This window comes from Suncus etruscus, chromosome 3 (genome assembly GCF_024139225.1).
Source record: "Suncus etruscus isolate mSunEtr1 chromosome 3, mSunEtr1.pri.cur, whole genome shotgun sequence".
NCBI lineage: Eukaryota > Metazoa > Chordata > Mammalia > Eulipotyphla > Soricidae > Suncus > Suncus etruscus.
This window is the reverse complement of record NC_064850.1, coordinates 70,249,675-70,363,803: the sequence shown is the minus strand read 5'-3', so window position 1 is coordinate 70,363,803 and position 114,129 is coordinate 70,249,675. Positions and strand designations below refer to the sequence as shown.

The window sequence follows — 114,129 nt, the reverse complement described above, 5'->3', positions numbered from 1 at the left end:
GAAATGATCAGACACTTTGACAAAAAAGAAACACACCAAATTAGATGCCAGTGTCATGTCAGCTCCTTGGCCCAGTCAAACAGATCCTTAAAGACCTGGAGCACACAGCTGTACAACACCTTCATATTTTTCAATACTGGCATTCTAGTAGAAATGCACAAAATTAGATGTGAAATTATCACAGAAGCCAGCCTAACTTAGACAAGTCAACCACAGAATGCACAACTAGTAACAAACCAGCTTAGTAAACTTTTAGATAATGACTTAATAACCCATTGCAAGGTAAATGTTGATAAATTTTCTTTTAATGAAGGTCTTTCTTCTCAATAACTCCAGTGTGTAGCGGAAGTCATTTAATGTTCAGCAATAAATGAAGTAACAGAATAGTAGGCTAGCAACAAGAGCAACCTCTGCCTATGCCTTAATGACCTCATTGGAGATACAATAGTTTTCACAAATTTACTTATCGCTGTACTTCGTTTTATTTTTTCTCTTCTTTTCCTTTATTTACTTTAAAAAAGAATTTTGCTCTCACTTATCTGGAAACAAGTGTATTAATAACTATATGATAAGTGCTCTTTAAATCAAATAAAGTAATAGAAAAGAAGTCAAACACAAGACGCCCCAAATTGCATGGTTCTATGAATACGAGCTGCCTTGAATAGATCATTACAAAGAAACAGAAAGCATTTTTCGTTTCCAGGGATTAAAGGAGGGAAGGGAGTGATAAATTGTCAGGGAATCCCCTTTTGGGGAAATGAAAATGTTTTGGAGGAATGAGACTGGTGATGTTGTGTCTAATGAATGTCTTAAACACTACAAGTAGACATTATCATTATTTTATTCATCAAAAATATCTTTGACCACATTTCCGGACTGTACTGTGCTGGAGGGATCACTCTGGAAACCTTTTGGGGACTGAAATTTCTTTCTTTCTTCTTTCTTTCTTTCTTTCTTTCTTTCTTTCTTTCTTTCTTTCTTTCTTTCTTTCTTTCTTTCTTTCTTTCTTTCTTTCTTTCTTTCTTTCTTTCTTTCTTTCTTTCTTTCTTTCTTTCTTCCTTCCTTCCTTCCTTCCTTCCTTCCTTCCTTCTTTCTTTCTTTCTTTCTTCCTTCCTTCCTTCCTCCTTCCTCCCTCCCTCCCTCCCTCCCTCCTCCTTCCTTCCTTCCTTCCTTCCTTCCTTCCTTCCTTCCTTCCTTCCTTCCTTCCTTCCTTCCTTCCTTCCTTCCTTTTTCTTTTTTTTGGGCCACACCCATTTGATGCTCAGGGGTTACTCCAGGCTAAGCGCTCAGAAATCGCCCCTGGCTTGGGAGGGACCATATGGGACGCGGGGGGGGGGGGGGGGGGATCGAACCGCTGTCCTTGGCTAGCGCTTGCAAGACAGACACCTTACCTCTAGCGCCACCTCACCGGCCCCAGGGACTGAAATTTCATTGCAAGGTTTCCTGCTTGCCAAACACACACTCTCTCAGTCCATTGACCCTGAATTGCACACTTATATTTCCCTGTTATGTTCCTTTCATGTCAAGGCTTACTTTACTAGAAGTGAATGATAGAAAAGAATTAACTGGGTAGCTAGTGTACTCAATGTCCAATTAAATCCTGGTCACAATCATTTGACAGACAAACTTGGGACTGAGTAGCAAGTAGTTTCTTAGAGATGCTGGAACATCATCACCTTCAGTTAGGCTGGAAGTGTCCTAAAGGCGAGTGGAGAGTAGCAGAGAGGAGGTGAGGGGCCAGAGTGAAGGGGCGGGGCAAGGAGCTGGGGGTGGGTCCTGGAGCAAAGGGGCGGGGCAAGGAGCTGGGGGCGTGTCCTGGAGCCGAAGGGCGGGACAAGGAGCCGTGGTACGGGGCGGGGCCTAGAGTTGCGGGGCGGGGCGGGTGGGCGGAGCCTCGCTGGTTGCCCAGAGAACCCGGGACAACAAAAGGCGCGGGCAGCCGAGGCGGCTTCCCGGTGGAGATTCGCCGCCGGGTCCTAGCTGCGCCCGCCCCGCCGCCGGCGACGGCGGCTCCGGAGCTGGTCAGTGCGACTGTCGGGCGGAACCGGGAGCGCTGCGAGGGGCCGGCTCGTTGGCTTGCGCGCCGCCGCGCCTCAGCCCCGCCGTTGGCTGGAGCGGGCGCCGGTTGGGAAGCCGGGCGAGGGCGGGCTGGTCAGGCCGGGGGTGCCGGGGACTTGGGCCCCGCCGTGGTCGCAGCGCCTGCGGATCCGGACCGCGGCCCCTCCCGGGCTCGGGGGTTGGTTGGGCCGCGGGGCCGGCAGCCGGCGGGAGGCTGCTTGGTGGCCGTGGCGCCGGCGCGGTCCTGTGAGGGGCTCTTCGGCTTCCTGGGTTCCGTCAACTAGGACTTGAATATCATCATCATCATTTGAATCATTATCCAATAACATTATTATTTGTGTTTTGCTTTCTGCAATGCCGGTGCTTCTGATGACTAGTGGAACCATTTGAAGATCTGTTACTGGGTGTCTAAGAAAATTCCGGGGGGCCGGAGCGGCAGTGCAGGTGGCAGACTCAGTTTCCATCCTCAGCCTCCCAGGTGGCCCCCCGAGTGCTTTCTCCAAGGCGCAATTCCTGAGCACTGCCAGCGGTCACCCAAGAAACCAAAAAACCGAATTCTTAAAGCTCTCCTTGTTACCAAACAAATATCGTATTAGTCTTTAGTCATTATTTTAAAGATTAGAATAAACTTTTTGATTGCTCTTGCAAGTGGAAATATCTCAAGTTGGAAACTTTTATGAACCATCTGAGTTTCAGGAGCCAGGCTGGGCTTGGTGAAGACTCTAATTTTGTTTACTACTGTGGCATTTAATTAATCTGTATAATAAAAACTTCAGAGATAGGTGTCTAGAAATAAGTGAAAGAACTAACTTAGTCTTTTTTCTTTGTAATGGGGGGGGGGGGGCACACCCTGCAGTACTTGGGAGTATGAGGACTACGTAGGATGCCAGGAGTGGAACCCGGCTAGGTTACGTGCAAGACAGATGCCCTACTTACTTGCTATCTTTTCAACACCTAGCCAATTTAGTAGTATTGCAGGCTCTTTGGAAAAGTTTTCAGTACCAAGTGATTACAGAGTTTTAAGGGTCCAGGAAAAAATTACCATAGAGTAATGTTTATTCACCAGTGATGAAAACCACCAAAGTTGGATACATCTTTTTGTTTTGGCCATGAAAGGTAGTTGCTGACTGTGTTTTGTGATTTTATAGCCCAAGGGACCTGCTTTGTTTTTATTCTCTAGGCTTTGAATGGATTATGTGAATTATTTCAGTGATCCTTTTTAGGCTATTCAAGTTTTGCCAAGAACTGCTGTTGTGTTTTAGTGGCTATGCCATGATTAACCTTTCCATGGCAGGTAGTGTTGAATACATTTTATTTCCTTTTTTTTTTTTTTTTTGGTGGGGGGGGCACACCCGGTGGCGCACAGGGATTATTCCTGGCTCTGCACTCAGAAATCACTTCTGGCAGGTTCAGGGGACCATTTGGGATGCTGGGAATCGAACCTGGGTTTGTTCCAGATCTGCCACGTGCAAGGCAAATGCCCTACTACTGTGTTATCGTTCTGGCCCTGAATACGTTTTCTTTGTCCATTTAGTTCACCAGGCTACTTACCCATAGTGTTCAAGACTGGATCTACTGAAACAGCCTGCTCCCAACTCTAACTGGTCATTTTTTTATCATCTGCCTCCTACACATTGCTATTATTTATTACTTACATCTTTTTTTTAAAAAAATTTTTATATGGAGTGTATCAATCTGTTTTCAATCTCTTTATACTTCTCAACTGGCATTGTGGACCAGTAGTTGAAAACCACTTGAGTTTCTAATTTTTAAATTTTTTTATTTAAACCATTGTGATTTACAAAGTTATTCTTATTTGGATTTTAGACATAATATTCTAGGACGAACCCCACTATCAATATTAATCTCTCTCCATCAATATCCCCAGAGTCCATCCCATCCAACCATATCTGTCCCCACCTGCCATCATAACAGGTATCTTTTTAAATTTGGTTGTTAAAGCTTGGTTCTCATGATTTCAGTGTTGTTGACCCTGGCTTGGATGTTTAGTTCTTTCCTTTCTTAACACCTTCAATGCATCTGAGGCCCCTGAGATCCTGCCTCCTGTCATTTCAAATGTCTTTTCTCCTCTGTCTTTCTCTTCCCACACTCAATGTTTTTCCTTCTTTTCATTGTATTCTGCAGGGCCAAGGTGTCCTCAACTACTCCCATTTAAGCTATTGCATTTTTTCATGCAGTTATTCTAAAGACCACATGTAAGTGCTATCTTGTGATTATCCTCCTTCTTCTGGCTTACTTAATTTTACATAATATCTTCCAATTCCTTCCATGTTGCAGTGATTTGCATGATTGTATCATTCTTTATAGCTATGTATGGTAGTATTCCATTGTATATATATACCACATCTTCATGATCTACACATCTATTGTTGAACATCTAGGTTGATTCCAACTCTTAGCTATTGTTCTGAGTACTGCAATGGATAGTGTGATGTGCATACATCCTTTTAGATGAGTGGAAAACCACTTGGGCTTAATATACTCATATTTTGTTTAGGCCACATTCAGCAGTGCTCAAGGCATACTATTTATTATTTCTGGATCTGTGTTTAGGAGTAATTTTTGACAAGGTTGGGTGACTTTATGGGTTACTCGGATCTAACTGGGTTGGTTGTGTTCAAGGCAAGTGCCCTGACCCCTCATATCCAAGTTTTTGTGTAACTGTAGATTTTCATTTCTCATTTGCAAGAGTGGAATTGCTGGTTCATATGACAACTGTTTACCTATGCCCTGCCCCAATTTTGGGGCCACACCTATCAGTGCTTAGGGGGTATTCTGTATGCTTTGCTCTAGGGCTGTTCTTGGCAGTACTCAGCATGTGGTAGTGATTGGGATGGAACCCAGGCTTCTTGCATAAAAGCATGTACATTGGCCCTCTGAGCTGTCTTCCTTACTCACTTTTGTGTTGAACGCTTGGAGGAGCTGTAAGGCTGTTTTCCACACACCTGCATGATTTTGCATTCCTTTTAGAGTGCATTGAAGTTCCCTTTTCTCTACATTTTTGTCAACATTTCCCACTGTTTGTTGTTGTTAAACAACCTTTTGTTGCTGCTGCTCTGGAGAATACACTCAGGAGTGATTTCTGAGTGCAGAGCCAGGTGTGGCCTAAATCCCCCTCAAAAAAAATTTAAGTCTTTTGATTAATGCAAATGAGAAAATATTATATTTACCTTTGCTTCCAACAATATGTACAAGTTTTTCAGAATATGTCTTATAAATCTTTGATTTTTTTTTCATTTTGATTCTATTATAAGGGAAATAGGTCTTTTTATTTGTTTTGGACCAAACCTGATGATACCCAAGAATTAATATTGGCTCTGCACTCAGGAATCATTGTTGCCTATGGTGTGTGTGTGTGTGTGTGTGTGTGTGTGTGTACGTGTATGTGTATGTGTGTGTTAATAACCATATAGGGTGCTGTGTGCAAGGCACTGGCATCACTCCCATTCCTATAGGTAAAATAATTCACGTGTATGTGTGTGTGTTTGTATATATGTGAGGGAGCATTCTAGGTCATCCTCAAAAAATCACTGATGCTAGGAATCGAATCTGGGATTCCATTTGCATCTTCTTCAGTTCCTTGAGTCATTGAGCTAGTTCTGGTATTCTCTGTTTTTTGTTTGTTTGTTTGTTTGTTTGTTTTGTTTTTTAATCAAATTTATTTTTCACATTATTTCTTGTAGCTTCCAGATTACTATATTTATTATATTCCATTAGAGATCTTCAGAAATAAATTTAGGGGCTGGAGCAATAGCACAGCAGTAGGCCGATTGCCTTGTATGAGGCTGACCCAGGACAGATTGAGGTTCGATCCCTGTCGTCCCATATGGTCCTCTGAGCCAGCAGCGATTTCTGAGCACATAGCCAGGAGTAACCTCTGAGTGTCATCTGGTGTGGCCCAAAAACCAGAAATAAGTTTAACATAATTTAGGGTAGAGAAGCAACTTTTCTTTTTTTAATTTTTATTGTGATAAAAGTGAATTACAAATCTTTCACAGTAATATTTAAGGCACATAGTGACAATGAATGAGGGGCATTCCCACCACGTGTTGTACTCCCTCCACCTCTGTTCCCAGCATGCATTCCACATCTACCTCCTTTACCCCCCATATGCTATTGGAACTGTTCCCCACTTGTACAGCTTGTTGTAGATTGGGTATTGATTCTGTTGTTGTTGACTTTGGATTTAGTACTCAAGTTATCATTTTTTATTTCCACCAAATGAACATATGACTGTCTGGTCTTGGTACCATAAAAAAAAAAGGCAAACAAAAAAGAGAAAAACTAGGAGGAGTCTGTCTAGGTGTTATAAATATCCATTTACAGGAAGGAAGGAAAAAGAAGAAAAAGGCAACAAAACAAAACAAAAACAAAAAACAATAAGGGAGTAACAACAAAAGTACAAAAAGAATAAAAAAGAATAGACCCAAAACCAAAACCATCAAGGAAAAAAAAGAAAGACAATCAGATCAACTTCTTAAAAAAGGGTTGTGTTTCTCCTCCTCCTCCTCTTCCTCCTCCTCCTCTTCTTCTTCCTCCTCCTCCTCCTCCTCCTCCTATTCCCTCTAAATATTGGGGGAATTAGAATGGGAAGTCCCTTGACCTAAGAGAGATACAGGGTTTCTCTGCCCTTGAAGCATACTACCAACCACAGGCTCCATACTCACTCATTTTACACACCCCAAGGTCTTTTTATGGTGCTAGGAAACTTTCCATTCAGATGTGAGTGATGATATCTTACATCCCACCTCTGTAGCTGGAGATCTTGTCATTTGTGTAGGTAAAGGCTAGGAGAGAGTTTTTCTTTATGGTTCTAGGAGTTCTGTTTCATCATTATTGTTGTAATCAGTGAGAAGCAACTTTTCTATTCTTTACCTTTTTTGTTTTTCCTTGTGCTTGCATTTTATTTTTAATTTTAGGAATTGCGATTTAAAATATTGTTAATATCAGGGTCTCATGCAAAAAACTTTTAAACATCATACCATAAATCAGTGTCAGCTCTTTTCCACAATGTCCCAGTGTTATTCTCCCCTCCCCACCTGATACTATTCTCCATTTCCCCTTTTATGCTTCCTATTAGAGATCAGTTCTCATTTTATCTTGTTTTTGAGTATTTGTTGTTTCTTTATTATGTTACTTTAGTTATACTACACAATAGGAAATCTGTTTAAAGCTCTTGAACAATGACCCATATGGGGATCAAACCAACAACCTATTAATTCTGATTACTTTTGAGTACAAATTTTAGTTTTAAATTTATATTGATTAATTCTTAAAACCATTTTATGTGGTTTATTTTAAAGTTGTGGCCAAGATATGTTCCTTTTAAATCGTAGCTATGAAAATCTAGGAGCTGGATCAATTGTACAGCAGGTAGCACCTTGCAAGTGGTTGATCTTGGTTCGATCCCCAGCATCCAGTGGGTTTTCTGAACCCACTAGTAGTGACCCCTGTGTGTTGCAGAGTCAAAAGTAAGCCCTGAGAACTGCTGAGTGTATCCCCAAAACAAAAATATGTAATACAAGTGTGTTTTTGTAATTTTATTTTATTTTATTACAAAGCCCTTCACAGTTATGTTTCAGACTATTAATGTATTGGGGCCAATAAGGATTTGTTTTTTTATACATATTACAGTAATTTAATAATCTCATTACCTTAATTTTTTGACTCCAGTATTTAAAATTTAGATGAATGATCTGGTCACCATCTAAGGAGAGTAGAAAGAATAGTATAACAGTATACTTATTACCTGGCTTAATCATTTAACAGCTCATAGCCTCTAACTTTTAAGGTTTTTTGCAGCAAATCCAGACATTTTTTCTATTAATTACAGATATATTTTTGAAAGACAAAAAAATTGCTATGCTATAGAAACATATAGAATCAATTAAAAGACAAAATCAGTCAAAGACAAAAAGACTTGCTGATGCTATAGAAACATGTAGAATCAATGTTTTTTTTAAATTTATTTTTATTTAAACATCTTGATTACATACATGATTGTGTTTGGGTTTCAGTCATGTAAAGAACATCACCCATCACCAGTGCAACATTCCCATCACCAATGTTCCAAGTCTCCCTCCTCCCCACCCGACCCCCGCCTGTACTCTAAACTTTTAATTGACTTTGTTTTATAAGATGGTTAGTTTTACTAGTTTTACTAAGATAATGGAATTTATAACTAAATTTTGTTTTTATTTTGATACACAGGCGTGCAGATCTTACATAAAATGGATGTTTCTCCCAGTAGATACTGAATATTAAGTAGAAAATCTATTTAGTAAAATCTAAGCTGCCATGGAAGAAATACCTATAAAAGTTGCTGTAAGAATCAGACCTCTGCTATGCAAAGAAGTTCTTCGTAACCATCAAGTTTGTGTGAGGGTTCTCCCCAAAACCCAGCAAATTATCATTGGGAGAGATAGAGTTTTTACTTTTGATTTTGTTTTTGGGAAACGTTCCACTCAAGATGAAGTTTATAATACATGTATTAAGCCCCTTGTATTATCACTCATTGAGGGCTATAATGCAACTGTTTTTGCTTATGGACAAACTGGATCTGGGAAGACATACACCATTGGAGGAGGCCATGTTGGTAAGATTCTCCTTTTCTCTTTGATTTTCATTTGAGAAACTAGAAAGAAGCTAAATTATACTAATTATACTAAATTATACTAATACTCCCTATGTACTAGGTGCTTAGCATATGAATTGAGACATAAGGTTAGTATAATGAGCTATGTATGTTCATAAGACCATCATTTAATATTTTAATTGAAGTTTCAGGGGCTGGGGAGATAGTGCAGGGATTTAGTCATCACCTTGCTTATACCCTTATACAATCCCTTATACCACATAGGGTCACCTGAGCAACCAAGAGTAAGCCCTGAGGACCTTGGGTATACCCCTCTCTAAAATTGTGATAACCATCTTCTTAAAATTGGACAAAGTTAAAATATATAAAGTTTCTAGTGAAATATAAAAAAAATGATGTGCTCACTGTCTAGCACCTTTGTCAGTTTGAGTAGAATTTATGATAGAATTAAGTCAGTATGATCAGATTTTGTGTGTATTTTAATAACCCACTTAAATTACTAAAAGTGCTATATCAAGGTAGTAGGTGAGACTTAATTATGCGGTAAAACATGACTCCCATTTCCTAGCTAGATTTCTGTCTTCAATACTATTTTTTTCTCCTGATTTAATTTAATTTAGTTTAATTTTATTTTTATTACTATTATTATTATTATTATTATTATTATTATTATTTTGGTTTTTGGGTCACAACTGGTGGTGCTCAGGAGACACTCCTGGCTCTGTACTTGGAAATCACTCCTGGTTCTGAGAACCATATGGATCTGGGGATCGAACCACAGTCTGTCCTGGGTTGGCCACATGCAAGGCAAACTCCCTACTGCTGTGTTCTCTCTGGCCTAGCCTTCCATGTATTTTTAATGTTAATGTTTCTTTAACTCCTCTTTAAAACAAGGTAGGGCATCAATAAATGCTTATTTGTAGTATTGTTAGGCTGATCTATATTTTGGGTTTTGGAAATGATAGGAGAGCTGTAAATATGTTCCTTGACCTATTCAGGGACTGAAAAGATCTCTTTTTTTTTTTTGGCCCACACTTAGGGCTTAACTCTTGGCTCTGTGCTTAGGGATCACTGTTTGTGGGCTCAAGTGAACATACGGGATGCTGAGGATCAAACCTGGATTGGCTGAGTGCAAGGCATCTGCCCTATTCCCTGTACTACACTTTGACCCCATAAAAATTGTTTTCTTTCTATAGTTGACTCTCCAGAGGTTAACATTGTTAACCATTGTTATGACTTTCTCCTCCTAAAGTATTCTCTGTCTAAATTGTATGTCTTTCATTCACATGATATTTTCTCTGCAATTATTACATGGTTAACTAGCCATTCTCCTTCTAATAGGCTTATTAGATTTCTCAGATTTATTTTTCACAATTGCAAGCAAACTGTTGATCCTTATAAAACACCTTTGGGTAGGCACATATTCTCTGTAGGCCTTTATCTGAGGCAAAAGAATGTTCATTTCTAAACTTTCCATTCCTTTGATGCTGACCATTCTCTAAAAGCTTTCCTACTTTATATTCGCATAAAGAGGCCGTGTGGGCTCATGGGAGAAAACTAAGCAGAATTCAATGAAACAAAATTTTTTTGCTATATGGCTTTTTTAAACCATTGAATAATTATATTTATATTTAACATGATATAATTTTATAGATTTGAATAATTACAGTTAATTATAGTTACCAAATTGTTGTGCACCAATTTATCATTATAAATTTTGTTTTTGGAAGGGGTTTGGTTCACACACAGTGGTACTTAGGGGCTATTCTTGGCTTTGTGCTCTCTATGAGATTCTCACAAAAGGAGAATCTCTGTGAGAGATTCATGGCAGTGCTCTTGGAGCCAAAGGTGGTGCTGGGTAGAGTGTTTGCCTTGCAAGGGGCTGACCCAGGACCAGCAGTGGTTCAAATCCTGGTTTCTCATATGGTCCCTTGTGCCTGCCAAGAGCGATTTCTGAGCACAGAACAAGGAATAACCTGAGAGCTGCTGGATGTGGCACCAAAACAAACAAAAAATGCTAAAAATAAACCCATAGCCTCAGAAAACAGAAATAAGATTATCAGGGCCTGAGCTATAGCACAGTGGTAGGTCATTTGCCTTGCAAGCAGCTGACCCAAGATGGACCTGGGATCTGGGTTTGATCCCCATCGTCTCATATGGTCCTCCAAGCCAGGCGCAATTTCTAAGCCCATAGCCAGGAGTACCCCCTGAGCATCACTGGCTGTGGCACAAAACAAAAACAAAACAAAACAAAACAAAAAAGCAATAAGATTATCAAGCAGGGAAGGGAGCATAGTCAGGAAAAACATCTATGGATAGTGGTGGAGGGAAAGCACTTTGATGGCAGTTATGATAGAAACACATGCCTAAAACATAAATACCTAAACTATTGTAAACCAATCACTTTAAAAAAAAAAAGGAATGGATGGGGCTGGAGTGATAGCACAGCAGTAGGGCATTTGCCTTGCATGTAGATGACCCAGGACAGAACTGGGTTCAATCCCCTGCATACCATATGGTTCCTGAGCCATATAGACCAGAAGGAATAGACAGACCATACCATATGGACCATACCATATGGTCTCCCTCAGGAGCGATTCCTGAGCACAGAGCCAGGAATAAATCTCTTACCTTTGCTATGGTCCTTTTTGAGCTACTATCATGTTTTATCTCAAACTTCCTATACACCCAGATTACTACACTAACAATTTAAGTAACTTCCCCACTTAGAAATCTGTCCTTCCGAACTCTTATCCACTGCTGGTGGAATGCCGTCTAGTTCAACCTTTATGGAAAGCGATATGGAGATTCCTCCAAAAACTGGAAATCGAGCTCCCATATGATCCAGCTATACCACTCCTAGGAATATACCCTAGGAACATAAAAATACAATACAAAAATCCCTTCCTTACACCTATATTCATTGCAGCACTATTTACCATAGCAAGACTTTGGAAACAACCAAGATACCCTTCAACAGACGAATGGCTAAAGAAACTGTGGTACATATACACAATGGAATATTATGCAGCTGTCAGGAGAGATGAAGTCATGAAATTTTTCTATACATGGATGTACACGGAATCTATTATGCTGAGTGAAATAAGTCAGAGAGAGAGAGAGAGAGAAACGCAGAATGGTCTCACTCATCTATGGATTTTAAGAAAAATGAAAGATATTCTTGCAATAACAACTTACAGACACAAAAGAGAAAAGAGCTGGAAGTTACAGCTCACCTCAGGAAGCTCACCACAAAGAGTGATGAGTTTAGTTAGAGAAATAACTACATTTTGAACTGTCCTAATAATGAGAATGCATGAGGGAAATGGAAAGCCTGTCTAGAGTACAGGCGGAGGTTGGGTGAGGAGCAGGGAGACTTGGAACATTGGTGATGTGAATGTTGCACTGGTGATGGATGGTGGTCTTTACATGACTAAAACCCAAACAACACAATCATTTTAAATGTGTTTAAATAAAAAATACATTAAAAACATAAACATTTTGATAATAAGAATATAAGAAGTTACTTTTCCAAGCTTAAAAATATGCTTTTGTTGTCTATGACACCTGAAAAAGTCTGCTTATGTTAAGAATATAAATTTGAATTCAGAGGTATATACCAATAATTTAATCAATTTCAAGTTTAGATTTATTACTTTAATGATATTTACTTCTAGGTATCATCTGAAAGATTTAATGATACTTATCTTTAGTTATTGTCTGAAAAAAACAGAATCCATTTGTCATTTTTATAGTGTTCAGAATTTATAAGACTTTCTATCTACATGTTTTATTAATGTATTTTATATGTTCATGTATATCTGAATATACTTGTACATATTTTTATAATAAACTATATTTTACCTCCTTTTATTATAAAAGGGAAAAAAAGAAATTTGTCCTTCCCAGATTAGATGCAAATACAACAGCAAAAATATTCACTTTAAATACCAACTTACCATATTAATAATTTTCATCTCACAGAGAATAAAACTGACAGTTTATTGTGGTTCTGTGAAACCTGAGGTGATCTAACTTTTGTCACCTCTCTTACCTCATCCCACATCACCTCTTTGTTCCCTCTACTTTGTTTTTGGCTGGGCCATGCCCAGTAGTTCAGTGGTTACTCCTGGCTCTGCTCTTGGGTCATTCCTTTTGGTGCTCGGGGGACCATATGGGATGCCGGGGATCGAACTTGTATCTTCCATATGCAAGGCAAATGCCCTACCTTCTGTGCTACAGCTCCAGGCCTGGTTCCATTTACTGCTTGTTTATTGTTCACACCAAGGGAGCAGCTTAACAGTGCTTGTATTCTCTGCCTGAGTCACTCAAGTCTTATTTGCCATCTCTTAAATCTTTGCTCATCTATCAGCTTTTCAATGATGTTCAGCATGAGATTCCTAAAGTTGCAAGTACCTCCCACCTAAACATACACATACTTTCAGTATTTGCCTTCCCCCTTTTTTTCTTCAGGCACACTTATACCATTTAATATATCATATTCACTGATAAGGTTTTTCCTGTTTTATTGTTTACTATTGTATATTTTTTCCTCAGTGTAATTTCATAAGGGCAGATTTTTTTTCCTTCTGTTTTATTTAGTGATTATTTCCAGAATCCTAGAAAATTAATGAATATAGTATCAGCTAAATAAATAGTTATTAATGTTTGGGGAAATTTTAGGTGAGGATATATATTTGAAAACTGTAGCCTTTGAGTTTAATATTTTAAGATTATATTTATGGGGATGGAACAATAGTACAGCAATAAGGGCATTTGCCTTGCACACTGCCAAACAGCGATCGATAGGGTTCTATCCTCCACACCGCATATGGTCCTCGAGCCAGCCAGGAGCAATTTCTTGAGCACAGAGCTAGAAGTAACCCCTGAGCACCATCAGGTGTGGCCCCCAAAGCCCAAAAATTATGTTTATTTCAAAATGTTATTTTTTAAAAAATATTATGTGTGTAGGGGGCATATCTGGTAACGCTCATTTCTGGCAGTCTTGGGGGACCAGATGGGATGCCAGATACTGAACCTGGGTCAGCCACATGCAAGGCAAAGCCCTACCTGCTACACTATATTGCTCTGGCCTCAGTATTTTTATTTTTATTTTTAGCTTTAGTTTTTGGGCCACACCCGCAGTGCTCAGGGATAACTCTTGGCTCTTCGCTCATATATCACTCTTGGCAGTCTCAGGGGACCATATGGGATGCTGGGGATCAAATCCAGGTTTGTCCTAGGTCTGCCATGTGCAAAGCAAAAAAAACTCTACCACTGTGCTATCTCTCCAAGCCCAGGCCTCAATATTTTTAAAAATATTTATTGTTTTTAAAGTTTTCTTTTTTCTATTCAAAATGTTATTTTTTATTATTCATGTTGCTGTGGATCAAATCTATGTAGGTCTCATGTGTACAAGGATTATTCTAGGTTTCATATGCAAAATAATTTGTGGTGTTGGGGATCATACCTGTCTGTCTCGTATGCACTCTACCACCTTATATTACTCTCAAATTGTAGAGGTCTAACGAAATTAGTTGAATAGCAAAGTAAGCTAATTGGAGTTGAATTTATTTTTAAGAGTCAAATAGGGGCTGGATAGGAAGCATAGGGAGTAAGGCATTTGCCTTGCATGTGGCCGACCATGTTCGATCTGAGGTGTTTCATATCGTCCTCCGAGTCCTTCCAGAGTAATTTATGAGCACAGATCCAGAAGTAATGTCTGAGGGCCCGGAGAGATAGCACAGCAGTGTTTGCCTTGCAAGCAGCCGATCCAGGACCAAAGGTGGTTGGTTCAAATCCCGGTGTCCCATATGGTCCCCCGTGCCTGCCAGGAGCTATTTCTGAGCATAGAGCCAGGAGTAACCCCTGAGCACTGCCGGGTGTGGCCCAAAAACAAAACAAAAAAAAAGAAGTAATGTCTGAACGCCACTGGGTGTGCCCCAAACACCAAAAAAAAAAAAAAAAAAAAAAAAAAACCAAACAAACAAAAAAACGTTTTAATTGTGCTTTTCTTTCTAAATTTCTAGCTTCAGTTTTGGAGGGTCAAAAGGGTATCATTCCTCGAGCTATCCAAGAAATATTTCAGAACATCTGTGAGAATCCTAGTGTTGACTTTACTATCAAAGTGTCTTATATAGAAGTATACAAGGAAGACCTGAGAGACCTTCTAGATTTGGAGACTTCTGTGAAGGATCTTCACATTCGAGAAGATGAAAAAGGAAATACAGGTAAATTGACCTACTTAGTAAGAACTTTTATTTATTTGCAAGCAGATATAATTAGTTTCCTTTCTGTATATATACACGTGTGTGTGTGTGTGTGTGTGTGTGTGGTATAAGTGTCTGTGTGTCTGTGTGTTTGGGTTTAGTACGACTTTGTGCTCAGGATTACTCCAGATGATGCTTAGGACCACATATGGTGCTGGGGTTCAAACTGAGGTTGCTGCATGCATGGCAAGTGCCTTACTCTGTGTATTGTCTCTCTGATCCTATTTCAGTGAAGCATTAAAAAAACAGAAGAGATGCCAAATGAATTTGCTTTTATTTGGGAGTAGGATAGCTTAGCAATATCTGTTAAATTACTCAGGTGAAAGTAGAAGTTCAGACTGGTTGAGAAGATTAAAGGGTTTATTTGTGGGGCCTGGAGAGATAGCACAGCGGTGTTTGCCTTGCAAGCAGCCGATCCAGAACCAAAGGTGGTTGGTTTGAATCCCGATGTCCCATATGGTTCCCAGTGCCTGCCAGGAGCTATTTCTGAGCAGACAGCCAGGAGTAACCCTTGAGCACCGCCGGGTGTGGCCCAAAAAAAAAAAAAAAAAAAAAAAAGGGTTTATTTGTAATTGAAGATATTCATCTTCTACCTTTCCTCTGATCTTTTTATACTTTTTTAATCATAACTGATGATGCTCAGAGCTTATTCCTGGCTCTGTGCATAGGAATCACTATTGGTAGTACTAGTAGTAGTACTGGTGCTACTCAAGGAATCATAGGTGGTACAGGAATCAAACTGGTATTGGCCTTGTGCCAGGTAAGTGTCCAATCCCCTGTACTATCTTTTTTGTTTTCTTGGTTTTTGTGCCACACAGAGCAGCGCTCCTGAGTTACTTTTAACTCTCATTTAGGAACCACTCCTAGAGTTACTAGGACAACCATATTAGATACTTATTAACTGGGATTGAACCTGGATCAACCACATGCAAGGCAAATGCCCTATCTGCTGTATAATAATCCCTGGTTGGTTTTTTATTTTTTTTTAAATCAAACCACACCTGTTGATGTTCAGACCAGATGAAATATCAGGAATTAAACTTGAGTGGCCACATCTAAGGCAGATTCTCTACATGATGAACCATAACTTCTCTTTGGTTTTGAATATATATACTATATATTTTCTTTTCATTTTAAGGGCTTACTTATGAATTCAGGAATCATTTCAAGTGCTTTAGTTGTATTATCTCACCACCCTCTCCTCTTTTATTTTTATCCAACATACCTGTTGCTTTTTTTTTTTAATTTAATTCTTTTTTTTTTTTTTTTTTTTTTGGGTCACACCCGGCGGTGCTCAGGGGTTACTCCTGGCTGTCTGCTCAGAAATAGCTCCTGGCAGGCACGGGGGACCATATGGGACACAGGGATTCGAACCAACCACCTTTGGTCCTGGATCGGCTGCTTGCAAGGCAAACGCCGCTGTGCTATCTCTCCGGGCCCAAATTTAATTCTTTTTTTATATTTTTGGTGACAGTGCCAGGTAGAGTTAATTTTCAGAGCCTCCAAATATGAAATACTGAGCACAATGCAGGGTCCCTTTTAGATTGTTTTGAATTTAGAAGATTTTTTTTCATTAAGGAACCATGATTTATAATACTGTTAATGATACTTTAATGTATACATTGTCCCTACACCACACTTACCAACAGAGTTCCTATTTCCTTCCACCAGTGTCCCTAGGACTGCTCCCCCAACCTACCCCACTTCCAGAAGGTAAACTCAGTTCTGTAGATAAACTCTCTAGTTCTATTTCCTTCCTTTCCATGGTGGTTTATATTTTTGACTCAAAAACTTTCATTATTTGTTATTATTATTTACTTAATTTCCCATGTTCTTTTTTTTTTACCAATTTATGATTAATTTTTATTTTTAAAGCATAACAGTCTGAGAGGATTCTATAGTCCTTATTTTATATAGATACATTTTATAGCCCAGCCTGTGGTTTATCTGGGAGGATGTTCCATGTACAATAGAGAAGAATATGTGTACTCAGGGTTTTGAGGATAGATAATACTATATATAAATGATAGGCAAATCTCTACCATTTCTTCCTAGAAGGCTACTGTTTTGTTTAGAATTTGCCTCGTTGATCTATCCAGCAATTATAGTGGAGTGTCAAAGTCTCCAACTACTATTGTATTGCTTCATATATCTTCAATATTTTCCTTCATATACTATTAGCAATTGTAAATAGTTTGGCAGTCCTTTGATAGTCCATTAGGCGTTTTGGAGTTTTTCTTGGTGATGATCCCTGGTCATTAGGATATGACAATCTCTATCTTTCATAGCCTTTTAAAATGGCCCTTTTGTTGTTGTTGTTGTTGTTGTTGTTTTTGGGCCATACCCAGTGACACTCAGGGGTTACTCCTGGCTAAGCGCTCAAAGATCACTGCTGGCTTGGGGACTATATGGTACTTTGGGGATCAAACCCAGGTCCATCCTGGCTTGGCCACATGCAAGGCAAATGCCCTACTGCTACGCTATTGCTCCGGCCCTGAAATATGGCCTTTTAAGAGACTTGTTTGCTCATGGAATTGGTTTTAGCCTATGTTTCTAGACTTTGACTTTGATAATTTGTTTACACTGACTATTCAATTGTATCTTATAGGCAGTAGAATGTTGGGTTCTGTTTTTTCATGTGTCCTGCTACTCTGTGTTTCTTGACTGGTGAATTCAAAGGGAATGTTGCACTGGTGAAGGCGGGTATTCTATTTTTGACTGGAATTCACTACAATCAAACTTGTAATCATGGTGCTTAAATAAAGATTATTTAAAAAAAGAAATTGGGTGAATCATTGTGATATAGAAATCTATTATCATTTTGTGTAAGTTACGCATGTTTGTGAAGTTTGTCTTGTATTTTAAAACTCTTCTTTAGTGGCTGGAGAGATAGCATGGAAGTAAGGCATTTGTCTTGCATGCAGAATGACGATGGCTCAAATCCCTGCATCCCATATGGTCCCCTGAGCCTGCCAGGAGTGATTTCTGAGTGTAGAGCCAGGCGTAACTCTTAAGTGCTGTTGAGTGTGACCCAAAAACAAAAACAAAACTCTCCTTTAGTAATTCTTATAAACTGGTTTTAAGGCTATGAACTCCCTAAACTATTGAATTTTTTAATTTCACATAATATACATACTTTTTATTTATTTATTTTTCTTTTTTTAAGAACCATGATTACATACATGATTGTAGTTGGATTTTAGTCATAAAAAAGAACACCCCCTTCACCAATGCAACCTTCCCAACACCAATGCCTCCCAATATATGCAAGTGGCTGACCAGTTGTCCCAACACCACTTGTTGAAGAGCCTTTCCTTGCTGCATTTTTCATTTTTTCTTGCCCCTGTATCAAAGATTAGTTGATTGAATGTCTGGGAACATTCTCTGAATACTCAAGTCTATTCCATTGATCTCTGAGGGTCTGTCTATTCTAATACCATGCTCTGTTTTTGTTTGTTTGTTTTTTTAAATAACTATTGCTTTGTAATCCAGTTTAAAGTTGGGTAAAGTGACGATTCTCATTCTCATTTTCCTTTTCCAAAGGGTTCCTTGTGGGTGTTTATTGTTCCATATGAATTTTAGGAATGAATTTTAATCTACTTTGAAGAACGTCATGGGCATCCTTTGACAGATTGCATTAAATCTGTACAGTGCTTTAAGGAGAATTGCCATTTTAATGTTAATCCTCTCAATCCATGAGCAGGGTATGTGTTTCCATTTCCTTGTGTCTTCTTTTATTTCATGAAGCAGGGTTTTGTAGTTTTCTTTGTCTAGGTCTTTCACTTCTTTAGTTAAGTTGACTCCACGGTATTTGCATTTGTGTGACACTAGTGTAAATGGAATTTTTTTTTTTTGGGCCACACACGGCGGTGCTCAGGGGTTACTCCTGGCTGTCTGCTCAGAAATAGCTCCTGGCAGGCACGGGGGACCATATGGGATACCGGGATTCGAACCAACCACCTTTGGTGCTGGATCAGCGGCTGCTTGCAAGGCAAACGCCGCTGTGCTATCTCTCCGGGCCTGGAATTTTTTTTTTAATGCCTATTTCTTCTCTCTCATTTTATCCTGGTTGACTTACCAAGGGGTAACAGGGTAGTGTTGAGGGCTCCCACTACTATTGTGTTACTATTGATGTCTTCTTTCAGATTTCTCAACAATTATTTTAAATATTTTGCTGGTCCCTCATTAAGTGCATTATGTTTAAGAGTGTGATTTCTTCCTGTAGCAATATATCTTGATTATTATGAAATGTCTATCTTTATCTCATACGTTTATTTTTGGGCCACACCCGGTAATGCTCAGGGGTTACTCCTGGCTATGCGTTCAGAAGTCGCTCCTGGCTTGGGGGACAATATGGGACACTGGGGGATCAAACTGTGGTCCATCCTAGGCTAGCACAGGCAAGGCAGGCACCTTACCTCTACCACCACCACACCGGCCCCTGTCTCATACATTTTTAAGTCTAAAATTTGTGTCATCTGATATTAATATGGCCACTCCACTTTTCTTAAGGGAATCCTTTGGATGATTTTCCTCCAACTTTTGATTTTGAGTCTATGCTTATTCTGACTATTCAGATGTGTTTCTTGTAAGCAGAAGAATGTTGGATTTAGCTTTGTGATCCATTTTACCACTCTATATCTTTTTTTTTAAATGACTTTATTACATACATGATTGTGTTTGGGTTTCAGTCATATAAAGAACACCACCCATCATCAGTGCAACATTCCCATCACCAATGTCCCAAATCTCCCTCCTCCCCACCCGACCCCCGCCTGTACTCTAGACAGGCTTTCCATTTCCCTCATACATTCTCATTATTAGGACAGTTCAAAATGTAGTTATTTCTCTAATTAAACTCATCACTCTTTGTGGTGAGCTTCCTGAGGTGAGCTGTAACTTCCAGCTCTTTTCTCTTTTGTGTCTGAAAATTATTATTGCAAGAATGTCTTTCATTTTTCTTAAAACCCATAGATGAGTGAGACCATTCTGCGTTTTTCTCTCTCTCTCTCTCTGACTTATTTCACTCAGCATAATAGATTCCGTGGATGAAGCCTCTCACAGGATCAAATCTGGAGGCTCTTTTTGGCCCACTCCCAAGAGTTTCACACGACAGGACAGGAGACAGACACACACAGGCAGCACTCACAATTTTTCACAGTCGGGCCCCATTGGGCAGGCGTAGTTTCATCACTCTATATCTCTTAACTGGTGCATTTAGTCTGACGTTGAGAGAGATCATTGTCATGGGATTTAATGTCATCTTTGTGTAGGAGTTTGGTGTGTCTGTTGGTCAGTCTTGTCTTAAATTAGACCTTTCAGTTTGTCATTTAAGGCTGGTTTGAGTCTGTAAATTTTCTGAGCTGTTGTTTGTCTATGAAGCTATGTATGCTTCCTTCGATGTGAGTATCTAGGCGAATTATTCATTTCATTGAGTTTTGTCACTATATTCCACCACTGTCTTCTGCCTTGAGGGTTTCTTGTGACAGATCCACTGTAAGTCTTAAGAATGCTCCTTTGGATATAATTTCTCTTTTTGATCTTGCTGTTTTCAGTATTCTCTCACTATCTGTGGTATTCATATTTGTGATTAGGGTGTGTCTTGGGTTGCTTTTCTTTTTTTTTTTTTTTTGGTTTTTGGGCCACACCCGGTGACGCTCAGGGGTTACTCCTGGCTATATGCGCTCAGAAGTCGCTCCTGGCTTGGGGGACCATATGGGACGCCGGGGGATCGAACCGCGGTCCGTCTCCTAGGCTAGCGCAGGTAAGGCAGGCACCTTACCTACAGCGCCACCGCCCGGCCCCTTGGGTTGCTTTTCTTTGGGTCTCTTCTATCTGGTACTCTTCAGGCATGCAGAATTTGGTTGCATACAGTATTTATCTCTTGGAATTTCTCTGCAATGATATCCTTGACTGTTGATTCTTCCAGGGGATTTTCTTCCTAGGTCTCTGGGACTCCAATGATTTTTATGTTATTTCTGTTGAGTTTATGAAAGACTTCTATTTTCATATGTTCACATTTTTTGAGTACTGTTTCCATTGTCTGATCATTTGCTTTAAGGCTCTTTTCCAATCTCTTCTGTTGTATTGAGTTGTTTTGCATCTTATCTTTCAGCTCACTGATTCTGTCCTCAGCTGCTGTTTCTCTGTTGGAGAAACCTCCATTGAGGTTTTCATTTCATCTATTGAATTTTTCAGTTCTGTTATTTCAGTTTAGAGTTTTCTGTTTGTTTTTTTTATGTTTGTGGTCTATTCATCTTGACTTATGCTTTCTTTGAGTTTTATGAGCATCCTTCAAATTTCTTCTCTAAATTCTTTCTCTGAGAGGCTAAATAGATTGTTGGCACTTCTCAGGTCATCAGAGCTGCCATCTTCATTCTCTGTGTCTGGAGTTGGCCTGCGTTGTTTCCCATTGTCTCACTTGTAGTGCTTTTTTTTCTTCACATAATGTTGGATTTCATTGGCTAGAAGTTGTGTACAACCATGAACTGAGCGACCATGCTCCTCTGAAACCATACTTTGTGGTTGGGAGCAGCCTACCTTGCTGGTGAGTCTTGATGGGATTAAGTTTGTTGGGGTCTTCCTCAGCAGCCTCTGCAGGAAATCAGAAAGCCAAGTATGGAGGAATGCAGAGGCTCTTTATAAGCCCATGGCCAGAAACTGGTAACCACCCTTGTGAGCAGAGACAGCCTACCTTGCTGATGAGCCTTGATGGGATTAATTTCGCTTGGTTCTTCCTCAGTAGCCTCAGGTAGGAAATCAGGAAGCCAACCATACTATACTTTCAGCTCTTGCACTACTGTCATTTTCTCATTCCCATTATCATACTTCCTTGTGCTTTAGTGACTTTTTATACCATTTTTTTGAGCTCTTTAAACAGTTGTTTCTAAAGACAAATTATCTGAGAGGTTATAGAGTTATTTGATATTGGTGGAGCCTTCTGTGACATTATCTTCACTCTTTGAAGTTGATGGGTTTCTAAATGTTTCCCCAAGCTGTCACCCAAAGAGGGAATATTTATACTTTGTTCCTGTGGGAGTGCTCAGGGTTTAGACAAGTGTTCTTCCTTGTAAGAAGTGTTCTTTCCTTCCTTGCTAGTCCTTACCCAGCAACAGGCGATATAAATGTGTAGTGAGGTGTGATGAATAAATGACCTCAAGGATACAATTAATTGAGGGAAGGAAGGAAATCTGTTTCTGGTTTCAAAAATACCCTGGGAGTATCAACCTGGAGGTTAGACTCACCTGGGAATGTATAATAATCCAGTGGATCCGGGCTCTGAATGCAGACCTGTGGAGGAAATGGAGATTGGGTGTTATAATGAATGTTTGTTGGAAATTTAGGCTGTTGCTAGATTTTTCACTTACATCTTCTTTACTATTATTCAGTGACTATTCTTTCTCTTCTGGAAAACTCAAATGTAGAATCTCTAGAAATTAGGGGTTCTGCCATTAGATTGAGGAGAATTTCCTGGCATTTAAGGAAAAATACTGTGATCTTACAAGCAGCACTTAGTAAATAGCAAGTAAAGTTTTTGTGCATGGGTTGGGAGTGTGACTCGAGTTAGAGTATGTCTGAAGAAATTGTTTTTTTATTTGTTATAAAAGAAAGAATACATGATAGTTTATGGTCTAACCTTATCAGATTAGTACAGTTCATGTTGTCTGGATAAAATTTAAACAGATGTTCTTGGCTTTTATACCTTTTGTGGTGCTTTTATGCATGCTTTCATCTTTTTGTTTTTGTTTTGGGGCCACACCTTTTGATGCTCAGGGGTTACTCCTGTCTATGTGCTCAGAAATCGCTCCCGACTTGGGGGACCATATTGGATGCTGGGGATCGGACCCAGGTCTATCCTGTGTGAGCCGCATGCAAGGCAAACACCCTAATGCTGTGCTATTGCTTCGGCCCCATGCTTTTATCTTTTATTTTTATTACAAAAATAGGGGCTGGCAAATAGCTTAGAGGGCTGGATCTCATGCTTTGCATAGCCAAGACCTGGTTTCAGTCCTTCTCACAGCATAGTCTCCTGAGGACTGTTGGTTATGAGTCCCTTCCACATTCACAAAATGATTTATAGTCTCAATGTGCATGAGTACCAATCATCACTCTTGATAAACTTAATGATCAGAATATCCAGTAGCTGATCTGAACCCAGAAAACTTCTATAAAAATATTCTTGGTATATATCTCTTCTAGAGCAGTCTCAACTCATAACAAAATACTTTGATCTGAATTAATTCTTGTGGGAGAGGCAAAGATTGGTGGTCTATAGCTGAATGTTGCACAGTTTCTATTGGTAGTGGTTGGGGGAACCATATAAGATGAGATCAAACCCATGTGTGAAGGCAAGTTCTCTACCCACTGTGCTATCTCTGTAGCCCCTATGAGTCCAATAAGAGACTCTGAAGTAGTCTTGGTGGTCCTGAATATTGGTACTTCCTTTATTACAGAACTTCTAGATGCTTTGCAGCTGGGCTCGAGAATAATGCATTGGGCTGTTATATCCTGCTATATTGACACTTGCATTATCACGTTTTTAAAAATAATATGACTTTTTAATATAAAAAGCCCCTAAGATTATTTATTTACCACCATTCACTATTATTTACAGTTACAATATACAATTGGATGGTGTTCTGATTACAATAAAGTGAATTCTTTTTTTTTTTTTTTTTTTTTTTTTGGTTTTTGGGCCACACCCGGCGTTGCTCAGGGGTTACTCCTGGCTGTCTGCTCAGAAATAGCTCCTGGCAGGCACGGGGGACCATATGGGACACAGGGATTCGAAACAACCACCTTTGGTCCTGGATCGGCTGCTTGCAAGGCAAACTCCGCTGTGCTGTCTCTCCGGGCCCGAATTCTTTTTCTTGACCTTTGCGGAACCATTAAGCCAAACATTGAAAAGATTAAGCCTACATATTAAGAATAAGTTAGGACAAAGGAAAAAAAATGGGTCAACTTTACATAGCAAATTTGTATACCCACTTATTTAAGTATAATACAGCACATATATAAATATATATACATACATATACATATATATATATATGAAATATTGTTTTGCTAACATCACTAACTTAAATTTCCAGGACAAAGTCTTAATATAAGTTCCATGAATTCTTTTTGGTTTTGTCCATGTTTTTGCTTTTGTTTTGTCCGTGAAGTCTTTTTGTCCCTAAAGCCCTGTAGTACTCAGGGGTTATTCCTGGCTCTTTGCTTAGGGGACTGTCTGGGGTGCCAGGGAATAAACCCATGTCAGCTACATGCAAGGCAAAAATGCTGTGCTATTTCTCTGGCCCTTAAGTCTTTCAAGCTAATTAAAATATCAGGATGTAACTACTTTGCTCACTTTGAGTTAGGAAGATTATGGATAGAGATGATAGTTTCTTGTCAGAGGTTTTGCAAATGAACTTTGATTATATGATTGGGCTTTAGTAAATATTTTTATATGGTTCTTTTTAAATTGTCTAGTTACAAAATTGTCTCTTTGGAAAGTTAAGTCAGAAGAAGCTTAGGCTGTTCAAAATATAGGCATCTTAGAGCATAGGTTTATTCATGGTTACAACATGACATGTAGCATTTTGTTTGATGAATATGAAAAAAGGAAGTTATTTATATGTGTATTCTATGTGTGTACACATTATAAAGTAAAATTCAAATAGAAAAAAAATCTAGAATATCCCTTAGTCATACATGAGTGGAACATAAATTCAGAATTTATAACTCGGAGATTTTCCTAGCATTTAGTAAAATTTTCTCTAATGCACAGAATACACACACACACACACACACACACACACACACACACACACACACACACACACACACACACATACACCATGGCATGAAATCATCCTTCTGATATAGGAAGCAACTCCATAAAGCTTTATTTATGTTTAGAATAACCAGTGCTATTAGATATTCCCTCAGACAAAAGTAAACCAAAAATCCCAAGTAAATAAAACAGTAAAACCCAACAAAACAATACCAAAGAATCTCCCAACTTTCCCACTACTACTTTTTCTTATTTGATTTTTAATGTATATTTGTATGATTTTATTATACAATATTGATAATGCCAGTTTCATGCCTACATTGTTCCTATACCACACTCCACTAAATTGCCTTCTTCCCTCCACCAGCACCTTAAGGACTCCTTTGAACCAGTGCCCCAGGGATCCCTCTCATCCATGTCCTCTCCTTTCTCCCCAAACTCAGTTCTGTATGTAGTCTTTGGTCAGCTGTTGCTCCTTACTATGTACCTTTATTTGTTTTTTGTTTGTTAGTCGCTACTTGTAGTTCTTAGGGGGCTAACTCCTGACTGTACACAGTCACTCCCATCAGGATACTCCTTGTGGGTTTGGGAGACCATAAGCCTTAAGGGATGCCCGTTATGGAACCGGGATCAGCTGTGTGTAAGGTAAGAGCCCTACCGGCTGTGAGGTAGTATTTTGTAATCTGCGTTTCACTCATCATATAGAACACACACATAGAGCACACATTTTTCCCTCATATAAAGCACATTTTTTTCTATCTATTGACTCTGTGTCTTCTTTAAGAAAATGTCTTTTCATCTCTTTGCCTCATTTATTTGAGGGGCCCACTACTGGCAGTGCTTATGGGTTACTGCTGGCTCTGCACTCAGGAATCACTTCTGGAGGGCTTGATGAACCATATGGAAGGGATGTCAGGGATCAAACCTGGATTGGTATTGTGCAAAGCAAGTGCTGTATCTTCTATGCTATCTCTGAAGTCCCCTCTTTGGCCTATATATTGTTTTTTTAAACAAATACTTTATATGTACTGTGGATATTAACACTTTGCCAGTTTAGTGTTATGTAAATATTTTCTTCCAGACAGTGGGATATCTTTTTACTCTATTCACACTTTTATTTGTAGTATAGGATATTCTTTTCTTTCTTTTTTTATCTTTTTGTTTTAGAGCCATACCCTATGATGTTCAGGGGTTACTTTTGACTCTACACTCACGAATCACTGGTGGTGGTGCTCAGGGAATATATAGAGTGTCTGAGATTGCTAGGTTGACAATATGCAAGTGCAAGTTTCTTAGCTTGATGTATATCAATTTGTTTATCTTTGCATACATTTGCTTAGCTAATGGCATTGAGTTATTGAATATACCTCTAGATTCAGTATCATGGAGGGTTTGCCTGTTTTTTTCTCCAATAAATATATGAATTCAGTTCTGATATTGAGATTTTTAGTTTTTTAAATTAATATTTGCACATGGTGTCAAATAAGAGTCTGAGTTTATTTTATTATTTTACTTATTTAGTTAGTTTTTGGGGCTCCACACTCCGAGTGGAAGCTCAAGGGTTACTCCTGGCTCTCAGCTCAGGGATTACTTCTGGCAGCTCAGGAGACCATATGGGATTCCAGGGATCAAAACCCAGATCAGCCCTTGCAAGGCAATTGCCTTATCTGCTGTATTATCATTCCAGTCCCTGAGTTCATTTTATTTTATTAAAAATGTTTTTTTGCCACAACTGTGTAGTCAGTGCTAATTCCTGGGTCTGTGCTCAGGGATCACTCCTAGCTGAGTTCAGGGAAATTAATGTAGTGTCAGGGATCAAACCTGAGTCAGCACCATGCTCTATTCATTTAGTTCATTTTTTAATCATGTGAGTGACCAGTTTTTCTAACATTATTTGGAGAGATTTTCCTTACTTTATCCCATGTTTTTTGCTTCTTTGCCAAAGATTTGCTGTCTGGGTTTGATCTCCGGTACTACAAAATTTTTGGGAGCAATCTCTGACTCCCACAGCTATGGCACCAAGCCAAACCAAATGAAAAAACAAGAACAAAATAAAAAACCCAAACACACAATACAAAGCAAGTTATGATGGGAGCTGAGAGATAGTATAGAAGTTAAGGTACTTTGTATGTGACTAACTTGTTTTGGTCCTCAAAACTGCATATTATTCCCAGGAATGATTATAGAATACAGAACCAAGAGCAAATCTAGTGGGGCTCTCCTGCCCCCAAACTCTGCCAATGAAACTCTCACGATTGATATAATGCAGGCAAAATGATTTTTCATATTTATTTTGGTGTTTCTGGGACTTGAACCCAGAACCTCACAGATGCAAGGCATGGGCTGTACTGCAGAGCCATATCCCAGCCAACCAAATTGGTGATTTTGGGGAAGAAACTGGCATGGTAAGATCTGATGAGAGGCAGGATGGCACTGTAACTTGAGCACATAGAATCAGTAGCTTTACTTATATGATTCAAAAATACAAATCTTTTTTTTTTTTTTTTTTTTTACTTCATGGAGCAGGACTCAGAAGTTCCTCCTCATCCAGTGCTTTTTTGTCATTCCTAGTGGTTGGTACTCAGACGACCATGCAATGCTGAAATCAAACCTGGGCCTCTTTCATGAAAGCATGTGCACTAGGTATTTGAACTATCTTTCGTACTCTTTGACTAATATTTCTCTTTTTTTTAAATTTTGGACCACACCTGGTGATGCTCAGGGGTTACTCCTGGCTGTGTGCTCAGAAGATCAGCTCCTGGCTCAGGGGACCATATGGGATGCCAGGGATCTAAACCAGGTCTACCCTGGATCAGCCATGTACAAGGCAAACTCCATACCACTGTGCTATCACTCTGGCCCTGACTAATATTTCTTTAAAATATTTTTGGATATTAGCACCATGTGTGAGTTATTTTGGCTCTTGTTTCTGCCCTTAATTTTTTAAAAATGATATCCTTAAACTTATCTATTAAACTATAAAATTGAAATACGTAAATAATTTTTATCATTTTTGTTTGTTTTTGGTCCACACCTGGTAGCACTCATGGTTTATTCTTTGCTTTGCACTAAGGGATCACTCCTGGAAGGCTGTGGGAACTGTATGGGATATTGGGTATTGAACCCAGGTTCAGCTGCAAGCAAGTCAAGCTCTCCCTACCAGCTATACTTACTGCTTTGACTCTGAATAGTTTTCTTTTGTCAGCGATTTTTAGGAATTTTGATGTATGGTTCCAAAATAAGTAGATTGCTTAAATTAAAACACACACATCTTTTAGAATGAAGAGTAGTAAAATATCTTTTTTGGATGATCTAAAAGTGAGAGGCTGGAGATTACTCCTGGCTCTGTGCTCAGGGTTCACTCCTGACAGTGCTTGGAGGACTATATAGGATGCTTGGGATTGAACCCAGGTTGGCTGCTTGCAAGGCACATGTCATACTCCTGAACTATCACTCTGGTTCATGTTGTTGATGTTTTTTGATTAAAATACTATTGATTTCTTTTTAAAGGAGATTATTAGATTGGACTGTGTAGCAAATGATAACTGTTGTATAGTTAATTTATACTGTGTTATTTTGATTAAAATTAAGTTTAAAACTTTTAATTGCTATTTTAAGTGATCATTGGTGCTAAGGAATGCCAGGTGGAGAGTGCAGATGAAGTGATGAGTCTCTTGGAAATGGGCAATGCAGCCAGGCACACAGGTGTCACCCAAATGAATGAGCACTCCAGTAGATCACATGCAATTTTTACCATCATTGTTTGTCAAGTCATGAAAAATGTAGAAGTTGAAGATGGATCCTGGTATACCCATCAACATCTTGTTTCAAAATTTCACTTTGTGGATTTGGCTGGATCAGAAAGAGTAACCAAAACCGGGAATACTGGTGAACGGTTCAAAGAATCCATTCAAATCAATAGTGGATTGTTGGCTTTAGGAAACGTAATAAGTGCTCTTGGAGACCCACGAAAGAAGAATTCACATATTCCGTACAGGGATGCTAAAATTACCCGGCTCCTGAAAGATTCCCTAGGAGGCAGTGCCAAGACTGTGATGATCACCTGTGTCAGCCCATCCTCCTCAGATTTTGATGAATCCTTGAATTCCCTCAAGTATGCCAACAGAGCACGCAATATTAGGAACAAACCTGTCTTAAACTTGAGCCCAGACACAGATCGCATAGATGAAATGGAATTTGAGATCAAGATGCTCAGAGAAGCCTTGCAGAGCCAGCAGGCTAACAGTGTCAGTCAGACCAGCCAGATCCAAGAGGGGACTCCTGATAAAAGTAGGATCCATTTCCTGGAGGAGGAAGTTGCACAGCTACAGGGAGAATGTTTGGGTTACCAGATTTGTATAGATGAAGCCTTCACTTTCCTGGTGGACTTAAAAGATGCTGTTAGACTAAACCAAAGGCAGCAGCACAAACTGCAGGAGTGGTTTAACATGACCCAGAAGATCAGGAAGGTGATCTTCACTTCACTCAGAGAAAAAAGAGGCCCCAATTACCTGGAAGAAGGACCAGAGCACTCTACAATTCTTCAGCTGAAGAGAGAACTAAAGAAATGCCAGGTATTTAGAAACCACTTTTGTAAGCGGCCATTCAAGGATTAAATTTATTTGGATGAGAGGCATTTTAGAATTTTAGAAGTTTATGAAAAGGACTGTAAACTTTCATTTTCCTTTACTGTTTCTTTCTTTCTTCTCATTTCTATTGCTTTTCCACAGTTCGTACTTGTTTGTGTGTGAGGGGGTGGGAGGCTCTGACTGTGCTCAGGATATCCTGGGAACACTGTTGGATAGTCACCTTGCTGCATAGTCTTGATGATACAATGCTGGAGGCCACTAGAGACATAAATGGACATGCTTGATTTGAGGGTGGGGGGTATGATGCCAGAAATCATCTTCTGAGAGCCTGCTCTTTGAACTGTCTCCTTGGCTTTAATCCCTTCCATCCCTTCCTCTGCCCTCTCCCCTTCCCCCTCTTTTCCTCCCTTCTTTACAACTTCTTCCTCCTTTCCTTCCTTCCTTCCTTCTTCATACTTTTTAATTTCAATGTATTTTACTTTGTATATTTATTGAGTAGAATCAGTGCACCTCCTTAGTTTTAGGGGACATTCTTCATAATAAACAGTTTCTAAAAATGTTAGAAAATTGGACTGGAGAAAGAGCTAACTGGGCAGGAATGTCTGGGTTCCATCCCCAAACTTGCCAGGAGAGACACTTCCCACAGAACTATAGACTCTGAGCACCACCATGAGTGATACCACCCAAATAAAAAGCAAAGAAAGTTGTAAGTGAATAGGTAAATCAAAATTTTGAGGGTCTATAGAGATAATACAGTAGGTAGGGCATTTACTATGCATGTGTCTTACCCTGATTTGGTTCTGACAATCCATATTGTTCCCCATCCCCTAAGCACTGTTAGGAGTGATCCCTGAGTGCACAAGGTGGCCCCCAAACAACAACTAAAAAAAAAAAAAAGTGAAGGGGCCGGAGAGATAGCATGGAGGTAAGGCATTTGCCTTTCATGCAGAAGGTCATCAGTTCGAATCCCAGCGTCCCATATGGTCCCCCGTGCCTGCCAGGAGCAATTTCCGAGCATGGAGCCAGGAGTGACCCCTAAGCACTGCTGGGTGTGATCCAAAAACCACACACACACACACAAAAAAAAAAAAAAGAAAAAATTAACATAAGTAAACCATCATTAAAACACCTACTTTTTGTTATGTAGACTCTCAAGCATTTCCCATGCTTTATCTTTCTTATGCTTTCATCCCTTCTAGTGTGCTCTTGATGCTGATGAAGCATTATTTACTCAGAAGGAACAAGAGGTGAAGGAATTAAAGAATCAAATGCAAGTAATGACACAGGAAAACAAAGGACATATTCTATCTTTGAAAGAAGCACAAAATGTGAATAGATTTCAGGTATTACTTCTATATATATCTAGTTCCGTAGATCTGTTTGAGATAGTATGCTTTTAATAATACCTAACTAGAAGAGGAACTTCATTTGCAGGGGTGGAAGGGTTAAGATGCTCAGGGGATTGCTATCTATGGTTGCAGAGGCACACCTGCATGGATTGAACCCAGGCTTTCCACATGCAAAGCATTTACTTTCACCATTGAGCTATCTTCCTGGCTCAGGGAGGCCATTTTTTATTATTAGCTCAACTTCTGTTTCACAGACACAAGGAATTTGTAAATCATGTTAAGGTTATTTTTTCCAAATTTACTTCAGTTATGTAAATATGTAATTTAAACTTATTTAAAATTTTTTTGTCCAAACCCAGTAATGTTGAGGTTATTCCTGGCTCTGCACTCTACACCCTGGCTGGCTCAGAGGACAAAATGCGGTGCCGGGGATTGAAAATAGCAGCACACTGGGTCTACTGTGTGAAGGAAAAATGCCTATTCCTCTGGCCCCATAATTTAAGCCTATGAAGTTAATTAATCTTGACTTTCTTTTTTGGGTGGTATGAGAGTTTGGCCCACACTCAGCTGTGTACAGAGCTTATTTTTGGCACTGTGCTTAGGAAGCTTGGAGAATCATATGTAGTGCCAAGGATTATATTCAGGTTGATTGTGTGCAAGATCCAGCACCATACTGTTGCACTCTTTTTGCCCTTTATTTGCTTTCTAGCTTTGTTAAAACTTTAATTTTAGCATTGCTACTATTAGAATGACTATGCCTGAAGTGTAAGACATAGTATATTCCTAGATATACTTGACTAGGCTCCCTTTCTTTCCACTGAGTTAATTTTATTTATATAGTTTTTAGGGATGCTGGAATTCAAACCCAGGGCTTTACATATGCAAGGCAAGTAGTCTACTACTGAGCCACACTCCTATCCTCTAAAGAATACCTTTAATCATTATAAAAATCTTTTTAATGAGGTATCTGGGTTTAGGATACTGTTCATCACACCTTTCATTGCTTATGTCATTCCAAGACTCATCACCAGAGAGCCTGCTTTGCTCCACCAGTGATCCTAAGAACTCTCCCAACATGTAAGGTCAGGTCTATAGACAACATCTTCAGTTGCAATGACTTTGATCATTTTTTAAATTTTTTTTATTCCACATTAGGAAGATATTTGTGTGTGTGTATAAAAGTGGCAACATCTACACACATAGATCAATAGAACTAATCTTAAATTCCACAAAATTGTAAATCAATGATAGGTTGGTAATGGAAAGTTTTTTAAACTTAATCATTTTTAATCATTTTATAGAGTTATAAAAATTTAAAGAATTATTATGTATAATTTTATTCTAACATATTTTAGTTTACATGAAGTATATAAACCCTTTTCGTTTGTTTGTTTTGTTTTCTTTTTTGGTTTTTGTGTCATGCCCGGCGGCACTCTGGGGTTACTCCTGGCTCTGAGTTCAAAAATCGCTCCTGGATCTAAGGGAGACTATATGAACAAAAGGAGTCTGTAGTTATTTCCATGACAGTATACTTCAAGGGTGGAGAAACACTGTATCTCTTAGGCCAAGGGAATTCCCACTCTAATTTCTCCAATACTTACTGTGCCTATGGGGGAGGAGGGGTAAAGAAGCAGCACAAAAGAATTTTTTTATTTTATTTAATTTTTTTTTTTTTTGGTCTTTAGTTTTGTTATTGTTGTTTTCACTTTTTTTTTTTTTTTTGCACTCCACTTTGTTTTTATTTCAGGACTGAGATTGTTATGCAGTCCTTGTCTTTATTGCTGTAGTGCTCATTGGATTTTTTGTTTGATTATTCTTTTTGTATTGCTGTGGTGTTTCTCTTCCCTTTTCCCTTTCTTCTCTCAAACTGATGTTGAGAGCCTCTAAGAACTCCACCCATTTTCAGCTTGCTTGATTTTTACTCCATTTTATTGCTTTTCTTCTCTTCAAACAAATCACATAACTTGAACCATCTTGCTCCGCCTCTCAAATTGAAGGGGAAATAATGGAGGGTACCAAGACCAAACAGTTGTATGATCACTAAGTAGTAATAAAAATGATCAGACTTTAACATTAAATCCAAAGCCAATAACAAAAGAATCGATACTCAATCTACAACAAGCTAGACACAGAGGGGACTACTTATACTAGCAGCCCAGGGGATAAGGGAGAGAGATATGGGATGCAAGCTGGGAACGGGGGTGGAGGGAGGACAACTTTGGTGATGGGAATCCCCTGATTCAATGTTAATATGTACCTAAAATATTACTGTGAAAGATATATAATCCACCTTGGTCAAAATAAAAATTATTATTATAAAAAAAAATCACTCCTGGCAGGTTCGGGGGACCTTATGGGATGCCGGGAATCGAACCACCATACGTTCTGGGTCAGCTGCATGCAAGGCAAATGCCATACTGGTATGCTATCTCTCCAGCCCTTGATAAATTCTTTAAATGTAAAATTTAATAACACTGAAGATGGGGCCGGGCGGTGGCGCTCGAGGTAAGGTGCCTGCCTTACCTGCGCTAGCCTAGGAGACGGACCGCGGTTCGATCCCCCGGCGTCCCATATGGTCCCCCAAGCCAGGAGCAACTTCTGAGCGCATAGCCAGGAGTAACCCCTGAGCGTCACCGGGTGTGGCCCAAAAACCAAAAAAAAAAAAAAAAAAAAAAATAACACTGAAGATAATTAAGAAAATTTAAAGTAGAAAATCTCAATAGTACTATATTTTATCTGAAGAAAGGAAAGATTGACTTTTTGTTTTTTGTTTTTTTGTTTTTTGGTCACACCCAGCAGCGCTCAGGGGTTACTCCTGGCTAAGCGCTCAGAAATGCCCTGGCTTGGGGGGACCATATGGGACACCGGGGGATCGAACCGCGGTCGCGATGGAAAGATTGACTTTTTATTAGAAAATATTGGGGCTGGGGTGACAGCACAGCGGGGCAGGCATTTGCCTTGCATGCAGCCAACCCAGGTTCAATCTCTGGCATCCCGTATGGCCCCCCAAACATCACCAGGAGTGAACCCTGAGGGCAGACCCAGGAAGATTTCCAGATCCTCAGTGGGTGTGGTACAAAATCCAAAAATAAGAGAAAATATTTTTTATAGATACTGCTTAAATGACTTCATTAGTATGTAAAATACAATACTAAAAATCTTTATAGGAATCATCTTTATCAGATGCAGAACATCTAATATGGGACATTAATTTGTTATTGAAATTGTATAAAATTCCTTCACAAGAAATAAAATTCCTTCACAAGCTAGGATTAAATTTAAAATACCTTTCTAAATTTAGTAATGAGAAAGATAGTGCCGTGAGTGTCATACCCAGTGCCATGTACAGAGAAGTGTGTTGGATCTTTTAAAGAAGCTCCTTTCCCTATTTTTTCTTTTTGGCTACACCCAGCTGCTCATGTGTTACTCCTCGCTTTGTTCTTAGGAATCATTTCTGGGGACCATATGGGATGCTGGGGATGGAACCTGGGTTGACAGCATGTAAGACAAGGACCTACTAGTTGTACTATAGCACTGGCCCTAAAAAGCTCCTTTAATACTTCTTGCACAGTTAATTTCAAGACCATTAATGCCTGTTTATGAATCTCTATCATTCTTTCAAATCTAAATGATAATCTAGATGGGTAGACTATTCTTGGTGATATGTTCATTTCATTGGTTTTTATACTGTATCCCTCCATTCTCTTTTCTCTCAGTCTCACTTTCTGTGAATTTTATGGGCTTTCTTTTATATGGAAATTCCTATTTTAGTATTTCCGCTTTCAATATTTTGTCTCTTTCTTAGCTTTTGTCATTCTGAATGTAGTGTGTCTAAGAGTTTTTCTATTTGGGTTTATTTTCATGCTTCTTGGATCTGGGTGTCTGCATGTATTTGTCAACTATTCATCAAACTTTCCTCTGAAGTCCTCAGGGACTGTGATCATTTTTCTTTTTGTTTTTGTGCTACATTTGATGGTAATCAGAACTTACTCTTGTCTCTGCACTCAAGGATTTACTCCTGGTGGCGCTCAGGTGATTATATTGGATGCAAGGGGATTGAACCCTGGTCTGCTACATGCAGAAAAGACGCCCTACCCACTCACTATTGTTTCAGTTCTGAGACTCATGATTCTTATATTGTTTGTCTACAGCTCATCTCTTAGATCTCTGTTCTGTTCAGACTTTATTCCATCTTCTGTTTTCTAGAGGTTATCCATGTTTTCTTGGAGCCTTGGAATAATTTTCTCAGCTGCTATTATTCAGCTCTTCAGAGCTTCTAGAGGGAAAAAAAATTTTTTTGTGGATGGAGTGCATACCCAGTGGTACTCAGGACTTGCTCCTGGATCTGCACTCAGGGATCAATTGTGGCTATGCTTAGGGGACCATTTCCTTCTTGGCTGTGGCACACATGGTTGTGCCAATGATCAAGCATGGGTTGACAGCGTGCAAGGCAAGCTGCTCATCTTCTGTACTATCTCTCAGGCCCCTAAGACATTTCTTTTGAATCTCTGCCTAGAGTTGACTTGCTAAAGTATTAGGATAAGTTAATATTCAACTGTAACAAATAGTGCTAAACTTTTTAGTTTGTTTTTGCTTCATCACTGTGGTTGTTGCTTTCTCCCTGTGTTGGCTAATTTCCATTAATTTTTAAATTTTTTATTATTTTGGGACTTTAATCCACTTTCCCCCAGTGAATAGGGTAGTTTTTTCTTGCTATATGGATAACTATTGGTGGCACTTAAGAGACCTGGGAGCCACATCCAGAGATACTTGGCCCAGCATAGATTTGATAACTTTGCATTCTGCCCAGTGCTACTGGGAATTACCAAAGTCATCCCTGTTGGTTCTCGGTGGGCTGCTATACACTCACCTGGTTATGCCATGAGGGGTTCATGGGATTAGAGAGCTCTATTTTTCACAGAAGCCATGAATATACTCCAACACTTAGTGTCTCTAGCCCTGGTTGCCTCCTGCTATCTTTTTCACCCATTTATTTTTTTAATTTGGTACAGTGACTTATAATACTCTAAATACTAGTGTTTCAGGCATACAGTACTGCCAGATTATTCCATCAGGACCCTGCACACCCTTTGTAAAATACTTGTTGGTTCTGTGTTTTTTTTTTCTAATAAAAATATTTCGAAATTTTTTTAAATAAAAATGATTTTGTAAGGGTCACACCTAGTGATGCTTAGGACTTACTCCTGGCTCTCTGCTTGGAGATCATTCTCGGTGAGTTCAGGAGACCATATGGAGTGCCAGGGATTGGATCCAGGTCAGCCACATGTAATATAGAAATAACTTGGTCTGGTTTGATCTCATTCAGTTCTTTTGCTGCACTTTCTTTTGGGGTTTCTGATTTTTAACTTAATTTGAGCAAGTTTGGTATATATTTTTGGGTATAAGAGTTATGTTGGGGCCAGAGAAATAGTATAGTGGGTAAAGTGCTTGCCTGGTGTGTGGCAGACCAAGGTTCAATCCTCGGCACTTTGTTTGGTACCTCAAACCTACCAGGAGTGATGCTTTAGTGCAGAGCCAAAAGTTACCCTTGAGCATGGATGGGTATGCCCACTTGGGATTGGTAGAGATCAAGGGCTGGCCTTGTGGAAGGCACATATCCTAATTGATATACTATTACTTCAGCCCTATTTCTCTACTTTTTTAACTTTCTTGTCTCTTGTTGCTTTGTAGGTTTCACACAGACTGTTCAAGGTATTATCAAAATAAAATAATCTGGGGCCAGATCAATAAATAGCACAATGGATAGGGCATTTGCCTTGCATGCACACTTGACCCGGGTTAGATTCCTGGCATCCCATATGGTCCCCTGAGCCTACCAGGGGTGAATCCTGAGAGCAGAGCCAGGAGTGAAACCTGAACACCACTGGGTGTGGCCCTCAACAAACAAACAAACAAAAACCAGAGTGCTTCAGTATATTGGTGTTTTCTTTTAGTAGTTGATTCTTTTTTTTTTTTTTTTTTTTTTGGCTTTTGGGTTTTGGATCATACCTGCTAGTACACAAGGACTACTCCCAACTCAGTGCAGAGGATTGCTCCTGGCAATAGGGAGCAAACCTGAGGCCCTTGAATACTGAGGCCGTAAGACTGGTCTTGGGTAAATGAAATTATAGTTTACTCTTAAGGTAATTATAACTCTTTATCAATGTATAGTTTATTTTTAATCATAATCTACACATGTATTGAGTTTTCTATTTTAAAAATTCTCTTTCACAAAGACTGAAAAAATAATAGAACAACAACTTCTTGTGGACCAGCTCAGTGAAGAACTAAAAAAACTTAATCTGTCAATGACTTCTTCAGTCAAGGAAACTTGTGGAGATGGACCAGATGCCAAAATACCTGAAAAAAGACCATATTCTGTATCATTTGATACTCTTTTGGGGCATTATATTTATATTCCAGCAAGATCAAATTCCAGGAAGGTAAAGTATTATCACCACCCTTTTTTACTTTGGGATTTAAAAACAAATATAGATAATATTGCTGTGTGTTTATATAGTCTTAACAAGCTTCAGGGGGCTTGATTTTATGGATCTTTCTTTTTTTTATATCTTTATTTAAACACCTTGATTACAAATATGATTGTAGTTGGGTTTCAGTCATGTAAAGAACACCCCCCCTTCACCAGTGCAACATTCCCATCACCATTGTACCAAGTCTCCCTCCTCCCCAGCCCACCCCCCGCCTGTGCTCTACACAGGCTTTCAACTTCCCTCATTCATTCACATTGTTATGATAGTTCTCAGTGCAGTTATTTCTCTAACTGCACTCACCACTTTGTGGTGAGCTTCATGTCGTGAGCTGGGACTTCCAGCCCTCCTCTCTTTTGTCTCTGAGAATTTTTGCAAAAATGTCTTTTGTTTTTCTTAAAACCCATAGATGAGTGAGACTATTCTGCATCTATCTCTCTCCCTCTGACTTATTTCACTCAGCATAATAGATTCCATGTACATCCATGTATAGGAAAATTTCATGACTTCATCTCTTCTGACAGCTACAGAGCAAAGTGGAGTGGTCATGGCTTTTTCTGGGTGCATTACTTGGGTTGTGAAAATGGCACTTCTGAATCATAAAAAGGACTCTGCTGGGGCCAGAGCAGTGGTGCAAGCAGTAAGGCATCTGCCTTGCACGTGCTAGCCTAGGATGGACCGCAGTTTGATCCCCTGGCATCCCATATGGTCCCCCAAGCCAGGAGCGATTTCTGAGCGCAGAGTCAGGAGTAACCCCTGAGCATCACCGGGTTTGGCTGAGGAAAAAAAAAAAGGATTCTGCTGCTGCTTTCTCTGCATCAGTTTTTTTGGGACTGTGTCTTATATGTGTGCGTTGTGTGTATATGTATATGTATATATAAATGTTTCAATTGCAGCACCACGAGATACAGTTACAAAGTTGTTCATTATTAAATTTAAGGCATATAGTGTCTACCACCCATTTCTTCACATGTGCTCATTTCCTATAATCAATGTTCCCAGTTTCCTTCCTGCCCTCCCTTCCCATCTGCCTCTGTCAGACATTTTTGTTCTGTCTCCCTTCCTTCCTTGTTTCCTTTTATGCAATGTGGTTTGTGATATTGTTACTGAAGGTATTTCATGCGTATCACTTTACATTTTTTACATTTTCAGTACAGTTTTTGTCCTGAGTGATTATTTCCAACTAGTGGTCACTTCTCTTCTCTAATTGCACTCCCCACTCTGTGACAAGCTTTCTACTATGGACCAGTTCTCTTGACCCTCATCTCTGTTGTTGTTGGGTATTATTGTCACACTCTTCTTTTTTTAATAATTTTTATTGTGATCAACATGAATTACAAGTCTTTCACAGTAATATTTAAAGTACATAGTACTGTTATGTTTTAGAAAGTGTGAAAGAACTTTCACATCTCTTTTTAGTTTCATTTTTTTGTGTGTGTGTGGTTTTTGGGTCACATCCGGCAGTGCTCAGGGGTTACTCCTGTCTCCATGCTCAGAAATTACTCCTGGTAGGCACGGGGGACCATATGGGACACCAGGATTTGAACCGATGACCTTCTGCATGAAAGGCAAATGCCTTACCTCCATGCTATCTCTCTGGCCTCTAGTTTCATTGTTAATACTGTTTTCTTAAAAGCTATCACAGAGGTTGGAAGAACTTTCTAGAAGAGGAGAAAGATTTATACAAATTCTGAAAGAAGTATGTGTCCTTGAGGCACAGTAGTAGTAAAAAATAAGATTTTAAGTGTAGTGGGGGTGTGTGCATGCATACTTTCACTGTAACTTCATATATACATTTTGAAAAATAGGATTAATATAAAATTGTGTTTGTTTTGTTGGGTTGGGGGAATCACTTGTAAGGTCTACACAAGTCCTTCTGTATACTCCCTGGATCAAGTAGTTGCTGGATTTCGAACACGAAGTCAGATGCTGCTGGGTCACTTAGAGGAACAAGATGAAGTCCTACACTGTCAATTTTCTGATAATAGTGATGAAGAGTCAGAAGGGCAAGAGAAATCTCAAACTAGGTATGTTAAGTATAGACTGATTTAATAAACTTGTGATATATATATATATATATTTTAAAGTTAAAGTATATCTTTCATTACTTTTTGGGTCATACCTGGCAGTGTTTCAGGGCTACTCTTAGTTTAATGCTTAGAGATTGCTTCTGCCAATACTCAGGGGACCATGTGCTACCAAATATCAAACTTAGGGCCTCACACATGCAAAGTAAGTGCTGTGCCACTACACCACATCCCAGCACTTAAAGAGTATTTTTAAATAGGTGTAGATAGTTTTTGCTAATAAGTTTTCTTACTTACATGTAATAAAACAAGTATTTTGACAAAAGTCATCAATCTTACAGTTGCAAACAATTGGATTTAGAGTATTCATATTCATTGGATTTAGTTTTCAGAGATAATGTTCTTGGATTTTCTGTTACTACTGCCACAGTAGCAACAGTTTTTTGTTGTGTCCTAGCTTTCTGTTTTGAATAATATTACTAAAATTTATTTATCTTGTAGAATTCATAAATTTTAACTGCCACCTTTTCTTTTTGACATGTGTGAACAGACCAATCAGAAAAATTACCTTTGAATCCTGACTTATTTGTTTATTTTTAGGCCTGCAAGTCACTCATGGCATCGAAAGCCAGGCTCTGTTTGTTCTCTTGTTGAACTGAACAATATTCAAGATCAGACACAAAAGTCAAGGTTGGAGAATGAAGGTACACAGACTTTCTCAAGTAATTAGACTACTAATGTTCATAAAACATTTGTTTTTCTTAGCAATAATTTAAGGAGCATTGAGAAATCCTTAAAGATGGGAACATATTAGGAGGCCTTTCCTGCTTAATAACATTTCTTTTAAGTTTTAATATTTTACCTTTATAATTTTATATATCTTTACTTCTTAATAAATTCTTTGTTTCTACAGATGAACTTGGAATCACATTATAAGCTAAGTGTCTAAATAACTATAAATGGATATTTTATATTTTAACCTGAATGAATATGCATTGTATATTGAAAATTTAACAGACATACAGTTTATATATGGCTATGTTACTACTCTAGATCAGATAGCTGCCCTTAGTGATGTGTTTGATATAGAGCAACATTAATCTACTAGGCTCTTCTTCTCCTCCTCCTCCTCCTTCTCCTTCTCCTTCTCCTCCTCCTCCTACTCTTCCTCCTCCTCCTCCCCCCCTCTTCCTCCTCCTCCTCCTCCTTCTTCTCCTTCTTCTTCTTCTTCTTCTTCTTCTTCTTCTTCTTCTTCTTCTTCTTCTTCTTCTTCTTCTTCTTCTTCCTTCTCTCTTCTTTCATCTTCTTCCTTCTTTCTTCTTCCTTCTTTCTTCTTTTCTTCTTCTTTCTTTCTTCTTTCCTCCTCTTCCTCTTCCTCCTCTTCCTGTTCCTCCTCCTCCTCCTTTTTTTTTTTTGGTTTTTGTGTTTTGTTTTTTTTTTGTTTTTGGGCCACACCCGGTAACGCTCAGGGGTTACTCCTGGCTATGTGCTCAGAAGTTGCTCCTGGCTTGGGGGACCATATGGGACACCGGGGGATCGAACTGCGGTCCGTCCAAGGCTAGCGCAGGCAAGTCAGGCACCTTACCTTTAGCGCCACCGCCCGGCCCCCTCCACCTCCTTCTTCTTTCTTCTTCCTTTCTCCTCTTCCTTCTCTTCCTCCTCTTCTCTTTCCATTTCTCCTTCCTTTCTCCTTTCCTCATCTATTTTTCCTTCCTTTTCCTCCTCTTCTCATCCATTTTTCTTTCCTCTCTCTTTATCTTCCTGTCTCTTCATTTCCCTTCACCCTCCTCTCATTCCCTTCCCTTTTTCTTTTCTTTTATGGGAGCATACCTGGCAATGCTTAGAGGACCATGCAGTCCCCTGGGGAATTACACTTTGCCTTTCTCTTCGTTTTCTTTCTTCTTTATTTTTAATAGAAAGTTGTACTTTATTCAGAAGCTAATAAAAATTGGATTTTTACTAAAAAAAAAAAGTACTCTTTTTCACTCAATCCAGTTATGAGGCAAGTATCTAAACTTCAAATAGACTTTAGTTATGTTAGAAATATTTATGATTTGATAGTAAGTTAATGATAAAAGTTTGATTTTATAAAGTATGAAATAAACATTTTAGATGAATTTATTTATTTGACATTAAATTAGGCAAAAAAAATGGAACTGCAGAAAAGAATCACATACTCTTACTACTAGCAGTGGTCAAAAAATGGATTCCAGAATACAATGCCTAAAAACATCATGTATAGAAAGTCTTCATGCTTCTAATTTCACTGAATCTAGTACTGATCGTGCTTCTTTATATTCCTCAGTTTCTTCCACTCAGTTTTTCACACTTCCTTACTTCTTCACTTCCTCAGTTTTTTCACACTCTAGTATCTGCAGGTCAGTCAGTATATGTGGCTTCCAGCCTATGCCGGCAGTTTGAGATCATCACGAGGGACTCCTTCAGGATCTCAGCCTGTTTTAAAATGGCATAATTTTCACCATCTTCCACTTTCATCTTTTCGATTTTTCCTTCTTGTTTGACTTTTTTTCCATACATTACTTTTTCTTTGACCAGTCACTCTACCACGCCAGTTTTGATCTTGATATGTGTCATGTGAGGATCAGTCATTGTCTCTAGAGTGCCACAGAAGGAGAGGCAGAGAGCCAGTCAGCTTGGAGTGATCTTTTCCCTTTTTTTTTTTTTTTTTTGCAGAGGGGGGGAGTGGGTAATTAGGCCACATCTGGTTGTGTGTAGGGATCTCTCCTGGTAGTACTTTTGGCACCATATGTGGTGCTGAGGAATTAACCCAGATCAGCTGCATGTAAGAGAAACATCTTATACAATATACTCTCACTTTGGCCCTTCCTAAACCTACTGTTTTTATCATTTCTTTGAGCAGATAATTTTATTTTTGTTTTGTTTCTTTACTTTTACTTTTTTTTTTTTTTTGGTTTTTGGGTCACACCCGCCAGCGCTCAGGGGTTACTCCTGACTCTACACTCAGAAATTGCTCCTGGTAGGCTCCAGGGACCATATGGGATGCTGGGATTTGAACGACTGTCCTCCTGCATGCAAAGCCAACACCCTACCTCCATGGTATCTCTCCGCCCCCTTTAATTTTACTTTTTAACTTTTTTTGTGAGGAACATTCCTGATGTTACTCAGGGATTTGCATTTATGGATCACTTCTGGCAAGGCTCAGGGGACCATATTGGAGAGGGGAGGAGCAACTCAAGTTGGCCCAAGTGTCAGTCTCTTATCCCCTAAAACTTTTTTTTCTTTTTCATTGCCAGTAATTGAACACAATGGCCTCAGCATATGTCAGACAGATATTCTTCAGCTGAGATCTATTTCTGTATAACTATTTTATTGTTGTTGTTGACTTATCTAACACTAGCTTATGGTGTCATAGAATTTCAGAGGCTTAGCTTCGCACCTCTCTATCATTCTCACCACTCCTCCACCAGAGGTTCAGTGCTGTCCCACCTCTAAAGAAACTCCTCATTCCCCATTATGTCCCTCTAATTTTCAATTTTCAGGGGAAATGTATTCTGTTTTCCATCTTGTCAGCTATGGATTTGTCATTAATGGCCTTTATTATGTGAGGCATGTCCCTTTTATTCACAGTTTTTTCAGTGTTTTTATCATACATTTATCTTAAATATTATCAAAACCTTTTTCACTTTTATTGAGATAACCAGTTTGTGGTGTGTTACATTGATTGTTTTGATTATATTCAGCCATATCTTTCTTTCCTAGATAAGTCTCTTAGATTCAGTTTTCCAAGATTTTGTTGAATTTTGCACCTATATTCTTCAGAGATATTGATCATATTGATCTATAGTTTTTTTCTCTTTGTGCTTTCCTTTTCTGACTGCGATCTAAATTATAGTGATATTCTATGCATTTGGAAGTATTTCATGTGTTTTCTAGCTTTTAGAAGAGTTGTAGTTGTATGTGTATTAGTTTTACTTTGAAACTTTGTAGAATTAATGGTGTTAACATCTATTTTAGGACTTTGTTCTTAGGAATACTTTGATCACTGTTTTTATTTTTTATTTTTGTTTTTGTTTTTGAGCCACACCCGGCGTTGCTCAGGGGTTATTTCTGGCTGTCTGCTCAGAAATAGCTCCTGGCAGGCACGAGGGACCATATGGGCCACTGGGATTCGAACCAACCACCTTAGGTCCTGGATCGGCTGCTTGCAAGGCAAACGCCGCTGTGCTATCTCTCTGGGCCCACTGTTTTTATTTTTTAATTAAAAAAAAACTCTAATGATTGTAGTTTTTAGGCTTTTTATTTTTTTAGGCTTTCTTTTTCCTCTCCTCTCCTTCCCTCCCCTCTCCTCTCTTCTCTTCCCCTCCCCTCCCCTCTCCTCCCCTCTCCTTTCCTCCCCTCCCCTCTCCTCTCCTCTCCTCTCCTTTCCTCTCCTCCCACCTTCTTCCCTCCTCTCTTCCCTTTTTTCTTCCCTTCTCTCTTCTCTTCTCCCTCCCTACCCCTCCCTCTTCTCCCCTTCTCTCTCCTCTCCCTTTTCTTCTCTTTTTTCTCTCTTCTCTCTTTCCTCTCCTCTCTTCTCTCCTCTCCTGTCTCCTCACCTCTACCCTTTCTTCTTTCCTCTCCTCACCTCTCTCCTCTCATCTACCCTCTCCTCACCTCTGCTAGCCTCTATTCTTTTCCTTCATCTCCCTCCTCCTCCACTCCACTCCACTCCTGCTTTCACAACTCTTTCCTCCTCTTCCCTTTCCATTCCCTACTCCCCTCCTCACCTCTCCTATTCTCTTCCTATCCTTGCCTCTTCTTTCCCTTCCTCTCTTCTCCTTTTCCCTCCTCCCCCTCCACTCCTCTCCAACTTCTCTTTCCACCTCTCCTCTACTCCCTTTTCCCTTCCTTTTCCTTTCCTTCCTTCCTTCCTTCCTTCCTTCCTTCCTTCCTTCCTTCCTTCCTTCCTTCCTTCCTTCCTTCCTTCCTTCCTTCCTTCCTTCCTTCCTTCCTTCCTTCCTTCCTTTCTTTCTTCTTTCTTTCTGTCTGTCACAATTGGCTATGCCAGGTTTGGTGTTCTTGGTTCATCCCTATTGGTACCAAGCAATGCCAGGAATAAAACTTAAGGTCCTGAAACTGCAAGACAAGTACTTTATCTCTGACTGATATTCCTGATCTCTCAAGTTCTTTATTTCTTCCTGATACAGCCTTGGTAGGTTGTGTGATTCTAAAAATGGCCCATATTTTCTAGGTTGAATAATATATAATAATATATAATGCATATATATGTACATTGATTTTATTTATTTTTATTTTATTTTATTTTTTATTTTAAAGACTTAAACATTGATTGTCTCCGGGAGAGTCAAGAGCTAAATATGCAAAAATTAAGGAATTCAGAACTTATACTTACTGAAGCTAAACAAAAAATGAGAGAACTTACAATTGACATCAAGATGAAGGAGGATTTGATTAAAGAATTAATAAAAACAGGTAATAGTATCCTATGAACCAAATTTTATAAGGGAAAGCTTCTAAAATTGCTTTTGATGTTGCAATGTTTAGTGTAGTTTTTGATGTTGAGGACTGTTCATCTAGTATGGAGTTTTGTGTAAAAAGATATGTTCTACAAATACAAAAGCAAAGAGTTAAGAGAGGAACATTTTCTTTTAAATATATATATATATATATATTTTTTTTTTTGGTTTTTGGGCCACACCCGTTTGACGCTCAGGGGTTACTCCTGGCTATGTGCTCAGAAATCGCCCCTGGCTTGGGTGGACCATATGGGACGCCGGGGGATCGAACCGAGGTCCTTCCTTGGCTAGCGCTTGCAAGGCAGACACCTTACCTCCAGCGCCACCTACCCGGCCCCTTAAATATATTTTTATATGTGTTTAAATAGTTTTTTTTTAGTTATTGCTGTTGAGGTACAGAGGTATCTATGGTACTGGAAGGTGAGCAGGCCTGCACTCCTATAGTTCATACCCATGGCCTCCCTCTTTTTGGTTGGGGGGGTGCACAACCATCAATGCTTAGGCTACTCATGGTTCAGGAGACCTGCCGGCAAAGTGTATGTTTAGTCTGATCAGTCCTTTGAATTATCTCTTTGACCTTATTTTTCCTTTTGGGATGGAGGGCACACCTGGTGGCTTACTCTGGTTCAGTGCTCAGGAATATGTAGTGCGGGAATCAAACCCTTTTCTGGGAGCAAGGCAAGCAAGCATCCTACACAATGTACTACCTGTCAGGTTCCTATTTTTTTCTCTTAGTAAAATAATTTTAAGAGCAAAATAAAAAAAGATGTGTTCTAGAAACAATACATGGAGATTAGTTCTCTGAAAACTTTGTAATTTCATTATCTTTAAATTGTTCTAAGAAGTGTGAACTTAGTGCTATGTTAAAACTTTATGTTATAGCTATTTTGAAAGATTCTATCAGGGAATATGTTGGAGATTCTTTAAAGTCATTTAAATTTTTATTTGGGATTATATTTATTTGGATATATTTTATTTAAAAATTTATTATAAACTTAAAAAAAACTAAATGTAGTTTATATTTGTCTACAGATATATATTCTTGGAAAAAGTTTTCTCTTAAAATTTTTTATCTAAAGATCTATGGTTTACAAGTTATTGATAGTTAATTTTAGATATATAGTATTTCAATCCCAATGCCAATACTAACATCAATAGTGTTCCCATACTCTTATCTTCCCCCATCTCCCAACTAAGTTTATCTATCCCCTGCCTGCCATCTTGGTAGGCACATGATGTTTGGTAATTTTAGCTTAGATCAAGTGTTTTCAGTATTGTTTACTCTGTGCTTTGGAAATATAGTTATATCACTCTACTAGCTCACCAGTATAACCAAAGCCAAAAACACCTATTCCTCCATTACTTCCTTTTCTCACTTTCTTCCTTCCTGCCTGAGTTCTCTTCTCTGTGCTTTTTCTCTCTCTAGGCTCTGGGGTCAAAGGTGATCTAGTTTATCCCCTACTTCCTACTTTACATTATTGTTTTTTGTGACCCACCCCCTCTAATACAATTATTTTTACGTACCATAGATAAGTGTAATCATCCTGTGTTTGTCATTCTTTTGGCTTACTTCACTTAACAAGATATCTTCCAGTTCTAGCCAGGTTGCAACACATTTAATGATTTCATTGTTTCTTGCAGCTGCATAGTATTCCATAGTGTATATGAACCACATCTTCATAATCCATTCATCAAAGATTGGACACATAGGTTGATTCCTTTAGTAGGTACTCTTCTGGCATGCAGGATTGCATTACATGCACTCTTTAACTCTTGGAGTTTCTCTGCAATGATGTCCTTGACAGTTTATTCTTCATGGGGATTTTCTTCTTAGGTCTCTGGGACTCCAAAGATTTTTAGGTTGTTTTTGTTGTGTTTATAGAAGATTTCTATTTTTGTCATTCCTAGGATTTTTTTCCTTTATCTGATCATTTGCATTAAGTCTCTTTTCTAATCTGTTCTGTTGTATAAAGTTGTTATGCATCTCATCTTCGATCTCCTCTTCCATCTCTTTGGTCCTCAGCTGCTATTACTTTGTTGGAGAGGCTTTTTAGGGAGGTTTTCATTTCATCTACTAAGTTTTTTTAGTCCTGTTATTTCAATTTGGAGTTTCTCTTTTCTATCTTCATATCCTCTTTTTTATCCCCTTTGGTTTTGGGCCACACCTGATCACACTCAGGGGTTACTCCTGGCTATGCACTCATAAATCGCTCCTTGTTTGGGGGACCATATGGGACTCTGGGGGATTGAACCATGGTCCGTCTTGGATCAGCCACATGCAAGGCAAATACTGCTGAGTCATCGATCCGACCCTCTATCTTCATATCCTTTTAATTCTTATTTGTGGTTTGTTCGCTCAATTCATGCTTTCTTTGAGTTCTATGAACATCCTTCATATTTCTTCTCTAAACTCCTTATATGAGAGGCTAAATAAGTGGCTGGAACTTTTCAGGTCATCAGTGTTTCCATCTTCATTCTCTAATGCATTGAGTTGACCTGCATTGTTTCCTCATTGTCACACTTCTAAGTATGATGTTTTGTGCTTCTTGTGCTGGGGATCATTTACTAGATGTGCATGGCCTTGGAACTTAGAGGTGTTTCCAGGCTCCTCTGGCTCTCCCCTTTGTGGGTGTGGTCAGATCACCTACGTGATCTGGCTTCTGCAGATTCTTCTGGGTGGGGTTGGTCCCAGCACTGACAGCCACAAATTTTGGATGGCAGCCTTGTTAAAAAGCAATATGTTCTAGGGGCCGGAGAGATAGCATGGAGGTAAGGCATTTGCCTTGCATGCAGAAGGTCTGGTTCAAACCTCGGCATCCCATATGGTCCCCCAAGCCTGCCAGGGGCGATTTCTGAGCGTAGAGCCAGGAGTAACCCCTGAGTGCTGCTGGGTGTGACCCAAAAACCAAAAAAAGAAAAAAGAAAAAAGCATATGTTCTATTACAGGGGTGGTGAACAAGTTAGACACAAAGAGCCAAAATTTTAAACTGTGAGAGTTAGAGAGCTACACCACGCAGTGACCTGCCAAAACAGACAAACACTCACACAAAAGCATATAATTTTAACAATAATATATTAAACACATATTGCATTTTGCCATTTTGAGTGAGGGTAAAAATCCTGCAGTGATGGTGAGGGTGTGCTGCATCCTCCACACTAAGAACTAACAGCAAGTTGTGATACAACATGTGACACACGGGTCCCTCCCCCCCTCCCACCTCCCACTGGCCCATGCAGTTTCCGAGGAATGGGAGATAGGATGACACAGACTAGGGGCGGGACTACGCACTCGGAGAAGCAGCATAACAAAATCCAAACTTGGCAAAGAGCCACAGTATACAAAATCATGATAAGAGGCAAAGAGCCACATTCATTTTGGCTGGGAGCCACATGCGGCTGGAGAGCTGCTTGTTTGCCACCCCTGTTATTATTTCTCTGAGCTCATTGAAATTCTAGCATTTCCAATCTGAGAGTCTTCCCCATTGCCAGGGATGTTTCAGAGGAGTCTATTGAGTGAAGAGTTTATGTTTTGATCATGTAATTGGCCACTTTCTTGGGATCATGGCCTCTACATTCATGTACAGGCAGAAGTTCATTCTTTCTGTTAGATCCTAGCTGCTTCCCAGGGCTTCTGTAAGCACCCCTTGGCATGGCCTCTATCTGTCTCTTCCATTTGTTTATCTCTTTTTTCTTTTGTCGCTTCATTCTTAGTGATTGCCAATATTTTGTCTTTAATATTAGTGATAACGGTCCTCAGCATGTTGAATTCTGTTGTTATGTCTGGCTATCATCATCATCATCTTCATCATCATCATCATCATTAATATTATTATGGAGTTTTGGCCATATCTGCTGTTGCTGAGGTTTTACCTCTAGATCTCACTCAGGAATCACTCCTGGCAGTACTTGAAGTGCCATAGGGGATGCTCAGTTTGGAACTTGGGTTGGCCTCAAGCAAAGTAAATATTTTCCCTGCTGTTCTGTGGCTGGGTCCCCAGGCCATTATAATTTTTAACTTCATTTTCATTTGTATGGACTCTTTCCTTCTCTGAATCTGTTCTTTCAGTTGGTTGAATTATTTATCCAATGATTGCCTTATTTCGACCTCAAAGCATTGCTTTGAGTTCCTCTTTGATGAGGGTTGAGGCTTGATGATTTGTTTCTTCCTTATTATTAAAGATTTGTGGGTGCTGTGATTGAGCTGCAGATTCTGAATTGTATGAAATCTAAACTGTTTCTTTATATTTCAGCACAATTTTACTCTATATCTTGTTAATCTAACAGTTTTAGTGCCCTATCATGCTGTTTCAGTATTCTTAAGGAAATTACTCATGATTTTGTTTACTTAGAGATCAGTTGTGGAAGTATTTTAGGCATGATACCAAAATAAGAAACACTTGTAGTTACTGGGGTGAAAAATTTGAAGTTACCTAATGAACACTAATGTGTAAATGAAGTATTTTTGTTCCAGAAGTGGTCATTAGCACCAGAGTGTCTTGGTAGGGGAGAAGTGGCTTAAGTCGTGAGTTTGTGGGACAGGCAAGGATCAAAGCCCTAGATGCACCTAGATGATGAAAGAGATTGCTGATGTATTATGGGCCCCTTTGGTATTTCCTGGGTCTTTGGGTAGCAAGCAGAGGAAGCTTTTTCGGTGTCATGCAGCTAGGGAAAGTGGCATAGGTTGCAAGAATTGTGGGGCAGGTGAGGATCTGAGAGTAAATTTTGAGTGAGCTATGCTCTGACACTTCCTTGTATTCTCAAGGTCTGCTAGTTTGGGGATATCCCTTTTCCACCTATGTCTATGTTAAACTTGCCTTACTAAGCACATATCAGGCTTTTAGTCTCCCCCACCCAAATTTCCACATAGTATGATTACTTTCATTAGCTGTCATCACTTTGATAGTAGGGAAATTATTGAAAGAATAAGAGACACTGGTGTTTCTTTTTCCCAACTCCAGTAAAAGAAATAATACCAGTTACAGAACTGAAGCCAAAAGAGCTTTCTTTTGTCTAATTCTTTTCTTTAATTCTTCCTTTCTCTAATTACACTGAATCTTCATAAATAAATGGTTGGTTGCAACTCATTCAGTTCCCCACTTTCTCCTCTGTTTCTGCCAAGTTTGCTGCCCAGCTATGAAATTTCCTCTCTCAGCCTTCTCTTTGCTGACTGTCCCCACATCTTTCTCTTCTTCCTTCCTAGTGGTTTGTATGCTGTGTGCCACTCTTGTTGAGCAGGTTCTTGACTCATAAGCAAGGTCTATGCCAATGCTGTTTTCCTTTCTTTGAGTGTCCACAGCTAGGGGGTTATTCTGGCTCTTTGCTCAGGAATTACTCCTGGTAGCTTGGGGAACAATATGAGATGCCAAGGATTGAACCCAAGTCAGCCACATGGAAGGCAAATTCCATACCTGCTATACTATCACTTTTGCTGTTTTCTTAGAAATGTTTAAGAACTTATTCAAAAGTTTAAATAGCTTCTCCAGTCCCTAAGCACTGCTGGAAGCCATCTTGAGGCCACTGGGTGTGACCCAGAAACTGAAGGGAGAGAAAAAAGTCAAAACACAAAAGATGAACCAGTGAGAAGACTGAGTGATAACAGTTGGGAATAATCGTTAGGAACTAATGATTTAGTAAAGTGATGATAAGTTGTATTTGACAGAGATGAGTAAGCACAGATGGCTTTATTTTGTAATCCCACTCCCTGTTATGGGGCATCTAAGCAGTGCTTAGGAGTTCTGGGGGCCTCACTAGAGGTTTCATGGCCAACCAGCTCTTGGTTCAACATGGGAGGTTACTCTGGAGCTTCACTGCTGAGATATATAGGTTGCCCTACTTTTACTGGTGCCTCCAGTGTTGCACCTGATGATGTGCTAAGGACCTCATGCTTGGAATCAGTATATGCACTGGAGCACCACCCCCTTTAGTCTTTTAATGCCATTGCTTAGGTGTAGTACATGAGTGAATTTTAAGTGTTTCTATGTTTTAGATGTTGTTCTTAATTTTTGCTTTTTGCATTTAAAAAACTTTTTATTGTTTTTATGGTGAAAGGTAATGATGTGAAGTCTGTAAGCAAACAGTATTCTTTAAAAGTAACAAAACTTGAGCATGAAACAGAACAGGCAAAAGTGGAATTATCTGAAACACAAAAACAGTTGGAGGAACTGGAAAGCAAAGATCTTACTGATGTTGCTTTGAAGATAAAATTACAGAAGGAGTTTCGCAAAAAAATGGATGCTGCAAAGCTACGAGTCCAGGTAATTTTCTAAATGTAACTTAGAAAATATTCTAAGACTTTTCTGCTATTGAGTCCTAAGCATAGAATTTCATTTTTACCTGTAGGAGAAAGTGAATGACTACTTTTCAGTATATTGGGAGATTGATGTAGAATTTAAGCTAGATATTGCATTTCTTCACCTAGGTATATTACTTTAATCTTTATGAATAACCACCTGTTAAAAAAGAAAGATGAACTCAGAAATAGTGCTGTTAAAACATATAATGCTTAGAATAGGGGGTTGTAGCTAAATTTAAGCACAGCTATCTTCTGGATTTGATGCCAGAGACCGAAAAAGCAAGTAAAAAAAAAAAAGTTGTCTGCATGACACTTTTGTACACTTGGCGGATTTGTACACAGTTTTTTCAAACTTAACCATTGATGTAAGCAACAATAGCTTGAAGTAACATTCATCCTTAATTTCTCAAAGTTGTATCTAATTATAAACTCAGAAATCACAACATTAAAAAAAATTCAGTTTAAAGGCTATATTCTGGGCCTGTGGACATGTCTCATTGGCAAAGTCTGGCATTTTTGAGGCTCAGTATTCACCACAAAAGAAAAAATGTTCTGGAGCCAGAGAGAGAATATAGTGGGTAGGGTGTTTGTGTTGTACACAGATAATACTGGATTGATTCCTGGGCATTCCATATAGTTCCCCACGCACTACTAGGAGTAGTTTTGGAGCACAGAGCCAGGAGTAACCCCTGAGCATTGCTAAGTGTGGTCCAAGCATGACACATGCACACAATAAGAAAAGGGAAAAAGGATCCCCACTGAATGCCATTTCAATGGGCCGCAGCCTGACCATAACAGTGGCTTTGGAGACCAACCCCAGCACAGAAGCCCCAGCTGAAACTGTGAGCAAGGGTGAGCTGGAATGACCAACCAAGGTAGAGCCTGATCCCCGCCAAACGCCAATGCAAGGGACGGCAGCCTGACCATCCCTGTGGCTTTGGAGACCAACACCACCTAGGAACCCTGGCTGAAACAGCATGAGCAGAGGTAAGCTGGAATGCCCAAGCAAGGTGGTGACAGAAGAATGTGGCTGCCCTGCTTCACTTCACAGCCAGTGCATTTTATAATCAATGAACTCAACTGTAACACATAGAAAAAAACACACAAAAAGCATGACAATAGGGAAACAACACAGGCCAACACAAGGCATAAAGAAGGAAGATGGCAGCTCTGATGACCTGAAAAGTGCCAACCACCTAATTAGCCTCTTAGAGAAGGAGTTTAGAGAAGAAATATGGAGGATCCTCATAGAAATCAAAGCATAGATCAAGCTGAATGGAACACAAATAAAAATCAAGAGGATCTGAAGATAGAAATCAGAAAACTTCAAACTGAAATGACAGAACTTAAAAACTCAGTAGACGAAAGGAAAACCTCACTAGAAATCCTGTTCAGCAAGGTAAGAGCAGCTGAGGATAGAACTAGTGAGCTGGAAGATAATATGCATAACAACTCCATAACACAGAAGAGATTGGAAAAGAGCCTTAAAGCAAATGATCAGACAATGGGAAAAGTATTTAAAGAATGTGAACAATTGAAAATAGAATCTTTCATAAACTAAACAGAAATAACCTAAGAATCATTGGAATACCAGAGACCTAAGAAGAAAATCCCAGGAAAGATCAACAGTCAAAGACATCATTGCAGAGAAACTCCAAGAGCTGAAGACTACATGCAACCAAACCCTGCATGCCCAAAGAGTACCGGCTAAGAGACCTGAAGAAAAGCACCCCAAGAAACATCCTAGTCACAATGATGAATCCCACAGATAGAGTTAGAATACTAAAAACAGCAAGATCAAAAAGGGAAATTACATTCAATGGAGCATCCTTAAGATGTACAGTGGATCTGTCACAAGAAACCCTCAGGGTCTGAAGGCAGTGGTGGGATATAGTGACAAAACTCAGTGAAATGAATGCTTCGCCTACAATACTGTACCCAGCCAGACGCACATTCAAGTTTGAAGGAAGTATACATAGCTTCAGGGATAAACAATAGCTCAGAAACTTTACAAATTCAAAACCAGCCTCAAAAAAGTGAAAGATCTACTTTAAGACAAGACCAACAGATACACCAAACTCTTACACAAAGAAGACACTAAAAACCCATGATAATCATCTCTCTCAATGTCAATGGATTAAATGCACCAGTTAAGAGACACAGAATATCAAAATGGATAAAAAGGCTATTCCAACATTCTGCTTCTTACAAGAAACGCATCTGAATAGTCAAAAAACCAAGACTCAGTATCAAAGGTTGGCAGAAAATCATCCAAGCAAACAACTCCCTTAAAAAAGCTGGAGTGATCATGTTAACATCAGATGATACAAACTTTAGACTCAGGAAAATTATAAAGGACAAAGATGGACATTTCATAATAATCAAGGTATATGTACAACAGAAGAAATCACACTTCTAAACATATACCCAACAGAAGAAATCACACTTCTAAACATATACCCACCCAATGAGGGACCAGCAAAATATGTAATATAATTGTTGACAAGTCTGAAAGAAGACATCAATATCAATACAATAATAGTGGGAGACCTCAAACTTCTGTGACATCCCTTGATAAGACAATCAAGCTGAAACCCAACAAGGATATTTCTATTTCTGAAAAGAGAAATGGAAGAAAGTGCATTAGTAGATATATATGTGTGTATATATATGTGTGTGTGTGTGTGTGTGTGTGTGTGTGTGTGTGTGTGTGTGTGTGTGTATGGCACTCCACCCCTAGAAAACTGGATACACATTTTTCTCGAATGTACATAGGTCATTTACCAGGCTAAACCACATAATGGCCAGAAATCATATCTCCATAAAATCAAGAGGATAGAAAATATAAGACTACCTTCTCAGATCACATTTCAGGCACTGAAATTAGGAGTGAACTACAAGGGAGCTCTAATCCATGGAAATTAAACAGAACACTAGTGAACAACCAGTGGCTCAAAGAGGAAATCAAAACATTCCTGGAAACAAATGATAGTGAAAACATAATTTATCACTATTTATGGGACTCAACAAATGTGGTACTAAATGGAAAATTTATACCTTTTCAAGGACATATTAGGAAGGAAAAAGGGACCAACATAAATAGCTTAATGGCACAGTTTATAAAATAAGAAAATGATTAACAAAAGGAATCAAAATAGGTAGGCAGAAGGAAATAAAGCTTAGAACAGAAATCAATGAAGTAGAAATTAAAAAGATAAATGAAAGCAAAACTTGGTTTTTTGAAAATATAAACAAGATTGATAAACCACTAACAAAACTCACAATCAATTAATTTTTGATAACGGAGCAAGAAATGGAAAATGGAGCAAGGAAAGCCTCTTCAACAAGTGATGCTGGTAGAACTGGTCAGCCACTTGCAAAAAAAGCGAACTCAGACCTCCATCTAATACCTTGTACAAAGAATAAATGCAAATGGATTAAAGACCTTTATATCAGACCTGAAACCATTAGGTACATAGAACAACACATAGGTAAAACACTCCACGACATTGAGACTAAAGGCATCTTAAAGGAGGAAACAGCACTCTCTAAAAAAGTGGAAACAGATTAAACAGATGGGACTGTATCAAACTGAGAAGCTTCTGCACTTCAAAGGAAATACAAATGGCTAAAAGGCACATGAAAAAATGTTCCACATCACTAATCATTAGGGAGATGCAAATCAAAACAATGAGTTACCATCTCACATTACAGAGACTGGCACACATTACAAAGAACAAGAACAATATGTGCTGATAGGGATGTGGGTGAAAGGAACTCTCATTCACTGCTGGAAGAATTGCCTTTTAGTTCAAAATGTATGTGAAAAAAATATGAAGATTCCTCAAAAACCTGGAAATTGAGCTCCCATATGATCCAGTTATACCACTCCTAGAGATAACCTTAGGAACACAAAAATCCAATACAAAAACACTTTCCTCGCACCTATATTCATTGCAGCACTATTTCCAATAGCCAGACTCTGGAAACAACCAAGATGCCCTTCAACAAATGAATGGCTAAAGAAACTGATATATATATATATATATATATATATATATATATATATATATATATATATATATATACCCAGCAGAATATTATGCAGTCACCAGGAGAGATGAAGTCATGAAATTTTCCTATAGGTGGATGGACATGGAAACTATTTTGCTGACTGAAATAAATCAGAAGGAGAAAGACACAGAATAGTCTCGCTCATCTATGGGTTTTAAGAAAAATAACGTGGGGCCGGTGAGGTGGTGCTAGAGGTAAGGTGTCTGCCTTGCAAGCGCTAGCCAAGGAAGGACCGCGGTTCGATCCCCTGGCGTCCCATATGGTCCCCCCAAGCCAGGGGCAGTTTCTGAGTGCTTAGCCAGGAGTAACCCCTGAGCATCAAACGGGTGTGCCCCCCCCAAAAAAAAGAACTTACATCATTACAATAATAATGCCCAGAGACAATAGAGTTGGACAAAACTCACCACAAGGAGTGGTGAGTGCAATTAGAGAAATAACTACACTAAAAACTATTGTGACAATGTTAATAAGTGAGAGAAGTAGAATGCCTGTCTTGATACAGGCAGGGGGTGGGGAAGGAGGGAGATAGGAGCATTGGTTGTGGGAATGTTGCAATGTTGCACTGGTGAAGGGACATGTTATTTTTATGACTGAAATCCCACTACAGACATGTTTACAAAAATGGTGCTTAAATAAAGATATTTTAAAAAATGAAAGAAAAGGGAAAAATATTCTAAGAAAATTTTCCATCATTGGGGTTTTGAAAAATGAGTTCATTTTCAGGTGCTGTTGGGTCATCATTGATTTGTTAATGATTGTAATACAATTTTTAGACTGCCCTCACCATTTCATTTTATTTTTATAATTTTTCACTTTCAGTACTTTATTTCACTGTAGTGAAATTATAGTCAACATATTGAGGACATTAACTTTTTCTGAAACTAAGTTTACTTTCAACAAGTATATCCTTAACTCTACCTATGTTCTAGACTAGATTATATTCTGGTTATAATTCTTAGGCCAGCATTAATAAAACCAGAATTATAAGATAACTAATAACTGAAAAATGTTTCTAAGATTATTATACTAATCATATACTTCTATAGTTTGTCTTGTTTACATATTTAAAAACTATTTTTAAATTTTACATATCTCAACTAAAAAGTTAGAAAACTAAATTACTATAATTTTTGAGTTGTCATGTTCTTACTCTTCCTATTCATTTTTAAGTTTATAGTACCATATACTTAATGGGTTTTATATACATTATTTAATCATTTGAAGTATGGGTGACTTTATTATAGTTTAGATAATATAGCATATTCACTAACTTTTGCCATGTAAAAGAAATGTTTATAGTTTATCTCCTTTATGAGTGATTTTATTTTAAATATTTGTTACTTAAGATGTAGTTTAAAACACCAAGGCACACAATAGAAGTAATATATTTATATATGTGTTCAGGTATAAATTGGATGACTGGTATGTTATATTTATAAAATAGTACCTCTGAAATGTTCATAAAATGTTGATAATACTTATAGATAATTTTAGCTAGAAGAGAAGTTGTACTTAAGACAATTAAAATATATTGGTTAATCATTCTTGGGGAAATGGCAGTTCTGATTATCTTAGGAAAGAATGATTTAGGTTTCTTATGATATACAAAGAGGAACACAGAAATTACTAAGACTGAATGAAAGAACAAATCCATGTCAAAAAAACCCTGTAAGATAAGTTGTATAAGCAAAAGTGAGGTAGAAATCTGTACGGAGAACATATGCTGAAATTATTTCATGTATTACAAAAATTTTTAATGCATTATTAATTTTGTGTCATAAAGAAGAACAGGAAGATTCAATGAATGTCCAGACAAGAGTTTTTACAAATATATGTTATTTTAAAGCTTTATTTATATGTTTTTAAATAGAAGTATGGAACTTGTCAAGTTACTATCCAAGTTTATCCTTTCTATGAGGTTGAGTTTTGTTGTTGTTGTTGTTGTTGTTGTTTGTTTGTTTTTGGTGGAGTCCTTAGGGTTTTCTAAGTGTAGTATCTTGTCATCTGCAATAGAGTTTGACTTCTTTTCCAATCTCGATGCCATTAATTTCTCTTGTCAACTATGGCCAATTTTCCTATACTGAATAACAGGGATGAGTGTGGGCAACCTTGTCTTATGCCTGATCTTAGAGAACAGGATTTCACCACTAAGTATGATGTTATTAGTCATATGCATGAAACCCTGTTTTCACCAGTATTGTAAATAATAGTGACTAAGCTAACTTTTTAAGTAAAGGAATCATGTTTATTCTGTTTGGTTGTCAGTATTGGGAAATTTCATCATTCTTTTTTACTTGGTGAAAAGTAGGATGATTGCCCAATTAGAAACTTAGATGTGAAAAAACATTGTATGAAATTGTTTCTACACACTTGGGAGAAAAAACTGCTTTTTTAAGTACAAAATTTGTAGAAAATAATCATAGACCTATAAATTGAAAACTACAAAATGTTTAGTCTTGCCATTGAAAGTAAGAGTTTGTGATATCCATTTTTATTTTAAAATATTTTATGTGATTACAGGTTTTACAGAAGAAGCAACTAAATAGTAAGAAATTGGCATCACTGTCAATTCAAAATGAAAAACATGCCAATGAATTGGAACAAAATATAGATCACATGAAATATCAAAAAATACAGCTGCAAAAAAGACTCCAAGAGGAAACTGAAAAAAAGAAGCAACTAGATGCAGAAATTAAGCGGGATCAACAAAAATTTAATGTAATTGTGTGTCATACTTTCCTACTAAGCATAATATGAAATGGTAAATGGCTCAGAGATGATGGTCTGGGCTTTGCTCATTTGGCCTTTGAAAGTTGCTAACTTTGGCTTCTCTTTGGTCACTGTTTTCATTCCTCATATTCATCATCACCACAGCAAAGACTATGGAGTTCTAAATAATGTCTATATTTGATGTCACCGAAGAAAGTGATGATTCAATTTCTGTAACTGGCACTTTAATTTTTTTTTTTTTTTGGTTATTGGTTTTTGGGCCACACCCAGCGGTGCTCAGGGGTTACTCCTGGCTGTCTGCTCAGAAATAGCTCCTGGCAGGCACGGGGGACCATATGGGACACCGGGATTCGAACCAACCACCTTTGGTTCTGGATCGGCTGCTTGCAAGGCAAACGCCGCTGTGCTATCTCTCCGGGCCCATGACACTTTAATTTTAATTTAATCTGTCAGAAACTTAAGTAGGTAAAGCCAAATTTCTAAATAAAAGCTTATATTACCCTTATTTAGTGCTTTGGCATGCATTGTTCATGTGACTACATGGAAGAAAAGTACAAAATTATAATGACACCCTTTCAGTCCCGGTGTGTAAAAAATGCAGGGATCTTTATGCAAGCTTTATTGTGTTCTATTGAAATAATGGGAGTGAAGAGGAAATAATGTCAAAATGAGTACTGGCCAGAATTCAAATCCCAGCTCTCAGGTCCTTTTAGAAATATTTATTGAGAAAACTCACTTAACCTCTCTGACTCTGTTATTCTGACATAAAAATTTTTCATACTTAATAAGGATTTTTAAAAATAGATAATGATAATGATGATTATGATGATAATGATGATGATGATAATAATAATAATAATCTAACACTGTACCAGACTGTTCTGTTGAATGTTAAAACCCAAAGCAAAGAACATAATTAACAATTTCATCACTTTGGGGGAATATAATCTCAGACCTTTAAAAAGTAATGAGAATTTGGGGCTGGAGAGATAGCATGGAGGTAAAGCGTTTGCCTTACATGCAGAAGGTCAGTTGTTCGAATTCTGGCATCCCATATGGTCCCCTGAGCCTGCCAGGAGCAATTTCTGAGTGTAGAGCCTGAGTACTGCCGGGTGTGACCCAAACACAGCCCCCCCCAAAAAAAAATAATGAGAATTTTTTTTTTTTTGGTTTTTGGGCCACACCCAGTGGTGCTCAGGGGTTACTCCTGGCTGTCTGCTCAGAAATAGCTCCTGGCAGGCACGGGGGACCATATGGGACACCAGGATTCGAACCAGCCACCTTTGGTCCTGGATCGGCTGCTTGCAAGGCAAACGCCGCTGTGCTAACTCTCCGGGCCCAAGTAATGAGAATTTAACAAGCATTTAAAAGACTACATAGATAGTTAGGACTGATGGCACTTGTCATACCTTGAGCCAACTCTAGTTTGATTTGTTTCTACCTAGTCATCTGAGTATGGTAGAAATGATCCCACAAGCACAGAGCTGGGAATGGCTCCTTAGTCACTATGACTATGATCTCAACTCCTCTCCCCCCGAAAAACATTTACATCAACTTAGTCAATATTTTTAAACAACTTTGTTAAATATTTTATTAATATATAAGTCTTGCAATAGGACAGGTAGTACAGAGTGTAAGGTGCTTGCCTTGACATGTGACTGACCCAGGTTCAGCCCCCAGTACTGCATATGGTTCGCTGAGCATTGATATGAGCCAACCCTGATCATAGAGCCAAAAGTCAGCCCTGAAATCACAGGTGTGATCAGCTACAACCCCACCCTCTCCGAAAATAAAATTCAATTCACCAATTTAAAATGATAATTCAGGGACTGGAGCTATAGTGTAACTATAGTGGGTAAGATGCTTACCTTGTATGCAGCCAACTAGGGCTCAATCCCTGGTATCACATATGGGTCCCCCAAGCTCACCAGGAGTGAATCCTGAGTGCAGAGTCAGTAGTAACCCCTGAACACCTCAAAAGGTATGGCCCAAAAACCCTCCACCAAAGTGATAATTCAGTGGGTTTGGGTTTAGACTCTAACTTTAAGCTGAGAACAAAGCTTTATTGATGTGGACTGATTTATAATACTGTTGATGATAACATTATGTATATAATTCTATGCCTGTTACCTTGCTCATCACCATTGTCCTCCCTCTCCCAAGGTCCCAATGCATCTTTTATCTTTCCCTACCCTACAAAAAACAGTTCTATGGATCAATGATCCAATGCAGTTGGGCCTTTGTTGTTACCTTGCTGTGTGTCTTTAAGTCCCACATCTGAGAAAGATCCTTAGGTATCTATCCCATTTTTTCTGACTTCACCCAGCCTGATTTCTTCTGAATTTATGTTGAGGCAAATTACATGATTTTATTCTTAGTTAGAACTGAATGGTATTCCATTTTATATGTGTGCTACAACTCCTTTTCCATTCATCTGTAGTTGGGCATTTGGGTTCTTTCCATACCTTGGCTATTGTGCTAAGAACTGCAATGAACATGGATGTGTATTTATTCTTTTGAATTGATATTTTTGTGTTTTGGAAATAGATGCCAAGATATAATATTACTGGGTTTTATGATGGTTCTATTCTTTTTAATAGACACTAAACCAGGCAGCATCCTCACCAATAGAGGATGAGGTTCTTTTCTTAGCATAAATCCACCATCTGTGAATATGCCCTTCTCACTGGTATTAAATGATCTCACAGATGTTTTGATCTCAGATCCTTAATAATGAGTGACAGTGAGCATTTTTTCATATGCCTATTATCCAGTTGATGTATGTCTTCTTTGGGAAAGTGTCTATTTTCTTTCTCCATTTTTGGATTTGGTCATTGGAAATTTGTTGTTGAGTTTTCTGAGTGTTTTAAAGATCTTGGATACTCTGATTGTTACATGCAAATATTTTCTCTCATTTAGTAGGGCATCTTTTTATTATTACTATGCAGAAGTCTTGTGTTTTTTGTTTATGTTTTGCTTTGTTTTGTCTTTGGGTTTTGGGCCACACCTGGGTATGCTCAGGGATTACTTCTAGCTCTGCACTCAGTAATTACTCCTGGCATGGATGAGGAACCAGGGATCAAACCTGGGTCAACTGTGTGCAAGGCAAGAGTTACCTGCTATACTATCACTCTGGTCCCCTGTGCAAAATCTTCTTAATTTGATGATATACATTTGTTTGTGTTTGTTTTGTCTCTGTGGTCATCTCATTGGAGACACTTTGCAGACAATTTCCTGCTGTTTTGCTTTCTCATTTTTGGTGGTGGAGAGGTTGGGCCACACCTAGCCATGCTCAGGGGTTATTCCTGACTCTGCACTCAGAAATCACTCCTGATGGTGCTCAGAGGCCCATAAGGGATACTGTAGATTGAACCAGGCCTGTGTTGGCTGTGAGCAAGGCAAGAGCCTTACCCACTGTACTTTCTCTCCAGTCTCTACTCATATGTCTTTTTTATTTTAATATTATTTAAAAAACTGAAGTTGGGGCCGGAATAGTGGTAGCACAGCGGTAGGGCGTTTGCCTTGCATGCAGCTCACCTGGGACAGACCTGGGTTTGATTCTCGGCATCCCATATGATCCCCTGAGCCTGCCAGAAGTGATTTCTGAGTGCAGAGACTGGAGTAACTAACTCCTGAGCACCATCGGTGTGACCCTAAAAACAAACAAAAGGAAACATTATTATAGAGATTCAACTGATATAAAATTCTTCTGTTAAATGACTGAAAATTTTTAAAATTTAAAATTTTTGTACTTGGCTTTTTTATACCAGAAAGAGATAATATACAGATGAGTTGTCTTTAATTTATGGTCTCTTTTTTTTAACTCATGCTGAATTTTATTTTTTATTTAAATTTGTTTTTAATTTTGGTGCATATACTTGCCATTTGGGAGCTACTTCTAGCTCAGTGTTGAGGGGTTTCTTCCTGACTCTGGGGGAGATATAGGGAACCCTACAGTGCCAAGGATTGAACCTGAGGCCCTAGATTAAAACATGTATTCAACCCATACAGCTATATCCTTGCCTCCTTGTTTATCATTTGTAGTGAGCTATAGCAACTTCTCTGAACCCCAGAAGGGTACCATGAGCATTGGCCCTCATAACATTTAAGATGTGTATGGGAGCTGAAGGAATTTCTAAAGTACTTTTCACAGCATAGTAATGTCTTGTGAGCCCATTCTCATGCTGCAAAAGTAGGATTTTTGAATGTTAGAAACAATATTGCTTTTCCTTTGCATTTCTTCTATAATGAATTCTAATATTTCTTACTGTTATTTGGACAGTAAATAGTAGAAAAATTATTACCTATATGCAGATAACAGTAAGATGTTTTGATTCTTGGTGTTTCTTTTATATAGGAACTGAAGTTAAAAACAGAACAGGAAAATCTAAAACTTAAAGAAACAAACTTTGATGTACTTATGATGAAAAGGAGAAAAGATTCATTTGGAAATATAGACCAACTCCAGGTTTGTCAAATCTATTTAGTATTTCTTGGACTCTCTTTCATATGATGATTAAATAGGGGATTTTTAAATTAATTAATTTATTTATTTTTAAATTTTTTTATAAATTATCTTTATTGAAACACTGTGATTACAAATATAATTGTAGTTGTATGATTACAGTCATGTAAAGAACACCCCCCCCTTCACCAGTGCATGATTCCAACCACCAATTTCCCAGATCTATCTACTCCCCACCCCACCCACACCTATACTCGAGACAGGCTTTCTTTTTCCCTCATTCATTCACATTGTTATGATAGTTTTCAGTGTAGTTATTTCTCTGACTGCACTTATCACTTATGTGGTGAGCTTCATGTCATGAGCTGCACCTACATGGGAAGATGGGGAGGAAATAAGGGTTGGGACTGAGGCAGTAAAATATTAGAAATGAGATTTGTAGGGTGGTATTCAAGGTCACAATACAAGATGGATGTTATGGATATATAAAATATATGCATACAATACTATCAATAGGAAAACAAGGAGAAAAAAATTCCAGTGACTGTCCCAACATAAACCTCTACTAAAACGGCCCGTCCTCCTCCCAAAGCGCATTTCCATTAGTGTAGGGAGAAGTAGGGGGGAAGCCTCAGGATCACTAAGAGTCCACCTGAACCCACTTCTGGCCATCTGAGCTGGCACCCAGGGAAGGCCTGGAGTCAAAGGAAAAACACAAGGATGGCTGGGGGCCTGCCAAGCCTCCCAGCACTCCCCAGGCCAGGGAGAAGGGCTCCGGTATGTGGCCTCCCCAAACCCCATACCTGGCAAAAGCTGGTCTCCAGAATCAAGGAGGAAACCAGAAATCAGATGTCTGCCCATCCTCCTTCCTATGCACCTCCCCACTGGAGTACGGAGGGAGGGGGGAAGCCTGAGGACCAATAAGAGTCCACCTGAACCTACTTCTGGCCACCTGAGCCGATACCCAGGTAGGGCCTGGAGTCCAGGGGAAAAAGAGGGTGTAGGCTATGGGGCCTGCTAAACCTCCCAGCACTCCCCAGGCTAGGGAGAAAGGCTCCGGCATGGGGTCTTCCCAAACCCCATGCCCGGCAACACTTGCATAAGCTCAGTTTTTCTGATCTGCTAGTTCAGTGTGAAAATTTCTAATTTCAGTTGACAAATCTTCTTGTTGCTTAATTTTGCTCCAGTCAAGTCTATCTACACTTTTTTTTGAGCTCCCTGAACATTTTCCATAATTCTACTCTAAACTTCTTATTTGAGAGGATACCTATTTGTTTCCTACTTTTTAGATTATTAGAGGAGCCATCTTGATTTCTGTAAATATGGGATGTACTGCAAAATTACTTCATTGGCAAGGCTGTAGATTGCTTCTTAAAATGTGCAGAAATGGAATTCAGGAGTTACAAGATAAGCACGGCCGCAGAGCGGCTGCACTTTTCGGGTATGGGTCTTGGAGAGATTACAGTCCTTGGTGTCTGTAGGCTGGCTGAGCAGAAAAGAGGCAGAGAGCATGGATGCTATTCTTTATAGGTCTCTGGGTTCCTAATCACACATCAGAAATTGGCCCCACCTTCGTTGGGCAGGGACATCTTACTGGGTGTGGGTCCTGGAGGTTATAGTCCTTGGAGTGTCTAAGCAAGCTCAGCAGAAAGAGCATTTTTAAATTTTTAATTGTTTTTACTTTCCAGTATTTGCTACATACAGTCTTGCCTGAAATTATGAACTTTAGGATTAGTGAGAAATGGATTTTTCTCTTGAGTTTTTAGAAATCATTTGCAGGGGTCCTCAAACTTTTTAAACAGGGGGTCAGTTCACTGTCCCTCAGACCATTGGAGGGTCTGACTATAGTAAAAACAAAACTTATGAACGAATTCTTATGCACACTGCATATATCTTATTTTGCAATGAAGAAACAAAACAGATGCTAATACAATATGTGGCCCACGGGCCATAGTTTGAGGACCACTGTGTAGAGCATCTGCCTTGCACGCACTAACCTAGGACTGCCGTCCCATATGGTCTCCCAAACCAGGAGTGATTTCTGAGCAGAGCCATGATTTTTTATGTTATTTCCCTTTTATTTGATATTTTTTGTCATGGCATGCAGCATAGATGTATAGGGGAAGCTAGCCCACCAGATTTGTCTATTGACATTCCTGGTGCAGTGAGCTGATATTTTCCCCAAGAAATATTTTAGTCAGCAGGCCCATTGGTGGATGTTAATTATACCCTCTACATAGATTACTGGCAATATTTCTGATATTCATGACATGATAGGGACATTACAATTTCTTTCTTACTATTTGGCACATTCTCTCCCTTGCAAAAATACAGGCCAAAATTACAGGCCTCAGTCTGTGACTCAGGGAAATTCTCAGCACCAAAGCTCTGCTAGTTTCACCTCCTGGCCAAATAAATCTGCATTTCTAAAAGCATAGTGGTCAGTGAAAATGCAAATCAGTTTTTCTTCCTTTGTCATAAGAATCATGTCACTTCCTTACCTTTTAGCTCAGGATTCTTTTTACCTGTATGGCTAGTTTTTGATATGTATATTCTAGGGCCTGGTACCATTGTGTTGTTTCTCCCAAGGTTCTCTGCCTTTTGTTAGCATGGAAATACCTTACATACCAGAGACTTGTATATATTTTCCAACATGGAGAGAGTAAATTTGTCTCACATCTATTGAAGACGTGGATGCCCATACAATGTATTTTGTGTGGTCTCATTATTCAATATTTCATATTTCACTGCCCGTGCAACCTACTCTCCCTAAAGTGGATTCATCGAAATTCCACTGATGGCTGTAGGACAGAAGCTGCCTCCAGCAATTTTTCTTCTCTCTGATGTATTAACTAGTCTGTTTTCTTGGATTTTGCCACTTTGATTGCAATGTGTTTTTCTAATTTGGTAGTTTTGGGGCCTCTTGAATATGTCTAATAGCCTCCTTCCAGTGACTGGAGAAGTTTTCAGTTATTATTTCTCCCACCAATAGTTATTCCTCTTTCTCTTTTTCCTTTCCTTCTAGTATTCAGATAGTATTCAGAGTATATTTTTCTTGATTTTAAGCATTAAGTATTGTCTTTGCTTCATTTTTTTGTTTTCTTTTATTTGGCTCTTCTTAAAGATGCTGACTTGCTTTTTGTCTTCAGTTCCTGTATACAGTTATTTTCCATGTTAAATTCTGCTCCTATGGCTTGTTACTATGCTCCTTAACTCTTTCAGTTATTTTTGTATGGTATCTTTTAGATTCTGAATTAATTCTTCTTTGAGTTTTTTAATTTATTGTCCAGTGATTACTTAATTTCACTTGCCAGTGCTTGTTTATTTTCTGTTGGCAATTCAATAAGTGTTAATTTGAGGTCATCAGTGAGAGTTGAGAGTTTTAATAAACTTGAGGATTTGCCTGGACTTTTGTCTCTGTCTCCCATAACAGTGGAGTACCTTTGTTTCCTTATTGTTCTTTGAGTTTTTTGGGTGCTAATGGTGGAGCTATGGATTCCCAGCAACCTATTATTGATCTGCTCAGTTATTTATACCAGCAGGCTACTCTGTTGTTTAAATTATTTTAATTATTATATGGCAGTATTTGAGTATGATAAGGAAGTCTTCAACTAGCTACTCATTTATTACTGGAAATTAATGAGAATCTCTTGTCCCTGAATTAGGATTCTATTCTAATTATCCCACTCATCCCCAAAGTTAAGGGTGGTACAGTAATAATACTTTGGGTTTTGGCTTTGGGGAATAATGTGTCAGCCAGGTCTGGAAGGAGTCCTATGAGTTCTAACATGATGCTGTTTCCCATACAACCTGGCCTGTGGCTAGAGGAAGGGATGAGTGAGGACCCATATGCCTGACGCCCTCAGTGAATGTGAAGTTTGGAGACTGACACAAGGAAGTTCGAATTCCTAGATTGGGGGTAGAGGTACCACAGATGGAAATTATTATATAGTGGTTCAGTGCTGGGACTTGAGCATGTGTTGCTGCTCAGGACTCATTAGTGCTGGGCCTAACTGGGCCACACCAGTGGTGCTCAAGAGTCTCTAGAACCACACTTGTGATCTTAAGGGGACCATAGAGTGCAAGAGACAGAATTAGGACTAACCATGTACAAAGAATCTGCCTTCAGCACCATTTTGTCTCCCAGATCCTGGTTAATTAGAATGGCTTACATGATTTTATTTGTTTGTTTTTGTTTTGGGGCCACACCTGGTGGTGCTCACAGGTTACTCCTGGCTCTGTTCTAAAGAATTACTCCTGGTGGTGTGTTGGGACCATATGAAACACAGGGGATCTCAAGTTGGCCACATGCAATACAAATTTCCTGCCTGCTGTACAGTTACTCTAGCTCCTGTACATCATTTTTTAAATTATTCATATTTTGTTGATGTCATTGATTATTTTACTTTACTGCAACTACCATGGGAATAATAGTATGTCACCATAGTTCAATGAATTTTTTTCTCTTCCAAGAAGCCCAGTTCTAAAACTGATATTTCTTTTATGATTTCAGACATGAACAATATTAGTTAATATATTTCAGCTGTTCTGAATTTATGTAATTGTCACATATAGTTTATCTTAAAAGACAAAAAGAACAAAATGTTTTTTTTATTTTAATTTAGAAATTGGATGAACAAAAAAAATGGTTAGATGAAGAAGTGGAGAAAGTTCTGAATCAACGTCAAGAATTAGAGGAGCTGAAAGAAGATTTAAAGAAACGTGAGGCCATAGTTTCTAAGAAGGAGGCTCTATTACAGGAGAAAAGTCATCTGGAAAATAAGAAGCTGAGATCTAGTCAGGTATTCTATTTAAAATGCTGTTTTATTTTATTAGCAAGCCACAAAAACTAGGGTTATTTTTTTTTCTCCAGGAAGGAAACTTTATCATTGTAATAAACCAAAACCTTAGTCTTTCACATTTTATTACTACTAGTCAAATGACCATAACTGAAGTCTATTGGATTTAAAGTAAAAAGTTCAGGTTTATTTATTATTAACTTTTGGGAGGATATATTTTTCTTTCCTTTACGTTTTTTTAATATTTTATTTAAAAACTGATTAATGGGAACCAGAGGAGCATGGATTCTCTGCTTTTCTTTGTGCAGATTTTTTAGCCAATGAATCTTAGCACAACTTATAGAAAACACCACACTACACACATGAATATTGAGAAACAACATGGGCCAACACAATGCAGAGAAAATGAAGATAGCAGTTCTGATGACCCAAAAAGTATTATAGCCTCTCAGATAAATAGTTTAGAGAAGAAATATGGAGAATCCTCATAGAAATCAAAGAAAGCATAGATTGAGCTGAACAAACTACAAATAAGAATTAGGAGGATAGGGTCCAGAGAGATAGCATGGAAGTAGGGCATTTGCCTTGCATGCAGAAGGATGGTAGTTCGAATTCTGGCATCCCGTATGGTCCCCCGAGCCTGCCAGGAGCAATTTCTGATTGTAGAGCCAGAAGTAACCCCTGAGGGCTGCCAGATGTGACCCCCCCAAAAAAAAAGAAATTAGGATAAGGGTCAGAGCAGTGGAGTAAGCAGTAAGCCATCTGCCTTGTGCATGCTAGCGTAGGATAGACCATGGTTTGATTCCCTGACATCCCATATGGTCCCCAATAAGGTCCCCCAAGCCAGGAGCAATTTCTGAGCATATAGCCAGGGATAAACCCTGAGTGTCATTGGGTGTGGCTGAACAAACAAACAAAAAAGAATTAGGAAGATATGAAGATGAAAAAGAGAAAACTCCAAACTTAAATAACAGGACTGAAAAACTTGGTAGATGAAATGAAAACCTCACTGGAAAGCCTGTTCAGCAGAGTAACAGCAGCTGAGAATAGAATCAGTGAGCTAGAAGATGAGATACATAACAACTTCATACAATAGAACTGTTTAAAGAATGTGAACAGATGAAAATACAAGTCTTTGATAAACTCAACAGAAACAATATAGGAATCATTGGAATCCCAGAGACACAGGAAGAAAATCTCCAGGAAGAATCAACAGTCAAGGACATATTGTAAAGAAACTCCCAAGAGTTCCTGCATGCCCAAAAAGTACCAGCTAAAAGAGACCTGAAGAAAAACACCTCAAGGGGCTGGAGAGATAGATAACCCCTGAGCGAAGCGGGATATGACCCAAAAACAAAAACAAACAAAAAAAAAGAAAATACCTCAAGACACATCCTAGTCCCAGTGACGAATCTCACAGATAGGGATAGAATACTGAACGCTGCAAGATCAGAAAGAGAAATCATATTCAGTGGAGCAAAACACCCTCAAGGCACAAAGGCAGTGGTGGGATATAGTGACAAAAGTCAATGAAATGAATACTTTGCCTAGAATACTCCACCCAGACAGACTCATGTTTAGGTTTGAAGGAAATATACATAGCTTCACAGATAAACAACAGCTGAGAAACTTTACAGACTCAAAACCAGTTCTAAAAGAAAAAGTGAAAGGTCTGCTTTAAGACAAGACAGATCAACAGACACACCAAACTTCTATATAAAGATTACAATGATTTCTCTCAACATCATTGAACTAAATGCACCAGGTAAGAAACATAGAGTGGTAAAGTGAATCCTAAGTTGGAGAGATAGCACAGCAATGGGACATTTGCCTTGCATGCAGCAGACCCAGGACAGGCCATGGTTCAAGTCCTGGCATCCCATATCATCCCCTGAACCTGCCAGGAGTGATTTCTAAGCTCAGAACCAGGAATTACCCTTGAGTGCTGCTGGGTGTGACCCATTAAAAAAAAAAAAAAGCTGAATCCAACATTCTGCTCCTACAAGAAACACATCTGAATAGTTAGAACCAAAAGACTCAAAATCAAAGATTGGAAGAAATCGTCCAAGCAAAGAACTCCCTTAAAAAAAGCTGGAGTATGGGGCTGGAGAGATAGCATGGAGGTAAGGTGTTTGCCTTTCATGCAGAAGGATGGTGGTTTGAATCCCTGCATCCCATATGGTCCCCTGTGCCTGCCAGGGCAATTTCTGAGCATGGAGCCAGGAGTAACCCCTGAGCACTGCCGGGTGTGACCCCCCCCAAAAAAAAAACTGGAGTAGGCATATTAATTTCAGATGACACAAATATTAAACTTAAAAAGTTATAGGGACAAATATTGACATTTCATAATAATCAAAGTATATAACAGGAATAATATACAACAGGAATAAAGCACACTCTTAAACATATATACACACAATGAGGGACCAGCAAAATATGTAATAAAGTTGTTGATAAATCTGAAGGAAGATATCAATAACAACATAATAATAGTGGGAGACCTCAACACCACTCTGTCACCCCTTGATAGGTAAACCAAGCTGAAAATCAACAAGAATATATTATCTCTACGAGGAGAAATGAAAGACAGTGGCCTAGAAGATATATCTAAGACACTCCATCCAAAAAAACTGGATACACATTCTCCAATTCACATGAGTCATTCTCTGGGATAGACCGTATGCTAGCCCATAAAACATGCTTCCATAAAATCAAAAGGATAGAAATTGTACAGACTACTTTCTCAGATCACAAGGACTGGGGCCAGGTAGGTGGCGCTGGAGGTAAGGTGTCTGCCTTGCAAGCGCTAGCCAAGGAAGGACCGCGGTTCGATCCCCCGGCGTCCCATATGGTCCCCCCAAGCCAGGGGCGATTTCTGAGCACATAGCCAGGAGTAACCCCTGAGCATCAAATGGGTGTGGCCCAAAAACCAAAAAAAAAAAAAAAAAAAAAAAAGATCACAAAGACTGAAATTCGAAATGAACTACAAAGGGACACTGAAAGAAAACTTGAACACCTGGAAATTAAACAGCTCACTACTAAACAACCAATGGGTCAGAGATGAAAGCAAAGAGAAAAAACATTCCTGGAGGAGCTGGAGAGATAGCACAGTAGTAGGGCCTTTACCTTTTACACAGCAGATCCAGGACTGACAAAGGTTCAAATCCCAGCTTCCCATTTGATCCCCCAAGCTTGCCAGGCCGATTTCTGAGCTCAGAGCCAGAAGTAACCCCTGAGCGCCACCTGGTGCGACACAAAACCAAAACAGAACATAAAACCATTCCTGGAAACAAATGCAAATAAAACACAAAGTATCAAAATTTCTGGGACACACCAAAAGAAATAATAAGAGGGAAAAATATAGCTTTGCAAGCACACATCAGGAAGGAAAGGGGACCTACATAAATAGCTCAGTGACACAGCTTGTAAAATTAGAAAATGATAAACAAAAGGAACCAAAAATAGGTAGGCAGAAGGAAATAGCAAGGCTTAGAGTAGAAATCAATGAAGTGGAAATCCAGACAACAATCTGAAAGATAAATGAAAACAAAAGTTGATTCTTTGGAAAAAAAAAAAAGAAAATTGATAAACCATAGCAAAACTTAAAAAGAAAAGGAGAGAAACTTAATTAACCAAATTTGAAATGAAAGCGGGAGGAGAGATCAGTACAGATACTACAGAGATTTAAAGGGTAATCAGAGACTACTTTGAGAAAATCTATCCACAAAACACGAGAACCTAGAAGAAATGGTTAAATATTTAGACTTTTTTTTAATTTAAAAAAATATGGAACGCTTCACAAATTTGGTGTCATCCTTGCGCAGGGGACATGCTAATCTTCTCTGTATCGTTCCCATTTTAGTATATGTGCTGGCGAAGCGAGCACAATATTTAGACTTTTATTATTTTCCACAGTTAAACCAGGATGATCTAGCAATTCAAACAGACCCATAACTATTGAGGGAATTAAATTGTAATCCAAAGTCTCTCCCAAAACAATACCGCAGCCCAGATGAATTTACTAATTCTTTCAAACCTTTTCATAGTAAATACTACCAATCCATTTCAGGTTCTTTCAAGAAATTGAAGAATTAGGAACATTCCTAAATAGTTTTTATGAAGCTAACATCACCTTGATACCCAAACCAGGCAGAGATGCTGCAACGAAAGAAAACTATAGATCAATATCCTTGTGGAGCACAGACACAAAGATCCTCAACAAAATTCTGGCAATGCCTCATAATAAATTAACATAATATTCCATATAACCAAAAGGAAAAATAAAAATTATATGATAATATCAATAGATCAGAGAAAGCATTTGATAAGGTCCAACACCAATTTAGGATAAAAACTCTCAACAAGATGGAAATGGAACTTTTCTCAATAGAGTCAAGGTCAAAAGATCTTGAAGATCATCAAGCCGATGACAATTATTCTCAATAGCCTTTCCTCTAAGATATGGTATAAGACAAGGCTGCCCTCTCTCACCACTTCTGTTCAATATAGTGCTGGAAGTTCTATATCTAGCCTATAGTTCTATATCTAGCCTATATATATATATATATATATATATATATATATATATATATATATATATATATAGCTTGAAAATGATATCCAGGACATCCAGATAGGAAAGGAAGAAGTCAAGCTCTCACTATTTGTAGATGACATGATATTCTACTTAGAAAACCCTAAAGACTACCAAAAAACTTTTTAGAAACAATAGGTTCATATAGCAAAGAGGCAGGCTACAACATTAACACACAAAAATCAATGAGCCTTCTTATACACCAATAATGATAGAGAAGAAGTAGACATTAAAAAAAAAAAATCCGGGGCCGGGAAGGTGGCGCTAGAGGTAAGGTGTCTGCCTTGCAAGCGCTAGCATAGGACGGACAGTGGTTCGATCCCCCGGCGTCCCATATGGTCCCCTCAAGCCAGGGGCTATTTCTGAGCACATAGCCAGGAGTAACCCCTGAGCGTCAAACGGGTGTGGCCCAAACCCCCCCCCCCAAAAAAAAAAAAAAACAATCCATTCACATTAATGCCACACAAACTCAAATATCTTGGAGTCAATATAACTAAGGAGGTGAGGACCTATACAAAGAAAACTACAAAACCCTGCTTCAAGAAATAAAAGAGGACACAAGGAAATGGAGACACATATCCTGCTCATGGATTGGGAGGGTTAAAATAATTAAAATGGCAATAACTTCCCAAAGCATTGTACAGATTTAACACAGTTCCTCTGAGGATGCCCATAACATTCTTTAAAGAAATGGCTCAAACACTCCTGATATTCATTTACGAATAGCTGAGCAAACCTTAGGAACTAGAAGATGGGAGGCATCACTTTCCCTAACTTTAAATTGTATCACGAAGCAATAGTCATTAAAATAGTATGGTACTGAAATAAAGATAAACCTTCAAATCAATTAAATAGATTTGAGTATTCAGAGAATGTTCCCTAGACATACAATAAATTAATCTTTGATAAAGGGGCAAGAAATGCAAAATGGAACAAGAAAACCCTGTTCAATAAGTAGTGTTGAAATAACTAGTCAGCCACATGAAAAAAAAAACAAACTCAGCTTCTCATCTAACACTATGCACAAAGGTCAAATCCAAAAGGATTAAAGATGTTGATATCAGACCCAAAACCAAAAGGTATATAGAACAACACATAGGTAAAACACTCCATGACATTAAGACTAAAGGCATCTTCAAGGAGGAAACATCACTCTCCAAAGAATTGAAGTGGAGATAAACTGAGACACTTCTGCACCTCAAAGGAAATAGTGATTTAGGATACAAAGGCCACCCACAGAATGGGAGAAACTATTCACCCAATACCCATAAAATAAGGGGCTAACCAGGTACTGAAGGAACTTAGCAAGAAAAAAAATCTAACCTCATCAAAAAATGGGGAGAAGAAATGAATAGATATTTCCTCAAAGAAATACAAATGGCCAAAATGCATATGTAAAATGTACTACATCAGAACTCATCAGAGAGATGCAAATCAAACAACAATAAGGTATCATCTCATGCCACAGAGACTGGCACACATCACAAAGAACAATATGTGCTGACAGGGATATGGAGAGAAAGGAACTCTCATTCACTGCTGGTGGAGATGCCATCTAGTCTAGCCCTTATGGGAAACAATATGAAAATTCCTGAAAACATTGAAAATTGAGCTCCCATATGATACAGCTATACAACTCCTAGGGTTATACCCTAGGAACACAAAACACAACACAAAAATGCATCTGCACACTATATTTATTGCAGCTCTATTTACAATAGCCAGAATCTGGAAACATCCAAGATGCTCTTCAACGGATGAATGGTTTAATAAACTGTGGTACATGGAATACTATGCAGTCGTCAGGAGAGATGAAGTCATGAAATTTTCCCATACATGGATAGACATGGAAACTATTTTGCTGAGTTAAATAAGTCAGAGGGAGAAAGATATACACAGAATAGTCTCACTCAACTATGAGATTTAAGAAAAATAAGACAATGGGGCCAGTGAGGTGGCGCTAGAGGTAAGGTGTCTGCCTTGCAAGCGCTAGCCAAGGAAGGACCACGGTTCGATCCCTCGGCATCCCATATGATCCCCCCCAAGCCAGGGGCAATTTCTGAGCGCTTAGCCAGGAGTAACCCCTGAGCATCAAATGGGTGTGGCCGGAAAAAAAAAAGAAAAAGAAGACATTATTGTAATAATGCCCAGAGACAATAGAGATAAAGGCTGGAAGGATAAGCCCATTGTTTGAAACTTACCACAGGGAGAAATAACTGTACTAGAACTATCATGACAATGTTAATGAGTGAGATAGTAGAATACCTATCTCAAATACAGGCATGGGGTGGGGGCAGAGGGAGTTGGGGGTATTGGTGGTGGGAATGTTGCACTGTTGAAGGTGTATGTTCTTTTTTTGACTGAAACCCCGCTACAAACATGTTTGTAATCATGGTGCTTAAATATATTATTTTTATTTTAAAAAATGACCCTAGCATGGAAGTAAGGCATTTGCCTATCATGCAGAAGGTCAGTGGTTTGAATCCCAGCATCCCATATGGTCCACCGAGCCTGCCAGAAGCGATTTCTGAGCATGGAGCCAGGAGTAACCCCTGAGTGCTGCCAGGTGTGACACAAAAACAAAAACAAAAAAAAGACCCTTATTAAAATAAATAAAATAAAAACTGATTATAGAATTGTTCATAATGCAGTTGGGAGGATTTTTTTTCACAGTTCTCAAGTTGTTTCAGTCATATAATGTCCAATACCCTTCACCAGTATACATTTCTCCTCACCATTGTCCTGTTTCCCTTCTGTCAATGCCTACCTTGCCTCTAGGACAACATTTTTCTTTTCTTCTCCCCTCTCCTCTCCTCCCTTCCTCACCTTCCCTCCTCTCCCTTCCCCTCTGCTCCCCGCCCCATTCCCCTCTCCTCTTTCCCTTCTCCTTCCCTCCCCTGCCCACCCCCCTTTTCTCTCTGAGGATATTTTTAAAAGTATAAAAAATACTTAACAAAATTTTATAATGTTGACATTACCATTAATTACATTCACAGTGTCATACATTCATCAACTCTATTAAACTTTTTTATTCCCTCTAGATAGGAGCTCTGTAACCATTAAGAAAGAATGCTTTGTTACCCCCACCTTAAAACTTCTATTTTTAACTTCAGTGAATATATTTGAAATGTAAAACTGATGCTGCATTGTAAACATGGATAATTTGAAGAATAGACTTGCAAACTAAGCTATCAATTCTACCCAAAACAAAGGGTTTACAGAGCTCTTATAAATGAAGATTTGGTGTAAAGGATTAATTTTCCCTTTTTTGGGGGAGGCCACACTCTGTGACACTCCAAGGGTTACTCCTGACTATGCACTCAGAAATCGCTCCTGGCTTGAGGGACCATATGGAATGGTGGGGATCAAACTGAGGTCCATCCTAGGTCAGTTGCGTGCAAGGCAAACGTGCTATCACTTGGCCTCTATTTTCCAAATTTTTAAGTATTAGGAATTTTTACAAAAATGTTTGCTAGAGAACTTGGATATTATGAGTTAATTAAAGAAGTTCTATGAAGAATTTGAATCAATGTTAAGTTTTGAAAATAGAATTATTGTGAAGGATGTGAAAGAGCCAGAATATACACTTTTGGGATTTATATATACTTATTTTCAATATTAGGACTAAGTGTATGGAAATGAAGCTGGCTTGCCTCATACTTGATGACTTTTTTTGCCAAATAAAAATATTTGGCCCTTCCAGGCCTTGATTTCAAAGATATGAACATAGAGACTCTATAACCTTTTTCCATATTAAACCTCCTTTTTCAAACTATGACTACATTGGTAGGATCTGTTTTGATATTAATACGTTCTTCACTTCTCCACTTTATGTTTTAGGGTGACAGCTCTATTCTGTCCTTAGTTCTACTCTGTCCTTTGTTATCTAATCATGTTTAAATAGCTAGGCTGAGGCCAGAGAAATAGTATAGTAGTGGGGCCTTTGGCATGCAAGCAGCCTATTCTGATCGAATGGTAGTTCGAATCCAAGGATCCCATATGATCCCCCATGCCTGCCAGGAGCGATTTCGGAGCACAGAACCAGGAATAACACTGAGCACCGCCCGGTGTGACCCAGATAAATAAATTAACAAACAAATAGCGAGGCTGCTCTCTAAGAGAAAACAAAATCATATAATTTGTCATGACATGACAATAACTGATTATAACAAACCCTTTACTTTGAGTACAAAACTGAGATTAGCAAATTCTGGGAAAGGAACAACAGGGTTAAAAGTTATACACCAGGGGCTGGAGTGACCAATACAAGACAGACCCTGGTTCAATTTCCAGCATCCCATATGGTCCCCTGTGCCTGCCAGGAGCGACTTCTGAGCACAGAGGCAGGAATAACTCCTGAGCACCACCATGTGTGACCCATAAACAAACAAAAAAAAAAGTTATATACTAACAATGGAGAGTCATTAGAATTTCGGTGGTGGTGGAAGTGTAAATTCATATAACAAACAACATGTAAATATTAAGACTGTTGAAACCATGTTAACTCAAATGCAATGTATAAAAATAGTTAAGAATAAAATGAAAGGTGAAAGACTAGATACATGAAAAAACTGTAAGTTGCTTTTAAAAACAATAGAATATATGATGTCATAGAAGAATATTAAAAGTTTGGAAGAATTAACATAGCTAAAATGACCATCCTATGCAAAGCATTTGGTTCAGTCTCTGTCAAAATTCCAATAGTTTTCTTCTAATGATACAGAAAAAATAATGCTAAGGTTTCTTTGGAATCACAAAATCCTCCAAAGAGTGAAAACAATTCTTAGGAAAAAGATAGGAGAAGGTTTTTTGTTCATATGAATTTCAGCAGTGTTTAATCTATTTTTTTGAAAAATGTCCTGGGCATCCTCATAAGGATTTATTAAATCTGTATAGTGCTTTGAGAAGTATTGTCATTTTTAATGATATTAGTCCTCCCAATTCATGAGTAGGGGATCTGTTTCTATTTCCTTGTGTCCTCTTTTATTTCTTAAATTTCTTTTTATTTCTTGTGTTTTGTAGTTTCCTTTGTATAGGTAGTTCATCTCTTTAGTTAAGTTGATTTCAAGATACTTGATTTTCCAAGACACAATTGTGAATGGGATTTTTTTTAATTATTGAGAGCCAAAGTTTTTGCTTTGGCTTTTTAAGTTTAAGTGACAACTAAATTATACAAATAATTCACATAAAATGTGAAAAAGTTAAATAAAGGAATAAGGATTCTTAGTAAGCAGAAATGAGACGTAAAGATGAAAGTAGAGCACTCAGGAAACTATACTTTCCTAAATATTAAAGCAGGTACAGTAAAGGGTCAGGTTGATTAAAAATACCTAAAACAAAGTGTAAATTAAAGTCTACATATGAATTCTCAGCCTCTAATTCCTAGCCCTTACACAGATTTGAGAGTGTTGGTAGCCATCATTATGCTTTCCAGTAGAACACTGTAACATTCTCTAAGTTAATCTCTGAAAAATAACATAGAAAAACTTATTTGTCCCTCAACTAAGTGGCCAGCTACCAGCTGACAAATTTTACTTATCACACATCATTTATCAACACCCCTCCCATTTTAATTGAGAAGTAATTGACATACCTCAGTAAGTTTTAGGCATATACTTGATAACTTGGTTTACATCTATGTTAAATGATGATTAGCTTTTAATACCTTAATTCTTGTATGATAGATACTGCAGCAGAGCCACTTATAAAGACTGAAACGAGGGAAAAGGAAACTAAGAGAAATTAGAGATAGAATAAGGAGGTGTAAAAACTTCATGATGCCCTTAATATCCTCAAGGTCCTCAAACAACTGCCCACGGGCCACATATTGTATTTGTTCCCGTTTTGTTTCTTCACTTCAAAATAAGATATATGTAGTGTGCTTAGGAATTTGTTCATAGTTTTTGTTTTTACTATAGTTTGGCCCTCCAACAATCTGAGGGACAGTGAACTGACTCCCTGTTTAAAAAGTTTGAGGATCACTATTCAAGGTGGTAAAAAGTGATACTTCATTCATACAACAAACATCAGACTATTGAAAAACAGGAAAGGAGCCAGAGTGTTAGTACAGTGGGTAGGGTACTTACCTTGCACACACTGGCCTGGGTTTTATCCCTGGAATCTATATGGTCCCCTGAGCATTTTCAGGAGTAATTCCTGAATGCAGAGCCAGAAATCACCACTAAGCATCACCATGTATTGTCCAAGAATCAATCCCTCCCCCCCCCCAAATATACACATAAGGAAAGAATTATATTTTTTGCTTTTTGGGGGGCCACACCCAATGACACTCAGGGGTTACTCCTGGCTATGCGTTCAGAAATCGCTCCTGGCTTGGGGGACCATATAGAATGCCAGGGGGTTCAACCACAGTCCTTCCTAGGTTAGCACGTGCAAGGCAATTGCCCTACCACTTGCACCACCACTCTGGCCTCAAGGAAAGAATTCTTGGTATATATTTTAAAAAGAATAACGGGCCCGGAGAGATAGCACAGCGGTGTTTGCCTTGCAAGCAGCCGATCCAGGACCTAAGGTGGTTGGTTCGAATCCCGGTGTCCCATATGGTCCCCCGTGCCTGCCAGGAGCTATTTCTGAGCAAATAGCCAGGAGTAACCCCTGAGCACCGCCAGGTGTGGCCCAAAAAAAAAAAAAAAAAAGAATAACAAGATTGGTAGAGTGTCACACCCAGCAGTGCTCAGGGATTCTCCTGGCTCTATACTTAGGAATCACTCCTGGCAGTGCTCAGTGGACCATATGGGATACTGGGAATTCTGGATCAGGCACATACAAGGCCTTAGCAACTGTTCTACTGCTTTAGCCCCAGGAAAATTTTTTTTGATTTTTTAATATATATATATATTTTTGTTTGTTTGTTTTTTGTTTTGTTTTGGTTTTCTTTTTGGTTTTTCGGCCACACCTGTTTGATGCTAAGGGGTTACTCCCTGGCTAAGCGCTCAGAAATTGCCCCTGGCTTGGGGGGACCATATGGGATGCCGGGGGATCGAGCCACGGTCCTTCTTTGACTAGCGCTTGCAAGGCAGACACCTTACCTCTAGCGCCACCTTGCTGGCCCCAATATACATATATATATATATATATATATATATATATATATATATATATCCTACACCAGTGCAACATTCCCATAACCACATGACCAATATCCCAAGTGTCCTTCCTCCCACCCCACACTGGCCTGTACTCTAGACAGGCTTTCTACTTCCCTCATTCAGTCACATTTTGTTATGATAGTTCTCAGTGTAATTATTTCTGTGACTGCACTGAACGATCCCTGTGGTGAGCTTCATGACAGGAGCTAGACCCTCCAGTCCTCCTCTATTTTGTCTCTGAGAATCATTACACAAATGTTTTTCATTTTTCTTAAAACCCATAGATGAGTGAGACCATTCTGTGTTTATTTCTCTTCCTCTGACTTATTTACTCAGCATAATAGATTCCATATACATCCATGTATAGGAAAATTTCATGACTTCATTTCTTCTGATGGCTGCATAATATTCCATTGTGTATATGTACCATAGTTTCTTTAACCATTCATCTATTGAGGGGAATTTAGACTGTTTCCAGAGTCTGGCTATTGTAAACAATGCTACAATGAATATAGGTGTGAGAAAGGGATTTTTGTATTGTATTTTTCTGTTCCTAGAATATATCCTTAGAAGTGGTATAGCTGGATCGTATGGGAGCTCGACATCCAGCTTTTGGAGAAATCTCCATATCAATTTCCACAAAGGTTGGATCAGACGGCATTCCCACCAGCAATGAATAAGAGTTCCTTTCTCTCCACATCCCCGCCAGCACTGCTTGTTCTCATTCTTTCTGATGTGTGCCAACCTCTGTGGCGTGAGATGGTACCTCATAGTTGTTTTGATTTGCATCTCCCTGATGATTAGTGATGTGGAGCATTTTTTCATGTGCCTTTTAGCCATTTGTATTTCTTTTTTTATCAGTGTCTGTTCATTTCTTCTCCCCATTTTTTGATGGGGTTAGATGTTTTTTTCTTGTAAAATTTTTAATTGCAGTTGAGTCCAGGATATGCTTCACCAGGATATGCTTCACCAGGATATGCTTCACCAGCATTGTGACTAAATAAGCTGATTATCATTTTAACAAACTATAATTTGTATTGAGAAACTGAAAGAGGTGGAGAAAAGGAGGCACAGTATGCTTATGCATCCTTATTTTCCATAATATATCAATATATAAAGTTAGTAATTAGTTTGAAACACAGATGTAAACTTTTGAAGAAATAGTTAACAGGCTTGAAGGCCTGTTTCTAGAGAGCAAGATGTAGGTGAAAGGGTGGGATAAGGGACTGTTGTTTTGAAAATTAGTAGAAACTTAATGAGATTGAAGAAACTACCAATGTGGAGCAATGTGGGATTTGCATAAGCATTGCAAAAATAAATAAATAAAAATAAAACACCTTTTTTATGGTAGACTATTCAGACTATTACTTTGATAACAAAATAATTCTAAAAATTCTCTTAATGTGGCTGGGGAGATAAGTCAACCAGTAGAGCACACACCTGGCATGTAGTTAGGTCCTTGACACTGCAAAGGGATTTCCCCATGGCTTTCCTCAACTCTTTTGCACCACTAGAGTGATCCCAGTGTCCTCCTAGGCTACCACTCTTGACCTACATAAGAAACAGGAAAACAAATCAACGTAATAATGATATCTTTATAACTAGTCACACATAAATGACAGAAGAAAATAATAAAAAAACAAATCATATATTTTAAGCAACTCACAAAATGATTTTCTTTTTTAAAATGTTTTTTTGGGGGAGGGGACTCACACCTAGTGGTGTTTAGGGCCTACTCTTGGCTCTGTACTCAGGGATAACTTCTGGAGGACTCAGGACCATATGAGGTGCCAGGAATTGACCCCCTGTTCAGTATCATGGAAGGCAAGCACCTTACCCACTGTAATATTGCTTTAGCCCCAACCTCTAGAAATTCTTAATCAAATTAATTCTACTATGTAAAAGGCCAATGGACAAAGCTTACTTTAGAAAATAACAAAAACAAAACACTACTTAACAAAACCTATGTAATCAGGTATACCAAATATTTGGTACCTCGAGTCTCTTTTGGAATTTTAGGAAATGTAACTCCCACATGTATGACACCTTAACAAGGGAGAAAAAATAATGTAGAAATTAAAAATATATTTATTTATTAAAATATTTAGTTTTTCCTCTTTCTTGCAATTTGTATTTCTAACTATCTGGTTGGTTTATTTTTATTTTAGGCATTAAACATGGATAGTTTGAAAATATCAACTCGTTTGAGTTTGTTGGACCAAGAATTATCTGAAAAGAATGTGCAGCTTCAGAGCAGCACTGCTGAGGAGAAAATAAAGATTTCAGAAGAAATTCAGTCCCTCCAGAAAGAAAGGAATCTACTGCAGAGACAGAGAGAGAGTGTGGATGAAAAACTTAAAAATGGTAGCGTGTTATCACCTGAAGTAAGTATTCTTTGGAATTGGAAGTTCTGTATGATGGGTCACTTGGAAGATTTCTTCCATCTTTGTCACTAACACATAAAAAATGATAAATCTGGTAAATATTGTTTCCTTGAGATTTTGCCAGATATGATTAGTTTGCCTGGCACCTCTTAAACACCCTAAGCTATGCTTCATTAGAAAGTATGATGTCATCCTCACCAGTCCATGATTGTGGCCAATGCCTGACTGGAACTGATGGAGACAGGGAAACTAATACTTCTAAAGTATACCCAGTCTCAGCTAAATTTTCTCATCTGAAATCAGAGAACATAGAAAGACTCTCAGTTCATCAGAGGTTACCTGTTTTCTCTATTCACACATATGCTAGATGGTTCATTATGAACAGTGGATGCCTACGGCATTAAAGGTTTTGTTTGAGAGGCTGGAATGGTAGTACAGAAATAGGATATTTATTGTCTTGCATGTGGCTGACCTGAGTTCCATTCTTGGTAACCAGGTATTACTCAAGAAAGAAAAGAGTTTTGGTTGAGAAAATACCAGTGTCCAGTAGCATGTTCCATACTAAGTACCAAACAATTAGATGCATAAAATTCAAACTCCAATAAAAATACCTTTAAGTGGGAGTTTTCACTTGGAGGAGAGTATGCTTCCTTTCGCATTATTCTTACTAGTGATGGTTTTATTTTTATTCTTGTAGCACTGAGGACTGCATCAGTGGGACTGTTATTTGCATACAGCTGTGTAGCAGTGAGACTCAGGCCTCACAAGTGCATGACCTGCACTGCACACTGAGTCAGAATCCCTGGGCTCACAAATTAATTTTTTAACTAAAAATATTTTATTTTTGACTGAAGATTACTGTATAATTAGTCTTTCCTCAAATGTTAGTTTAATTGACAATGGTCTTTGTGTACTTTATCAAATACAGTTTTGATTGTAATAGTACATTCAAATACTATGTAAATTTCAGGTGGGCTATGTATATACTATGTATATACTCTGTTAAGCTCACTGTTAAAAATCCAATTTTGTTATATCAAAGTAAAATGTTTGAATTTAATTAAAAATATGACACAGTTGGGACCAGAGAGATAGCATGGAGGTAAAGCATTTGCCTTGCATGCAGAAGGAAGGTGGTTCGAATCCCAGCATCCCATATGGTCCCCCGAGCCTGCCAGGAGCAATTTCTGAGCGAAGAGCCAGGAGTAATGCCTGATCGCTGCCAGGTGTGGCCCCCCCTCAAAAAAACTGACACAGTTTAAAAAACTTTCAATATTAATTGAGATTCTACATAATGGAGAGGATACATGCACATCATATGACCTAGTGGATTGATATCCAAAATAATAACTCATGAAACTGAGAAATAACCTCGTTAAAATTGAACAGAAGATCCCAGTAGGCACTTCTCCAAAGAAGACATAGATGACCAAAAGGCACATGAATACATGTACATCTTCTCTTGTTATTAGGGAAATGCAAAACCATAATGAGATATCACTTCACACCTACAAGAATGACTGCTATCTAAAAGACAAGAAGCCAGTGTTGGCAAGGAAGTGAAAAAGAGGAAACCTTTGCACACAGCAGGTGGGAATGTAAACTGGCACAGACCTTATGGAAAATAATATGGATATTTTTCCAAAAATTTAGAAGTATAATCTAGTTATCCTACATATTTGTATTTGCCCCTCCCTTTCATCTTCTCAAAAAATACAGAGCCAGAGAGATGATGGTACAGGAAGTAGGGCTCTTATCTGCTTGTAGTTGACCTAGGCTTGATCCTGGCACCCCCTGTTGGTCTCCTGAGCCCTTCCAGGAGTTATCACTGAGTGAAGAGTCAGGATTAAAGTCTGAGTATACTATGTATGGGTCCCCAAAACTAATTCAGTGATAGATTTGCAGCTCTATATTTACTGCATCATTATTTACAATAGATAAGAAATGGAAACAACCTCTGTCTATAGATAGATGATTGTTGGGTAAAGATGTAGTATATGTACACTATTAATAATTTAAACTTGTTTTTAAAAAGATGAAATCATGCTTCTTGCAACAACATAATTTAATATAGAATATATTATATTTAATAAAACAAGCCAGATATGAAATATACCATTGTAGGCTGAAAATAATACAGAAGAGTGCTAGCCTTACACACAGCACTGCTGGCTCATGTTTGATCTTCAGCACTATATATGGTCTCCTCCACCGAGAGTGATCCCTGAGTGAAGAGCCAGTAAGTTCTGTGTACAGCCAGGTGTGGCTCCAAAATAAAAAAGTGCTGGATAGAGAGGGCAATAGGTAGATCACTTGCCTTGTACTCAGCAGACCTGGGTTCGGTCCCCGAAGTCTGCTAGGAGTGAGCCCAGGGCATAAAGCCAGAAGTAAACCCTGAGCACAGCCACATGTGACCCAAAAACCAAAAAATTAAAATAAAAAACAACATTATATAGTGATGGATATAAATTGGCATTAGTGAGTAACAGCATAGTATATATAGCAATGTAATACATGCATGTTGGATTTAACTTAATATATGCTGGATTTTAATAATAGGTACCTGGATCTTTATAATGCTACAATACAATATAACTTTAATTTTAAAAAATGTAGTAAAACTAATTTTATCCATCACCATACAATCAATACCTTCTCAGGAGTAGGGCCCACGCTGGCAGTGTTCAGAGTACCTGAGTCCACTTCCAGGTCCTTTCAAGTCAGGCAATGTGGGTCTGGTGACTCAGAGAAGGGCCCCTTGAGGCACTGTTGCTAAGGCTCAACATTGTTGGAGACCACAGGAGCTACACCCAGTGGGACCTGGAAACTTTGTTGTACAGGGACTGAAACTTGGGGCCTCTGTCTGCCCAGTGCATAATTCCAGATGTTTTAGTCATCTCCTTAGCCCCCTTAGATCCCTTTATCCAATTATTTTTGGTTGTTTTGTTTTGTTTGGCTATACTTGGTGATGCTTAAGGATTACTCCTGGCTCTTAGACTCAGGAATCATCCCTGACAGACTTAGAGGGACCATGTTGAGAAGCATGTTCAGTGTCCTACCCTCTATATTATTGTGTCAGTCTCCCTTTGACCCAATTTATTCACCCTTTATGTTTTCTCCTGGAATCTGGTCTTAGACTCAAATGCCTTTTTGTTTTGTTTTGGTCTTTTGGGTCACACCTGGTGGCGCTCAGGGGTTACTCCTGGCTCTGTGCTCAGAAACTGCTCCTGGCAGGCACAGGGGACCATATGGGATGCTGGGTTACAAACCATTGAATCATCGTCTGTCCTGGGTCGACTGTGTGCTAGGCAAATGCCCTACCTCTGTGCTATCTCTCTCCGGCCTCTCTATTGCTTACTTTCATTTATATAATTGATTTTAATGTATTTTATTTTTCTGTATTTCTATATTTTATTGTATGGTACTTTTTTTTTTTTTTTTTTTTTTGGTTTTTGGTTTTTGGGTCACACCCGGCATTGCTCAGGGTTTACTCCTGGCTGTGTGCTCAGAAATAGCTCCTGACAGGCATGGGGGACCATATGGGACACTGGGATTTGAACCAACCACCTTTGGTCCTGGATCGGCTGCTTGCAAGGCAAACACTGCTGTGCTATCTCTCCTGGCCCGATACTTATTTTTTTAATGCACTTATTTCACTAAGCATAGTACATTGCAGATCAGTTTTATGTTGTTGCAAATGGCAAGATTTAGTCTTTTCCTTTTTGTGGTACTGAGAATTAAATTTAGAGGCTCACAAATAAAGAGCAAATGTTCTGCCACTGAGCTACGTACCTGCCTGTCAATATTTTTTCTTTTCTTATTTAATAGCTAAAATTATTGCACTGCACACATATACCACATCTTTATTATCAATTGGCAGTTAGATTGTGTACAGTTTTTGTAATTGTTAATAACACTGCAGTAGCATGGGATACAAAAAGCCTTGGATTTAATGGGTTTTCTGTTTTTGGTTTTATTTTTGGCTGTTGTTGGTAAATACTCAGAAATGGGATAACTAGATTGTATGTTTTCATAATGTCTGAACCAGTTTACACTCCCACCCTTCTTTGCACATCATTGTGAACACTTGTTTATCTTTTGGATAATAGAAGTTCTCATAGGTGTGAGGTAATAGCTCATTATATATACTTGCATTCCCTAAAACAAGATACCATGAACATGTTTTCATGTGCCTTTTGGCTGTACATCTGTCTTCTTTGGAGCAGTGTCTATTTGGATCTTCTGCCTCTTTTTTAACAATGTTTTTTTATAGTTTTAAGGTTTATGAATTCTTTGCATATTTTGAATATCAATATCCGTTAGGGAATATAATGGTCACACTTCTTCCAATCAGTACAATGTTTTATTTTGTTAGATATTTTTTTATTTGGCAAAAGTTTTTATATTTGATGCAGTCCTATTTTTTGTTTCCAGTGAATAATTTTTATTTTGAAATATCTCTCCCTTCTCTACTGTTTTCCCTTCACTCGTTTTTCCCTTTCCTCTCTCCCTTTTCTCCCTTCTCTTCTCTTTTATTCCCCTATCTCTTCCTCCCTCCCTTCCCCTTCTCTTTCATTCTCTTCTTTCTCTTTCCTTTTCCCTTCCCTTCTCTTTCCATCCTTACCCTACCCTTCCTCTTTCCTCCTTCTCTCCCATCCCATCCCATCCCATCCCATCCCATCCCATCCCTCCCCTCCATTTTCCTTCTCTCCACTCCTCTCCATTCCCCTCCACTACCTCTTCTCTCCTCACTCATAATTTTGAACCATATCACCTGTGCTCAGAGCTCACTCATGTTTGGGCTCAGGGAACCATATGTGATGCTGGAGATAGAACTTGGGTCAGCTGCATAGAAGGGAAGCAATTTACTCACTAGAATATCTCTATTTTTTCTGAAAAAAATTGTTTTTTTTTTCATTATTTGTATATAGAAAGGCCATGGATTTTTGCATATTAATTTTGTAGCCTGCCACTTTAACCTACACATCTATTGTTTCTAGAAGCTTTTTTGTAAATGCTTTAGGTTTTTCTAAATATGTCATCAGCAAATAGTGAGAGATTTACTACTTGCTTGCTTATCTAGATGCCATTGATATCTTTTTCATGCCTAATTGCTATGGCAAGTACTTCCAGTACTATATTGAATAGAAGTGGTGAGAGTAGGCAACTTTGTATTGTGCCAGATCTTAAAGGAAAGACTTAGCTTTTTCACATTAAGTATTTTTACTACAACTTGTGTTATATGCTTTTGGCCATATTAAAGAAAGTTCCTTTAATTTCCTTATTGTTGAGAGATTTTTATCATGGATGGATATTGGATCTTTCAAATGTCTTCTCTGCATCTATTGCTATGATCATATAATTTTTATTTTTTATTTAATGATATTATGTATTATATTTATTGACTTGCACATGTTAAACCATCCTTGAACCTCTGGAATGAATCCTATTTGGTCATAGTATATAACTTTTTTAATGAATTATTGGATTCTATTTGCTAGTATTTTGCTGAATATCTTTACATTAGGGATTTTGGCTTATAATTTTTTGGGGGGGCTTATGTTAGTTTTGTTTTGTTTTGGTTTTTGGTTTTTGGTTTTGGTTTTGGGGTCACACCGGCAGTGCTCAGGGGTTACTCCTGGCTCTATGCTCAGAAATCACTCCTGGCAGGCTCGGGGGACCACATGGGATGCCGGGATTCAAACCACCAACCCTCTGCATGCAAGGCAAATGCCTTACCTCCATGCTATCTCTCTGACCCCTTGTTTTTTTGTTTTGTTTTGTTTTGTTTTGGTTATGTTAGTTTCTTTACTAGAAACTCTTAGTGTTTTTCTGTTTCTTCAATTTAATGTAAGAGTTTGAAAAGGATTGGTAGTTGGCCTTCTTTACAGACTTGAAAGAAGTCACTAGTCTAGTGAATACATCTGGATCTGGGCTTTTGTTTTAGAGAAGCTTTTAGATTAACATTTCAATTTTCTCGATAGTGATAGGTCTGTTTATCATCTTGGTTCAACCTTGTGAAGTTATACGAGTTCAAGAATTTATCTTTTTCTTCTAGGTTCTCTTGTTTGTGGCATAAAGATTCTTTTACTAATCTTGATTACCCATTGAGTTTCTGTAGTGACATCCTCCCTTTCATTTCTGATTTTGTTTATGAAGGTTCTCTTTTTTTGTTATTATTGCTAATGGTTTGTTGATTGTTTCTTTTTCTCTTTTGGGGGTGGAGCACACTGACAGTGTTACTCCAAGTTCTGCTCTTAGTAATAACTTCTTGTAAGCTCAGGGAACCATGTGGGATACCAGGGATCGAACCTAGATAGACTGCACATAGGATAAACACCTGATGCACTGTAAAATCTCTCTAGTCCTGATCTTGTTTATTTTTATTTTATTTTGGATCACACCCAGCTGTGCTCAGGGGTCACTCTTGGCTCTATGCTCAGAAATTTCTCTTGGCAGGCTCGGGGAACATATGGGATGCTGGCATTTGAACCAGCATCCCTCTGCATGCAAGGCAAATGCCTTACCTTCATGCTGTCTCTTGGGCCCCAGCTGATCTTGTTTATTTTCTTTACAAAGAACCAACTCTTTCTTTCATTGACCTTTTGAGTTGATTTTTTTATTTCTAGTTCAATAATTTCTGCTTTACATTCTATTATTTCCCTCTTCCTACTTGCTTTCAGATCATTTTGTTAGTCATTTTCCAATTTTTTAAGCTGTGCCATTAAGTCATTTATATAAGTCCTTTCTTCCTTACTGATAAAATGCTTGCAAGGCTATACTTTTCCTCTTAACACCACTTTTACCGTGTCCCACAAATTCTGTTAGTTTGTATCTTCATTCTTATTTGTTTCCAGGAATCTTTATTTTTTCTTCTCTCTGAGCTGTTTAATTTCCAGATGTTAAAGTTAATTATCTGATTTTGTTTGTAATTCACTTTTATTTTCAGTGCTTCATGGTCTGAGAAGATAGGCAATACATTTCCTATCCTCTTGATTTTATGTTGGCATGTTTTGTTGCCCATCATGTGGTCTATCTTGGATAGTGTCCCATGTATATTGGAGAAGTGTGTGTTTCCAGCTTTGGGGGAATTAAAAGGCCATTACATTTTTGTGTATATACATATATACTCAGATCCTCTCTTCTATTTCTTCCTTGAAATCTAGTATAAAACTTGTTGATCTAACCAGTCAAGAGGTGATAGAATGATGTTGAAATCTCTAACTACTACTATGTTGTGATTGATGTCTTTCTTCAAGTCTATTAGGGGTTGTCTTAAGTATTTTGCTGGCCCCTTATGGGACGCATATATGTTTAGGAATGTGATTTCTTCCATATGTACATAGCTATTTATTATTAATAAGTAAACCTCTCGGTCTCTTATAACCTTTTTAAACCTGAAATTTAGGTTGTCTGATATTAGTAAACCACCCCAACCTTTTTAAGGCAGTTATTCACTTTAAGGATTGTCTTCCAACTTTGGGCTTTGAATCTGTTTTCTCTGACTATTCATATGTGTTTCTTGCAGCAGCAAAATGTTGGGTTCAAATTTTTGATCCATTTTGCTACTCTGTATCTTAATTGGTGCACTTATTCCATTGGCATTGAAGGAGATTATTGTCATGGAATTTTATGCCGTATTTTTATAGAAGTTTGTTATATTTGTATCATTTCCTTGCTTTAACATACCTCTTTCAGTTCATCTTTTAAAGTTGGTTTGAGTCAGTAAAATTCCTGAGCTATTGTTTACCTGTAGAGCTGTGTATCCTTTCTTCAAATCTGAATAATAGTCTACCTGGTAAAATATTCCTGGTAAGGTGTTCATTTTATTGAGTTTTTTACTATATGCCACCACTGCCTTATGGCCTAAAAGTTTCTTATGATAAATCTATAAATCTTAAGGATGCATCTTTGTATACATTTCACTTTTTAAATATTGTTGCTTTCAGTATTCTATCTTTATCTATGATTTCATCATTGTAACTAGAATGTACCTTTAGATTTCTTTTAACTGGTACTCTTTGGACATCTAAGATGTGGATATGTACTCTTCAGCTCTGGGAACTTCTCAGCAATTATATCTTTGGCTATTGCTTCTTCATAGGGGTTTTCTCCCTGGCTCTCAAGGGTCCCAATGATTCTTAAGTTATTATGTTGAATTTATACCAAATTTTTATTGCCATCTGTTCATTTTTTTGAGACTTGTTTTTTAATTTATGTTTGGACATTTGAATTTTTCTGATGTTGTATGGAGGTGTTGTATTTTTGAGCTCACTGATTCTGTTCTCAGTAGCTGTTACTCTGTTAATGAGACCTTCTAGTGAATTTTTTATTTCATCTATACCAATATTTTTTAATTCTGTCACTTCTGTTTGAAATTTTCTCATTTTTGCTCTCATAGTCTCTTAGTCTTATTGGCTATCCATTCCATAGTTTCTTTGAGTTTCTTGAACAAAACCCTAATTTCTTCACTAAAGATCATAAAGGCTGTATAGGTGGCTTATAACTTTAGAATTATTATCATCATGCACTAAGCACAGTGGGATTCAGCATTGCGTTCCCATTGTGACCCAGTGTAGTGGTATGTTTTATGTGTTGCATTAGTGCTTATTGACTAAAAAATATACATGACCACAGAGAAAATCAGAGCAACCATGCTCTTCTCAGGGTATACTTACCTAGGATGAAAATGGCTCTTCTTCCTAGGATGGACTGTGGTTCAATCCCCCGGCATCCCATATGATCGCCCAAGCCAGGAGCGATTTCTGAGCAGATAGCCAGGAGTAACCCCAGAGCGTCACTGGGTGTGGCCAGAAAAAAAAATGGCTCTTCTGAGTCAAAGAGGACTCCAGTGCCAGTTGTGTCTTTCTCAGTTTCTTGGAACTTTAGCCTGAAATTTTTTCCACAAGTATTTATGATCAGTGTTATTACAATGCTATGGCATATTTCTAAGAGAAAGTGAGTAGTTAGAAATCATGCATCTTTGAAATTTTCTTGTGTTTTAGATTAGAGCAGTTGTTGGTAAAGATAGTTTCAAAGGAACAAGAAGAAGAGTTTAATGAAATTAGGTTATTGCTCATAAATTGATCAAAGAATTGTAGACTGACTGGGAGGTTGTGGTACTTAAGCTTTTACTTACATGTAAGCAGGAACTAGAACTTCAGTTGGGTAACTTCTGAGCAGATAATGACACAATCAAGCTATCCTCCAAATATTATTAAATTTCAACTCCAAAGTTGTAGATTTCAAAATAGACCCTAGGATAAAAATATACATATTAAATACATTGTTGCCTGCTCAATACCATTTTTGGGGCCATAGGTAAAAAAAGTGAAGTACAGAGAATTATGCTTAAGAATTCATATTCTATATGGGAAAAATAAAACTAAACCCTAATAAATATAAAGAAATTTGCAGATAATATACTACACCTATTCATATTTTTATACCAATAATGCACCAATCATTTAGGAATAGATCCTTAAACGCAGTATTATGGATTAGAATCTTGAGATGGATTATGTGTTGTAGAGATAGTACAGGAGTTAAGGTACTTGTTTGCAGCTGGTTCCATTTTATTCTAGCACCACATATTGTCCCTTGAGCACCACCAGAAGCAGGATCATAGTACCTAATCATAGATCCTAATCATAGTACCATAGTACCTATACTGGGGCATGTGGCCCCAAACCAAAAGCAAAAATGTTTTTAAAAATATAGATTCTGGAAAGATAGTACAATTGGTGCTCACTTCGGCAGCACATATACTAAAATTAGAACGATACAGAAAAGATTAGCATGGCCCCTGTGCAAGGATGACATGCAAATTCATGAAGTGTTCCATATTAAAAAAAAAAAAAAAGATAGTACAATTAGTAGGGCATTTGTCTTTCACATGGCTGACTCAGATTCGGTCCTGGACATCACATATGGTTTCTGCAAGCCTTCTAGGTCTTTTTTTTTTTTGGTTTTTTGTTTTTGGGTCACACCCAGCAGTGCTTAGGAGCTACTCCTAAGTAGTACTTCTGCACTCAGAAGTCATACCTGGCAGGCTCAAGGGACCATATGGGATGCTGGGATTTGAACCACCATCCTTCTGCATGCAAGGCAAATGCCCTACCTAATTGCTATCTCTCCAGCCCCTAGGAATAATTCTTGAGTGTAGATCTTGGAGTAACTCCTGTGGACCATCAAATGTGGTCCCAAAATAAAACAAAAAAATTTTTTTTATAATTTTTATTGTGATCAATGTGAATTATAAGTCTTTCACAGTTATATTTAAGATGTATAGTGACAGTGTATTAAGGCCATTCCCACCACCAGCGTTGTCCTCCCTCGACCCCTGTTCCCCACATGCATCCATACATCCCTCCTTGACCCCTAGACTGCTAGTATAACAGGTCACCTTTGTGTATAGCTAGTTATAGATTGGGTATATTGATTCTATTGTCATTGACTTTGGGTTTGGTATTTGTCTGATCATTTTTTATTTCCACTCAATGTTCATTAGACTGTTTGTCCCTGGTATCACCTAATTAGAAATTTTGGTATTTGCACAGATCCTAGGATAAAGTCTAGGATAGAGTCTTTCTTTATGGTTCCAGAAGTTCTGCTCCATCACAGTTATTGTAGTCAGTTTTCTGTAATTAGTGATATTGGTTCTTGCTCAGATCCTAAGACAAAGCCTAGGATAAAGTCTTTTCTTATGATTCTAGAAGTTCTTCTCAGTCATGGTTATCAAAATCAGACTTCTGGAATTAGAGATCTTGATTTTTGTACAAATCCTAGGATGAAGCCTAGGATAGAATTTTTTCTTTTTAGTCCAAGGAAAATATTCTGCTCAGTCTTGGTTGTCAGAGTCAGTCTTCTGTAATTAGTAATCTTGATTTTTGTAGATCAAAGGATAAAATGTCTTCTGATTTAATCTTACCATTAGGTAATGAGGTAGGGCAACCTTCCTTTAGATCAGGTTGTTGCTGTTTCTTTGTCATCAGTATGTCGTATCAATATAGCCTGGAGCTAATTGGTGTCAGATCGGTATTAGGAACTCCCCAGGGGGAGTTTGATTCCTGGTGCTGTTGCAGGGAACTGTGTCAGTTCTAAGTTTGGGATCTAGGGTTTGGGGTTGAATGGTCACTGTCCAATCACATGGGGTCTAAAAGCCCCATGACAAATGTTCAGGCACACCTGTATTATAAAATTTATGTGTTCTTATCCCAAATAGATAAGAGCTTGTTTCTATACATAAGATTTTCCCTTTTTTAGTATGCCTATGCAAAAGGGAATGATGCCATACTGTTGGTGCATTTGGGGCTGGCGAGGTGACACTAGAGGTAAGGTGTCTGCCTTGCAAGTGCCAGCCAAGGAAGGACCGCGATTTTATCCCCCAGCATCCCATATGGTCCCCCCAAGCCAGGGGCAGTTTCTGAGCGCTTAGCCAGGAGTAACCCCTGAGCATCAAACGGGTGTGGCCTGAAAAAAAAAAAAAAAAGAATGGCAGGCTATACAATCTGTGTGCCCAGGTTTTGACTTGAACTTTTATCCCAAGCAAGACTTTTCTTCTAGAATTTCATACCAAGCAGAACAAAAATAAGAGAAATAAAAAAAAGGCATGGAGGAGGCTACCTTTATATTTGGAAATAAACACACTAAGAGGTATAATTATTGAGGAATTAAACATACAAAGAAAATATACATATTCCCATTAAGTTTCTGGAGATATTCTTAGGAGGGGTGAGATCCAGGGCACATTTTCATCCCACACCAAAAACCCAAAAATTTTGAGATTATAAAAGGCATGATATAGATTGGTCAAGCAGTCATTTAAAATAGAATACCATATTAAGGTATTGAAGAATGTCAGAAGAACAAAGAAGTATCATTCATATTCTTATTTTTCTATTACATGTGGATCTGTATAATGAAATCTACATTATTTTGGTTTTAGTGGGGAAAATTTAAATAGTGTAAGCTATTTAGCATACACTCTGTATTGGCTTGAGGGAATGATAAGCCTCAACAAGATAGCTACTACCAAAGAAACTGCTCTGCAGCCTCTTCCATGTCCTTGTTTCTATATCACAGCTCATCAGTGAGCCCTGTTCTAACCACTGCTTCATATTAAAGCTAATAGTACTAACTAGACATGATGGGGCATAAGACAGTGAAATTTGAGTTGCTGTTTTTATACCTTTAAACTGATTTAGAATTATTTTCTCTTTATCAATTAAAATATTTTCCTATGGGGTTGGAGAGAGTGCAGTGGCTAGAGTGCTTGTCTTGCATGCAGCTAACCAGGATCTATCCCCAGCATGTAGTTCCTCAAGCTCACCAGCAGTAATCCCTGAGTACAGAGCCTGGTGTGACCCCCCAACAAACAAACAAAATTTCCATTTAATTGTGAAAGTTAATGGGAAATTAAATATTTTAGATCACCATACTAGTATAGAATTATTGACCAATTTGTATAAGTTACTTCACCTCTTTTGATGAGCTCCAGAAATAAAAATATAAGTTTAATTCTATTTTCTAGTAATGCCTAGTAAGCAAATCATAGAAATAAAATATTACAATCAGAAATTCTATGTTTTTCACCCTTTAAACTTTGTTTAATGCTGATTTCATCCTTTAAACTTTATTTTTTTTGTCACCCGTGCCTAAACTTTATTTATATTTTAAGAATTATGAGATGCTGGGCCTGGAGCGGTGGCACAAGCGGTAAGGCATCTGCCTTGCTTGCACTAGCCTAGGATAGACCATGGTTCAATCCCCCAGTGTCTCATATGGTCCCCCAAGCCAGGAGCGATTTCTGAGTGCTTAGCCAGGAGTAACCCTTAAGCATCACCGGGTGTGGCCCAAAAACCAAAAAAAAAAAAAAAAGAATTATAAGATGCATATAACTTGTAATATACATATATGGGTCCAGACAAATAGTACAGGTGTGAAGCTGGCTGATCCAGTCTCAATTCATGACACCAAGCACATATTGCTATCTCAGCACTGCCAAGAGAAAGCCCTGAGCAATATCAGGTGTGGCTTGTGTGTATATGTGTATGGTTGTGTAGACATAGTGCTTGCTTAAAAGCTTTTGTTAGTTTGTAAGTTATTGTTAGTTATTTGTTAGTTATTGCCTTTTTACTGATAGGGCTATTTGTTCCTAAAATATTTGCAGATCACTGTTCTAAGTCCTTGTGGCTCTCAGTGTGACCTCTGGACAAGGAGCAGCAACATCACCTGAGAACTTGCTAGAAATGCAGATCCTCGGAACCCCCGCCCCCAGAGTTGCCGAATTATAAATTCATATTTTAACAAGATCCTCGGAATACATTAAAGATTGAAAAACAGGGCTATGTGATTAAGCATAGACAACTTTTAATAATATGTAGTTTGGATTGTGGAAAGTTTTCATCCATGCTGGGACCATTTCCCATTACCACTGTTGGGGGAGAGGGAACTACAAATATTTATACCTTGAAGCCTCACTGAAGTTGGCAAGCCTCAGGTTTCTATAGTCAGATTATTATGGTTCTTCCTTATTTAATCCAAACTATGAAAACTAAATTTGTGCCAAATTAGAGACAATAACTAGAAACAAATGCTTTCCACATTTGTTTTCTTTTACATTATCAAAGTAAGCATTCAGAAGTTCAATATGTTTTTAAATAACTTATTTTTATTTTCTTGTTTCTCTTATTTACTTAAATACCTTTCAGAATTTTTTTCTTTAAAAGGTGAGTATTATTTTCTTCTTTACGGAATGATTATGAAACCAGTTATTCAGTCATACTGGAACAGATAAATTTTCTTGTAATTCTAATAAAGGACCTCTAAAGTAACATGTAATTCTTTAGCAGATTAGAAATGTTTATTTTAGGGGCTGGAGCTATAGCACAGTGGTAGGATGTTTGCCTTGCATGTGGCTAATCCAGGACAGACCTCAGTACAATCCTAGGCTTCTCATATAGTCCTCCAAACCAGGAGTGATTGCTGAGTGCCTAGCCAGGAGTAACCCCTGAGCATCACCGGGTGTGGCCCAGAAACAAAAATAACAACAACAACAAAATGTTGATTTTAGGACTGGAGCAATAGCGCAATTGGTAGGGTATTTGCCTGAACTCTGCCAGCCCCGGTTTGAATTTCGAAAGTGTGATATGTATTTTAGTGGACAGTAAAAACATGAGTATGTACAACACAGCCTGCCTCTAAGAACTTAATAGGTACTGAGGTGCACTCTACTACCTGTAGTTTTACATGTGGTAAAACTTACAGATACAAATATATAAGCCTCAGAAAGTCTTAAGTAATAAAATACAAGAGATTTAGAGATTCATCAAGTTTGTGTATTTTAGAGTACCATTATATTTTCTGAGAACTTGTCAGAATTTTTTTCCAAAAAACAATATTAGAAAAAAATGTTATTCTAGAGACAGAAAGAAAGCATGGGGATTAAGGTGCAAGCTTGCATGCAGCCAACCCATTTGATCCCAAGCACTACTTATAGTTCCCTGAGTGTCATCTGGAGTGTTCTGAGCATAGAGCCAGGAGTAAGACCTGAGTACCTCTGGGTGTTACCTCCCGCAAACAAACTTGTCTTACTACTATTTTTAATGCTTTTATTTTATCTCTAATGATTTCTCTTAGGCATTTTATGAAGTATCATATCCTTAAATACTATTTTAAAAATCTGTTTTTTTCCTCCTTACCAATATAGTCTTATGATTAATCCTTAAAAATATCCCTGAGGAAGTCTCTAGATCTTACTAGCACATAATGTGTACTTTAGAGCTGTGGAGGGAGATACATAATAATACTGCAAATTCTGTGAATTGAGACTTTATTTATTGTACTCCTTGATAATTCACCTAAAATTTTGCCTCTTTTTGTATATGCAAAATACAAAAGATTTATTGCTAGGATATGTGTGTGTTTAGATGCATTACATAGCACAGCAAGCACTCAAACATTGTTTTATTTCAATTCAGTAGAATGGATTGCCCATTAGACACAAGAAACATACTGAAATCTCAAGTATGCACAAAGTCCTAATAATAGTATTTCATTAAAAATGAGTGATTTCTGTTATATCCAGGAAGAACATGTTCTGTTCCAACTTGAAGAAGGGATTGAAGCTTTGGAAGCTGCCATTGAATACAAGAATGAAAGTATCCAGAGTCGTCAGAACTCCTTGAGTGCTTCGTTTCCCAACCTCTCTCAGAGTGAAGCAAATGTCTTGGAAAAACTCATGTGTCTGAATCCTACTGAGACTAGAGCTATTCTTTTCAGATTTTTCAATAAGGTTTGTTTTTGAGGGACAGAGTATTTTCTCATGAAGTAAGATCAAGATTCTAATGTAATACATTTAGAATATAGCATTATAAAGTTTGAAGATTTGCAGGCTGCAGAGAAGTAAAGGAAGTGAGGTGTTTTTGCCTTCCATGTGGCCAACCTGGTTTCAGTTCTCAGAACTGTATAAGGCCTCCCAGAACAGTAATCCCCGAGAACTTCCAGTTTGACTCAAAAAACCAAACCCCAGTTTAATGGTACATGGACACAGATTTTTAGCATGATTTCTTTTACAGTACTGAAGGCTATCATCTAAAAGTTTTGTAATTTATCCAAATGTGGAATATTGGGGTCAGAGTGATAACACAAAAGGTAGAGTGTTTGCCTTGTATGTACTAACCTAGGACGGACCGCAGTTCTATCCACCTGTATTCCATGTGGTCCCTCAAGTCAAGAGCGATTTCTGAGCACATAGCCAGGATAACCCCTGAGTGTAACCGGGTATAGTCTAAATACCAAAAAGTATTTTTTGTGAAACAAGTTCATTGTATTAATAAGTTTTGAGTTACAGACATTATCTTAAGTACTTTATATCAATGCAGAGAATAATCCAATGGAATAAATACATAATTTAGAAACATATAGTTTTCAAAATTCAGCCACTTATAATGTCATTTTGAAATTAAATCTGGGAATGATTCAATGTTACTAGAATCTTTAGTTTCTATTTTTTTTTGTTTTGTTTTGTTTTTTTTGTTTTTTTGGGTCACACCCAGCAGTGTGATCAGCCAGGTTACTCCTGGCTCTATGCTCAGAAATCGCTCCTGGCAGGCTCCGGGGACCACATGGGATGCCAGGATTCGAATCACTGTTCCTCTGCATGCAAAGCAAATGCCCTACCTCCGTGCCATCTCTCCGGCCCCAAGTTTCTAATATTTTCTAATATAGAGAAATAGAACTAAATAATTATAAATGTAAACAAACTAATGATGAAATGGTAATTAGTAGAGCAACATATTTTTTTGTTTTGTTTTTGTTTTTGTTTTTTGGGCCATACCCATTTGATGCTCAGGGGTTACTCTTGGCTAAGCGCTTAGAAATTGCCCCTGGCTTGGGCGGACCATATGGGACGCCGGGGGATCGAACCGTGGTCCTTCCTTGGCTAGCGCTTGCAAGGCAGACACCTTACCTCTAGCGCCACCTCGCCGGCCCCGAGCAACATATTTTTTAATTAAGTCACCATGACTAGCAAAGTTACTCATGATTGTGTTATAGGCATACAGTATTCCAACACCAATCCCTTTACCAGTGTCCACTTTCTTCACCAGTATCACCAGTTTTCCTCATCCTGCCTCTATGGCACTTACTTTTTTTTTTAGACACTGGTTTATAACACTTACTGATACAGTTTTATGCGTAACCCTTTACCACCTTCTGGTACTCCTTCCTACACTTCAGTGACCACTTACTTCCCTCAACCACTATCATAGTGTTCCCCTCCACCAGGCTTCCTACAAAGACCAGTTCTCATACTCTTTGTTTCTATTGCTTTTGGAAACATATATTTTAAATGGTAACCTCATGTAAAATAGCCAACAAATGGTAATGGTTATTGTATTATTTTTGTGTAATGTGACAAAGCATTTACCTATACCATGTTTTGAAGAAGTTCATTTTAAGAAACCTAAAAGTAGTAATTTAGTTTGTAATATTAGGCTGTTATTACATGGGGCCGGAGTGGTGGCTTAGGTGTTTGCCTTGCATGCATCTGACCTAGGAAGGACCCTGGTTCGATCCCCTGGCGTCCCATATAGTCCCCCAAGCAAGGTGATTTCTGAGCACATAGCCAGGAGTAACCCTGATTGTCACAGGGTGTGGCCCAAAAACAAAGCAAAACAAAATAAAAACAAAGACACACTACATAATAAGTCAAATAATGTAATTTCTAGGTGATTAATTTGCGAGAAGGTGAACGAAAACTGCAGTTGCAAAATGAAGAGATTAAAATGAAAGTTCTAGAACAGGATAATATGGTTCGTGAGCTGGAATCCGCCCTGCAACATCTGAAAGCACAGTGTGATAGGAAAATGACTATTCAGCAAAAGGAGCATGAGCAAAAGATGCAGTTACTATTACATCATCTCAAAGGTACCTGACTTTTCTTGGCAGTCATATAAAGACAACCCATAGAAGGAGGTTTTGGGATGAAGATAGTCCAGCATTTGATCATTTAAAGACCCAGTTTGGACAAATTAGTGTTACTTTTACAGGATTTTGGTATTTTGATTACATGTTGGCATGATTGACTGTGATGAGCTTATTTTATACTTACATTTTTATTCTTTCTGCCTAAGTTTGTTGTTGATTTAGTTTTTAGAAATATGAAGCAACTTCAGGCTTTGTGCTAAAAAGTCAAAAAATGTGTTTCTCTAGAATATTATGCTATTTAAAATATTTTCCTTTCACAAAACTAAAATTATCAGGCTCTTAGATATATGGTTATATTTGTTAATTTTTCCAATTGATTTTTCTACATTAAAGTTTTTTCTTAATCTGCCTTTAAAAGACTAAGTAGAGGCCAGAACAATAGCATAGTGGTAGGCCGTTTGCCTTGCACACAGCCAACCAGGATGACCTGGGATCTATACCAAGCATTCTATATGGCCCTGCAGAAGTGATTCCTGACTACATAGCCTGTAGTAACCCCTGAGTATAGTTGGGTGTGGCCCAAAACCCAAAAAAATTAAAAAAGAGAAAACCAATAGTGGGGCTATAACGATAATATAGCAGGTAGGACCTTGTATGCAGCCTATGTGCGTTCTATCCCTGGCACTCCATATGGACCCCTGAACCTGGTGGCTTGTTCCCTGAGTGCAGAGATGGGAGAAAGCCCTTGGTACTGCCAGATGTCACCCAAACACAAAGAAAACAAAAGGCCAAGTAGTGATTACCAGGAGGGTAGTTAAGTTGGATATAAATGTACAATTATATGGTGAAATATTGGAGTGAACACTGACTTTTTACTGGAAGATATGTATTTTTTGCACATGACATCAGACTCAGCATGTGTTTTGTATGAGACTTCCAGAGTTGGGGCCCAGAATCTGAATGGCACCTCCCTGCAGCCACAGCATAGTTGGATGTGGCCTGTACTGCCTGTTGACTTTGGGCCTCCCAGTGCAGTTATACAGGTACCTACAAAATGTTGTTAGGCCGGAGAGATAGCATGGAGGTAGGGAGTTTGCCTTGCATGCAGAAGAATGGTGGTTCGAATCACGACATCCCATATGGTCCCCGAGCCTGCCAGGAGCGATTTCTGAGCGTGGAGCCAGGAGTAACCACAGAGTGCTGCCAGGTGTGACCCAAAAACCAAAAAAAAAAAAAAGTTGTTGTTTTGAGTCACATCTGGCTGGAATCACAGCTAAGCCTTGCTCTGCCCTCAGGGATCACTCCTGGATGTATTGGGGACATATGGTGCTGGAGATAGAATTTGGTTGGGTGTATGCAAGGCAAGCACTTCAGCCTCTGCAACTAAGTATATGCCCCAATAAAAAAATCTTAACATACAAAAGGGGGACCGGAAGGTGGCGCTATAGGTAAGGTGTCTGCCTTGCAAGCGCTAGCGTAGGACCCATTTGGTCTCTATATGGTCCCCCCAAGCCAGGGGCGATTTCTGAGCACATAGCCAGGAGTAACCCCTGAGCGTCAAATGGGTGTGGCCCCCCCAAAAAAATACAAAAGGATCCAAATCGTAGCTGAACACAAATTCAGTTAACCAATATGTGTAACATGCTCGCTATTTTTAAATATTATCTGGGACTAATTTTCCCCTGCCTTCAACTCCTCTCTCTTCACCACTTGGTAGCTGTTGTAAAATCAGTTCTAGGGTTTGTTAACATTGACTACTGGCCACATTCTTGCTTTGTTTCATTATATACCATTTATAGTAACATCTTATGTTTATCCTTTTTTCTCTTATTTCAAATAATTTTTTTTATTTATAGAGCAAGATGGGGAAGGCATTATGGAAACTTTACAGACATATGAAGATAAAATTCATCAGTTGGAAAAAGATCTTTATTTTTATAAGAAAACCAGCAGAGATCTTAAGAAGAAAGTTAAAGAATTGGTAGGGGAATCGATTCAGCGGCAGATAGTACCATCTGAATGTAAGACAGTGTTATTTGTCATGCAGACAATTCATTAGCATTTGGTAAAGAAATGCCTTATTTATAGTGGAGCTTTTCCTAGTCTATTGGATTATTCAGTATTAGATATTTGTGTCTCTAAAATAAAAATTAATTATCTATTTTTTCTCAACCTTTTCCCAACCCTGGCCCTTCCAACCTTGTTTTCTTCCTGTGGTCACCCTGTCCTACTGATTGGTCCCCTGGTTTCATGACATGACCCCCCATTTACATGATTTCACCATAGGCCCCTTGGAATATCCTTGGGTTGTATTGCTCTAGTCTAGTTGATAAACACTGATCTAGTGTATCAAGTGAGAAGTAAATTAAAAAATGTATGCATGTGAGAGGGATAATCGTTGATTAACTATTATGTGCCACAAGCTTTTATGGTCCTTAATTCATTTAATCTAAGTTACATGTTGTTTTTAGTTTTATAGTAAACTAAGCCTCCTGATTATAATATATTTAAAATAGAGTAAGAAAAAGGTAAAATAAAGTGTATGTTTCTATGATAAATATATCTTTTCATGACCTCTATAATTAAAAATATAATACAACCCTTTGAGGCAGAAATGTTTTCTTGCATAACTGTATGTAGATAGACTTGTCGTGTACTTTTACATGAAGTGAAGGGATACAATTGAATACTACATAAAAAGTGTCATGAAGTTATTGTATTGCTATGATTAAAACATAACTTTTTTTTTGACTGGAGCTCAAAGGGTTGGAGCATATGCTTTGTATACAAGAGTCCTGAGTTCCATCCCCAGAACTAACTGTCCCCCTGATCACTGCTGAGGAACAACCCCAGAGCTCCAAGCCAAGAGTATCTCTGAAGCAGTCTGAGTGTGGCCCCCTAAAAGACTAACAGTAAATGTGCCATGTTTAATCAAGTCCCATATAATTTAATATTTCTGTAACATTGTATCTACTTTATAAAAATTCAAGCACCATGATATATAGTACTATTAATGTTTCCAGAATACCGTGTTGCTATGTATGCCACATCCACTAACAAAGTATCTACCATTATCCCTTGACACAACATTCATTCCCTCTGAATCTCCTACTTTGACTATTATTTATTTATTTATATCCTTACTATGTTTCTTCATATTTATTATATGAGAGATTTCAGTATGTTCTTCTCTCAACCCAGTCCATTCAGTATGAACCCCATACAATTTTGATTACTATAGCTTTGATGAAAATTTATGCTTTTAGGGAAACAACACATCCCATCTTCTTTTTTTTTTTTTTTTTTTTTCATTTTTTTCTTAGTATTACTTTGGCTATTGAGGGAGTTTTATTACTCCATTTCAATCTTAGCTGTATTTGTCCATGGGAATTTTAATAGGGATTGTATTGAATAGTATATTGGATAGGATGTTTATTTTATTTATTTAATTAAATTTTTGTCTGTTTGGGGGACCATACCTGGTGGTGCTTTAGTTACTCCTGGTTCTGCACTCAAATTTTTCCTGCTGGGTTCTGGGGACCATATGGGATTCCAAGGATTGAATCTGGTTAGGCTGTGTGCAAGGTAATCACCCTACCCACTATACTATCACTTCAACTACATAGAAAAGTCATTTTAATTATAGTAATTCTTTTGATCTATAAACTGGGACTGGGACTATGTTTCCATGTCCTTTGCATCTTCTTCTGTGTCTCTCTCTCTCTTTCTCTTTCTTTCTTTCTCTCTCTCTTTCTCTCTCTCCCTCCCTCTCTCTCTCTCTTTCACACACACACACACACACACACACACACACACACACACACACACACACACACACACACACACACCGTGGTTCTCAAAACTCTTACTTTTGGTTCTGTACCCAGACATCACTCCTGGCGGTGTTCAGGGAATCATAGATGTTGCTGGCATTTGAACCAGGGTCATCCATGCTAGACAAGTTCTTTAACCCTTGCTCTATCTGTATGGCCCCTTCTTCTATTTCTTTTCATAGTGATTTCTAGCTTTCTTTATATAAGTCTTTCACCTTCTTTGTGAGATTAATTGCCAGATACTTGATTTTGGGGGGAATGTAATTATGAAAGGACTTTAAAAAATTTGTTTTTCTTCTACCTCATTGTATCTACAAATGTAATAGATTGAATATTGAATTTTTAGTTTGCCTCTTTATTGTGTTGGTTTATTGTTTGTAGTTCAGCACAAGTGCTGTGAAATATTGTCTGGAGTGCCATGGGAAAAATTCAAATTTCATCCAAAACATGCAGCTTCGGCTCACAAATAGACTGCTGTAGACGTAATGCGTCTCAGCAACTCTCGTGGGTCATAGCACTACACGAGAGGAAAGCGGGAGCACGAGTGGCCAAATATAAAATATAAAATAAATGAAACCACACAGAGAATATGGGGTCAACATGTTTCTGGCAGAATTGCGACAAGTTTAATTTTTTGAGCAGGGGAATTTATAGGGGTAAAATTAGCCACAGGTGAAGTATAATTGTAATCATAAAGCCTAGTATAACAATAACAATACCTAAGCTATGGGTGTGACTAAAAATTCTAAGTTACAAGGAAAAAGGTCACAACTCTTTGCAAGCTTACTTTAAATGCAAAAATCAGAATTAGGAGGAAGTAGGAAATATCTAGAAACTTGGTCTTTCTAGGCTGGACTCTATTGTTTTAGAATTTAGAGGTTAAGTGAAGGGAGGTACCAAATCCCCAAGATTGAGCTTCCCTATTTGTAAAGGAGGGTTAGTAGTTAAGATCTGCATTCTGGTTACGCCCTTGATTTCCAGAAACTGCAGTTGCAAAGAGAAAAATTGTCTTTGCTTTTAGGGCTGGCTATATCCAGAAAAAGGGGTACTCAAATAAACTTTGGTGCTGGAATTTCTGAGCCAAATTATTTGATAGAGGCTATTATTTTGCCTGATATATACAAAGGAGAGAGTCAAATACTGGCTGAAATGTAATGCCAGGCGTCTCTTTGGAAATTCCTCAACCATCCACGCAGGGGAAAAAGGTGTCCACAGTGGGCCTTTTGAGGAACCCCAGGGGGGTTAAATTAGTTCTACTCGCCAGGAAAATCTGAGGATACATCTGGTGGGCTGAGCCCCCTTAAAAGCTTAAGTATGCCCTGGCAATAGACCAATAATTTTTTTGAATAATGACTGGTCTATTTGTGAGCTGAAGCGCATGTTATGGACTATAAATGGCTATGGTGTCACTGTTACACTGACAGAAGGAGACATCACAGTAGATCTCTGATGTGCAGAAGAGCTGAACTCTGGAGGATTATCGCAGACACAGAAGAGCGCTGACTGATGGATCTGGATAGAGAACTGAGCAGAAGAGTGCTGAGTGTGACAGCAGCTATCTGGAGGAGACAGTGCAGTTAAGTACCGAGAGACAGAAGCAGATACTGCAGTGATGAATAAGTTTTTGAAAAGGAAAGAACTGGACTCTGAACAAATTTGGGAGATATTTGGGGACTCTAGATATATCAGCAGTGGACTCAACTTCGTGCCACACCAGATGAAAGCCCAAGTATGAGTGGAGATCAAAAGAAAGCAAAGATGGTTAGCTCAAGCAAATTCTCTGGCACAAGGCAATATAGCAAAAGCTATATTTCATTTGGATTTACTTTCACTGGAGATGCAAAGAAACCAACTCCACTATGCTATGGTCCCCAGTAAACTTAAATGCCACCTCCAAACAAAATACCCTTCACTTCAAAATAAGAATGTGGACTTTGTTGTTTGCCTGCATGAAAACATAGAGAAACAGGCAACTTTCATAAGAAAAACCACAAAAGTAAATGAAAGAGCTCTTAAAGCTAGCTATCAAGTTGCTGAGCTTATAGCCAAGTCAAAAATGTCGCATACTGTGGCAGAAACATTAATACTTCCCACCTGCAAAGCTATTGTAGAACAGATGCTTGGACCTGAAGCAGCTAAGGAAATAGCCAAAGTCCCTCTCTCAGATAACACAATTTCCGTTCGTATTAATGGCATGTCTTCAGACATTAAAAGTGTGGTTTTGGAAAAGATCCATATTACTGAGAAATTTGCATTGCAACTTGGTGAGTGTCTATTGTTATCAGTGGACATGCTCAACTCTTGGCCAATGTGTGTTTTGTGGATGGTGATGCAATTAGAGAAAATGTCTTTTTTTTTTTTTTTAGCCAGGCATTGCCAGAACAATATAACAGGAGAAATTTTTCAGGTCACATCAAGAATACCTTGAACAAGGAGGACTTAATTGGGAAAACTGCATAAGTGTTTGCACTGATGGAGCTGCAGCCATAGTCAGGCGTACCAGAAGTTTTGTAAAAAGAACGAAGAAAAGAAATCCAGGTGTGATTGTTATGCATTTTTTTTTACACCGAGAGGCCCTCATAGCCAAGACTTTACCAGCATACCTAGTTCCTGTGTTGGATGATGATGTGTGCATGGTAAACTTTGTAAAGTCACAACCCATGAAAAGTTGCATGGGAGTGAAGCATAAAACCTTGCTGTTTCATACGTAAATCCGGTGGTTGTCGCATGGCAAGGTATTGGTTTGTGTATATGAGTTATGGGAGGAAACTAAAGTGTTTCTGACAAATGAGAGGTCAGATTACGCAAAGCTGCTTGCAAGTGATGAGTGGTGTGCAAGGCTGGCATACCTGGCAGATATTTTTCATCATCTGAATGAACTGAACACACGAATGCAAGGCAGAAATGAAAACCTGCTTACAAATACAGAAAAAATAAATGGATTCCGTTCAAAGGTGCAACTCTGGCATCAACATGTGGAAGGTGGCAATCTTGAAATGTTCACACTCATCAATCAATGGCAAGGTGTTCACACTGCTGCACTGTGTGAGATAACAGTTAAAAACACTCAAGGATAAATTGTCATTGTATTTCTCTTCAGTCTCTACTGAATGCCTTGACTGGATCAAGGACCCTTATAGCTCAGCATCAGTTAGTGCAGGGGTCTCAAACTCAATTTACCTGGGGGCCGCAGGAGGCAAAGTCAGGCTGAGTCAGGGCCGCATAAGGGATTTCGTTTACTGAATATTCGCAATAAAAAATCGCATTAGTAAGAAAAAAAATCGCAAAAATTGCATTAAACATTTGCATACCCCGAATGGAACTGCTCAGAGTATGCGAATGTTTAATGCAATTTTTTTCTTACTAATGCGATTTTTATTGCAATTATTTGGTAAGCTAATAATCGCGAATACTACGATATTTGAAGGCCGGCCGCGGCCACAAAATGTTGTACGGAGAGCCGCAAATAGCCTTTGGGCCGCGAGTTTGAGACCACTGAGTTAGTAGAAAAGACATGACTTTACAGGAGCAGGAGGAACTAACTGAACTGAGACAGAATTATGGTTTTAAGCTAAGATTTGCTGATCTACCTTTGGACAGTTTTTGGTTGGATACTGCCATGGAGTTCCCCATTCTGGCAAATTTTGACATTGCTCCCATTTTCCACTATATATCTGTATGAGATGAGCTTTTCAAGCCTGATTGCTATAAAAACTAAAGACAGAGAGACTGAGAGCTCTTGACAAAGAGCTACATGTGTATCTTTCTTTGATTCCTGCCAGAATATCAGCTTTGTGTTCAGCCAAGCAGGCCCATGTTTCACACTGAGTAAGTGAACAGAAATATGAACAATTATAAAATACTTTATTATTTCATAATAAAGTAATTATAAAATAATTTCTTTGTGTTTACTTGATTCCTATTCAAGATAATTACTTTATATATAGTCAATATAGGCAAAGAGTTAAAAAATTTTTTTAACATTTTCTAATGGTGGTGTGCCTCGTGATTTTTTTTTCATGAAAAAAGTGTGCCTTTGCACGGAAAAAGGATTTAAAAAATACTGTTGTAGGTGTTCGTTGGTGGAATTTTTTTGTTTTTTTTTGTTGTTTTTTTTTTTTTGATTTTTGGGTCACACCGGCAGCACTCAGGGGTTACTCCTGACTCTGTGCTCAAAAATCGCTCCTGGCAAGCTCAAGGAACTATAAGGGATGCCAGAGATCGAACCCAGGTATGTCTGGGTTGGCCATGTCAAGGCAAATGATCTATTGCTGTGCTATCTCTTTGGCTCCATGCTGGTGGAATCTTTAGGGTTTTATATATCATATCATATCAAATCATATATCATATCATATCATATCATATATGAATAGCAGTAGTTAGACTTCTCAATTTGAATCCCACCCTCCCCCTTCCTACTTTTTCTTTTCCTTCCTTCCTTCCTTCCTTCCTTCCTTCCTTCCTTCCTTCCTTCCTTCCTTCCTTCCTTCCTTCCTTCCTTCCTCCTTTCTTCTTTTTTTTGGGGTGTTGTGGGCCACACCCAGTGACGCTCAGGGGTTACTCCTGGCTATGCACTCAGAAATCACTCCTGGCTTTGGGGACCCTATGGGATGCCAGGGGATCGAACTGCAATCCATCCTAGGTCAGCTGCATGCAAGGCAAAAGCCCTACCACTGCACCACCACTTTGGCCTTTCTTTCTTTCTTTCTTTCTTTCTTTCTTTCTTTCTTTTTTCTTTCTTTCTTTCTTCTTTCTTTCTTTTCTTTCTTTCTTTTCTTTCTTTCTTTCTTTCTTTTTTCTTTCTTTCTTTCTTTCTTTCTTTCTCTTTCTTTCTTTCTTTCTTCTTTCTTCCTTTCTTTCTCTTTCTTTTCTTTTTCTTTCTTTCTTTCTTTCTTTCTTTCTTTCTTTCTTTCTTTCTTCTTTCTTTCTTTCTTTCTTTCTTTCCTTGTCTTCCTTCTTTCTTTTATTTTTGTATTTCTTTCTTCTGTTTCTTTCAGCTGTTCTCTGTATTATTTCTCCAGGCTCATAGGGAAATATTTTTAATTAAATATATGAGGAGAAAATAATTTTAAACAAGTTTAAGGCCCTCTAAAATAGTAAGATTTTATAGATATCTTGTGTGGAAAGGATATCATGTTCCTGATAGTTTATTGACATTGCCATTTTAGTACTTTTACTTATTTTTTTTTTATTTTATGTTATGAAACCATGTTGGTTCACGAAGTCCTTCATAGTTGAGTTTCAGACATACAATGAATCAGGGTCAATTCCACCACCAGTGTCAACCTCCCATCACTAATGTTCCCAGAGTGCATCCCATACCCCACTCAAAGCCCTCAGCATGCCAGAATTACAGGCCCATATTAAGTTTAGATTGTTAAAGTTTGGTCTAGAGTTCCACTGTTGTTGACTTTGGCTTGAAAATTTAGTTCCATTCTTTTATAATACCACCAATGCACCTGAAACCACTTGATCCCTAGTACCTATCCTTTCTTATTTGTGTTTCTCCATTTCCACTTTCTTTCTTTCCTTCTCTTCACTATACTCTGGGGCCAATGGTATTCAAGACAACTTACAATTCTTTTTTTTTTTTTTTTTTTTTTTTTTTGGTTCTTGGGCCACACCCTGCGGTGCTCAGGGGTTTCTCCTGGCTATTTGCTCAGAAGTAGCTCCTGGCAGGCACGGGGGCCATATGGGACACCAGGATTCGAACCAACCACCTTAGGTCCTGGGTCAGCAGATTGCAAGGCAAACAACGCTGTGCTATCTCTCCAGCCCCAACTTATAATTCTTTATGCAGTTATTCTAAATACCACATGTGATATCATTCTATATTCATCTTCCTTCTTCTGGTTTACTTCATTTAACATTTAACAGTTCCATCCATGTTGTTGCAAATTGCATGATTGATCATTCCTTACAGCTGTGTAGTATTCCATTGTATATATGTACCGCATTATCATGATCCACTTGTCTGTTGTTGGACATCTAGGTTGGACATCAAGTCTTAGCTATTGTACTGAGTGCTTCAGTGAATAGTGGTATGCATACATCTTTTGGATGAATGTTTTTCTGTCCCAGGGATAGATACTCCAAAGTGGGATTTCTGAGTTGTATGGCAGCTCAATTTTGAGTTTACTGAGAATAATTCATAACTGTTTTCCATACGGGGTTGGATCAGCCAGCTTTCCTACCAGCAGTAGATGCTTTTCTCACCACATCCCCACCAACAAAGATTGTTCCCGCTATTTTTGTTATGTTCCACCCTCACTGGTGATGATATCTCAGTGTCTTGACTTAGATTTCCTAAATGATAAGTGTTTATGAGCATTTTTTCATGTTGGCTATCTACTGGTCTTTCTTAGAGAGGTGTCTGTTCATTTTCTCTCCTCATATTTTGATGGGATTTTTAGATTTTGTGGGTTTGACCTTTGTGAGTTCTTTGTATATCCTAAGTATCAATCCTATATCTGATGTATCAAGTGAAAAATATTTTCTCCCACTCAGTTAGCTGTCTTTTAATTTTAGCCTGTGTTTCTTTTGCCATACAGAAACCTTTTGTTTGGAGGGGGTTTGAACCACACCCACTGATGCTCAAGGGTTACTCCTGGCTATGAGCTCAGAAATCGCTCCTGGCTTGGGGACCATATGGGACGCTGAGGATCGAACTAGGGTCCATCCTGGGTCAGTCACTTACAAGACAAATGCCCTACCACTATGCTCTCACTCCAGCCCCAGAAAATTTTATTTCTTTTATTTGAAATATATTTATTTATTTATTTATTTATTTATTTATTTATTTGATTCTTGAGCCACACTCTGTGGTACTCAGAGGTTACTTATGGCTCTGCTCTGAGAAATTGCACCTGGCAGGCTCAGAGGACCATATGAGATTTTGGATTGAACCCCCCTGGTCCATCCCAGATCATCTGTGTGCAAGGCAAACACCCTACTACTGTGCTATCATTCCGGCCCCATACCAAAACACTTTTTTTTTTTTTTTGGTTTTTGGGCCATACCCGGTGATGCTCAGGAATTACTCCTGGCTATGCACTCAGAAATAACTCCTGGCTTGGGGGACCATATGGGATGCCAGGGTATTGAACCGCAGTCTGTCCTAGGCTAGAGTGGGCAAGGCAGATGCCATACCGCTCCGTGCCACTGCTCTGGCCCCATGATCATGTCGTTTTTATCCTTTCTTTTACTGATGTGGTATATATGTTGATTAATTTGCATTTTTGAACTATCCTTGCATACCTAGGATGAAACCTACTTGGTCATAATATATAATCTTTTTGATGTGTTGTTGAATTTGGTTTGCTGAGATATTTTTAAGAATTTTTTTTTAATCAATGTTCATTAGTGAGATAGATCTATAGTTTTCTTTCTTGGTAGTATCTCTGTCAGCTTTGGCAAACATGTAATATTAACTTCAGAGACTGTATTTTCAATATGTGTTTTTGTTTTTTGGGTCACATCTGATGACATTCAGGGGTTACTCCTGATAATGGTGTGTTAAAATTTTCCACTACTATCATGTTCCATCCATATGTTTCTCTAGGTTTGTGATCAAAATTGTTACATATTTTTCTGACTCTACATTTGGTGCATAAATGTTGATCAGAAGTTAGTATTTCTTGGCCTATTGTTTCCTGATCAATATGTAGTGTCCGTCTTTGTCTCTATGCATTTCTGGAAGTTGAATGTGATTTTTTTGTGATATTATTATAGCTGTTCCAACTTTCTTTTGTTTACCAGTAGATTGTATAATTGTTTTCTTGGAGAAGGAAGTGCTAATGCTAGTGCCAATCTGCCTGGAAATATTTAATATAAGTTGAAATGTCTGGTTTGGAAAGAGGAAAATTGATTGGAAGGACCCAGAGTCTCTTTTTCTATACACACACAAAGCTGGGATGCTGCACAATATTGCAGGGGGATCCAGGCCAGCTGTGGGACACAGAAGAGACTGGGGGAAAACACTATAGACAGCACCATCTGCATTTGAATGGAGGAACCCAAACAGAGGGTCCCTCTCTCCTAGCACACACACAGACCTGAGATACAATTTGGGATGGCAGGGGGATCCAGACCAACAGGATATTGAAGCGCCTGGGGGGACAACACTGTAGGCAGATAAGTACTTGGGTTCTTTATAGTTCTTGGCTATTTTGGACATCGCTTTAGACTGAACATGGTGTGCATATACTTTTCTAATTTGATTTTTGTAGGGTGGGAGTGGTTTAGAGCCACATCTGGCTCTGTCCTCAGGTATTATACTCCTGGTAATTTTTAGATAACCATATGTGGTGCCAGGGGTCAAATCAGGAAGCACATCATGTAAGCAAGCACCTTAACTGCTATGCACTCTGAAAATACCAAGGAATGGAATTTCATGTATATATGATCTTTTTTAAATGAAAATTATTTAAACACCATGGTTACAAGGTTGTTCATAACAGATAAAGTTGTTCATGATTGAGTTAAAGTCATACAGTGTACAACAACCTTCCCCAGTACACATTCTCACCACCAATTTCCAGTTTTCCTTTCATGTCCCTGAGCTCCCCTTGTCTCTGGCAATTTACATTTTTCTTCTCTCTTTCTCACTTGTATATGATTTCTTTTTAACTTTATGAGAAACATTCATATTGATTTCTAAAGAGACTGGACCAGTCCAGTTGACATTCCTACCAACAGTATTCAAGGTGTATTTTTCTCCACAAACTCATCAACACTTGTTTTTCGGTCTCTGTGAGATGGGTGATTCTAACAGGTGTTAGGTGCTAATCTCATTATAGTTTTGATTTGTATTTTATGACAGTAAGTGATGATGGGTGAACATATGCTGTTTTGAGGAAGTGTCTCTTCATCTTTTCTTCCCAGTTCTTGGTTGAGCTATTGGTTTGTTTCTTTTTTATGGCCCTTTCAAACAATATTCAGGAGCACCAGGAAGAAGATTCCTGGTTATATTCATAATGGCAGTAGGGACTGATATTTTGATGTTAGAGCCAAGGGATCCAGTGCTACATAGACTAGGTGTTTGGAGTCACAGGGGAACCCCTGTTAGTGATCAAGGATCTCACTTGAGGCCTGGTGCTTTTAAGATGTTTGTTTCAGCCCTTTAAACCATCACCCTGACCCATACAAGTTCTTCTTGAAGATTAATCCTTTGCCAGCTCTATGATATTAAAATATTTTCTCCCATTCAGTAGGTTTTCTAGTGGTTTTTTGTTTGTTTTTTGAAAACCAGTAAAGTCTATCACTATCTGGACTTTATAGTTAGGTTTTTTTGGGGGGGAGGGGTTCACACCCAGTGACGCTCAGGAGTTATTCCTGGATATGTACTCAGAAATCGATCCTGGCTGGGGGGACCATATGGGATGCCTAGGTATTAAACTGCTATCCGTCCTAAGTTAGCATATGCAAAGCAAGCACCCTACTGCTTACGCCACCACTCCAGCACCTTCATTAAGCTAGTATTATCTTTTTTGTTTTGTTTTGGGCCACCAGTCCTGGTAGCGCTCAGGGTTATTCCTGGCTCTGTACTCAGGAGTTGTTCGTAGCAATTTTCTAGGAATCATATGCAGTATGAGGATTGAATCGAGTTCTCCCACTCAAATTGTGCACTCAGCCCACTGATTTATCTTTCTGGGCTAAGTTTTTATCTTTGATCTGAGTATCTCAAGCTTTACACTCTTTGTTCATTTATTCCCAATATGATATTACCCATTGAGGGAGGTATGCTATTAGGCCAATTTTGATGGGGGATGTTTTGGCATGTATTGAGAATGTCAGAGAAGAAGCTTGCCATCACATTAGGATACCAACCAAGACTGGAGTTTCACACATATAGTACTAGGACAAAAGCAATGTTCTCCTGTATTAGCTCTATTTAATGATGATTTTTGGATGTGGTCACCAATAGTAAACCCTCTGTGCACCATGGTTCCATCTCACTTCCCCAAACACTGCTTAGGGGTCTCCCAAAGCATGGAGCCAAGAGTACCCCTGAATATCACTGGGTGTGCTCCCCCAAACCATAAATCAAGAAATAAATTTCTAATTTTTTCTTTTTAATTTATTTAGATTATGATGCTGCAGATGGAGTCCTGAATCCAGAAGAGTCAAGTGTGAATTTAGAAGAATTAAAATGGGCATCTAGAACTGAAAGTATAAAATTATGTGGAAAGGAAGGAGAATTAGATCATTCAGCAAGCATGTTAAGAATAGAACCTCAGCAGCTCTGTGAAGATGAAACAGAATCATTTCCGGTTTGTAACACTTCAGCACCTACTAGTGAATATTTATTAAACATTGGGGATAAAACAGAAAGGAATGAAAATCAGCTCACAAAATCTCATGTTCAACCAACAGTTCAAATCCAGTCAGTGGGAAATATGGGACAACTTCATGGTATCACACTCGTAAAGTTATGTCGCAAAGAATTACGTCAGATTTCTGCCATGGAACTATCATTACGACGATCGGGGCTTGGACCTGGAGTTGGATCTATCACTGCTGATTCTATTGAAGTAGACAGGAAACTACATTTTAAAACTTAAAAGAAATCTTTAAATGAAATAGTTATAGAACTGATGTTCTAGCTTAGTGATTTGGGATATATCTCAATGATAGAATATATAGGAGACTCTAAACTTGATTCCCAGTACCACAAACAAGCAAGCAAAAGATACCCTTTTTTAATCTGTTAAAGGTTAATCTCAATAGTTCTACCCTCATAATAAAGGAAGCAGAGGAAGAAGAAATTTCTAATCCTTTTATGTACTACAGATGGTATATCTTATATAGTACATCTTGGAAGTTTTAATTTACATTTTCATATTAACCAAAGAAATGGTTTCTAAGACTATTATAAAATAATAGAACATTTAAATACTCTCATTTATAAATTTGCTTAAACTTTTTTAGATTTGTGTGATAAAAATGAATCAGAAAATGAACCAAAATAAGCATCACATGTATACTATTATATAACATTAATATATATAATTAATATATATAAAGATATACCTTATGAAGCTATAGTCTGGTTATTTTTATAAGTACAGTTGACCCTTATATAACATATTTTAATTTTATTTGGTACACATACATGGATTATTTTCATATATTACATTTATTATAAAAAGCATTGCAATTTACAAAGTTATAGTTGAGTTTTAGACATAAATGTTTCAGCACCAATCCTACCACCAGTATCAACTTCCCTCCACCAAAATATTTCCAGAGTTTATCCCATGCCACCACCACCTCCCACCCTGAGGTTGGTTGTTAAAGTTTGGGTTTCATGATTTCATTGTTGTTTATTCTGTGGCTTGGATATTTGTTCTGTCCTTTCTTAACCCCACCAATGCACCTGAGTTCCCTTGGCCCTGGCCCCCATTACATGGATTGGATTCGACATTCTTGAATTCAACCAACAAGTCAATTGATTGACTCTCTAGATCAGGGGTCTCAAACTCGAGGCCCGGGCCATTTGCGGCCCTTCGTACAACATTTTGTGATCCTGCCCTAGAGGAATCTTTTTTTGTTTTATTTTGTTTTAGTTGTTTGGGTCACACCCCTCAATGTTCAAGGCTTACTACTGACTTTGCACTCAAGGATCACCCCGACTTTGCCTCCTGCTGCCCCCAGGTAAATTGAGTTTGAGACCCCTGCAGAATCTGAATGCAAGATTTTCAAGGTTAAGTTGAATAGTCCTTTTTATAGAGATAGAACTAAAT

General features: G+C 38.4%; 1 protein-coding gene, 2 non-coding genes and 1 pseudogene across 3 annotated transcripts; 2 read left to right on the top strand and 2 right to left on the bottom strand.

Moving 5' to 3' along the window:
* The first annotated feature begins 1,975 nt into the window (after positions 1–1,975).
* Positions 1,976–113,130, top strand: KIF27 (kinesin family member 27). Its single transcript, XM_049770699.1, has 18 exons — positions 1,976–2,021; positions 8,290–8,674; positions 14,704–14,904; positions 28,340–29,295; positions 30,510–30,653; positions 36,896–37,102; positions 39,011–39,177; positions 39,778–39,881; positions 44,476–44,631; positions 50,724–50,929; positions 57,562–57,759; positions 62,129–62,239; positions 66,862–67,038; positions 80,907–81,122; positions 96,211–96,417; positions 98,354–98,552; positions 100,409–100,573; positions 112,472–113,130. The coding sequence occupies exons 2-18, from the start codon at positions 8,377–8,379 to the stop codon at positions 112,945–112,947; spliced, it is 4,188 nt and encodes a 1,395-aa protein (XP_049626656.1). The 5' UTR covers positions 1,976–2,021; positions 8,290–8,376; the 3' UTR covers positions 112,948–113,130.
* LOC126004228 (tubulin-specific chaperone A-like) lies at positions 41,427–41,787 on the bottom strand (annotated as a pseudogene).
* Positions 70,816–70,921, bottom strand: LOC126005719 (U6 spliceosomal RNA). The gene has a single exon (XR_007494757.1). It is a non-coding gene; the product is annotated as a U6 spliceosomal RNA (small nuclear RNA).
* Positions 90,866–90,972, top strand: LOC126004634 (U6 spliceosomal RNA). Its single transcript, XR_007493902.1, has one exon. It is a non-coding gene; the product is annotated as a U6 spliceosomal RNA (small nuclear RNA).
* Positions 113,131–114,129: the final 999 nt, after the last annotated feature.

What these genes read in the sequence shown, in the direction of transcription:
- KIF27 (XM_049770699.1), top strand. Translation starts at nt 8,377, where the DNA reads ATGGAAGAAATACCTATAAAAGTTGCTGTAAGAATCAGACCTCTGCTA. An exon ending in GGGATCAACAAAAATTTAAT is followed by an intron (nt 57,760 to 62,128) that starts GTAATTGTGTGT and finishes TCTTTTATATAG; the next exon opens with GAACTGAAGTTAAAAACAGA. An exon ending in GTAGCGTGTTATCACCTGAA is followed by an intron (nt 81,123 to 96,210) that starts GTAAGTATTCTT and finishes TGTTATATCCAG; the next exon opens with GAAGAACATGTTCTGTTCCA.